Here is a 144,179-nt window from a genome sequence, read left to right on the forward strand (position 1 = left end):
CATGAATCTATAGTATGTGAAGCATCTAGTCTCAAAACAATAAAATGCCCTTAAAGGCTTACATCTTCCAAGACAATAGCCCGGTTATACAAAATGGTCTCTCGGACCCACACACGTTTAGCCTTGCTTACAAAATTTTCACAACAAAATAAGAGCAATCTACTCTTTACCAAAACATATCTACGCCCTCAGTTTGGCGGAATCATCACATCTTTACCTGCACCAAAGTCCCATAGAGGTGAGCATAAAGCCCAATAGAGAATTTCTTACAAAGTATATACAGTTGTGCAAACACTCAATAAAAATGCAAATGTCAATGTCATGCCATACTCTTTTAAAGAAATTTCATTTCATGCTCTTCTTAAAAATTATCATTTTTCAATAAAAGTTTGCAATCTCAACACATTTCAAAACTTCCAATTTTAATCAATAGGGGCGGTAAATACGATTCAGGTAATCCTTAGGTTGGCGTCTACAAGTAGGCTCAATAAGCACTACCAATAACCCCACTTTACCGGTTGCTAACCGGAAAGGAAGTGGTACCTCCTCCACGCGTGTTTTCGGTCTCTAACCCCGGACACTCAGGCTAACTTATCAATTCATCTACACCTCCTAACCGAACTTACCAAACATATTTACCCCATACATGTTTCCGTTGTTCTTATTACAAAACCTTTTTCATTCATGAAATAAATATCTTCAAATCCAAATCTACAATGCATAATATTAAATTAAACGAGCATGCAATACAATGATTTATCCATGCCTCATAGCATTTCCCATTTTAAATATCCCTATCACAACACCAATTTATTAAGTTCTCATTTCCTTCTCTTCAATGTTATTTCACAAAATAACCCCATGCCATCAATTTATAGCAACAACAATCTCTCACCATACACAATTCATGACAAGTTAGCTTCTTCAAGGCTACATGTGATGTTTTCAACATTAATCTCTAAGATTTTACAATTCACACATTTCATGATGCACAACCATTTGTCACCTCACAACGATACATGTTCAAGTATTTAGTAATAATGTTAAAATACCATCTTATTTCTCATGTAGCAAGTAGATGGCTATTTTACTACACATATGATGAAGTTACTCTCATTCATTCTCTTGACACAAGAAAACAAAGAATTTCATAGGCATTTTCCTTATTTTCCAAAATCCCCAATTTCCTAGGGTTTTCATCAAAACCAAACATTTCTTATCCCCTTAAAGAAACCCTATCAAACCATCTTTCTTGAGTTTAATAAATAGGCAAACCCACTAGGATTAGTAAAAATATTTAAGATTTAAACCCACTTTAAAAACTCTCTACATTTTAGATCACAAAATCAAAATCAACACAAATACTTCAAGGAAACTTTTAAATCAACAACAATAATGCAAAACATGTATATATAACTCAAGAAATCCCTACCTCAATGTTTGATGATGAAAGAGATGAAAACCCTAGCTTTGATAGAAGATCCTTCAACCTTCCATTACACCAAGAGGAGCTCTAGCTTAGATCCTCAAGATTAGAGAGAGGGGATGATAATCTAGACCCAAGGATAGCAAGAATCAAAGTGTTTTAGTGTTTTATGAAGGTTTTTAGAGAGAATGAGGAGAGAAATGAGGTTTAGAGTGAGAGAAAAATGCCCAAAATGTGATACAACTTCGGCCAAAAGAGTAAAAAAAAACTAGAGATTCGGCTGCCTAATCTGCCACATGTAGGGCGCACCTCCCCGTACGTGTGGAGCGCCTCCCCCGTACGTGCGGCCTTCATCCCGCATGTGCGGTGCTCCTCTCCCGCACCTCACTCCGTTCGTGCATATTAGACAGAATGCTACCCTATGAAGCTTAACCCTCACCACACGTGCGGCCCCACCCCGCACGTGCAGCCCTGGCCCAATAGCCCAGAAAATTTTTTGCTTCGCTCCAGGGCACTCCGGACCTGACCCCGCACCTTCCGGAACAAGTGATATTCAACATCAAACACGACAAGAATAAGGACTTTAATTTCGAGAATTATTTCCGGACATTTTAAACTCAACGAGAGCAAAAGATGATGAAGTGAAGAGGGAAGAAAAAAAAAAAAAAAAAATAAAGACCCAGTCGTCACAAGGTGGTCATCCGATGGACAACTAGCCCGACATTCGGCTAATCGTTTAGTAGTGAAAATGACCTGCAGTTTCAACAATTATGAACAGTGATTTTTTGAAAAACACATCCATCCTCAATTTGATGAAAGATTTGAAAAATCCTAGATTTGATATTTATTTGGTGATAGGGTTGGAGCATCAAAATGCATCTGTTTTATCAAATTTAAATTTGATGAAACAAAAGGTGTTAGGTTGGATATGATCTAATACGGCAGACTATATGGGAAGTCATGTATGTTACGTTATGTTATGTTATGTTTGGTTTGGTTTGTATACATTTTAAATGAAAAATATTTATGTATAATTCTTGGTAGACTGAATTCAGTTGGTCAAAGAAAAGCTTGAATCTAGGTGTAGCTCTGAGCTCATTGTAGGAGGGTCAATTTGGGCCCATTAAAATTAATTAGGGCCAATCGAAAAGTCTAAAATTGGCAAGCTTGAATTTATCGCTATCAAACAGGCTAGATTGATTTAAGCCTTGAAAAGGTTTGGATCCACGAATCTAGAGACTTACTCGGTCCCGGACTCAAAAGGGCATTAAGCAAGCCTAGAGATCCGAGGCATTTGGGTTTTGAACGGATTCAATCGCAATCTATAAGTCACTCCGTTGATAAGTCCCATAACATTTGCGAACTTAGAGCATTTCGGGATCAACCCACCAAAAACACAAATGAGGTTAGTGCCCGAACAAATGGCCTAAATCCCGAGGATGGTAGGTAGAAATGAATTCACTCATCGATTAATTTAGCATATACCCAGGTTGAGGTGGCACGACCTCGAGGGGTCTATGAGACTCGTCAATATTAGTGGCGTGGGGTCTCTAAGACTACCCCGACTCTTTGGGATGGTTGGAGAACATTGGTTCGGTATAGCTAAGAAGAGGGATTCGTCGAAAGGTTGATCTCATCTTTGGGACTTTTCTTATTCTCAAAAAGGTCGCTTCTTCGGTCAAAGTAGTTAGAGGGAATATTCCCTCATCTGCCTTGCATATGGGACTCTACCATTTGAGTTGTCTATATATAAAGTACTCTCCATAGCTTTAAGGAAAGAGGAATTTTAGAGAGAGAGAGAGAGAGAGCCTTTGGGAGTTCTCATCTTTCTTTCTTAAGAGTGAAAGTAGGATCTATGGGAGCTTGCTATGATTATCTCTCTCTAGCTTTTTTGTCTTCTTCTTCACCTAATCTCTTCTTATCATCTCTTCTCTATGTGGGCTTCCATTAGTTGTGACAATTGAAGAATCATAGCCTCACCACTTATTTTCTAAGAGATTCGAAGTTTTTGACAACATTCAAATTTTCAACAAGCCTTCGAAGATTCTGGCGACTTTTTCGGCAGTCTTTGACTTTTCTGGCAATGTTCTCAACCCCGCTCATATACTTATCAACCCAAGCCACATCATTAAGAGTCTAATCATCAAGAAAAAATTGAAATTATAAAGTAACTCAACCGTTTGAAAAAATTACAAATCTAAATAAATTTATAAGATAAAAGCAGAATTTTATAACTGATAATTATATGTGTTTAATTATAACTCTCAGAGCTAAAAATCAAAAAGAGTTTAGATTATGGCCTATTTTAGAAAGATGGTAAAAAGTGACTTTTTGACTTTTAACCAAGCTTTTGGCTTTTTTAGACAAATGATTTGGGAAGTTGGTAAAAAGTGGCTTTTGGCTTTTTTTATTAATATTTGTTTATGATGTCAAATCATAATAAAATCACCAAACAACCCCCATTTAGTTTAAAATATTTACAACTCCACCCATGTAACTAGGGCTGGGCATAGGGTTATCCGACCCGCACAACCCGCCATACGCGACTCTACCCGCACACGTATGGGCGGTTTCGCAAATACAATAGCGGTTTGAAATAATTCAATTCGCCCGCACTATATATATATATATATTTTTTGAAAAACCTGGCCGTTCATTTACTTGGAAGAATTTACAACTTCCATTATCTGTTCTGTGTTTGTTTTACTTAATTGACTTCTAATCTTACCTAAGTTGCACTTTGGTTAATGATTTAAATGATTCAAAGTACTTTTTTTTAACTTATTTATCAAAAAAAAAGAATACCGTTTTTTTTGAACTGATTTTTATGTTTGATCAACACAATGCTCTTATATTACAAAATATAAACTGTGCAAATCATGGATGTTAAACTGATGGGTGACATAGTGACAATTCCATTCAATCTGTAGGCAGTCTTAGTGTGTGTGAAGTTAAAATTAAACAATATCTATGCTAATTTTTTTTTAAAAAAATCAAACCGCAAACCGCCCACAACCGTCCGCACATCCGCAAAACCTATCCGCACAAACCGCAAACCGCACTGCGGGTGGTTGCGGTTTGACTTTTTCCCAAACCGCATAGATGCGGGCGGGTCAAAACCGAACCACAAACCGCACAAATCCGATCCGTGAACACCCCTACATGTAACACATTTTGACCAATGAGGGATAAAATTGTAATTTCACCATTGGCTAAAAGCCAACTTCCCAAATGAAAAAAAATTCAAAAAAACCAACTTTTGGCTTTTGCTACAAACCAAAAAAAGTGGCTAAAAGCCAACTTCCCAAAACAAGCGTATATTTCTGAATTAGAAATTTAACTAAATAGATTAAGTTATTCCAAAGTTAATTAAATAGATTAAGTTTTCTTTTGGTTATTGCCTAGACAATCTATAATAAATAACAGGTAGAGAATTGTTAACATTAAAGATAAAGGGTTCGTTTGGTTTGAATTTCCCAAAAATTTTTGGGAAAATTTCTCTACAAATGAGTTTTCAGAAAAACTCAAACCAAACAAATTTTTCCAAATTTTTTTTCCAAAACTTGTAAACCAAACAAGTTTTCCAAACAAATCTCTCTCTCATACACATCAAATCAATCACTTTTTTCAAAACTCTCTCTCAAAATAATATTTCAAAACATCTTTCCAAAAAAATCAAACCAAACAACTTTTCGTACTTTTTATCTCCCAAATTCATCTCCCAAAATCAAACCAAACAAGCCCTAATTTCCTTAGAAAAGGCTAGTGTAGATGCCAAGGAAAGTTTTTACAAGAACTAATATTAAATTAGATCCACAAACCTGCAATTGAAATTGGTATCAGAGTCCGATTTCTCAGGCTTGCCAATAACATTTGCATGAGTATTAAATATGGTGAAGAAGTACAATCTGGTAACTTGAATAATAATACTTACTTACAAATAATAATATAACAAAATAATACCTTAATTAGGCTATTAAAATAAATTAATGAATAACTTAGAACTAATAAGTTAATTAGACATTTTGTACAAGATCCAGAAAAATAAATAACTATTTTTGAAGAAAAACAAATAGAATTAGATCATGTTAGAAATTGGGCGCCCATATGGCATGACCCTTTGAACCTTTTGAACCTGAACCTTATCCATATAAGTTTGAATTTGAATTCAAAACTTATTTGGATAACCATTCAGGATATCTATATCTATCATATCAATAGTTATGGATAGATGGATAGATAGATATTGGTGGATATATATCTGATTATATATTTTAGATAATATATTGATATATCAGATATGTATATCAGATACGTTATGTGATTTTTACCCATAATCTTTTTTCCTAGACTCTCTCTTTGACTCTCTCCCATTAAACAACGATCAAGCCATTTTGTACTGTGACTTGTGTGGGTGATACTCATTTTGTAGTATCACTCCACTACTGGGTTCGTTGTTCAGATTCTGGAAGCACGTGATTTACCCGCAAGGTTCTATCACCTAAAGGTATGATCTAAATGTTTTTTCGCTGCGTCGTAATACTTTATGATTGACATTGGTATCAGAGCCAATATGGGTATTTTTGTATGTGTATATTTTTATAGAAATATATATATATATGATATATGCATGAATATTGATAAAGGAGGAAGATGTCCACTCTCATTAGATTGAGAGTGTAAAACACCTTATTTTATGGTCATTAAATGTTATTTTTGAGACCATAAATGTTTTTATTGTGAAAAATGGATTTCGGGAGTACCGAAATTGGACCAGAAAACACCCCGGAAGGCGGCGCGTGTGCCTCACACGCTAGATGATGTCATCAACGGCGGGCACGTGCTTCCACGCGCCCTCACACGCTGTCACGCGCGCGCCGGGCGCTGAAGCACGCGCTGAGCCGCGTACTAAGCTGCTCGCTAAGCCGCTTGCTGAGCCGCCTCTGAGCCGCTCGCTAAGCCGCGCCGTTTTTCCTCGGCTGGCTCGACTGCTGGTACTAAGGCGCTGTTTGTTTTGTTTTAAATTTTGAATCGCGTTAAATGGTCATAAGTAATTCATTATACCTTTGTTTTAAGCATGGTTAGGACCATTAGACTCAGAATTAAATTTTCTATATTCTGTAAAATTTTTAAAATTTTATGAAAATAAAAAATATTTTTTCTGAAATAATAATTCATTATTTCTGCTTTAAAATGTATCTAGTGTTGCATGATTAAGTTTCTGGGGCTGAATTTTTTATTGTAGACTACTGTTATAGTTTACTATTTACTGGTATGGTTATTGTATTTTACCAAATTCTGAAATATTTATTTCTAATTTTATTTGTGTTTATTAGTTATTTAAAATTTCAGAAAATTTCAAAAATTTTCAGAAGTGATATATTTTCTGTTATGGCATAATTTGAATATTAAATACAGCATATTGTTCTTTTTTGCTTAGAGTTTCTAATATGTTGCAATTAGAATAGCATGATTAATTGCTATTTGTTTAAATTCCATTATTAATTGTTACATAGCATGAGTTGGTTGTGAATCTACATTATGATGTTATTGTACGGAATTAGAATTTTTTATCATGATTTTAGACATGCCATAGTCAGTGGGAGGTTATTCGGTTGAGAGAAATCTTTGTAGATTAACTCCCGAAAACCAATATTTTGCGCATAAATTAAATTAAATTTTGAATAATTGTCACCTGTGGCGCAAGAGATGATTACGAGTATAGCAGATTTTCGATCTTGCGACTTGTGTAATATTGTCACTATTTAATTTAGATTTTTGTGACAAAATTATATTATGCTAATCAAATTAATCCCAATGCGAATTTCTCTCTAAATTGACTTAACTTATGGAAGTTAATTGGTTGACTTAGACTTAGTAGAGATGTTCAAATGTGAATAATGTAATCCTATTCTTTAGATGAGCAAAAGTCTTGGAGAAGATATTAATTGAGCCAAAGTAAGAAAACATGACTCAAAGTCGCCGTGGTTTTGTTGCCTTGTTTGGCACAATTAAAACTAATGTATGCGCTATGGTTAACGGCATGCTACGTAGTTTTGATTGGTGAGTTTTGGAGTTATGAAATTATTAAGCCCTCAATAGATCTGTATATGATCTTGACTATTAAGCTGCGCGGATTGACTTTGTAATTTGACTTGTAATGATGTTGCATCGTTGAATGAAGTAACATTCAAGAGTCACGTCATCCAATAAATGTGAGCTTAAATGAATTAGTCATTAAGTGTAAGACGAGTAGCCAGTATGAGCAGTGTTTTGCTCTCTACCCAATTATTGGGAGTGGATGGAGCAAAATTTCATGCACTATAATAGTGTGCATTGAAGTATCACTTGAAGTTAAAAGATTAGCGCTTAGTAGCAGCAAAATCTATTAACACTAAGTGAAGAGATTAACGCTAAATGGCTGCAAAATCTATTAGCATTGCCAACTTGTCTAAGTCTGGACACTTACTATTTCCACACTTGAGTGTGAAACATGATAAGGTGTTTCTTTGTATGATTCCTTAGCTAGGCTATGGCTTTTGAATAACGTTTACCACTAAGCGCAAACGTTGCAGCATAGTAATGAAAAGGTCAAGACCGACAAGGTTGTTATGACTCTAAGAATTTGACGCATGGCTCGTGAGAGCATTGTGTTAAATTAGACTTTTTAGCCTAATTCACGCTTAAGTTACTTCAAGAGCTGTCATAGTTGATAGTTTATTCTCTCCTTCTTGTGGATAGTAGAATTAATTGCAAGTTACTATGAAGCGATAAACAGAGATGGCAAGAGGAGTATCGTCATCTTTCAACTAGATACAGTAAAACGTATGGAGAATAAAATTGACTTGAAAGTGTAGGGGATTAGCACTTACTAGTTAAATTTGCGACTTAGGCACACTTGGTATCTCTATGACATTATTTTATGATCCAGTGAATATGAATTAGTTGTGAGTCATTACCTAGTTAAGCCTAAACCTTTAAAACTTGTCTTCGAGAACTCACACATTAAGATGATTGGAATTAGTTTATGACATTAGTCATGAACCGGTGGCTTATTATACTTAATCACATTAATGAGATGACATGATGGTTTGAGTAGGGCTTCTCGGGCCCACTCGCTTATAACATCCTGCTCTCATGTGAATGTATAACTTTGTTTGCAATGAGTGCACACAAGTAAGTAGGAAAGCTGTTAGAAGGTTATTTGTTTTGGCGTATTTAGTCCACTATGATATTTGTGACTAGATATGTGTAAGGGTATGATAGTTAAGCCTCAATCTCGACACATTTATACATTACGATACGCATCTGAGTCAAGACTATTTGATCTTCCATAAGTCAAAAGTTTTGAGACGTTTTTTGACATTACATATATGAGGTTGAGATCAATTAGACAACAACTTTCGTGCTTTTAGTTTTGACTAAGGTGGCGAGTATCTATTTGAGTTATTTTTTAGAAAACTTTGTGAAGAGAAATGGATGCTTAGAAAATTGATTATTCCTAATACTCAACAACACAATGGTGTAGTAGAGATAAGGAATTAAGTATTGTTAATGTTAGGTGGATGATAGCGCAAAATGTTTCCCAATTGGGAATTGCACTTTAGTTTGTTGCCTATATCCTTAACTAAATGCCCTCCATATCAGATTTTACATTTCATTTATGTAATTGGTTAGTGGAGAGCCATCTATGCGCGATCTGTAACCATTAAGCAGCTTATCTTTATTTTTACTTCTCATAAGGTTGCGAAGTTAAAGAGTTCTATGGTACATTATTGTATGCTGTCTTGTAAACGCATAGGGTCACGTGGCGCATTATTGTATGTTGTCATGTAAACCCTCCGGGTCATGTGCATATAGGTAAGGAGCTTTGTGGAAGTGTAACTAGGTCACATAAAGTTTTCTTAGTAAAGGTGACATGAATAGAGTTTTTGGAACTCTATAAGATAGAGAATTCTAAGCATAGCGCTCTATGTAGCCTAGTTGAGAATGGAAAGAAATTTCCAATATCCTAGGGATAGTGAGAGCGATGTGCCTACTAATGGATTACTCCATTAGAGAAAAATACTCTACATTCTTAGTTGCGTGGTAGCGAATGTGAAAAAATTTCATGTCATCACTGGGTGATTGAGAAGGAAACATTCATGATTGCTCCGCAAGATGATAAAGAGCCTAGGATAATGCCAAAGGCTCTAGTCCCCTGTTTTTAGAAAGTGGATCAATGTTGCGCAGTTTAAGACAAAGTCTTTGAGGATTAATAATTTCTATAATTTGGTTGACTTTCCATTATGACGCGAAAATGTTCTGAGGTTATACGCAATTTGGATAGTCATTGTTGAGGCATAAGGCTCGCTAGATACCGAAAAGTCGCACCATTGAGAAAAGTGTAGACCATGAGAAGACTTCCTCCTGGGGAGTGAGGTTATTTTGACTTAGGCTATGATTGATATAAGTTTGGAACATTGATTTGTGGACATTGTGACCCAACTTCTCGTTGGAGAATTGGATAAGTAGATCCGTAGGGATTTACCTTCTGCTTTTATGGTGAAAAGTTAGGAGCGCAAAAAGGTTGCTAGTTCCAATAAATTTTTTACAGCCTAAAACAGTTATCTAAATAATGGTTCTTAGATTTCGTCAAGCCATGATAGGCCGACGATGATTGATGAAGACCACTGAGGTATGATCAATGGTCCAAAAAGAACTTTTTCCCTACTTAGTCATTATGAGCTAGGAATTTATAAGGTTGTCGCCACCTAGGGTGGGCAATCCTCTATTTTAGATATGATGGATATGGGTGATGTAATTTATATGCCCGGATGTACGATCCTTAGGGATTGTTTTTGGGAAAATTCTCGGTTTGTCTTCGACGACTTACATAAGGAATATCCTAGAATGATTCTAGACGGAAAATTGCAAACCCATTGACTTACCTATCGGTAAAAGCCAGAGCCTTAGCTATTGAGTGTATCCTCAGATTGTCTTTGGGAGAAACATATGACTTATATTCGTTGTTTTTTTTTTGTTGTGGGAGCTTGAAGTACCCTATGTGGACGTATTCAGCATGATAAGTGTTATCTGTGGTAAATGGTCAACTGAGTTGTTTAGACATTGACCATGCTCATTAGATTGTGGATAAAATGCTTTACTAGTAGTATATTAATTTGCTCCTTGTAAGATTCAATGCGCTAGTTGGGCGCATCCAGAATGAACCCAAATTGGTCACCAAAATATCTTTAGAGAGGTTATTGCACAAGAAGTAGTGATCTTGAATCACTTCATGTGAGGCGCACATGGTGGATTCCATTGTATATACTTATCGCAAGAGGTGCTGATAAGACTTATGTTTGGAATCTAGAATTGCGCAAGCTGTGGTCATATTTTTTTTAAATCGATCACTTATTTATTGTGAGATGATGGGATGTTGACACTATTATGGTTTGTGTCATAATGATTAGCAAATGACGATGTCAGCAGGCAAGATTGGCTCACTCGCACAAGCAATTGCCCTTGGCGCTTGGGAGCAAGCAAGGATGAGACTAGTGGTTTATTTTTTTTTTGGAGGCAAGAGAGGCTTACATTATCAACTATGCATGTCGCTTGGTTACAACCAAGATGAGGTCATGTTAAGGACCAAACATGGATGTTAGTACCCACTTTCCATGTTGTGCTTGTTATGATTAGCCAGATGCGAGATCTCATTTGGCGCCTGGAAGGCGAGCAAATAGAGAATTCGGGTTAGGCGCTAGAAATTGACTAGACTAATATCTGTACAGTGTATCGAGTATGACGTCACTCTTTTTTTTGAAGAGTTACTCCACCATAGCATTTATTCATACTATATGTGCTTGGCGACCGAGTAATGAGGTAAGAGAATAGATCCCTGTTTCCTCACCGTGTGAGTCTTACGTGTCATTATTAATATGACTTTCATTTATGTACCCTTTTGTGACTTTTGACTATGTCATAAGGTAAGGGGTTGATGTTCTGTTACTTTGGTATGTTGCCTGCGGTCATGTATGATTCAGCCTTAAGGGACATCACTGGGAAAGCGGTCAATCCTAAACTAAATGGCATGAGGGAAAAGGAAAGATCATCTAGTATTACACCGCTGTTGTATATTCACCACCGGCAACTCACATCGTTCTGTATGAGAGGCGGATTGAGTGTGAATATATTGCAAGAATTGAGAGGGTTAAACATGCTCTTTTTAAGGGATTAGAGATGTTTTTTGGACCGGTGTAATTAGATGGGTCTGGGGTATATGAGACACTATTTCTGTTCTTTTTGGGTTGATGTCTCTATGCTGGCTCATTTTGAGTTTCTAGTATAGAGCTCCCATATGCAGGTGTTCTCAGCAGTCGCACGGTGCATTGGCTAGTATGAGATTGTTCATTTTTGGAGAGATTGAGATAGAGATGTGGCAGTGTCATGCCAACTCATGTGCGAGTGGGAGATGTTAGAAATTGGGCGCCCATGTGGTATGACCCTTTAAACCTGAACCTTTTGAACCTTATCCATATAAGTTTGAATTTGAATTCAAAACTTATTTGGATAACCATTCAGGATATCTATATCTATCATATCAATAGATATGGATAGATGGATAGATAGATATTGGTGGATATATATTTGATTATATATTTTAGATAATATATTGATATATCAGATACGTTATGTGGTTTTTACCCATAACCTTTTTTCCTAGACTCTCTATCTGACTCTCTCCCATTAAACAACGATCAAGCCATTTTGCACTGTGACTTGTGTGGGTGATACTCATTTTGTAGTATCACTCCACTGCTGGGTTCGTTGTTCAGATTCTGGAAGCACGTGATTTACCCGCGAGGTTCTATCACCTAAAGGTATGATCTAAATGTTTTTTCTGCTGCGTCATAATACTTTATGATTTACAGATCTATATCCATACTCATATAAAAAAATAATAATTCAAAAGGACCATTTGAATTAGTTTCACTTGCAAACCAAAAAGATAATGGAGTTAAGTAACTATAACCTAAAACAGTTAGAGGAAATGGCTGCAAAGGAAAATGATAATGAAATAAATATAAAATAATATTAAAAACAACTAAACAATTAGATATGGTAGATGAAGAAATGATATAAGAAATAAATAATGATGGAATAGAATTAGAAGAAGATATATATAAGCAATTAGAATATCAGTTTGGGAGAAAATAAACACATTCCCCTTGAAGATTTAGAACAAATAATGGGCAATAGTACGCAAAAAAAGAAAGGGAAATTAATATCTTAGAAGATTTCGAAGAAACAAATAACGTTAATGATATTGAAATGATAATGGCAAAACAAGAATGGAGTAGTTCATCCGCTTCACCTAATTCAAATCAACCAGGTATTAGAAGTTTTACTATACAACAACTACAAAATGATAATAGAGATTATAATTATAGAAGAATAGGACACTACAGTCATCCAATAAATAGAGAATTTTTTGCTAAGGGAACATCCAATTATGCAGACTTTACCCCTATAAATGAAGTATTTTTAAAGGAGGTACCATTAAAACCAATAAGTAATACAAGATATTTATTAGACATTGATTGTGCTACAAATACAAATGAGGTAATAAAACAATGGAAGGGAGGCATGCACCATGTCTTAAATATTCATATAGCAGAAGCTGGAGTACGCAAAATTTTCTAAGTTATATTGAACATAACTCTACGAGTGTAGTAGCAAGCTGGTATAATAACCTGAGAGAACAAGACACAAAAAAAAAAAAAAAAAAAATTAACAGCAAAAACTACCACAAAAGGTTTGTTAAACCTATTTGTAAAATATATTGAAGATGAATTTGTAAGAAAATAGTGAGATGGGGATAAAAACAAAAAAAAAAACAAAACAAAGCAAAACAAAAAACAAAAAGAGAATGAGTCATAAAATTAAATAACATAGAAAAATGTAATATAGAATATATAGAAAATTATACATGCGAATACTCCTATTACTACTATCAAATAGGGAGAAATAAAATTCTTTTAACTATGTTTTTTTCATAAATTGCCATATCCTGTAAATGTTACTAATATAGAAGAAAAATATGAAAAATGTTCAAAAGAATTAGTAGATGCCACAAGCGACACCTTAGATTATAAAATTAAATATTTAAGACAATGGGTAGAGCAAGAATGTATGAAAATGAAACAAAAAATGAAAAATAATATTTACATTACTGGCAAACATCTAATTCATGGGAATGTGAGTATTCAAGAAGAAAAACATACAATAAGAAAAATGAAACATTTTATAAAAGAACAAGTTTTAATAAATAAAGAGGAGAAAAATATAAAAAAAAATTATAAAAAAAAACCTTTAATTTCAACAAAAGAAGAAGATTTTTTAGAAAAAATAATTATTGTCCATAATGAAAAAAAAAACTTGTAAATGTTGGGCATGTGGAGGAATAGGTCATTTTGCTAATCAATGTAAAAATAAGAAAAATAATAAACAACAGAAGTCTTAGAAAACTTGGATTATGTAGAGTTAGAAAATGAAGTATTAGAATTGACTCTAGAAAATAATAAAAGAATAATATTTATTTCTCACTTGGATTAAATTTTAATTTATTGCTTTTGTCTTTATTGCTTCATATTTTTATTTTTTATTATTTGGGTTGGTTTTTTAATTTATCAATTTATTTAGAAACTCAATTCACTCCCTCTTAGGTTGCCTTTTGAGTAATAGTTGATATCAGAGTAAGGTCTCAAGTTCAATTTCCATGGAGGGCATGTTGCTCGTGGGTAGGTTTTGGAGGGCTTGTTGGGAGTGTTAGAGTTAGCATCCTGTCGTGGCGAAAGTTTGGGCAGAGGACAGTCGACTTATGGCGTTTGGCACTATACTCTTTAAGGGAATAGAGTTACACATGCACCATTACCTATAAATTTTGATAAGATGGTAAGCGCCTTATCCTAACACATAGTTTGGCTTTCAAAATATTGACTTGAAATGCAATCAAAAGATTGCCCAATCCATAAAAGGTTGCAAAAATCGGGGCATTAACGTGTTTGAGTTTTTTTTTAAAGTTGTTTTGAAAATTAATTCTTATAATGTGTCAAAACATATTTACAAAATACATTTTGGGTTGAAATTTAAAAAAGTAATAATAATTAAGAAAACATATTTTGTAAATATGATGAAAAAAATTACAAAGCGTATTCACTTGAATTCTAAAATATGCTTATTTAATTAAAAACTTATACGCTTATTTTGTCAAATACGCTTCCTTAATTAAATTGTTTATTTTTTAAAAAATTTTAACAATAAAGATGTTTTCACCCATTATGAAAATTAATTTTTAAAACAAGCTAGTTATTTAACCAATGGGGTTAGTTTGATTAGTCAAAATTCCTGCATCTCACTAGGAGATCGGTGGTTCGAATCTCCCTACTTATGTATGGGTCTTATTCCCCATATATTAATTGGGATTTTCTCTCTTACTTTAGGATTTTTTTTTGTAAAAAAAAAATTATATTGTGTTTGATCTTTATTATGATGATTGTAATTAATTGAATTTTGATTATAATATCTTAAATTCATCAAGTCTTAAAACAAGTTAGTTATTTAATTAAGAAAATTGTTAAAAAGTATAACCTAAGGAATGTATAAGGTATTACGTCTAATGAATATTTTTTTGTTAATGAGAGCTCCATTTTTTTGTGAAATAATTTAGTGACAAGTCTTTTTGTTTGTTTTGAAAGACATTTTGTTTTCAATTTTACCCTTTAGTTTATCTGATTAATTTTTTTACTATATGATCAAATTTATATCTATCTATTCAAATTATTTTTTATCAGTTTAAATTTATATCTATCTGTTCAAATTTGTTGACTATCTGTTCAATTTTTTACCTTTATACAAATTTTATTATCTGTTCAATTTTTATTTTTATTTTTTCTGTTTGTTGAAATACCAAGCCAAATCAAATTCTGTCTGTTGCAATAGAGAGCCAAACCACCCTTATTTGTTGTAATACCAAGTGTTCAAATTTTGAACAGATCTATTCTATACAGGGTGTTTCAAAATCTTCAAAGTCCTTCAAAGATCATCTGTTTCCAAATTCCATTATTACACTTACATATGTCATACATATATATATATAGTATATATTTATTTATATATAATCCAACAAATTTAATTCATATGCACATAGGATATCACTTGAATCTTGAATCTGTATATCTCACTAACATTAGATGGAACATAAAAGTAACTAAAAAGTGATTGTAGAAGAAATTCCAAAATTAACTAAAAATAAACAAATTTAGAAAGTCAAAGAAGAAATATGCAGATCATAAAAATAAGATAAACAAACTCAGAACAAATGAAGAATATAATTAGAGCTTCATACAGATTCAAAGCTACAAGCACACATGTATACATAAACACACAAATATAAACATGTGAGTGTTTAGAAAGTCAAAGAAGAAATCTGCAGTTCATAAAATAAGATAAACAACTAAAAGTAGTCAAAAAACATAATCAAAGCTTGAAAGATTCAAAGCTACAAGCACACATGTATACTTTACATAAACACACAAACTATACGAGCACAAAATAAACTTCACTCGTATAATCCTGTTGATCAAGCTTGCGCTCCTCCGAACGTCGTCCTATCACCTGAAAACACAAATGTGAGCTAGCTGGCGGGTGTGTGCTAGAAACCTCTCCGATGCCTAAGTTAACAACTAGACTTAGAAGACAAAAACTCTGTGTGTTCGGGAGTGAGAATTTCAATACCTAATAATAGGGTTTGGTTTGAGCTTTTGTAGATTTCGCATGGCACAATCCTGGTAGGACTCTAACTCTCCTTTGTAAAGTCCTCATAAGAATCACATTCTTAAAGGATGATGCTTATCCTTTGACACCCTCTTCATTGCAAGCAAAGTGAGATGGCATAAGTCTTTGCACGGCTTCCAACTGAGCAACTGAACTACTTGACTCTATCTGCCACTAACTTAGCCATGCGACACACAGCACCGTGCACAGCTTGTTCAACGCGCCATCTTACTGATGTTACGTTACTCTTTCCCTAGCTTAGTCAAAGCTTCACTTTCAACTTCATTTGATTACCTTGCTTGGTAGTTCGGCCATGGCGTTGACCGTCACTAGGAAGTATCTAGGTCAATAAATATGGACATTTACTAATTCGGTCAAACATCTTTGACTGCCACTAGGAAGTAGCTAGGTTTAGATGTTGGAAAATGGCTTTGAAAAAAACCAATTTTTTGCTAACTTTGAGCATTAATTAGGGTGGAACCCAAGTGTTATTTTTAACGTTTTTTATTGGGTTTATGTTTAATGCCGCGTAGTGAATAAAACCGTGTATTTGGTTGCTCAAAACCATTTCCAGATGAATAAGAATTCAACGCGCGTTTTTTGGTTCGTGGAAATGACTTTAGGTGGGTTTCCTACACATTTGTGAAATGTGCTTGTTCGATATTGGAAAGGCTTAAGGTTTTGAATGGGTTTATATACCTTAGCTTGGGATACTTTGGATGGGCCCCAAGGGATACCCAAGTTTGTGGAAGGGTGAGGTTATGGGTAAAGTGGGCCAGACTAATTGGACCCAAAACAAAAACACACGCGCGGGCCGCCGCTGTCCGTTTGGTCGACTGGGCTAGGCTTGGGCTTGAGCACGTGTTCGTGGTGTAAGGTTGGGTTGGGCTTGTTCGGCTCAATACTTATCATTTTAGGCAAAAAACATTCACTTTGCTTGGTTAGAGTTTTCCAAAAATATTTTTTTAGAAAAATCTACTTTTTTGTTTTTCATTTTTTTTTACTGATTTTTTTTTTAATATTTTAAGCATTTAAAAAAAAATTAGACATACCTAACATAAATATACCTACAAAGTAAAAAATTTGTGAAAAAAAAACTTTAAAAAATTTACTAAATATAAAAAATACAAGAATTCAGTACTTTTTTCGTATTTTTATGTATTTATTAATTTTAAAAAATATTTGTTTACAATTTTTTTACTTTTTAAATACATTTAAGTAAGGTGCATCTAAAAAGGTAAAAAAATGTTTAAAATTTTAAAAATATTTACTAAAAACAAAAAAAAAACACAAAAAACCAAAAACTCAGTTTTAAAAAAACTTAATCCAAAAAATCCAAACCAAATTTAATTTTGAATTTCGTTTTCAAAATTCATATTAAATTTGTCCAAAATTTTTTTTTCCCACCGAAACAGAGCCTTCCACCATAACAGGTTTTCTGTGTGTTGAAATTCAAACCAAATTCAAATATGTCTGAATAGGTTCTTATTTGTTGGCACCTGTTTAGAAAAGCCACAATTCTTTCTATATAAAGCCTGCATTCCAGCAATTCTTGGCATCAGATTTTTCCATCAAATTTTAGTATTTCTTCTTTTATTCGTCCTTTCGCTCCTATGTCTGTTTTTGCATTTATTTTTAGGAAAAGAAAGAGAAAGAGTTACAACATAATTTGGTTCACCAGACTTGATTTTGTAGTGCTACAAATTCAAGTGTTAGTCGTTGCATCCTGGGAAGTAGACATTGGTAAATCTCGAAGCACCAGAGCGAGGACGAAATCTTCTTTAAGAATATTGTGTCCAGCACAAGCATCGACTTTAATTTTTGTAAGCATTGAATTCAAAATTTAATTTATATAATTATTTTATGAATTATTTTATTTTATTGTTTATTTTATTTATACATTTAATTTAAACACACACACTACTGTGGGTGTAACACTAGAAATATGGACATTTATTGATTCAGTCAAACATTTTTGACCGCCACTAGGAAGTAGCTAGGTTAAAAAATATGAATATTTATTAGTTTGATCAAACATCTTTGACCACATTCCAACATAGCTTTGGTCAAACTTGTGACCGCCTTCCAATCTAACTTGGCCCAAATTTGGCTACACAAATTACCTTCTCACAAACATAAACACGTGAGTGTTTAGTTGTCTGTGTATATATACAGATTTACCTAAATATATATATACAGATATAATATGAGGAGAGATATGAGAGGATGTGGAGTGGTGACCTACAAAGTAGAGAGAAAGGCTTTGCCTAGTTGAGGCAAAAGCTTAACAGTAATAATACAGACAAGTCTTCCACTTGCACTCTCTTGCTCGAAACACTTTTTGAATGATTTGTCGCTCAGATTGAAGATCCACAGCTTCGCTCCGTCGTCAAAACTCTTACCAACAAAATTGTTAGAGAGAGAACCCTTAGAGCTTTGATCTGCTTAAATTAAGGCTTCAATTCGACCTTTAACGTCGTTGAGGTAGCGGCGACATCGATCATAGAAGAAAGGATATCGGCGGAGGATAAGATTGCTAACGAGAAGGCGACGAAATGAAGTCTGTGTCGAAGTCCTTTCTTTTGGCTAAATCTGATCGAAGAAGAGAAATATAATGCCGTGACAGAGGTGGTCGGAGTGGCATCGACGATAGATGAAGGAGATCGAAGAAGACGACAGCAACGGAGAGTAGAGATAGAGGAGAATAGTAGAGAGAGTGTGAAATGTTTTGATTTGGTTTGATTAGGGTTTGGCAAATAATATATATATGGGTAGTTTGATCATTTTGACAACTTTGTTTTTTTGGCTTTTTTTAGGCCAAGTTTGAGAAGACTAAAAAAGTGCACTTTTTGTCTTTTTGGACTAAAAAATTGAGGTTGAAAATATGGATGTTTGGGTTAACTTTTTGACTTTTTATTGAAAAATGTGTAATAAAAAATTGTAAAAATTGATTTGTAGGGAAAAATTTGAATTGGGAATTGTGCAGCCGTAATTGTTGACTTTTGGTGAATAGTATTAACTTTTTAACTTTTTGAGTAACTTTTTGGCTTTTTGGCTTTTTTGGAAGTACCCAAACTTGGCTTTAGTTTGTTTGTCTTTTTAAGTCACATCATATCTCTATTCTTTTACTTTTTTTTTATAAAAAAAAAATAAAATTTTAATCTACTTTCTAAAATAATCCTTTGTAGAGACTTGTCTTTATGGACAAATTATTTTAAAATATGAACCTTCCAGCAATGAAAGCCTTATTTTGGGACTAAACATTTGAAGTAAAAAGTTAAAAAATTATTTTAGGTGATCATATCACTATCTTTATTTATTTTTTATAAAAAATTTAAAAATTATTAAAATAATCCATTCTAGAGGTGGCAACAAAATCAAAATTGACTAGTTTGGCAACCTCAATATAATCTAAAAATTCAAAAAGTTCACAAAAAATAAAAAATGTATTACTATTTACAAATAAAAAATATTAAAAAAATATTTTATATATATTTATAATTCAAATGCACTGAGCAACATGACAGCCTGGTATACACTTTTTTTGGGGCAAAAAAAAAATTCATATGTAAAGTTTATTAGTTTGATGGTAAATTGGGCCTTGGGGGCCCACTAAGGATTCTGTTTTGATAATCCGAACCGTCAATATGTAGAACTTGTCGAGTAATATATGCCTGTAAAAAACCACCTTGATTGGATATCATTAACTATATGATCAAATCAGTTTTGTATAAACAAAACGGATGGTGTGATGGTTAACTGTTGGAAAAAAACTAATCCGATCATATAGCTATCGATATCCGATCAACGTGATTTTTTACAGGCATATAATAATCGACGAGTTGTATATATTGAACGATTCAGATTATTAAAATGGGACCTATGATGACTCCCACGAACCGACCATCATTGTCCAAAAATTATTTACCCCGAAGGAGTTGATTATTTTTCTGTATAGACATGTTAGGATAGCCGTACGCAGTCGTACAATCAATCAGCTTTCTTCTACTACACACTTTATTTATAAATTTTTTTATTATACATTTTTTTATAAAAAAATAAAAAATTAATCTAAATATTTAATTTTTTTCTTTTAACTTTTTAATTCACAAAGATAAAAAGTATACTTATTTACCACACGTAACCGGCCCCTTTAAAAATCGGGTGCTCCATTTTGGAATAGAAAGAACTCAAATTAATTAATGGCCCGATCTTTTTTGAAGGCAAAAGTGAATTCACCTCACCGCATCGCTCGTTCGCTCATTTCCGGTTTACACTCTGTCTCCTCCTCTACGACTGTACTTCTCTCCTCTCTCGACGACGGAGAAGAAGAAGAAGAAATCTAGGGTTTTCTAAGGGATCTCCGATCTGTGCTTTGGTGCATTGGAGGAGGAGGAGGAGGAGGAGGAGGAGATGAGCTTCGATCCGGTCCCTTCAAGCACTCATGGCAACCTCGACGAACATATTTCTCAGCTTATGCAGTGCAAGCCTCTCTCCGAGCAAGAGGTTATTATTTATATTATTTATTTATTTTTCACTTCTTTTGTCGATTCTCGCTAGTTTTTCTTGTTGAATCTTTGAAATTTTACACTGCTGTATGATTCTTTTTATCATTTGATACTTGTTGTTATGGATCAGAATTGATTTGTGAAGGTTTGAGTGGACAATTTTGTGCACTTTTGTTGATTTTGGCATTCTGATCTGAACGTTCAGATAATTTTCGGGTTATTGTAAGGTTTTTGCTAAGGTTGCTTTGGTGATTGAATTAGATCTGTTTAAGATTTTTGAATTGTAGCTCATCACGGGGAAAATGATTTCGTAATTTTGATTCTTTGTGACTTTTCAAATTCAAAAAATGAATCTCGGTGCTGTCGTTGTAGTGGGACCCCTTCAGGTATAATGGTGACGTAGGGCGTGGCTCAAAATCCCTCGTCAATCTATCAATTACTTGTTGATTCATAGTTGGGTCCATAGAAAGAGGGTTCGATTCAAACTCCATGCTTTATAAATGCCAACGCGAAGAACATAAAATAAAAGAGTTATGCTAGGACCCCAAATAAATTATAATTTTTTTACCAAACCTCTCACATGTGTCCCACACTGATGTGAGAGGTTTGGTAAAAAATTTAGGATCTATAGCTTTTTTCAATAAAAAAAGAACATCTGAAGTCTCTGTGGGTGGGTCCTGAGCCAGTGATTGACTAAGTAAAATTCGCGGTCAGTGCTAGTGCTGGAGATGAGGGTATTTTTGGGGCTTGACAGTTGTGCATGGTGGTGAAGAATGTGAATGGCGATGGATTTGTAAGGAGCTTAGGATGGGGAAGAATATTTGTAATTGGAGAGATTTGCATAAGCTAGGAGAGAGAAAGGGGAAGGAAAGAAGAGAGGGAGAGGGAGAGGGAGAGGGAGAGGTGGGTCTCTCATTTCTTCCCTCGTGAAATAGATGCCTATGAACACGTGGTATGCGGAGAGAAAGTTTGGATGGATCTAGAGGATTAGAGCTTGATGGTGACCCCAAATTTAGATGGGAGAAGGGAACAGATGTGTGGGGGCCTTGCCACATAAGCAGTTGGTAAACTAGTTTGTGTCCATAGATTTATTGGCTTATATATGTTGGTTCAAAAGCAGGGTCCTAATAACTTTTTTTTTTCATTGACAAATATAAAATATGCCAAAATGAGGTGAAAGGTGTAGAAGAGGAAGATATTATGTATGAGCAACATTTCTACAACAGATATCGAGGTGTAATTTTCTTTTAAAGAAAAAATAAAATATGGTGGAGAAGAGTTCATAGAGAATCTGGAATTTCAGTTCTCGAGGGCAATTTGCAAGTACACTAAATGGATTTAGTAATAGCAAAGCTTGTTCTAGTTCCAGAGTGAAATATTCTCCATGGGTTTTTTCACAATGATCATTGACTTCGTTAATGACAGTGGTACTATTTGTACTTTGGAGTTTCTTCTTCTTCTTCTTTACTCTCTAAAAGTTTTGGATGAAGTATTTGGCTTCTTTCAACCTTAAGAAAGCAGCATGTAATTCTGCGAAGAACATGATAAAAGCTTTCATGCTTTGGGACTGTGAGGATCTATCTTCCTTCATGTTTCTTTTGTTCTAGGCCTTCTTGGTGTGAACTATTGGAAAAAAAAGTCTATTCTGTGAACATTTTGTTTCATGAAATCTTTGACAGGATGAAACCTTAACCATCTTTTGTTCATTATGTCTTTCTTTCTCTATTTGTCTATTGTCTTCTCCTTTTTATTTTGTTTTGAAAAATGGGGAATGAAGAACCATTACAGCTCGAGTATTCTTCTGTTATGATGAATGAATAACCATTTAGTATAAAACGAACCTTTATATATGTAGCTCACATTTAAGTCGAGGTCCTAGATTTGACTCTTACCTAGGAGTTGACATCTATATATTGTACTTTGCCTTATCCATGTTATGAAACTGTTGTCATTATTATGCTATAGAATTCACCTTTTAATGGATACCTTTCTGTTTTAGTGTAATGGAAAAGGGTTCTCCATTGACATCTTCTTTCTCTGTTGTAGGTTAGGGTGTTATGCGAGAAGGCTAAGGAGATTCTAATGGAAGAAAGCAATGTGCAGGTATGCTTTTGTTCATCCATTGGTGCTATTAGGCCAGTCATTGTTACTGTTAAAAAATTGCCAGCATCTTGAGATCCTGCCACATAATTTTGAGGGCATTAATTTCTTTTTCCTGGTGGGATCAGCGGAATAAACAAACTGTTCAGAAGTATGTGAGGGCCATCACGTGTCTTGACTCTTCCTGTTAGGAATAAACAAACTTATCCAATATGCCATATAATGTGGAAGCAGTTGGGAGTTCAAATTGATAGGCTGTTTCTTTTCATGGAAAAACCTGTTATTGCTCTAAAAAAAGTTTGGTCCTTTTTTGTTTCTATGGCTGGATTGTTTCATTAATTTTTTTGTATTTCAATAGCTCGGCTTTATTTTATGTTTGAATTTCTGGCTTAGTTTTCTAAGCAAGATTGATAATTCTTTAAGGTCATCTTATAAATTGGAATTTTGAGTAATTAAATTATACAGTGGTGATGATTCTGTGGCAAGGCTTCCACTGATACTGAAACTTGTGGAAGAATACTTTTTAGTATATTTTTTTTGAATTCTGTATTTCAGTGTGGCTTTCATTTTATTAGCTTTAGGACAGTTTTTGGGAGGGTTCACCTTTTAATATTAATTACAAAAGATGTCATTGGGTTGCATTGGTTAATGTTGTACTGAAGTTCAGAGATTTGGTAAAATTGAAAATTGGGCTTGCAATTTTTAGTAATGAATTTAGTAGAACTGAAGCTTTGAAGATGGTAAAATTTTTTGAGCGTGGATTTGTTTATTTAGAAATCACTTTTGTTTTTTCCTGTTTAGTGATTCGCTACATATGCATCATGAAACACACTTAATAACCAATGGAAGCTTTAAATTTTGTGCACTTGAAGAACTAAAAATTGCCCCTAAGTTTACAGTAGTATTCAAGTTGAAGGTGAACTCAATTTTTTCATTCAAGTTTTTGTTGTTTTAAATGTTTTTACTTTTATTTTTTTTATTATTACTCTTTTTTCATTTTTCTCTTATTTAAGGGTGGGGAGCAGGTCTAGATGGGCTTGTTCTGATTTTGTATTTGCATTGTAATATTGTATATGTCATTTGAGTTTACATAGGATCTCACTGCTTGAATGTTAAAATCCTAATTAGTCTTCCCCCCTCTTCTTTTCTTTATGTTGTTGTCTATGCAGCCTGTGAAAAGCCCTGTAACAATCTGTGGTGATATTCATGGGCAATTCCATGATCTTGCAGAGCTTTTTCGAATTGGAGGGAAGGTATTAATCTCGTTTGAGCACTTTGTTGGTATACATTTTGGGCAACGATATAGCGATTGATTTTCATTGCTAATAGTATTACTATGCTTCTGAAGATTGACCATGTTGGGATTTGGTTGTGTGTCTCTGCTTCTTAAACTAGGCATCTGGTTTGCGACTCATCAGATTCCTATTCCTAAAGTGACAATAAAAAAGACGACACATGAATCTTTTTTCATCAACTAAACCACACACATGGACACTCACAACACATATTATTTTTCTTCTTGCGGAAGCCCTAATTTTCTAAGTTTGTCATTGTTATCATCTTTGCTATAAGCCATTCACCTTGAAGAGACTTTATGCAAATATATTCTGATCTATATAAAATTAATTGGTTGATCGACTATTGTATTTGTACCACTTTGATTAACTGATTTTTGAAAAGTTCCTAAATGACTGTTGTGTTTTATTTTCCAATCCATATGTGCATTGCTATTTGTGAAGCATGGGTACGACTACTGGTATTGGTACGATATGAGTATGTTAATATGGTAAAATCTAAAAAAAGTAGGATACGGGTACGGCTAGGGCTAGGTACGTTTGTAAAAAAAATGTTTGTTTTTAATTTGGAGTAATGAAATAATTAGTGAAATGGTTTAATTTGTTGAAATCTAACCTACAATTCACATTTAATGTCAAAAGCAAAGGTACAAACCAAAATTAAATGTCATTATATTAATTAACTTGAAAATCAAAGCTTAATTTTAAAATCATGCTAATCATAGAAAAAAGAAGTTCAATGAAATTAATTTTACCTTTGTATTAAAAGAAAATATTGTTTCGATTGAGGTACGGTACGGTACGGTACGGTACGACTTAGGTATATATTAGGTACGTCTGGGTATGCCAAAAATTAAGAAGGAAAAATTTGGATATGTGTTTCGTGTACTAGGTACGTATGTAGAAGTACTATACGAAGTAGCAGTACCCAGTAACTACTTGGTACGGGTATAACATGTTTGTCGAAGTACCCATGCTTCATAGGTTGTTATGAATCTTTTAGAAATCCTCATGCAGAAAAATAACCTAATGAAACATTAGATTTGATATGAATAAGTGTTAGCAGATACGAAAGACATTTTTAGATAGTGGTAAATCCATAACATCAATGTTTTAGTGGTTTGATTAGGCTCACCATGGTAAGGTTAGAGGTTTTCGATATTGAAAATGGGCTAATTCCCACTCCATTCGGTGACTCAAGAAGATTTGCGTTAAGTTTCTTGAGGATGTGGCATGCCCTCAATATTTTGTTCTCAAGATAATTTCAATTTTCTTCACTTCTCCAGTCCTTCCCATATATTATACTAGTGTAAAAGGCCCGTGCAAGACACAGGCTACTACGGCCTTTAATTCCAATGTTTATTGAGTTTACTAAATGAAATAGAATAATATGACAATTTCTGTAAAACATTTATTTTTTGTTTCATTCACTTAAAAAATAATTAAAAAATACATTATAAAAGAAATAATAATTATTCCATAGAAAGATTAAAGAATAATAATTTCATTCCATTGCACCTTATTCCATTCCACTACCCGAACTTTTTTTTCCCAAAAATAAGATTATTTTCTTACAAAAAAATTGAATAGAATAAATGATTAAATATATAATAGAAATTTTAATTTGTATTATAAGGTACAATTATGTAATGATCAATCCCATTATGTATATATGGTAGGTACATAATTATGTTGGAATGATCAATCCCAACATGTATATATGTAGTTACATAATTATGTTGGATTGGGCAGTTATATTTTAATTGTAGGGTTCATATTCTCATGTGTAGATTTATTAACAATTAATGATACCATGTGTTAGTGATAACGTGGTGTCACATAAAAAGAGAGAGAGTGTGGGTGTGTATCTCTGTCATTATTAGTAATTTAAGCACAAACAGGACAGTTGATTTTACAATCATATAAATCTAATGACTATTTGGTTCAATATCTTTGGCAACAAAATGGATTACCTTCTTCCCCAATGTCCTCATTAACTAATGCCAAACCAATATGAATCATGTATTTTATTATTTTAATCAAACAGTCATTCAACTTATATCAGACCAATAATCGATTAAGGCCCCTTTTGGGATGCCAAAGTTTGGCTAAAATAGCTAATAAAGACAAAAAAGGCTAAAATAGCCAATAAGACAAAATGTCACATCCAAACCATAATCATTTCACTTTTTCTCTCACAACCATCAAATCAACTACCAAAAAAGCCAATTATTATCCCAAACACAATTTTTTAGTTAGGCTAAAATAGTCAAATAGCTAACTAAAATAGCCAAGTTCCAAAATGCGACCTAAATCAATTTGTGAACCCTATTATTCTAATTGATTACCTCTTCAATTCATGCCATTTCAATAATTGATTAGCAAGTTATTTCTATTCGCTTTGAAAGTATTGCCGTCTTAAATAATGAGATTTTGGTTATGCAAAATATGATTGACGTTATGAGCAAAGTTGTGTTATTTATGTCTCAATATAATTGAAGTTACGAGGAAAGTGATAATACTTATGCTTCAAGAGGTGTTGTCATGAGGCAAACCGGCATAAATCATAAGCATTTTAAATTAATGGAAGAATTCAATTCAATTTTATTGAAGAGCATGAAGTGAAGAGTTGTTCAACAAACATCAACAGAATAAATTGTGTAGGATATATTTAGTCATCACAAACAAAAGAAGTGGAATTAATTAATTGACAAATATTTGTAGCTAATGAAGCCATGACAAGAGAAAGGACAAAAAAGGCATCGCCATTAATATCACTAATTGGGTATCACTAACTTTACCTTTTCTACAAGTGAATGAGTACATAAATTACTTCCATTGCTGCTGCTGTAACCATCGATTCTGTGAACTCCAACAAGTAGATCCCTATTTTGGTTTGCCACTCACAATAACATTATTACTCCTTGCTTTGTTCTCACTAATTAAAATTTAATTAACGCAGTATGTGGTTCATTGATAAACACATGCAATATTACGTTAAATGGAGAGAGGAATGGACCTTTTTGTTAAGTTCACAGCAAACCTATCTATTCATTCGTCACCTGAGTCTGCAACAGAGACTTAGGTGTCTTTGTCTTCAAATATATGTAAAGATTGAACCCATTTGGAAGCAACATTGAGAACAAGAGCTCTGACAGCTTGATCTGCAGCTTCGATCTTCGGTCGTTGTCTCTCTTCGTAAGAGCTCTGGCGGTTGAGCTCCTGTGATCTCTCACTCCATTTACTGGTTCAGGAGCTTTTCTCATTCGTCTCCTTCATCTTCTCTGTCTCCACCTTTCACAGTCGTCGACGATGGTGGGTTATCTTCCTTTGTCTCTTTTGTCTTCTATCTCTTTCGCTCATTTGGTCTGCCCCTTTCTCTTTCTATCTCTCCTTCGTTGGACAAAGCAAGTGTTTTTTTTTTTTCCCCTTTAAACCGAGACGACGCCGTTTTTCATAGAACAATGAGGTTCCCACTGCCAAAGCAAGGGCATAACCAGCAGAAGATGGCAAAATACACGCTTCTGCATTGTTCCCAAAACTGAAGCAACTCCTATATAGATAGGTATAATTTGCATTAGGCTAGTGAGGCTTTAAAGGAAAAAATATTGGGCAATCAAGAAAAAATTCATACATAAAGTGAGTGTAGCTGAAATAAGGATGCTTAGATGGATGTGTGATAGTACTGCAAAATACAAAATTAGAAATGATTATATTCGTGAAATGATGGGAGTAATAGCAATTGAAGATAAGTTGAGAGAAAATAAATTAAAATGGTTTGATCATGTACTATGAGGTTTTGATATGAAATATGGATACAATATGATACAAATACGACCATAGTACAAAACTCTAAAAAATAGGTTACACGACCGTACAACTAGTATATGTTTGTATATATGTTTTCTTAATAGTTCGTACTGTTATACATAAGCTTAAAGAAGGGTGAGAAATCATTCTTTAGGACCCTTTCTTTTAGTTGGTTTTATGAAATTTTATTTCAATATCAAGTCTATATTGTTTTTATTGCCTTGTGCTTTTCTCTTTGAAACTTAAATACGTAATATGCAAAAGTGTTGTAAGCAAGTTTACTTGCTTGTGTAACCGTTGAAATCTGATTTTAGTATATCATCATATTGTAAGAAGCATGAACACTTCTAAGAAGGTGACGTGTCCGTGTCTTCCGTGTCGGACACTGAGACTTGTTGGGCACTTCTCGACATGTGTCTGACACTCGTCAAAACGTGTCTTAATTTTAATTTTTTTTTAACACCTAAACACTCTTCGGACACTTAGAGGGCACTTATCTATCGCTTAAACACAATTGTCTATCAATTAGACATGTGTAAACTAATTATAAGTTTGAATAAAACAATTTAAAATACAATAATAAAAGAAAAATGATATAAATTTATAGAAATTAGTGTCATATTATATATTCATATAGATATGACATTTAAATATATAAAATTATATATTTCATGCATGTCCCCTATGTGTCGTGTTCTGTATTTTTTTTGAAAATTGGCATGCGGGTGTGCCCGTGTTGTATTCGTGTCGTGTGTCCGTGCCCATGTTTCTTAGATCATATATATATGTTATTTATCCTTTCTAGAAAGTGCGGATAAGGATATGTCAATTGGATATCATATTCACACTTTTTAGAAAGTGCACACAACTTTCTAAAGTGTTGATATGGATATTAATCATATGTCAATTCGATAAATTTTGAGAATGTAGGGTACTACTTTATCTCACTATTTTCTTCTCTAAGAAATAAGCAAGTATTGAGAAGTTATTCTTGTTTTTATTCTAACAATTATACTCTAATGATATCCAAGAATTATTATAACTTTAATTTCATAATGGTTTGGATATGTGACCTAGAGTATTCAATATTTTTCAAAATTAAGGAAAATTAATATCAAATGTCAAATATGTTTAGGAAGTACCGGATACATATCTGCAAGTATCGGTATTCAATACGGATAGGACCCCCGTCTAGAATTATTTGTGTTTCATAGATCATGTACGGCGAAAATCTATAGATGAACCGGTAAGGAAGAGCATTACCATAAATAGAAATGTTAGGGGGAGTAGAAAACCTAAACTGATGTGGAATGCGTTAGTAAAAACAATATCAATTTATTTAATTAAAAAAAAAACACGCGATTCATATACTCAGCTCTACCTGATTGGGAGACAAAGCTTAGTTTAATTTAGATAATTTTTCAATGATGATGAAATGGAAAATAAACTACAAACTGCTATGCATAAATTTATATGTTCTTGTGTGTGTTATATTTTATAGGGTCTATTTTAGTGTTGTCAGAATTGTATGATACATGATATGTATTGTATGATTTGCATCGTATTGTATGAAAAATGAAATGTACACGTACTCGTATCGTTGGTAACTTGATTGTGAGCTACATCTTCTTGTTTGTACAATTTTGTATTGTATTGTGATTTATGATTTAACGTGTATTGCATAATAAATTAATTTTTACTATCTCCTTCACCGTTGGTCCCATTCCATCAACAACTTTTTTCATTGTCAATCACCATGACCGACACTCACTGAACAATCATGATCTATTTATCAAAACCCTCCATACAAAAGAGACACAAATCTAGATGAACTTGTAATAAAAAAATATTCCCATAATCTACAAGAAAGTGAACCACTACTGAATTTACGCAATTAATTTGTTGAATTTGAGCTTAGACTAGATATTTGAGTCTAAATATTTTTTTGAATCATAATAATAAACTATATAACAAGTATGTTTGGGACTACACATATCCAAATAAGTACTAAGGATATCTTGCAAATCATGAACCAAATGGACCCAATATCAAAGTAGTCGTATCCGATTGAGAAACACGTAAAATTGTGTTATTATTATTAAATTTTTTTATATTAATATTTGCCATTGAAATGTTATTTTTGGGTAATGGAATTAGAGGTGGTCGGTTGTGGACTTTTCGGGAATCACGGTAGGCACTAACATGGCCAAGGATTGCTGGATACGGTGGGTAATGGTATTAGAGGTGGTTGGTTGTGGATCTTTTGGAATCATGGTAGGCACTAATATGGCCAAGGATTACCAGATGCGGCGGAGGAGAAGACTAAGGTAGCCTTAGAGATAGAGAGGGTGGTAGTGAAAGACCTTGAACATTTAGCCATGGGATTGCTGTGTGTTTAGCTGTACTCATTTTGTGTTGTTTGGCTGCATGCATGAAGCCCTTTTATAGCTATTACAACCCAAGCCACCTATGAGCAAGTGTTGAGCCTAAGCCACGTTTGGTCAACAAGGCTGCATCGTACGAGCTACGGAGGTAGGTATGACATATTGGGAAGTTTATCATAGCATGCAATAGACTTGAGTGTAAGGTCAACGTCCCCTCTCTCTAAGATTGGTCAAGGAGGAGTTGCCTTCCATGGAGAGACAGGCAGGCAACCTTGACGAACTTGTGATCCTAGCCTCCAATCCACAATCATTTGATGATCTTGAGCAGTGTATGCTTAGGTCCTGCTCCTAGCTTAGGTTGCCAAGTGATGGCTATGATAGTAGTACCTATGAGCAGAGTGATCCCAACTTAGGGAGTGGGTAGATAAGGGAGACATAGGAGAACCGGTCAAACTATGTTGCGGCTCAGCAGGAGTGATTGAGCGAAGGCGGTCACTCCTGAGTGTTCCCTATGAGAATGAGGTATGAAGGACTATGGTGAGTAGGGCTGCTCATGGAGCCAAGATGTGCTGGCAAAGCGGTGTACCTACTTGCGGAGCAAGGGTGTACTAATGAAGTGGAGTAACTATTCATGGAGTGGGTCTGTGCTTATGGAACGCAGTAGCTACTTGGGGAGCGGGGATTTGGGAAGGCCCACGAGCCAGTGAATGCCTTGAGGTGTGGGGTCTACTCCTTAGTGGTATCAGTCAAAGGTATTTAAACACCTACATTATTTATCGTTGTTTTACTAAAATTTCTAATGAGTTAGATACTTAGGTTTTTAATTGATGTATATTTACATTTTGAAAAATGCTACATGTAATCTCATTTCTTACCCGATTTTCTCACTTTTAGACACAAGTGAGTGTGACCTTCGTGCATTTCTGTTACTTTGTGTTTAGGAGTGAGAAAATGTGGTAAGAAACTGGAATGTATATAGCATTACTCTTACATTTTTGGCTAATAATCTGTAAATTTTTTAGAGAGAGTTTCTTGTAATTGGTTATATGATTTAATGCTTCATTCTTGCATTATATTTGCATATTATATGAAAGTACTTATTTATTTTATCTATGTTCTTATATGTTAATGTATCTGATATGATACAAAAAGATTTAAATGTACAATAATACATGATATAGAAAACGGATACAATGATACATGATAGTTATCACAATTCAACAACACTGGTCCATTTGTAGCTGACTTTTCCTGTCTTGATTTAAGGTTACCATGTTGGATGCTTTGCATGTGTCTTGACAGTCAACCACCATATGTAGTCAAAGATTTTTCTTTATTTTTTAATTATGCTTTATTATTGCATAATCAACTATTTCATATTATGAAGGTGCTAATATCAATATAATTCTTTTTAATAATGGTTCATGCATTTTTTATTTATTTATTTTGGGAGCAAATTACAAAAAAAACACAGGGTTCGACCCTTCTAACATATTAAACCTTGAGATTTTAATTTCTTCCATTTAAGCCCTAATATTTTCACATGGTATTAATCCCATCCACTTGTCCATCTCTGTTAAGTACAACTAACAGAAAATGGGCATTTATTCATTACACCCCCTCACCCCTCTTGCCACTCACTGCCAACATTGCCACCGCCTACCAACAGTCTTGCCCCGCTACACCGTTCCTTCAGCTCCACCATCTCCACCCTACTCTACCTCCCAGCAGCCCTCTCTGCCTCCCCCACTTGTCACCCCTTCCTCCAGCTCCACCATCTCTACCCTACACCACCTCCCAGCAGCCTTCCCCTGCTGCCCCGTCCACCATCTTTGGCTGCCTTCCCCTGCTGCCCCATCCACCATCTTTGGCTTACTCTGTTTCTGAACAACCCATCCCACCACCCACAACCCTTTCCTTACCCACCATCTTGCCACTGCAGCCCCTTTCCCCCATTGACATACCACTGCAGTGCAAATCTAGATTAGGTGATGAATCAAATAATCTCGATCTCTGTGAATTTCTTTTACGTGTGACAGATCTCAAACAGGCGGTGAATCTCAATCTTGTTGAATTCGACGATGGATGGGAATAGTGAATCTCCCATCACCATCTCGAATCTCTTTGATCTTCCCAACCACCCAGATCGTGTTGGACATTGGCAAATCTGACAGCAAGTTGGTTGATCTCGAATGGGGCTCTATTGAATATGGAAAAATCTGTAACGCCCTCAAAAAAAGAAACCCATCATAACATACATTCACGATAAAGAGAAGATATTTCATATTGCAATCATCAGAGTATTCTTACAAAAAGTATTACATGTTGAGAACAAAAGTAAATGCCCTATAGGCTTACAACTTTCCAAGTCTAACATTTGGTTACAAAAAGGAGAGTACTAACTCTACACAAAATAAGCCCTTGGCTTGATATACATGTAATACAACAAAAACAACAAAAAAGAGTCTAACAGCCTCAAGCCTCCCAAGTTACGTCATTAGAGGTGGCATAACACCTGTACCCGAAAATGATGTCCCATTTAGGGTGAGCCAACGCTCAGTAGAGATATGGTAAACATAATGTGCGATAACTAAAACATTAGCATTTGATAAATGCTTAACTCACACAAATCAATTCATAATTCGTTTCAATTACATGACAAATATGTCCATGTTTCATTTCTCTTTCCTTTACTTAACTGATTCTCAATTCATAACCGTGGTTCAGAACCTGGCCAAACTATTTAAGTGAGATTACATCTCATATCAACAATACTTCCATACATCACAATAGATACACATATTCGCTGTATCAATATTACACAAAAACTTTCATACTTCACAATAGATACACATATTCGCTGTATCAATACTTCAATAGATACACATATTTGCTGTATCAATGGAGTACATCCCCTATCTCCTCCCAAACAATATCCGGTTTAAGAGTCCATCCCCTATCTTCCCCTAAACCGTGGAGTACATCTCCTATCTCCTCCCACACAACACAATGTATATAAGCATCTATCATACACATGTTCAATCAATACACAAATTTGATGTATTATTCCATTCATCATAATCAATGACATACAACCGATTAGTTTTAATTCGCCTAATCATCATGCAATGTCTACAACAATCAAGACTATCCTCCACCGATAGCTCAAAGCAATTATTTCTAAACAGACAATAATTATATAAACAGATAATTTATCAACAATTTCAAAGGCGAGTGATTAATGAATCCAACACCACCATTCTATCTCATAATGAGCCAATTTCATTATTTCTACTCAATTTCATATTTCCATAATAAATGTCATTAATTACACTAATGACCCAAATATACCCAAATATGGCATTTTCTCCCTTTCCTCAACATTGACCCAAAGGTCTAAATATTATCAACAACATCAATAACCTCCTTCTTAGGCCCAAAACACATATGTTTGAATCAAAAGAACAAAACCCCTCTTTCTAATATAACACATCTCAAACTCTAACTTCTCAAATCAAACCATTTATACAAAAAGCTCAACATTTAGGTTAAAGCTCATAAAAATTAGTTATCTCTACCTCAAAGTCGGAGCTCAAAGGAAGAAGGTGAAGAAATTCGAAATGCTCCAAATCCCAATATTTTCGGATCAAAATGTAGCCCTTAACAAGCTCCACACTTTTTACAAAGGCCCAAGGGTAGAAGATCACTCCTACTAGATCAAACCCTAGAGAGAAGTTGGAGTTTTAGAGTGAGGTGCTTTCCAATGGAGGTTTTGAAAAGTAAGAGAGAGAAAGAAAGTGTGAAAAGTGATTTAAAATCATCCAGCTGCCATCTGATATACGACTAGTCCGCTCGAGCGGAGAATAGGACGCTCGAGCGTCAAGTACAAAAACTGGACCTGCTCGAGATCAAGAATACCCTCTCGAGCGTTAAGACACAACTGCAAAACACACCCGCTCGAGCGCAAAGAGAAACCCGCTCGAGCGTAGATTACTCTCTCCCAATATTTTTACAGACATTGAACACCCGCCTGAGCGCAAAAGGTCCGCTCGAGCGCGACCTGCTCGAGCGTAAGGAAATCCGCTCGAGCGTGAGGAAATCCGCTCGAGCGTGAAAAACACATCTGCAGTACTTTTGCAGACGGACAAACTACTGAAGGTGTGCAAACTCCGCTCGAGCGCGAAGGGATCCGCTCCAGCGGACCACCAAAAATCTGGGCAACAAGGAATGGGACTAAAGCTCAACCAACCTGTTCGAAACACGCCCAAGACATTTCTAAACTCCAATCGAAAGCATTAGAGGATGGAAATGAAATATAGACAACCACAACTATCAACGGAGCCGAGTCCGGAATACAGTAAATAAGGAAGGGAAAACTGGGATGGCTATAAAATCTGTGGGGCGTGTGAACCAATGTAGTCAACCTCGTGGTATTATTGATGATGAATGGTTCTGATTGGGTAAATAGTTGATAAATGGTGATTGTGATTTGATGTGATCACTTTTAAAGTTAGCATTACCATTAAATTTAGAAAACAACTAATAAAGTTACGTGTGCTGCAAAACAATTTTCTGTTAGTTGTACTTAACAAAGATGAGCGGGTAGTTGACATTGAGACCAAGTTAAAAGATCGGGGTTTAAATTGAATAAATTAAAATCTCAGGGTTTGATATGTTACAAGCGTCAAACCTTGTGTTTGTGGTTTATTTATTTATTTTTTTAAATCATGCTTTTTTATTATTATTTGTTTATAAGATAGTTATAATTTAAATTTACAATCTTGTTTTTGGAAATTATATACTTGTTAATCACCTAGTGTTATGAGTGCAAATGAGGTTTCTTGAGTTTGAGCAGCAAGCAAAGGCAGCCACAGGAGAGTATTAGGAAGAGTTAAGAACTTGTCATTCCCATTCTAAATCTTTGTAGGGAAGAGTTGAGTGCTTATCATTGACATCCTAAATCTTAGTAGGTAAGATTTGAGAGCCTGTGATTCCCATCCTAACTCTTTATTCTTGAATGCAACATATTCAAGACGGGAAAATGAAAATTAAAGATAGGGAAAAGTCTATGAGAAAGTTATAACTGGTGAAACAAAATTATTAATCACATAAACAATCGATCAAGCTGCTTTGTGCACCGTCATTTTTTATATGCTAATATATATATGCATCAAATTGTTTATGTCAGTGTTATTAAAGGCATAGGCGCACTAAAGCGCCAAGGTTTCCTAGGGCCTAGGTGCAAGGCGATGTGCAACCTTCATCAAAACATGGCTCATGTTGATGATAAAAAATAGATAATTTAATACATTAAAAAATTGAGGGTTCAACGTAAGTAAAATGATTCATCCAAAAAAAAAAAGTACATTGAAAAATTAAATATTTTAAAGTAATAAATACCAACAAACACCACTATTTTGTCATAGACAAGGTACACATAAACATGAACATCTAATTTAGAAATCATAAATATTTGAAAACAACAACGAAGTGGAAGTGTTGAACAAGAGAAGCACATAGAAGGAGAAGGAGGAGATGAAGAAGAAGAATGACAGCTTTCAGTTTGGTGAAAGAGAAAGCTTTATCGAGTTTTTGTGTAATTGGGGTTTAAAAAGTGTTGGGTTGCACTGTATGTTTCGGGGTTTTATCCCCTTTAGCTGCATGTAAACAAAAATACAATGAGATTAAGTGAAATAAAGGGTTGTAATTGTAATAAAAAAACATTTTAAAAGATGCGCACAAGTTTAAGCCTAAAGCGCACACTTTCATGTGCTTTTATGGGGCCTGTTTGACATTGCTTGGTTTGAGATATTCCAAAATGCACTGACCATGCCTTAGGCCTAGGCAGGCCTTTTAATAAAACTGGTTTATATTACTAAATTTATGTCCTTTTATCATTTTTGGAATCTCAATTAAATTAATTTTTGGTTACCTTCTTTTGATTGGTAGTGTCCAGATACAAATTATTTGTTTATGGGAGATTATGTTGATCGTGGCTATTATTCAGTTGAAACTGTAACGGTAAGTAAATATTTTTTCTTTTATTACTATCGTAAAACAATTGGCTACCCGACTATACATAATAACACAACGATGCCTCTGTTTCTCAGCTTGAGTCATAGTTATCAAATTGAGAATCATATCGTGAATTGAAATCTTAATCTTGTGAATCGTAAATCAAATCGAGAATCGGTTAGTTTTAGTATTAATTATACAAAATAACGTTAAAAAACCATATGCATGAAAATGAATGAAATAAATTAATTTTGATATATTTATAAAGTAGTTTTTATATATTGATATGATTACACCGTCTAATTGGGAAAGTATTGCCTTCATAGTAAGAGAGGTGGTTCCTAAGTACATTTAAATGTACTTCGGAACCCTATATAAAGTAAAATAAAAAAGAGTTAAGTGGAATATTTTATTTAAAACCTAGAACACTTAAAAATCATATATAATATCTCTTGACATTTAAAAATGTACTTAGGAATCCTATATAAAGTATAATAAGGAAGAAATTAAGTGGAATATTTTATTTGAAACCTAGAACATTTTAAAAGGTGTGTATGTTTATTGTTCAAAAAAAAGTTAAAAAAGAAAAAGAAAAAGAAAAAAACAGTTGTGGAACCATTTTGTCTGATTGACCTAATCCCTGTAATAGTCAACCATATTTATTTTACTAAAATAGCAATAGATAATTCATGGGTGCAACGTTACTTTAACCTTAAACATTCTTACAAGATATATACATTTTTTTAATTAAAAAAAAAGAGGAAAAACAAAAGTAAAGAACATGTGAATCAATTGTGAATTGTGTGATTTGCTATTAATTTATCTAAAAATACATTTGCCTATAGATTCGTATCAATCTATGCATGAATCGATAATTGAATTGCGAATCATAAGATTTTGATAACAAAAATGTGAGTTACCAAGTGAAACAGGTCTTACCTTGAATTTAGTTTATGTTGTCGAGGTGTTGCAACTGTTGTTCTGATACTGATAAATTCATGTGTTTAGCTTCTGGTGGCCCTGAAAGTGCGCTATCCCCAGCGAATTACTATTTTAAGAGGAAATCATGAGAGCCGGCAGGTATACTCTGGTTCTGTTTGTTGATTGTTACGGTTCTCTTTCTTGTGCCACCTTGATGACACTTGAGTAGAATTACAACCAGTAGAAGGACCTGCATGAAAGCTTCAGTTAATTGTACCCTTAGACAGTGTAATTGATTTAATAATCGTTTTGTCTTCTTTCATATTGGTCTAACCTTTTTTCATTTGCATTTAAAATTTCTTTTGCCCATTATTTCATGATTTATGAATTGTTTGCTACGCACTGGATGATTGTGCTGAGTAGTTTTTATTTTGGATTGCAGATCACTCAGGTTTATGGGTTTTACGACGAATGCCTACGAAAGTGAGTTCCTCACACCCTTTCTAGTAGGAGGTTATGTTTTCAATGGAGTGATGATTTCATGTAGATGTACTTGGCAGCTTAAACTTTTAAGATGCAACCTTGAATCTCACGGCATAATCTTAGCTTGGTATTCCATAGTATCTAATTTTTATTCAGTCTTTATTTCTCCTTACTTAAAAGGTTTCTTGTGAATAGTCAGACTTTGATTCGGACACCCCGGTGCCGATCCAAAAAAAAAAAAAAGAGATTTCTTTTGAAGTTTGGCAGTGGTAAAATCGAAAATCTTATTTAAGTCCCTATTATTAATGGAAAATTGCCTATGTTATTTTTACACAAAAAAAGGGTAATAGTTATGGAGGAAGAGATCTGTATAACTACGCATGGTGTGGAGCCGTAGAGGAACTCCAGTTGTGTTTCTTCTGAGTCTATTCTTTTCTTTCCCTTTATTTTGTAAATGATCAACCCTAGTCAATTTTCTGTACTCCCTCTAGTTATTGTTCTCTGTAGATGCAAGAAAAAATAGAAACAAGAGGTCTAAAAGAAATCCATATGAGAAGCAGATACTTATCTAAAAGAAATGCTATCCAGTGAATTTTTTTTTTGGTTATTCAGAGCATAGTATTGCACTTGAATGTATCGAATTTAAGGAATGTGGTTTGATGCCCAGAATGACTCAGTCCCCTCTCTATGAATAGTTTAGAGTTGTAATTGGGTCAACAAGGAATTGAATTATGCAATTAACAAAGACTTCCTTTGTTTTTTGTTTTTTATTTTTTTATAAATCCTTTGAAGGAAGCCCTGCCCTCAGAAATACTTTCAAGTTTCTAAAAGCTGCACCAATTAGTAGTCATATCTGCACACACTATTATGATTACAGAAAATGCCTGCATGGTTTCACCGTCTAGGTGGTTTCTTTGAAAGCCTCAATTCTAGATTATTGGAATTTATTTCATTGTTTAAACTAGTACAGATCGTGATATTTAAAACTTGTTTGAAGTATTTGTTCCAATCTGATGTACTTGTTAGTAGATTTTGTTTTTGCTAGATTGGAAGTGGACGATGAGTTATGGGAGTTATTAAATTCCTAATTAATGCTTGAATTATGTGTTGTTGCAGACTAGTGATAATTTTGTTCGGGTTGCGGTCAATTGCTACTTTTTCTGAAGTGATTAGTTAATGAGGCTCATATTTTTCAGTAGGTACTAGGTTATGATCTGTGTTGTGTGTGACTCTGCTCTCTTTACTTGGCTGTAGGGCTGCAACTTAGCAGGTTTGGTCAGGCTAGAAGTGTGAGTAGGCCTAGCCTAAGTTGCGCCAGGACTCACCTTAGCCTGAACACAGTCCAAACTTGATGATCTGAAGTTCGAGATACTCCAAACCAAGCCTAGTTCGAGCACTCGCCTTAGCCTGACCATAGTCCAAACTTGATTTCAAGCTCGAGATACTCCAACCCAAGCCTAGCTTGAGCTCAGCTTAATGAGCTTGAGTTAGGCTTCTGGTTTTACCTGAATTCGGACTAGTTTTACATTTCCATAATTTCAACGGACATTCAAGCTTCAAAAAAGGAAAAAAAGAAAAGATCAACGATGTCATTGGTAGATCAGCTACAACATGAAAATTCTTGATCTCTTAATGTGATCACAAATTTTGGACTGTATATACGTAAATATGCATACATACATACATACATACATATATATATATATATATATATATGAGCACTTATGTAATATGTATGTGTACCCAATGCAAAATCCTGAGCCAAGAAATTTTGATGGGTATGCCTGCCATGTTGGTGGGCCAAGTCCTAACAGTGTGTAGTTCTGTATTGCTACAGGAGGCAACACTTGCCCTTTCCGTGGTTGTTGATAGCTAGAGGAGGTGTTAAGAACTAGTTAAGGTTCCCAACTTCCCATGTTTGTAAGCTGTTGTGATTCAATTTGAGCCTATGTGGGTTGGTAAGATATAGACACTTTCCTCCGTAAAATGGTTGATATTAAATAAAAAAAGAATGTAGTTTTATAGGATATAAAAAAACACATTGTAAATTTACACCCATCACATGGTTGTTAGAATCTTACGATTCACAATTTGATTCAGTACGATTCAATACAAGTTTCAACCAAAATGATTCGATTCGTGCTATTTAATTTTAAAATTGAGTGAATTGTACGATTCAATTGTGATTCAATATGATTCACTACAATTCATTATGATTGAGTTCTCTTTGTATTATTTATGAAACGTCATTTTTGTAAAACAAAAAAAGAGTTCAATTAATTCTATTGATATGCATGATTTTATATGTAAATACATATATTTAATTTAGTTATATTGAATAGTTTTTTTTTTATTTTATTTTAAAGAGTGTATTTCTATATGTATATACCTATATAAAATTATTTATTATGTTAAATAAATTGGATCTTACAATTCATGATCCACTATTTTAGCAAAATGATTCATAATTCGACAACGATGCACCTATATATAATTACATGTTAAATACTGAGTATGTATATATCTTATATTTTTTAGGCTTTGGTTGGGTTGGGTTGGCTTGGTTTGGTGTCATGGGCCGACTCTTTCGAGTACGCAGCAGAATGAATTTTTACTCGTGTGGTGCTCAAACTCCACTTAGTTCAAGCCTGCCAATCTATTTTGACAATCAAGTGTTAAATGTTCACCTATCTTGACATATGTAGGCCCACTGCTTTGTTGAGCAAGAACTACTTGATGAAAGAAGTCCCACATTTTAAATGCCGCCCTGTTGGCATGCTTGTCTCAGGCTGCGTATCCATATGGCCAACCAGTTGCTTCATTGCACTGAGCTTGCCGAGCAAGGTGCTTGCTCCACCAATGGGTCCAAAGTCGTCAAGGCGTCCTTTGCCAAATAGAGAGAATGAAATATGTATTGATGATTGATATTATTGATTGATGTGTTCTGTCTATTACAAATGGTTCCTTATATAGATGTAGGTGTAGTGGATGGTGATAGTGGTGTAGTGGGTTAGGTTTAGTGGGTTAGGTTTAGTGGAGTAGGTGAGGTGGTAGTGGTGGTAGGTGATGGTAAATTCTAACAGCCCCCCGCAAACTCAAGGAGGATAGAAACGAACCAACTTGAGTTTGAAGAGAGGAACAAAACAAGAAAATACATAAAAAAAAAAAAATGATAGGAGACTGTATGGTCGTGTCAGACCGTTGGTGAAGACACTGTATGGTGGTGTCATAACGTTGTAGAGGACACTGTATGGTGGTGTCATAACGTTGTAGATGACACTGTATGGGGGTGTCATAACGTGGTAGAGGACACTGTATGGTGGTGTCAGACCGATGTAGAAGACAGTTTATGGGGTCATGTCGGACCGTTGTAGCAGACAATGTTGTGACAGTTGTTGTGACAGTGTACGGAGTCTTGCTGGACCCTTGTAAAAACTAACCGGAATCAAGGTCGGGACAGTTTACAGAGTCTTGTCGGACCCTTGTAGAAACTAACCGGAATCTATGTCGGGACAGTTTACAGAGTCTTGTCGGACCCAAAAAAAGTCGCACCCTCAAAAGGTGTGCCCGATCTGTCAAAAGGCGTGCCATCAAAAGGCGTGCCCATTTCATCAAAAGGCGTGCCCATTTCATCAAAAGGCGTGCCAGATATGATGGCGAGGCACGTGAGTGCCTTGGCTGGCGCGCCCGTTTGTCGGCTGGCGTGGCGCGCGATACGCGTGGATCGACCCTGGCTATTTAAACCAAGGTTGAGGTGGAGGCTGTGCATACCAGTCTGAAACCTCTGAAACCAACCCTTCTCGAAAAAACTCTGCCTCTTCGGAGAGAGAAACTGTGGAACACTTTGGAGCCCAGAAAATGGCTTCGTCTTCCCGCGGTCTGCTCACCCTCTTTCCCGACCTCAACGAGTCAACAAGAGAGAGAACTGGTGCGGTGGCACTGGAACCTCAACCAAGTGCCCCGGAGTTTGCTCCGTTGAACTTTCCGATGCGGTCTGTGGAGCAAAGAATGGCAGTGCAGTCGGATGTGGAAGCCAATCAGTATACATTAAAGTCATGTGTGGAAACCATGACTGCGGTTACAAACTTGTCGAACCGGCTGCAGAGTAGGGCAAATGAGGTGCAACAGTTAAACTCCCAGCTGGCTCTGCTCCAACGCATGTATAAGGATGCGCGAGCAGAGATAAGTGTGCTTAAGACGGAAAATAAGGAGCTGAAGCGGAAGGCCACCGTGATGTTCCGATTTGGAGGGCCGCCATATGCTGCAGTGGAGGAGCAGGGAGTAGTGATCATGCCCAGTGGAGTGGGAAATACGGAAGCACCACCGGCAAGGGCCGCCCAGGACGGAGGCAAGAAGAAAAGACCGGCGGAATAGTCGAAGAAGTGAGGTCGGTTGGTGGCCGGCTGCAGAAAAGAAAACAAATTGTTTTTTTTTTTTTTTTGTGGTTGTTGTTTGTTTGTTTGTTTTTGTTTTTGTTTTTTTTTTTTTTTTGATGTAAAATGGTGATCGGGGTGAGCCCCTGATATGAATAAAATATGAGTGTTGGGCAAATTTGTAAATTGTTTTTTTTTTTTTTTTTTGTTGTATGTTTTATTTGACGTGTGCCCCTCTTTACAAAACAAAAACAATAAAATAAAAGAAAATAATAAAAAAGGAGATATATATATATATATATATATATGGGGTAGGGGAAAAGATGGGTTTTAAAAAATAGTGGGTATGGGAAAGATGTGGTGGAAGTGATGATTATGTTTGTTTGTTTGTTTTTTTTTTTTTTTAATTTTGTTCTGTCAGTGAGCACATGGATTTGGAAGAATGGGTGGATAATAAAAAAGAAAAAGAAGGGAGCATGGTGGGTATAGGAGAGTGGAAGAGAGAGAAGAGGGTCAAGTCCCTCCTGTGGCTTTATTTATTTTTGTATATCCATCTTTGCAGATCACCACTTGACCACTTGTTCATCCCTCCTGTCTTCATCTTATCCAGCAATCTTGATAACCCCGGAGAACCAAGAGGCCCACAGCCGGAGCATCAATCGGGCTTCTCCTTCTCATTATCAACTTTTCTCTCTCTAGGAAAGCAACTCGAACTCCACCAGAAACTGCAGCATCGGCCTTGGCAGAGCCGGTGGTGCTGCGACAGAGATTGGAGGCGGTGGAGGAGAGCTTCGCGGTGGTGCTCTTGTTGATTGCAACGAGTGCTGAGAGGGAGATGAGGTCGTGTGTGGTGTCTTTTTTTTTTTTTTTTTTTTTGGATTTCGCTGGGTAGATAGCTTGCCGGAGGTGAGCTCGGCCTGCAATGGCTTATGGAGGTTGAAGGTTCTAATAATGGCTCTATAACTTTGGGAGATACACACACAAGAAACTCCTCTCTTTGACTCTCTATGCATTAACTCTCTCTCTCTGAACTTGATCTCTTCTAGCTGGGTCTCTACACACATGGCATATGCATATACATGCACACTCAGGCACACACACACTGCCACCAATTTCACCACTCATACACACATCCACACCATTGACACACACACACTCAACACGCCACTGATACACAGAACCACAACGCATACATGCACTTGAGGTCCGGCGGGCGGCTAAGGTGAGGTTGCCGCCCGCCGGGAAAGCGAAAATATTAGGTTCTAAACCCGCTCTGATACCATGTTATATTTGATGTATGGAAAAATAGAGAGAATGAAATATGTATTGATGATTGATATTATTGATTGATGTGTTCTGTCTATTACAAATGGTTCCTTATATAGATGTAGGTGTAGTGGATGGTGTGTAGTGGATGGTGATAGTGGTGTAGTGGGTTAGGTTTAGTGGGTTAGGTTTAGTGGAGTAGGTGAGGTGGTAGTGGTGTAGTGGGTTAGGTTTAGTGGAGTAGGTGAGGTGGTAGTGGTGGTAGGTGATGGTAAATTCTAACAGATTGCAAACAACAAAAAGTGTTGCCACAATTAAGCCACCATGAGGTTGACCACCTATATGCTAGCTTAGGCCCCCAATCTAGCTAACAAGCTTCCACGCATGTATTGGGTCTCTTGTTGCACGCATCTCGAATATCCACGTGGTTCTCCTTTGCCCCCACACATGATTGAGGGTCATTTGTGTGCCCATAACTTTCTCCTCGTGCCCGCTTTAACATTCTAAACCGTCCACCAAGGGCCATTGTGTGCCCAAGGCGTTGCACTTGCGTGTTACACGAGTAAGGCAACATTGGTTCGTGGCCCACTTATAGCATTACCCTTCCCCACAAGCTTTGCACAAGGTGGCTCGCATGATGGTTGAACTTCATGCATTGCAAATGTTCACACGATTAGCGGCGTTGCCACCGAACTGCATACTTTAGGCCATGAGACCCTGTGTGCATGAGAGAAGCCAAATGCATGTCCTTGAGTAGGCACACGAGGCTTTGGTGGCACCTTGATAGCCCATTCGGTCTAGGATGACACTGTATGAGATAGGATGCGTTGCGTAGTGAGTGCATGTCCCAAACCTCAGGGCTAGGACATACCTGCAGTGTTGACACTCATGCCTCTCGTGACACCGTTAGGTGCCGAAGGTCCGCCCCTAGGTTATCCTAGGGTTACTCATTTGAAGTCCACTCTTGGATTGGGAGACAGGCTGACACACACCATACCCCCTTATAATACCATTCTTAGCCTTTTGTTGACTGATAGGAAGGAACATCAACTATGTTTTAGGAGTCGTAATGAAGTTTTATTAATTACACAAATCATGAAAAATTCCAATCTTCAATTATGGAAAACTACTTAACTCCATGAGTTCCCAGTAAAAATTTCATGTCAAAACCCTATTGTTTGACCCTCATATCCTTGTGCGAAAAGCTTAGTCAGGATGCCACATTGGGCTTCCTTACATGCACTGCGTGCAGTCTTGGGTGTGTGTGTGCGCACAACACTGGGCATGCTATTTGACATGCACGTGTTGGACTACTTGGGGCCGTCCTCCAGGCCACGTTGGGGTGTCAACCCATTGACTTGGGATCTTGATGTTGCACGCATAGGCACTCCCAAATGCCTTTACAGAGCACTCCAAAGGCCTTTACAGAGCACTCTAAAGGCTTCCACACCTACAAAATGTCACGGAGTTGGACTTGAAAGGTCAAGTTGTGACACTTGGCCACTGCCTTTAGTTAGGCCTGGCTGAAAATAAGAATCGGGCTTTTTTGTTTTTAGCCCAAACCCAGCTGAAGTTTTGAAGGAGTCTATCCAAGCCTGAGAAAAAGATAGGTTACTTCGGTTCAACTTGGCCAATGGATCGGGTTTTTTCACGTTTTGTGCGTGATTTCTTAATTTAAAACACGACTAGTTTAGTGATACAACTTCATACTTTACCCTAACCTTTATAGTTTTGACCTACCTATGTGTATACTCTCCCAAACATTTTTCTCTTAGAATTGCGCTGGGTCAAATGCAATTGGGTCGGGGAATTTTGCCATACCTACAGCCAACTTGCAACCCTACTTGGCTGTGCCTGTTTATATGCTTCTCTATATAGGTGCTGAATTTGTCTAATCCCCCAAATTTGGTCCAGTGCATGGCTGAAACTAAATTGTCTAGTTTTTTCTCTTATCCGCTAGGCTTTGATGGAGTTTTGTTGTGATGCAAGATGTTCGACACGGTGTTTGCACAAAAAATACAAAAATATACTTTTGGCTAAAACACAGACGGATTTAGGTGCGGGCGTGCCAAGGCTAAGTATTGCCTATGTGAATGAAAATGTTTTGGAAAAATCTGACTTCTAAAATAGGAGATTGTGTGAGGTCCAAGCGGATAAACACCTCTTGGTTCTTGTTTTGCTTCGATGAAGAGGACTTAAAATCTACTAAGAGTTTGAAAAATTAGGAAGAAGGATGGGCAGAAGGAAATGAACACAAAAACACTAACTTTTATAGATTCAAATGGATGGAACATACAAAAGTATAAGAAAAAGTTTGAAAAACATAAAATTGAGTTACAAATGGAATGCAAACACAACTTAAGCTTCAAAACAATGCCACAGATGGCCAAAAAACACTAACTTAACACTGATGTCAAAAACTAGGGCTAAATTATGGCGAAGATTGCTTTCAAGAGCTAATCTAAGCTAAACTAGGGCTAAAAAGCACTGGTGCTTTGTAATATGTTGAGTTGATTGATTGATTGAGTGGGGTTTGTTCCATCTTCAAATGAGCTATTTATAGAGGCTAAGAAGTCCTGAAAATCACGCCGTGCCTCCTGGAAATCAGTAACTTCCTCTTGCATGATCTCTACTTTAGATAGTTGGATGCTAGAGTGCCTCTTGTTATGCCATGTGTCCCACCAGCTTCCTTCTTCTCAGCAAACTGTTGGATTGTTCCCCAAGGATAGGGGCTGTTATAACCTCCTTTCAATCTCAGCCGTTGGGTGGTGGGTAGGGCTTTTGGATGAGTGACAAGTGTCCAACCTTAGTCAAAGTTGTGCCTTTATTGTAGGAGCCGTTGAGCACATTTGAATTTTAGCTGTTGGATTTAATATGTAGTGGCTGCTTCCTCCTTTGGATTAATGCCATGTGGCCACCACCTGAAATAATTAACTCAAGAAAAAAAAAAAATATATATATAATTAATATATATACATTGATGCCCCATGTGATGGTGTCCCTGCTATCTAGGGATTTGATCAAATCAAATCAAATCAAATCATCCCCATGATTGCAACCATATTCTCCAAATTTGTCTTGATTTTGACTTTGCTGAAGTCACCAACTTTGTGTCACCCATCTGCCACATGGTTGTTGTGAAATATAGTAACTATATATTCCGTCTATCATACATACCATATTATATTCATTACCATATTTAGGATTTTCATATTTAGGTTTCTCTCCTCCTATATAAAGGAGTCTTGTATACATTGTTACATAATTATTCAGCATGATATTGAATATACACATAATATAATGCTCTCTCTCTCTCTCTCTCTCTCTCTCTTTTTGATATCGTAACATGGTATCAGACCTATAAGATTTAGGCCTGTATTTCTTTCTCATCGGCCGACAATCTTGCCTACGTTGCCCACTGGAGTTTTTTACACATACTTTCACTCTGCTGCATCTTCCAACTCTGACGACTTCTCCAGACCATCTCTTTCTCGACACTATTTCCCAGTGACCTTGTCCGACCCTCTGCATCTATGTTGAGGAGCACTCACGCTCCAACCATGTCCATCGACTTCTCTCTCTCTCTCACCTCCACCACCGACCAGCGCATCGTAGCCAGCCTCGTCTTTGCCTCCACGACTCTGAGCCAGTAGCACCATTGCTCTTTTTTCTTTTGCTTCTGCGCTAACGGTCCATCACTTTTCGTCTCGCCAGCTAGATCTGCCGTTCTTCACCATTGCCCACAAACCCATTGGCTTCCACCATCACTGACATCTCTTGGACAACCTTAGCTTGAAGCACCGTTGAGCACGTGCTTTAGCTCCGGTCATCATTAAGGCTTCCTTCCAACCTTCGCCCCCTTCTTGCCGGCTTCTTCTCTGCCGATGCTTACTCGGCCACTCTGGCCATCACGCCGGCGATTCTGGTTCTTCTCCGCCGTCTCCCTTGTCGGCCCTCTTCGCTCCATCGTCGGCTTCACTTCTCTTCTTTGCCTGAACCGCAGCACCGTTGCTCTTTTCATCACCATGATGCCTGCTGAAACTCCATTCTCTCCTCTTTGAAATCTAATTCGTTTTATTATTATTATTATTATGAACAAAATTAGAAACCATGAACAAAACCATGTGGTCTTTGACCCACTTTATGACAATTTGCATCTATGCTGCCAGCAACACCTATCATCCACATATATATATATATATATATAATATTTTTAATCCAACTTTTGACCCATCATTTCCTTTTTCTTTCCACCATCCACATCACCTTTCTTATCTTACTTTTCCATTCTGACATCCAACCAAACATTACTTTTATTTTATTTTATTTTTTGTCTTGTATAACCTGGGCTTGTTCCCACTCCAAAAAAAAAAAAAATTTATTTTTATAACTTAATCACCTTATCCCACCATTTTCTTTTTTGACATATTGTCCACCCACTTTTGTCCCACCATATTTATATCGTACCTTATTTTCAAACCTAATTCTCTCTGTGTTGAGCCATTTTGCTCCACTCTGTGTTGAGCCATTCCGCTCCACTTTCAATCTCCCTGTTTCAACCTCAAATGGGTTTCAATTTTTAAACCTATTTGAGTTTGAGAGGTGTATTATACCTATATCATGGTAAACATGGTTATATACCATGCAAACCACCTGATCCGCCCCCTCTGGCGCACAACCCAAGTCGCCCCCTGGACGCACGATCTAAGTTGCCCCTTCTAGTACATAACCCAAGTCGCCTCTTTGGTGCACCATCCAAGCCGCCCCTTGGCGCACCATCCAAGCTGCCCACCTCCCAAGTCGCCCCTTGGCGCACTTTCTCATAAGTCGCCCTTGGCGCACAACTTCATCTGTTGCCATCACCGTTTAGCACCACGTCATCAGTTACGTGTGTTCAACGCTTGTTGGTTCAACATCCAGTTTTCCTACAACGGTCCGGCATGACTCCTTAAATTGTCCCGACATTGATTTTGGTCAGTTCTTACAATGGTCTGACACGACCATAAACTTTATTTCGGCATTAGCTCCAGCCTCTGATCTATTTCAAGCGCCCTTACGCTCCCGTTCGGACTTTGCAATCTATTTGTCTTTTATTTTATTTTTTTAGTTTTATTTCATGTTTTAGTTTCTCTCTTGCAAACTCAAGTTGACATCGCTACTTGAGTTTGAGGAGGGGTGTTAAATATAGTAACTATATATTCCGTCTATCATACATACCATATTATATTCAGTACCATATTTAAGATTACCATACTTAGTTTCTCTCCTCCTATATAAATGAGTCTTGTATACATTGTTACATAATTATTCAACATAATATTGAATATACACATAATATAATATTCTCTCTCTCGCTCTCTCTTAGATATTCTAACAGTTGCTTCCCATTGGTGGGTCATTTTTGGTACAAATACATGGGTACACCGCTCTCTGCAATGGACAAACTTAATGAGAAAGTATTAATTTAAAAAATAAAATAAAATGCAATTTTTTGAATGACAAAATAAATGCAAAATGCTTCATACGAATGAAGTATTTGAGACTTAGAAGTGACATGAACTAATTGACTGCATTCAATGGAAATCTGAAAAAGAAATCCTTTGATTTGGTGCAAGAGTGAATTTTTTTTAGTTGTAGGAATGCATTCCCTTATTTTAAAATCAGGTTTGAGGAGAAATATTGTTGGTATTGTTTTGTATGCTTAATGTGTTGTTGTGACTTTGCCCAAAAAAAGTCTTGTTGGGACTTGTGACCAGCTAACTTCTTTCGTAGTATTTATTAGTGTTTTTTAAGGCGAAAAGCGAACCGAGGCGACAAGGTCTCCTAACGCTTAAGCGCGAGGCGAGGCGAGGCGAGGTGAGGGCTTCATCGAATCGAGGCGACCAAAAATGATATTTTTTGAAAATAAATGGTATAGACAAAAATATAAATATTTTCAAGAACCATCATGCAGTTATCATTCCAAATACTAAATATCCATAAACAAAAGAACATATCCAACAAAGACAAATACAATCCACCAATCCAAAAGTTCTAAAAATCATCTTCAACATCAAGCAAATGAACTTCTTCTTCATTATCATTGGCTTCAGCATATCCCTCTGCATCTTCTTCCTCTCCCCCATTTGAAATTGACTCTTCGTCATCAATAAGTTGCAATCTAGGTCTAGCTGCTGATTTTGAAGTTGAACAACCCCTTTCTATTGCCCTTGTTGATCTAGTTCTTTGACTACTTTCCTCAACTCCAGCAGCTCTAGCAACATCATCCTATGTTAAAGTATCATCCTCAAAGACAAGTTCCTCCTCCATCCTCCCAACCAACCACTCGTTATTTTCATCAATATCCGTCAAAGCAATGGGATCAATAGTGTCACGGGAATTGTATCGATGTCTCAATGCTCTATTATGCTTAACAAACACCAAATCATTCAGACTTTTTGAGCTAACCTATTTCTCTTTTTGGTCTGAATCTGCAAAAATTCAAACCAAATAAAAATATTCAAATTTTTATCTAGGTATTAATAAATTTATAGGTATTCATATTCACTATAGTTAAAAATAGGTACTGACATGTTCAAACACACTCCAATTCCGCTCACATCCAGATGAGCTACAAGTTAGACTAAGAATTTTGATGGCGAATATTTGCAAATTTGGCGTTTCAGAACCATATGCACTCCACCAATCAGCTGTTGATTATAACTAATTAATTAGAAAGAATATTTAAAATATAAAAAACTAACTAAAATTACTTAAGTATAAAATATAGATCACCTGGTGCCCGTGTAGTTCTTTGTCTAATGGCCAAAGCCATCCCAAAGAGACCATCGGCTTTCTTATAGGTAGTCAACTCTGCGCAAACTTTATCTTGTGTCTCATTGCTTGGGACCAACCTTTGTATGCATTTATACAGGCCTGACATGACTTCCTTATCTTTCTCAATATTCGGATTTGCGTAAAAATACTCTGGGTTTAAATAATACCCAGCTGCATGCAAAGGCCTATGCAATTGAACATTCCATCTATTGTCAATTATTTCAAAAAACTCCTCGTACTTATCTTCATTTCCATTAAATGATTTTGCAATGGCTTCTTTAGCCCTATCCATTGCCTCATAAATATATCCCATGGGAGGCTTTCTCTCACCGTCAACCAATCGCAGTACACGAACAAGAGGACTTGATATTTTGAGAGCATAAAGAACAGTGTTTCAAAAAGTAAGGCATTAATATGACTTGTGCTGTCTTTTTACCTTGTGGTTCCTTCACCCATTTGCTTGTGGTCCATTCCTCTGAAGTGAACATCTTCTTCAAGTTGGTTTGTTGTTGATGAATCCTTGATAAAGTTAGAAAAGCAGTTGCAAATTGAGTTTTTGCTGGCTTGATCAAATCCTTGCACTGGGTAAATTGCCTCATCATATTCAACAAACCAGAGCGGTTCACAATATAACCATGCACCGCAATTGCCTTTTCAAATGTCTTGTTGAAGTTGGGAATTTTGAAAATGTCCTCCAACATCAAGTCCAAGCAATGAGCTGCACATGGTGTCCAATACAAATGTGGCCGCTTTGCCTCCAAAAACTTCCCTATTACAAGTTTTTTTTTTATAAAAAAGAATAATATGAGAATTGCATATTCATATTGTAAGTAAGTACTAAGTAAATGTATACTACTAAGTTACTAACCGCCCAATATATTTGCTGAGGCACTATCTGTAACAACTTGAACCACGTTGGCTTCACCAATATGTTCCACAAAGTTGTCAAGCAATTCAAACATCTTATTTGCATCCTTGGATAAGCTAGAAGCATCAACGGATTCAATAAACATTGATCCTCTTGGGCAATTAACCAAAAAATTAATTAATGCCCTATTTCTTTTGTCCTTCCACCCATCGGCCATTAAAGAGCATCCATATGTTATCCAATCTTTTTTATGATCCTCCATGGTCTTATTAGTGTGGTCTACCTCTTTCTGCAATTAAGGAACCCGCACCTCATGGTAGCTTGGTGGTTTCATGCCAGGACCATATTGCCCAAAAGCTTCAACCATTGGCCCAAAACTATTGTAGTTCACGACATTGAAAGGTATACCCGTATCATACATCCACCTCGAAAACCAAACAAGAGCCCGATCTCTCGACACCACCTTGCTAGGATCATTATCATCAATTTTTGTTTGCTTTCCCTTGGCTTTACGATTTTGCACCGCAACTTCCGGATCAGGGGTGACGTACACATCCATGGGTCCCTTTTGCTTTGGTTGTTTGGAACCAACAGATTTGGAGGAGTTACTTCCTTGTTCTCGACGGGTAGAACCTTGAGTAGAAACAGGCCTTTTACCATGTTGATTTATCTCAAGAATTTCATCATCATCATCATCATTATCCATCTCAGCAAAATCAGGAACCATCCTCAATTGCACCTTTGATTGACTTTTTTGAGACATATAGTCTTTAATCTCATCTTTGACATGAGATGGATATTTTTTACAAACAACAACATTTTTATAACCACCAGCAAGATGTTGCTTGACTCGGTAAACACCGCCATTCATTTCTTTGTCGCAAAAGTTACAAATGAACTTTGAAAGGTTTTGGAGATTTACCATCCGTGCATATTGCCATGCCGGATCTTTTTTACTTTCACTTGAGTTCGACATTAATTTTATCCAACAAGCAATTCAATGTTTCAGCATAAAGAAATTAAAGAACATATTTTAACAACATTAAAGAACATAAAGAAATTAAAATAGTTGAAATTAATTGAATTAAAATAATTAATTGAATAATTAGGAAATTAATTGAATTAAAATAAACAAATTAATTGTATTAAACAAATTAATTGAATTAAAATAATTAATTGAATAACCAGGAAATTAAAATAACTAGGAAATTAATTGAATTAATTGAAATTTTAACACAGAAAAAAAATAATTGAATTAATAGAAAAAAATTAATTTAAAAAAAATTGAATTAATTGTAAAAATTAATTTTTGTGAATTAAAAATTAATTTAAAAAAATAATTGAATTAATTTAAAAAAATAATTGAATTAATTTTAAAAAATAATTGAATTAATTTAAAAAAATAATTGAATTAATTTTAAAAAATAATTGAATTAATTTTAACACAGGGTTCGACAGTGAACCCAGGTGAAGTCGAAGGGAAGAAGAAAAAAATGAACAAAGGAAGAACAGGGGGAAGAAAGGGGGGGTCTGACAGTGAACCCAGGTGAAGTCGAAGGGAAGAAGAAGAAGAAGGAAGAAGAAGGAACTCGCCTGTAACGACGGCCGAAGAAGGAAGAAGAAGACCCAGGAGGTGAAGTCGACTTGGGTATGCCTTTCAATGTCAACCCAGGAGGTGAACTCACCTGTAACGACTTTGATCTAGGGTTTGGACTTCTTATTTAGTAGAAATCAACTATAAAACTAATCAACTTTGTCGATGAAGGGCCCAAATGATTCAAACTGAAATCAGGAAAAAAACTGGTGAAGCGTCGCTTCGTTTCACCTCACGCTTCATCGCTTAAGCCTCGCTTCAGGCGCTTCTCCATCGCCTCACCATTTTGCCTCGCCTCAGTGTGCGTGAAGCGCTAAAGCCTCGCCTCGCTTAGCGCTTAGGCGAGCACTTAGGCTCGCCTCTGATAACACTGGTATTTATATACACAATAATTGAGCTTTATGTTTTACAAGGGTCTCTTCTTGCTGGATAATCTTATTCTTGGTGCAACAGTTGCTAATTAATTTTTGTACAACTTGTTGCAAATTCTTTGTTACTTGTTAGATCACCATTAGTCCTAAAGGTTAAGTTGTTAGGAAATGAGTCCAACATTTTATATCAAGCTATCCAATACTTACGTTTTCCATATATAAGGCGAAAAAAGTCCTTGAGAATCGGTACAGAAACATATCTACTTGAACCTTTCTATAAAGGTCTTTGTTTGCAGTCCTTGTTACAGTATCACCCCATTTCCTCCCCTTCCATGTTCTTTGTAGAAGCACAATGATTTAATAATGTAGAAAGTTATCTTGTCATGTGAACATATGTTAGGTTTGGTGGCTTGGATGAATGTACTCACTAATGCAATATGCCTCTTTTATCAGTATCTTAGGATTCATGATTCATGCATAGATTGATGTGAATATATATTGGTAAATCTGTTTTGCGATAGAATCGATGATGGTGAATCACATGTTTCATGACCTGATTCTCATTTACCATTCATGCGATTCGTGAAATTATCGGGTCTGACAGATTTCGATCATTTATACCTTGTTTTTAGTGAAAAATATAATAATATAACTTCTAGGAGAGAGTAGTACGAAAATAACCAGTACCTATGTATAATTTATTGTTATTGTGGTTATCAAAGTGTTTAATATGATCCAATGTGATCTAGTCAGACACGATATTCTCAGTGGCAGACCTATTGAGAGACTGGGGGGTGCCATGCATACGTCTATATTTCATACTCCAAACCAAACCAAATCAAGTCTTAAGTTTCATCAAATGGGGTCGGCTACATGAATACTTCTTCTACACTCGACTCTATCAAATACGTCTATATTTCATGATATTTGTAAAATGTGTAATAGGATTGCCTCTTAATTTTTTGAAAATCACTTTTACCAACTCTATTTCATTAATTTTTTACAATGTATAATGGGATGATCTCTAATTACTTCGCATAGTACTTAATAACATCAATATAATCTAATTCATTTAATTTATAGAAGATTTGCATGCTGCTTCCCTTTGTTTTGTTTTGTTTGTTTTGTTTTTTATTTTTTATTTTAAATTAGAGAGGTATGTGTACTCTTTATTTGCTAGATATTGTCAACCAACAAAATAGTTTCATTAGTAGTTCAGAACTTTAGAAAATAATTAAATTTTTTTTGTTAGATTTTTTTTATTTTTCCCCTCATAAATTACTTTTTTCGGAACCCTTACGTAAAAAATTATATTTTATTACTATTTATAATGTACCCAAACTTTTTATTTATTTATTTATTTTTATTATTATTTTTAACACAAACACATTGCCCCCCCCCCCCCCCCCCCGGGTATGATTTCTAGTTCCGCCTTTGAATATGCTCTTAACCTTTTTTTCTTTTTTTTTTTCCATAGAAAAATATCAAAATACATCTTCGATGGATATTCAAGGCTAAAGTAACTTGCATCTAGAAAATATTTGTTGTTATTTTGGTTTAATAAACATGGTTTAATGTGACATGAGTCAGGTCTGAGAAGCAGTTCTATGAAGGTGTGTGTCCATATCTAACATGAGTCCGACATTGACACTCATTGCCTCCTGACATGTGTTGGACATGTCCAAATTTGTCATTTACTTTTTAATTTTTTAAAGAACCAAAACACGCTTTGGATACTTAGATGATACACGTGTTTGTCGTTTTAGGCACATATAAAACACATTAATGTTTGAATAAAATAACTCAGAGGTTGCAATGATAAAAGAAAAACAATATAGATTTCCATCTGTTAATCGCTGAATTAGTGTTATGTTGTTTGTTTGTTTAATTATTTTTGAGGGTTAATTACATTTTTGGTTCCCAAAGTAAAAGATTTGTGTCATTTTGGTCCCCAATGTATAAAAAGTATTTCAATTTGTCTCCCATCGAAATTCTGGCAATAGACGCCATTGAAGTTGGGGATATGTGTGAAAACTCACTTAAAAATTACACTTTTTAGTCCCTAAAATATATGATCTATGTTATTTGATCTATAGAATCACACATTTACCTTTGACTTTAATGGCGGTGATTGACAAAATGGTGGGGGACACACTTTATACGCTGGGGACCAAAATGACATATACCTCTACTTCAAGGACTGAAAATGTATAAAACTTATTTTTGAATGAAATATTCATATATATTGCATATAATAAGTAAATAAAATGTAAGGACTGAAAATGTATTAATCCGTTGGGGGACACACTTTATACATTGGGGACCAAATTGACATGATATACCTCATACTTCAAGGACTGAAAATGTATTAACCCTATTTTGAATGAAATATTCATATATATGACATATAATGAGTATATAAAATCTAAGGACTGAAAATGTATTAATCCTATTTTCGAATGAAATATTCTTATGTATGACGTATAATAAGTATATAAAATCATATATTTTGTTCGTGTCCCCTATGTTTTGTGTCGTGTATTTTTGACATGTCAGTGTGTCCATGTTGTGTCGCATGTTTCTTACGTTAGGTCAATTTCACTACTTTTTTAGTTATTTATTTTTGTAAAAATAATAATCACACCTTTTGAAATGTTTTACGTTTTAACATTTATAATTCTCACCTGTTTTTCTTATTATATTTGATCTAGGATTTCTAAGTCCATCTTTTTTTGCATTTTTTGATTGTCAATAGAGAATTTTTTAAATAATAAATAAATTTGTGGTTGGTGGGATTTGGATTACCATCTCTTGCTATGAAAGACAATAATGTCTTTCCAATTAGACTGTGTAATCATGCCTTTGTATAAGAACTATTGTATAATATGTGCCAAAATGATTTTATTTATTTATTTATTTTCACATATCACCATTTTGTTTAGTTTGTGCCAAATCTTACGATTCTTGGTTCAATTCAATGTGATTCACAATTCTCAAAAGTAGAATTTAGATTCATGATACGATTCTCGATTTGAAAACTATGCAGTATGCTACTTCAGTTACTGTATATAAGTAACTCAACGTGGTATTAATTGTCTATCATTAGCTTACTACTATTTTTGATAAGCAACTGGGACTTGTTAGTTGGAAACAATTAATACCACTACCAGCTACATGAAATTCATTAAATTGTTGTTTGCTGTTTATGCTACCATGTCTTTTTGGTACTCGCCACACTTGGATTGCTAATTGTTAACTTCTTGTTTGCCCCCTCTTTATTGATTGGTTTATGTATACAAATGTGTTGTTAAACCCCTTCTTGCTTTTGCGTACAGATATGGTAATGCCAACGTGTGGAAGATCTTTACAGATTTGTTCGACTATTTTCCTCTTACAGCATTGGTCAGTATGTTTTTTAATATTTATCAATTGTTCGTGTTTTTTTTTTTTGTTTTAAATGCTCCATATCTGAAGATACTTGGTGGTGGAATAATGACTTAGAAACTGTAGTAAGTAAATTAAAAAAAGAATGTTTTAAAAAGTGGCAAAAGGATAAAAATGACAAATTTTAAAATATACAATTTGGCTAATAATGAAGTTGAAAGGATAATTAGATTAGATTGTAAAGATGGAGAAAGGAATATTAGCAAACTTGCTAAAAATTAAGAGAAAGGAAAACAAGAGACATTAAATTAGGTTAAGGGTATAAAAAGTAAAGATTTGATGGTGTTATCGAAAGACTATGAGATTAAGGAAAGGTGGAAAAGTTGTTTGTAGTAAATGTTTTGGATTAATTTAGATGACAACTACAGTGGGGGAAACTTTCGTCTAAAATATTTTAGGAAAATGTTTTGGATTAATTTTGCCTCGCCATTAGCTGTCATCTATGAAGCATGGACACTCCAAAATCCACGCCGTGGCGGTGTTCGACATGCGAACATGCCCAGGACACGTACGGCGTGTCCCTTTAATTTAATGATTTTTTTGTAGGGGACACAGTGGGGACACGGCCAGGACACGTGTGTCCATATCGGGACACGAATCGAACCCAAAACAGAAGAGAGCGAGAGAGAGAGAGATGCTCGTCGGGCATACCTAGAAGCTCTTCGCTGGTGAGTCGTCGGTCGTCAGTGGTTGGTCTCCGATCGTCTTCTTCGTCTTTGCCGCTCTCAGTTTCTCTATCTCTCAGTCTTTTTCTCTCTCTCTATCTCGTCTCTCTGCTCTCTTCTCTCATTTCACCTCTTGCCTCTCTCTTCTCTCTGTCTTTTCTCTCTTCTATCTCATTTCTCTCTCCTCTGTTGATCATATATTTTTATTTTAATTTATATATATATATTATATTTTAATTTATATATATATATATATATTATATCTCTTCTCTTTGTTCTCATTCTTCTCTATTTTTTATTTATTTTATGATTAGATATTTATATATATATATATATTGTATATTTTAATTTAATTTTTTCTTTATATAATGTTTACAATATATAGAACATATATTTATAATGTTTAAATGTAATGGTCTTTATATACACATTAAATTAATATTAGTTTTAGTTTTTATTAATTTTGATTGTTTGGTAATATAAAATTAATCTACATGGCAAATACGTAACATATATTTAAAAAAATAATAATAGCCGTGTCCTCCGCCATGTCCGTATCCCCATTTTTTTAAAATTGCCGTGTCCCGTGTCCGTGCTTCATAGGGTGTCATCCTTGATCTAACGGAAGTTGCTGATGTTGGCATTGAAACTTTATTTGAAATTTCATTTTATCCCCAAACTATCCCAAAATATCAATTAGGCCATTGAAATGTTATCAGAATCTTACAATTCAAGATTCAATTCGCAATTTTTGCAAAATCGATATGAATCTATGGATGAATCTATTTGAAAGTGAATCTCTAGTGAATCGCACGATTTACAATCGATTTACGATTTGATTCACTTTTTACAATTCATGCAATTCTTGAAACTATCGTGTCCGATATATTTTCAACTCTTTTTTTCTCCGTCTTTTTAATAAAAATGACATAATACAACTTTTAATATCGGTTGATGCCAAAATAACCAAAATATATATATGATTCATTATTATTTTAGTGATCATGGAGTTTTTAATAGGATCCTATCAGATTTAATCAGAGTCAACATGTTTTTAACCTTTCTTCTCATTTTTTTTTTAATAAAAAAGGTCGTATCTTCTAAAGATGTTTAAAATTAAAGTAACTTACACTATGAATTATTTATTGATATTTTATTAAATTAAATATAGATGAATATTACTTAGTGAGGCCAGTTGTATCTTTTAATATGCTTTATGCTTTAAAATAAAAGATTCTAAATAATTCTTTCCTATTTTTTGGTCATTGTTACTTAGACAAGTATGTATGCTTATTGTCTAAATATCAATATGGTTGTCAAATTATTGTTATTTTGAAAATTTAAAGTTTGTCTTTAGTTACTGTCTTTTATTAAGAATGGCTGATAAGAAATATCTAAAAAGGGAAAAGGTAAGATTGTGACGTCACATAGGAACATTTGTCAACTTGTTACCTATTAAACTATGTGATCATCATTCAAAACAACATTTTCATCGATTTAAGTCTAAATATTTTATATTCATAAAATATATTTAACATCCAAGTGTGTAAATATATTTTTTCTAAGTAATTTAGAAAAAGTGACCAAATCTTTACGATTCACGATTCAGTACGAGGTCATTTCGATTCACAATTTGAATCTCGATTTGACAATTGTATAATTTTTTTAAAAATATTTCATAATAATTTTCATTTTAAAAAGCGGCAAAAATAAAATTTAAACAATAAACTCTACAAAAATAAAATTATTTAAAAAATATATCTCATTTAAAATTGTTGCTTAAGGTCTCAAATACCTTGAGTAGGCCCTAGGAAAATTAATGAAGCCTAAAATTCTAAGCTACTCTCTCTCTCTCTCTCCAATTGTAGCTAGCTTACCTCCCAAACTAATTTCAATAAGATTCATCAGCTAGTAGTAGGTTGAAAACCGTGTGGGTAAAAATATAGTAGACCACGTGTTTTGAGAAAATTGTCTTGTGAGATGTAGGAAACACTATTGAACAATGAAAAATATTATTAGATATTTAAATTTAATATTTTTATATATTCAGGGGTCTAATTAATATTTTTAGAGGTAAAATGAGAAGAATTGTGTAAAATGGCTTGCCTATAATGAGGTGAGACCAGACCATGTGTATATATACTAAAACAGTGTTTACAGAATAGGGAATAGAATCAATCAATCACAAAGTAAGAGGCAAGAAATCTGTGACTATGAAATCACGGATTCTATTCCAACCTACACTATAAATAAAATATTTCAATACTCTCCCTCAAGCTGATTCAAAGATATCAACCAAACCCAGCTTGACAATAAATGATTGAAGCAAAGAGGGTCCCATTGATTTAGTAAACATGTATGCAGTCTGTTCAAAGGAAGAAATAAATGGAGTAACATGACCTACTCGAACTTTTCCTCGAATGAAATGAACAACCTCAATATGTTTGGTCCACTCATGAAGAACTAGATCCAAAGAAAGCATGATACCAGACTTCTTGTCACAATATAACTGAGAAGAAATGGTTTCCACAAATCCTAATTCAGAAAGAATTGACCACAACCATAGAAGTTCACATTTACGCTGAGCCATAGCTTGATACTCAGCCTCCAGCCTCACCTGAAGAGTGTGAGACCATAACCTGTTTCTTACTCTTCCACTATAACAAATGGTTATCGTAGAAAGTACATAAACCTGAAGTCGAGCATCTATCAGTCTTTGATCTAGCATAATCTACATTTGTGAAACAAGAGTCTAGTTTGGGTACTAGTTGAGAAGAATAACCCTAAACCTGGACAAGACATGAGATATCTTAGAATAGGGTAGACCGCATCAAGATGAGCTGTGTGTGATGTATGCATAAATTGGCTAACTACACTCATAGCAAATGCTAAATTTGGTCGTATTTGGATTAGGAATAAGCTCCCCAAACTTAGCAGAGAGCTTAAGATTTAGATCCATAGGTGTAGAGGCAGGTTTACACCCAAGCATGCCAGTATCTTGAAGAAGATCCAAAGTGTACTTTTGCTGAGACAGAGAGATCCCTCTACGTGACTGACCAACGTCAATACCCAGAAAGTATTTTAGATGACCTAGATCCTTGATGTCAAATGTTCTCCCAAGTTCTTGCTTCACTTGAGCAATGCCATCAGCATTATCCCAAGTAAGAATGATATCATCCACATACACCAACAAAATGGTGCAACAACCATTGGGACGACGACAAATGAAACACGTATGATCAGAGTGACACTGAACAAAGTCTATGGAAAGGATAACATGGCTGAAGTGGCTGAAGTAAGCATGAGGAGATTGCTTGAGGCCATAAAGAGACTTGCGCAAATGACACTTTCTCCACAAATTCCCTTTCAACCCGAAAATCAGTGGAGGATCCATGTAAATTGTCTTTAGCAAGTCACTATGAAGAAAAAGCATTCTTGATATCCAACTGATGAAGATACCAATAATGGTCTACAGCCAAATAAACAAGAAGGCGAACATATGTCAATTTGGCAACAGGAACAAAAATGGCGCCAAAGTCCTGACTAGGAATCTGTGTAAATCCTTGGGCAACAAGGCTAGCCTTGTAGTGATCAACCGACCCATTTGGAAGATATTTCATACTAAACACCCACTTGCAGCTCACAGTTGTGGCAGAAGAAGGTAAGGACTCAAGAGTCCAAGCCTCATTTTGTTCCAAGGCCACCATTTTTGTATGCATCCTGAATCCAATGGGGATTCTGATTCTGAAGAGCCTCAAAGACTGAGTGAGGAATAGGGAGAGTCAAGTTTCCTATGGATAGCACAATAAGAATCTGAAAGACCAACATAAAAAAGACTTGGAAATGGGATGATTAGTACTGCTAGGAAAGCCATAGCAAGCAGGAGGAAAAAGAATATGAGAGGGATAATGGTGTGGTGAAGGATGAGAAAGAGATGAAGTGAAAAGTGAGAAGCAGTACCTGAACTTGAAGCCGAAGGGGAAGTTGGAGGGTATGAAGCACGTGGACGGCGAGAGTAAGTCTGAAGAGAGTGAGCAACAGGAGGGGAAGACCTGGGAGATGACAAACCAGACGGAGTACATGGAGTAGCGAAGTCAATAATGGCAACATGATGAGTTGAAGAAGACATGTTGCCAACCAGATTAGAAGTAACAGCTTGCATAAGAGGATTAGAATGAAAGAAAGGAAGAGTCTCACAAAAAGTAACATCTAAAGAATGATAAAAACGGTGACCAATAGGGTCATAACATCGATAACCTTTGGAAAGAGCAGAATACCCAACAAAAATACTCCGAATTGCTTTATCATCTAACTTAGTCCAAGAAGGGCTGCAATTATGGACAAAACAAGTACACCCAAACACACGAGGCGTGGTTGAAAATAAAGTGCAATCGGGTTTGAGAACTTGTAAAGGAGTCAAACCCTGCAGAACTCGACTAGGAGTCTAGTTTATGAGATAAACAGTAGAACTGCAATGTGCTAGTAAGACTTGGGAACATGCATACCACAAAGTAAACATGTAAATATATACGTGATATGACGATTCTTGCGCTCAGCGACCCTGTATTGGTCCGGAGTGTAGGCACATGCGAGTTGTTGCAGAATACCAAGCCAATTAAGATGAGAGCAAAAAGCATCAGAGATGTACTCTCCACCATTATCAGAGTGAATATTCTGAACGACTTAATGAAATTGGGTTTTGATTATTTGAAGAAATTGAGTAAATAAAAGAAGAACTTATATATATATATATATATATATATTTAAAGGAGATAAACCCATGTGCAATGAGAATAATCATCAATAAATGTAACATAGTAGCAATGACTAGAAAAAGCAGTGACAGGGGATGGCACCCAGACATCTGGATGAATAAAATCAAACATGATAGGAGCACGAGACATGAGAAATATAACTAGAATGAGTATGCTTGGAAAGTTCACAAACAACACATTGAAATTTTTTATGTTTGCAAGCTTTATTTAGAGAAGGAAAAGGTAAACATAAATACTGAAGATTGACATGTCCTAGGTGAGCATGCCATAGTTCTAAAGTTTGTAAAGTAAAAACAGGAGATAATGACCCAGACAAAATAGCTTGCAAACTAGAAGCATATGGTGAAGAAGAGGGTGGCTAGCCAAAGTAGTAGAGTTCATTATGCTCATTACCCCTGCCGCAAATCCTCTTCGAACTCAGGTCTTGTAACACACAATGAGTAAGAAGATGATAACACAATTAAGGGATTTAACAGGGCGACTAACTGACAATAAATTATAAGCAAAATTAGAAATATGGAGAACAGAATGAAGAGTAATAGTAGAAGACAAGGATACATCTGTGAGAATATATTGTGAAATATATTGTGAGTCTTACACATTAAACTTAGAGTCCTATTAGAGGCATGATTGTATTAGAGTCATGATAGTATTGTATTTGTATTTCCTTTTTGGTTTAGGAGGTAGGGCTATATATATTCTAAGGTCTGATTGTAATTGACACACATTGAATATATGAGATACAGAAAGCTATTCAGAAATCTTACATGGTATCAGAGCCTTGTTCGAAACCCTAAGTCCACGCCTGTTGTTCGAAGTTGTCGCCGATTGTTCGAAGTCGTCTCTGCTCTTTGGTCTTCTTCACAGTTGCGACTTAGGGTTCGTGGGTCTCTCGGGTTCGTGGGTCGCGTCTTCAGTCATCATCAGCAACTCGAGATCAGCTTCAGCCCGTGCTTCGTCGCGGCTCAGTTTTGGTCCTTCTAGTTCGCGAACTCAGTCCCTCTGGTTCGCGAGAGTCATCACCGTGCTTCTGATTCAGGTCGCGATTGTCTTCCGCCGTTGTCCACAACCATCGCGACTCACCTCGCGATCGTCTTCAGCTATCGCGACTCCGTCCTGTCTTTTGAATCTTCTCTGGTTCGTGATCTGTCGTTGGACTCGTGAAGTTGAGTCGCTGCCATTGCTAGACCCGCGAGGTTGGGTCATAGCGACATCAAGCTGCCTTCTCTCTCTGTTTCGACTGGTCCAGTTCTCTCTCTCTCTCACTATTATTTGATCATCTGGTGGTATAAATATATACCTCTTATATAAACTCTGTTTTATTAAAAAAAAAAAAAAAAAAAAAAGGACTCTTCTTTGGCCACTCAGTTATCTGTTATTGCATTTTAACCCTACAAAATTTTGGGTACACTTGAACCCCTTCGTTTTCTAGTTATTATGATGCCTCTGGCTTCGGATGAATGTGCCTACTGCCATCAAAGAGGTCATTGGAAGTATCATTGTCCCAAGAAGGGATGTTTGTTTGCTTTGTCTGTGTTTGCCTCGTCTTCTCAGCAATTGCCGATTAAGTTCTGCGCTCCTCCTCTGAGTACCGTTCGGCCTCCCACCGATTCTACTGTATCTGCTCCGGCTCCTAATCTTGACTTAGTTTCCTTGACTGCTCAGATTAGTCAGTTTCAACATACATTGTGTACCTCCCAGCCATCTATGTTTGCCTTCATTGTTTTCCCTCTTCGTTCAGGTTTGCTTGGGTCTTCTTCAGGTATTTCTTCGTCTGTTTGGCTTTTTGACTCTGGTGCCTCTCATCATATGACTCCCCATCTCTCCTTACTTCAAAATTGCACTCCTTCTCCTTTTCCTATTACTGTCAATGTTGCTAATGGGTCTGGTATGTCTGTTATATCTGTTGGGTTTGTCCTACCGTCTGCTATGTCTGCGGTCTCTATTCCATCTGTTCTTTATGTTCCTCAATTATCTGTCAGTTTATTATCTATCAGTCAACTTGACGCCTCTGGTTTTGATGTTTTCTTTTCCTCTTCTATCTGTTCTGTGCAGGATCGGATGTCTAAACAGCAGATTGGGACTGGTCGTATTACATCTACCTTTGACAACCTCTCCGACTGCCTTTTCCTCTTTTCAGTTAGATTCTCTGTCCAGTCCTTTCTACTTGTGACATTCTAGATTAGGGCATTTGTTTGCTGACCGCTTACGGTCTTTGGCTCAATCAGGTATCTCGGGAAAAGTTTCTCCTAGTGAACTTACTGAATGTCAGGGGTGCAAACTTGCCAAGATGACAACCTTACCTTTTCGTAAAAGCACTTCTATATTTGATATACCATTTTCTTTAGTTCATACTGATGTTTGGGGCCCTTCTCCTGTTCTCATCAAAGGGGGTTCTGCATACTATGTGTCATTTGTTGATGACTGCACCCGTTACACTTGGGTTTATCTTATGACTCATAAGTCCGATTTCTATCAGATATACCGTACCTTTCAGTCTATGATTACTACATAGTTTGGGTCTACTATTAAAGTGTTACTGTCTGACTTGGGTGGAGAATATTTTAAAACTGAGTTTTGTGAGTATTTGGCCAATTTGGGTACCATTCACCAAACTTTTTGTACAGATACACCTGCCCAAAATGGTCGTGCTGAGCGTAAACACCGTCATCTCCTTGAGACAGCTAGGTCTCTTCTTCTCTCTGGCTCAGTTCCGACTCAATTCTGGGAGGAGGCAATTCTTACTACTGCTTTTCTTCTCAATCGCATACCTACTCTCATTCTTTCTGGTCGGTCTCCTTATGAGGCTTTGTTCTCCCAACTTCCTAACTACTCCCTCCTTCGTGTGTTTGGGTCTGCCTGTTTTGTCCTTCTTCCCCGCAAAGATAGGACCAAACTTAGTGCCCGATCTGTCCTCTGTGTCTTTTTGGGTTATAGTCCTACTTAGAAAGGCCATCAATGTTACGACCCTGTTTCCCGTCGTCTTTATGTCTCCCGTCATGTTTCTTTTCTCGAACGTCTGCCTTACTTTCAGCTTCCTGCTGTCACTGCTCCAATTTCCAAAGAGGATTGGTTCACGTTGACCTATTTCCTTCTAAGGTACCGTCTGATGAGTACATCTCCACAGTTCCTTATGAACTTGTTTCATCTTCTTCTCCTGCTTCACCTTTGGCTACTTCTCCTCTTTCAGTTTGTTCTCCTCCTCCGTTGTTAGTTTATTCTCGTCGCAAGGCTCCTCCTCCACCAGTTGTCTTTACCCCTACTGCTGATCTTCCTGCTGCTGCCGACTCTGATCCTGCTACACATCGATATCCTACTCGAGCGCGTCATCCTCCAAACAGGTTAGGTTGGTCTAATACATGTTTTTCTGCTTTCTATCGTACTTTTTTGTCTGCTATTCACTTTTTTTCAGAACCTCAGTCTTACAAAGAGGCATGTCAGGACCCTCATTGGGTTCACGCTATGGAAGATGAGTTGTCTGCTCTACAGAAAACTAGTACTTGGGAGCTGGTTACTTTGCCTGTTGGTAAAAACTTGGTTGGTTGCAAATGGGTCTACAAAGTCAAGACTCATTCTGATGGGTCTCTTGAGAGCTACAAAGCTCGTCTGGTTGCCAAAGGTTTTTCTCAGGAGTATGGTATTGATTATGAGGAAAGATTTGCTCCTGTTGTCAAGATGACTACTGTCCGTACTTTGATCTCTGTCGCTGTTATTCGTTCTTGGCCTCTTTATCAGATGGATGTTAAGAATGCTTTTCTTAATGGCTATCTCACTGAGGAGGTTTACATGCGTCCTCCTCCTGGTCTTCCCATTCCTCTGGCCAAGTTTGTCGTCTTCGGCGTGCTCTGTATGGTCTGAAGCAGTCTCCTCGTGCTTGGTATGATCGCTTTCAGACTGCTGTTACCGAGCTTGGGTTTCATTGTTCTGCTTCCGACTCTGCTTTATTTCTGAGACATACATCGGCTGGTTTTGTTGCTCTCTTACTCTATGTGGATGATATGATCATCACTGGCTCTGACTCTTCTGCTATCTCTGAGGTCAAGCAGCATCTCTTCCGCACCTTCGAAATGAAAGATCTGGGTCCATTACGGTATTTTCTTGGTATTGAGGTTGCTTCTTCTCTAAAGGGCTATTTTCTGTCTCTGGCTAAGTATGCTAATGAAGTCATTCACCGTGCTGGTCTTACCGCTACTAAGATTTCTGATACACCTATTGAGCTTAATGTGAAGCTTAATTCTACTGATGGTGTCCCTCTGGATGATCCTACTTTACATCGCGAGCTTGTGGGTTGTTTAGTTTATCTGACAGTCACTCGCTCTGATCTTGCTTATGCTGTTCATGTGGTTAGTCAGTTCGTTTCTGCTCCTCGCTCTACCCATTGGGTTGCTTTGGTTCGCATTCTTCGCTATCTCAGGGGTACCATATTTCAAAGTTTACTGTTGTCTTCTACTTCCTCTTTGGACCTGGTGGCCTATGCTGACTCTGATTGGGCTGGTGAGCTCTACCCATTGGGTTGCTTTGGTTCGCATTCTTCGCTATCTCAAGGGTACCATATTTCAAGGCTTATTATTGTCCTCTACTTTCTCTTTGGACCTGGTGGCCTATGCTAACTCTGATTGGGCTGGTGATGTTATTGATCGCAAGTCTACGTCTGGTTTTTGTATGTTTCTTGGTGATTCCTTGATCTCTTGGAAAAGTAAGAAACAATCAGTCGATGCCCGCTCTACTGCCGAAGCTGAGTATCGTGCTATGGCTCATGCCATTGCTGAGATTGTTTGGCTTCGTTGTCTTTTGTCTGATTTGGGTGTCTCTCAGTCTTCTCCGACCTCTCTCTATTGTGACAACCGCAGTGCTGTTCAGATTGCCCACAATACTGTCTTCCATGAGCGGACAAAACACATTGAGATTGATTGTCACTTTGTTCGCCAACATCTGCAGTTTGCCTCTATCTCGCTTCCTTTCATCCCTTCAGCTTTGCAACTTACGGACTTCGTCACCAAGACTCACATTACTGCTCGGTTTTAGCTTGTTCTTAGCAAACTCTCTGTGTTTTCTGCTAAAACATCTTGCGTTTGAGTGGGGGTGTGAGAATATATTGTGAAATATATTGTGAGTCTTACACATTAAACTTAGAGTCCTATTAGAGGCATGATTGTATTAGAGTCATGATAGTATTGTATTTGTATTTCCTTTTTGGTTTAGGAGTTAGGGCTATATATATTCTAAGGTTTGACTGTAATTGACACACATTGAATATATGAGATATAGAAAGTTATTCAGAAATCTTACAACATCACCCTTAAGATGAACATGAGAAGTAGACCCATCCGCTAAACACACAGTTTGAGACACATATGAACTGGAGTAAAAAAACAGACAACTTACCAATCATATGATCATTGGCTCCAGAATCCAGAACCCAAGTAGGAGTAGACCGAACATGGAAAGCATGAGGAGTACCTATGGCCAGAGTAGTAGTGGAAGCCGATAGACCAAGTGCATGTGTAGAGAGTGAGCCCTGAAGATGACTATTCTGGGACTGAAGCTGATCCAAGTTTGTAGTTCGAGACGAGACAGGAGAGGTAGTGGTATCAGCAATAGTGGTAGTCAAGGGATGAGCCTTCCGAGCAACACGAGGTTTCAACTCAAGATGAAGCTTGAAACAACAGGCCTTAACATGCCTAGGCTCACCACAGTGATGACAAATAACCCTGCTTGCTGGAGCTCGTGTCACGACCCCAAACCGCCCCTAGTAGTTTGGTGCCGTGATGGCCAGTAATTCGAGATTACCGAAGGCCAACTTTCAAAAGTGCAACACAATCAGAGTATAATAAGGGGCTCACAAATGCGGAAGCAATAAATCAAAATATAAGTGGTCCATAAGAGCAGTGCATAAGTCTAATGAAATGGCATACATCTTTACAACTTGAGTACAACAAAGTAAAATACGTATTACATCTTGATCAATAGGCTTCTCGAGCCGACATATACAAAATACAGTGAATACAAGCCAAGAAGCATGATTTTCAAGATTCGCCGACATAAAAGAAATGACATCGCCGACGTGAATACAAAACAAAGCCGACATAATCATGGATCCAAAACAAGCTTTCAAAAAAACATTCTAGGCGTCGCCGACGTCCTGCTCATCACCTACATATATATAGAGAGGGTGAGCTTGGATACTCAGTGAATGGTACTAGAAATAAAGGTTTTGCATGAATATAGCCGAAGTCTTTCAAAACGAAACATGCCAAAACCACACGAATATTAGCCGAGATCTTTCCAGAGCAAAACACATCAAAACTTTATCAAAACAAGAAATGAACCGTATTCATATATCAAGTCTTACAAGTCTCAAGCGATGCTCACTAGCATCGGCAAAACCCAAATCAAGCTTTCCGAACAAACAAGTCCACGTGGTAAGCCGTCAGTGGCAAAACAAGGACTGCACGATCCGTAATCGATTAGCCAAAGGTACTGCGAAAGTTTATAGTCCTCCAGCACAAGGGACTTGTGTTACTTAAGCCCGTAGCTCTTTTTAACACGATGGTCTTGTGTTACTTAGGCCCGTAGCCCGCTTTAACACGATAGTCTTCCCAAGAAAGGACCGTATCCTTTTATACTTAGTGCTGCGAAAGTTTAGAGTCCTTCAGCACAAGGGACTTTTATACTTGGTACTGCGAAAGTTTAGAGTTCTCCAGTACAAGGGACTTTTATACTTGGTACTGCGAAAGTTTAGAGTCCCCAGTACAAGGGACTTTTCAAGAATGACATCAAAACAAAGCTTATACTTGATACATCAAAACAGAGCTATTCATTCATGCTTAACAAATACTTTCGTCAAAACAAAGCAAAGCAAGATTTATCAAAACAGTATAACATAACTTTATAAAAAATACCACTCACTTAGTTCTTCAGGTGTAGGCTCAAAGTGAAGATCAAGGACCTACAATCACATGGCAAATCACATTCTCAAAACAAGCTTTATATGCATGCAAATGATCTCGGTATTCTCACCAAATCCAAGTCAATAACAAAGCAAAACATGTTGGGAGTTTAAACACTGCTCCCGTCTCATGAAAACAAACTGGGTACCAATCAGGTCTTTGCCGAGGTCCTACACCTCCTTGCCGAGGTGTGGTCCCGATTGCCTCATTCAAAAACAAAGTCGGGAAAACTTGGGTTTCCCTTTGAAGAACATGAAGAATATGATCATGAGGAAGATGAATGCAAGATCATAACTTGTTACAAAAATCTGAGATTTCATGCCATGAGTTCAAAACATGGACCTGGGTACCCATACAAGAAGGTCATGCAAGAACAAACACAAAAACATGGTTTTTGCTCTAAACTTTCGGATCAAAACGAGACTTTCTTCAAGAACACATGAATACTATCTTTCTCTTCCGAAACCAACTTCAAATCGATGCATGACATGCAAAACAAATCCGATCATGCAATGCAGCTAGATGATCGATAAAAACAACAAGAGTAGGTTAAGATTCTAACCTCAAAACTCGAATCCAACGGTTCAAATCACAAAGATCAAGCTTGGAAGATCTATTCTCACTCAAGAACTTCTCCTCCTTCTCTCTAGAGCTTCTCTCTCTAAAGGCAAAGATTTGAGACAAAATGATTTGTTTCTAGGTCTGCCGGCTGTCTTAACAATCAGCTCGGACACATGGCGTCACCGGGTTGGTTCAACTCAAAAGGTGATTGATTGATAAGACAAGTCTATGACAAAGCGTACACAGCAAGCTAGGGCAAGACACATCGGCAAGTAATGACATCGGCTAAAGTCAAAGCTTCGGCAACAAGATAACAAAGACATCGGCTAGGGAGGACGACACTTGACTAAGCTGTGCCACACCTTGGCCGGGGTGTGCCACACCTCGGTCTAGGCCATACCCGCCCAAGGACAAGGATCATTAAGTGCATAACATCTCGGCAAAAAGCCCGAGGTGAAGATGGACGTCAACCAAGGGGTTCCAAGGCAGCTCTAGGTACAAAGGTTCAAAGGTGAACTAAGCTCAAGATGACCTCGGCTACACACCAAGCAAGGAACAACATCATGCAAGTAATACTTAAACAAAACAAGGCAAGGCAAACCCTTCAAAACAACACAACACAAGATCATGCATGAATATATGCAAGTATGACAAGAGTAAGGTGTGGGTCGCTACAGCTCGGGAGGTAGAATGAGCAGCAAGAGCCATCTAATTAGTAGATGAAATAGGAAGAGAAGATGGCTGAACCAACTGGCGGCGAAGTTCCTCGCTATCAAGAATAGCAAATGCATGCCTCATACAAGGATGTCATAGGAGATGTATTTAAAATCCAAATCCGAAGAGACTCGAATTCAGGTTTTAAACTCATCAAGAATTGGTATGCATGGAGAAGTCCCATCCTTTTGACCACAATAGATGCTGCTGTCTCAGGAAAATCACTCACTCAATGGCTCATGTTGGGCCAATTTTTCCTGCCGGGGCTGAAGATAGCCAAAGAACTTAGCAACAGAAAGATCTAGAGCTCCTTGTGATGCATGAGAAATATCCCGATAAAGCTAAAAAATTCAGGAGTCATGACGAGCATGAGCATACATTTGCGAGAGAGCACTCCAGAGACGAGGAACAATATCACAATACATGAACATATTATAAATACGTTCCTCCATAGAGTTAAAAATCTAGCCCAAGAGAGTGTAATTATCAATGTCCCATTGAGCTCGTTTAGGATCATCATCAGGTTGTTTCTCAGTCTCCTGAAGCCAACCAGATTTGCCTTTACGCCCAAGATAAAGACGAAGAGAGGGACTCCAAGCTGCAAAACTCTTTCCATTGAGTACCACAAAATTCTTTCCATTGAGTACCACACTGGTAATACGATGAACAAAAGAAGGGGTGATAGAAACATCAAACCCAGGTGGGATAGGAGGAGCAATAAACCCCGCAGTGGTCACAGGCATCTCAGAAGCCTCAGTCATGATCCAAAACAAAAGACCCACACAAGAATAGTGGAAGACCTGCAAGAAAAACTCAAGCAAAGAAGCCGAAGACATGACGTACCACAACAAATGCTACCAAACAAATTGGTAGCCCAACAATTAGATAAAAAATAGTGAGCACATGGTTACCACGAACCAGGTCAAAACACGAACCAGCAAGCCCCAAAAATGGACTGCAACAGGGCTGAAACCACCCTAGGTGGTTTGACTCACACAGAATAGACCTTAGATGGTCTGTTCAGAGGCTGGGTTACAGCCTAGAGGTGCCGACTGGGCTTGTAGAGGCTACAACCCTAACACGTTGGCCACAGCCTAAAATACTCAAAATGTCATTTATCAAAGATAATTATTTCAATGAAAAACCCTAATATATGTGGGCTAGAAAACCTAATTAAAATAGGAAACTGAAGACAAATCTTTATGCATGCATGTTCCGCATCAGTTGTCCTTGTCATGTTGAAGGTTTTGGAGGACACGAGGAGATTAAAGATGAACAAGTGTATAAAATTATAGCCTAGCTGAGTATTTCATTTATTGAGTGGCCTTTAAAACCCTTTCCTTTTTGTTCATCTCATTCAAATACTATTTTAATTTTTTATATGGATCTAGTGTTGGCATTAGACTTGTATGGAGCTGAATTGAGTTGTATGGAGCTGAGTTGAGTTGATGCTCCTGGCAACTGTGTTTCTGGAAGGAAATTAGCTAATTGTCCCCTATTATGGAATAGAACTTTTCCATTTTATGACTTACTCTCCCAAAAATAACCTTTACCATTTCCTAATGCTGTTATGACCACCATCACGAGCCTTCTCTGGTACCATCGATGTCGTCACGAATCACCATCATTACCAGCAGCATTGTAACAAGCAAAAGCCCTGCTTCCTCTACACTTCTGCTTCCATCTAGACCACCCCAATTTCAGTACCTCTAGGATTATATGCTAACATCACTATACGATCCATTACCTTGGAGTCACTAACATTACCACCAGACTACCATATTCTAACTACTACCATATTCTAACTACATCACAACCATTCCCAAATCTGTTTTCATCACTAGTGCCACCATCCCCAGACCTTAATTGCAGCTACCATTGCTTACACTACTATTGCTGTATTGCTTGTGTTGTCCTGATTATTTGTAAATATATCTTTTCTGCCCACAAACATAGATTTACTGATATAGTGTGCAACAAAAAAAAAAGTGGAGCCTTTTTTATTCTAGTAGTTTGCGCTTGTACTTTTATTTCAAGGTTTGCATTTTCTGATCAAATTGTTGTGTGGTTTTAAAATTTCATTATGAAAGTGGTTGTCATCTGAGTCTTCCAAAAGTTTGAAGTTTCAATTATCTGCATGTAATTAGTTTATAATTTCATTCTGATTTGCTCTCTGATGGGGTTTTATTGCTCTCCCAATCTGTTGCAGTAGACTGTGTACAGCACATCTAATTTTTCAGGTGTGTTAGTAGATATCCGTAGTGCTATGCATCATATGCTGATTCCCTATTTATTAAAATGGCCTGAAAGTGTAGCATTGTGATTATGTTTCAAATTTCATTCAATAATTGCTCTTTTTTTTTTTCTTTTTTCTTTTTAATATTGAGTAGGTATAATCTGTGAAACATGAACATCCAAATCCTTAGTTGATATTTTGTTAATTCAATAATTGCTCTTTTTTTTTTCTTTTTTCTTTTTAATATTGAGTAGGTATAATCTGTGAAACATGAACATCCAAATCCGTAGTTGATATATTGTTAATTCTTGCTATTTATGATGTCATTTTCTTGTTAATATATTTTTAATGCTTTGATGTTGATTCATGATTTTATTTTTATTTTTAGGTTGAATCTGAAATATTTTGTCTCCATGGTGGATTGTCTCCCTCCATTGAAACCCTTGATAACATACGCAACTTTGACCGTGTTCAAGAAGTCCCTCATGAGGGTCCAATGTGTGATCTTTTGTGGTCCGACCCTGATGATCGTTGTGGTTGGGGTATCTCACCCAGGGGTGCTGGATATACTTTTGGCCAAGTATGTTATTCTTGCTTCCTTTTTTCTTTTGTGGTGTATATTGCTTCCTGGGGAGGAAAGAGGGGCTTTATTTTCTAATTGTATTGTTGTGCTTACAGGACATATCTGAGCAGTTTAACCACACCAATAACTTGAAACTAATTGCCAGAGCACACCAACTGGTTATGGAAGGATTTAACTGGGGACATGTAATTACTTCCCCAACCTTCGGAATTTATTTGGTGTTTATTCTGTTGAGAGTGAGATTTGTTGACTGACTGCTTTTCTTATTACAGGAGCAAAAGGTAGTCACTATATTTAGTGCTCCTAATTATTGTTATCGCTGCGGCAACATGGCATCCATCCTGGAAGTTGATGATTGCAAAGACCACACTTTTATTCAGGTCTCTCTCTCTCTCTCTTTCACAGATGCTCGTGGACACACATGTAACACATGCTATTATTAGTATTAGGATAATGTGAGGAGATCTATCTCTTACCGTAGTTTGGTGTATGTTTCTCTTGCAAATACTGTGCCAGTAGAGCAGAGCTTGAAATGATATGTCCATTGTTGGTTGCAGTTTGAGCCAGCTCCCAGGAGGGGAGAGCCTGATGTAACACGGAGAACACCAGATTACTTCCTATAATACTTGAATTATTATTGCTCAATTCAACTGGCGAGCGTTTGATGGCTGGTTTGTTTCTGTGTTGGGATGGGAGCTAGTTTTCGATAATTTTAGAGTTATATAATTTTGCGCGATGGTAGTGGTAGTAGGGTAGCAGAAAGAATGTATAATCTGCAGATACGGCTTCCTTTGATTCAGTTATTGAAATTCTTGCAGTAAAGAGGCTACAAAGCTGGTAACATCAGCAGCATATGTACCGCTTCAAGCAGACAATGTCCCCCTGTCCGTCGCCCGCCCCCCCCCCCCCCCCCCCCCCTACACTTCGTTTTTGTACCTTCTTGACGAAGAATGGTACTCAGGGGCCGGGAGCTGTAGATGAAAGGAGTGTTATTTATTTCTTTTTCTTTTTTTTAGTCGCTATCCTATTCTTCGAATCAACTATTTTCTAATTGGTGCTTTGATTTAGCCGCATACTCTCTCCACATACCTGGATGTAAAATAGTTTTGCTTATGCTGTGTTTGGATTTCAGATTCATCAAGGGAAAATGTGAACAGAGTTACTTAATACTCATTAGTTTTGCGTCACTAAACAAAAATATGATTTTTTTTTTTAAATTTTTTTATTTTAACAGTTATATATATTCACTTTCTTCTTATTTTTCTAACCCAACCAAAAAAGAAAAAAGAAAATAAGAAAAAGAAGCTTCTAGTCTTTTGTGTACCTCTCTTTTTTTTGATCTTTTCGTTTGTTTTTTCTTTTCCACGAAGTGAAGATTCAAAGAAACCTTAGTAGTTGACATACACAGCTAAATTCATTGACTGGGCTTGTAACACTTGCATTGCATTTGGTGGGGTTGGTTTGCATTAAACTCTCCAACACTGAGAAAAACTGATGGAAGGGAACTATAATTGTAAAAGTTTGATAGATGACTTTTTGCATTGATATTTAACTTCGTTGCTTCATTAGAGCGTATTAACATGTGGCAAATTATATTCATACATAAAATTTATATAAAAATTACTACAAGAATGACGTGTTAGTCATATTATTGCAAATATAAATTATCGTTCATAGGTATTTTGTTTTAAAATGAAAGGTTACTATTCAGTCACATTCACGTTTGGGTAATTTTATTTACTTTCCACTCGTTGCTATGCATGAAACATCCTAATAATCATGCTTTTAAATGGATGGACTTTTCTCATGTATGCCTTGCATATGGTATGCAAGGCACGTACACCCTTCCATTTTGCATTTACACATTTATATGTATTGGGTTATATCAAAATATTTGGAAACTTACACATTGGTGACCTGCTAAGCAGGTCACTTTCCAGGTAAATTAATAAAATAATATATTATATGACTAAAGGTGTAAATGGTCACAAGAAAAGTATAAGTTTTCAAGAAAGGCGTAAGGAATTTCAGAAAAGGCGTAACTGATTACTGAAAAGTATAAAGAAAGTATAAATCATTTACACCTTTTATGAACACTTACTCCTTTTGTGTAAGAATTTTTGGCATAAGATTTATACTCTTTGCTTCGAACATACACCTTTTGTGGAAGCCCAAGTTAAAGCTTTTCGGAAGTCACTTATACCTTTTGTGAAAAAATAAATTTATCAAATTTACAACTTTTGCTTCAGCTTATACCTTTTCGTGGAACTGCTTATCTTTTTTTTGAAAAGTTACTCCTTTTGTGAAATAATTTTTCTCATAAGATTTATACTTTCTTTTTCTTCAAACTTACTCCTGTTGTGAAAGAGTATATAACCACAAAAGTATAAGTGTTATGCCAAAAATTCTTACACAAAAGGAGTAACTTTTCAAAATATATATAAGCACTTCCACGAAAAGGTATAAGGTTAAGAAAAAGGTGTAAATTTGATGAATTTTTTTTTCCACAAAAGGTATAAGTGACATCCGAAATAGGTTTAAATTGGCCTTTCACAAAAGGTGTAAGTTCGAAGAAAAAGTATAAATCTCATGCCAACAATTCTTACACAAAAGCAGTAACTTTTCAAAAATGGTGTAAATATTTTCACGAAAAGTATGACGGAGTAACATTTCAAAGCGTTGATAACCAGAAAAGGAGTAACAAGGGGTTCATTTCAAAATGTTCGTAAACACATAAGGAGTAGCATATGTTCATCTGAAAGTAGTAAACACAGAAGGAGTAACATTTCGAAGTGTTCATAAACCCAATTGAGACAACCACTGAACAAATCAAAGGGTCGTGACCCCCGCTGACCACCCAAGCGTCGGTGGGCTCCGGTGCTCACAGCCTTCTGAGATCGGCACCTCCACCGCAAATCAAAGGTTTTTTGAAAGATTGGCTATCGATCTTGGTCTCTCTGTGTCGATGTCGGTCTCTCTCTGTCGATCCCTGTTTATCTCGGTCTGTCTCCAGCGATCTTGGTATGTCGGTGTCCATGTGGGTCTCTTCTCTGTCGATCTCTGTCGATTTCGGTCCCTCTGTCGATCAGTGTCCATCTAGGTCTCTATGTCTGTGGATCTCAGTCTATCTCTCTCTCTCTCTATCTCTCTGTCCGTTGCTCTATACTAAAAACGGTATCTATATCTGTCGATAACAGTCTGTCGATCAGTTATACCTTTTGTGGAAAAATAAATTCATCCAATTTACACCTTTTCCCTAAGCTTATACCTTTTTGTGGAAGTGCTTATATTGTTTTGAAAAGTTACTCCTTTTGTGTAAGAATTTTGGCATAAGATTATACCTTTTCTTCGAACTTACACCGTTTGTGGAAGGATAACTTAAAACTTTTTCGCAAGTCAGTTATAGCTTTTGTGAAAAGATAAATTCATTAACTTACACCTTTTGCTTAAGCTTATACCTTTTCGTGGAAGTGGTTATATTTTTTTTGAAAAGTTACTCCTTTTGTGTAAGAATTTTTGGCATAAGATTTATACCTTTTCTTCGAACTTACACCGTTTGTGGAAGGCCAACTTAAACCTTTTTCGGAAGTCACTTATACCTTTTGTGAAAAGATAAATTCATCAAATTTACACCTTATGCTTAAGCTTATACCTTTTGTGGAAGTGCTTATATTGTTTTCGAAAAGTTACTCCTTTTGTGTAAGAATTTTTGGCATAAGATTTATACCTTTTCTCCGAACTTACACCTTTTGTGGATGCCCAACTTAAAGCTTTTTCGCAAGTCAGTTATACCTTTTGTGAAAAAATAAATTCATCAAATTTACACATTTTGCTTCGGCTTATACCTTTTCGTGAAACTGCTTATATTTTTCTTGAAAGTTACTCATTTTGTGAAATAATTTTTCTCATAAGATTTATACTTTTTCTTCAAACTTACACCTTCTGTGAAAGAGTATATAAGCACAAAAGTATAAATGTTATGCCAAAAATTCTTACACAAAAGGAGTAACTTTTAAAAAATGGTGTAAGTATTTTCAGTAAAAAGTGTAAGCTTAATCAAAAGGTGCAAAATTAATGATTTTTTTTTTCCCCAAAAGGTATAAGTGACTTCCGAAATAGGTTTAAGTTGGGCTTTCACAAAAGGTGTCAGTTCGAAGAAAAAGTCCAAAGTATAAATCTTATGCCAACAATTCTTACACAAAAGGAGTAACTTTTCCAAAATGTTGTAAATATTTTAATGAAGGAGTAACATTTGAAAGCGTTGATAACCAGAAAAGGAGTAAGAAAGGGTTCATTTGAAAATGTTCGTAAACACAGGAGTAACATATGTTCATCTCAAAGTAGTAAACACAAAAGGAGTAACATTTCGAAGTGTTCATAAACCAATTGAGACAACCACTGAACAAATCAAAGGGTTCGTGACCCCCGCTGACCACCCAAGCGCGGTTGGCTCCGGTGCTCACAGCCTTCTGAGATCGGCAACTCCACTTGCACCGACGCCGCAAATCAAAGAATTTTTGAAAGATTGGCTATCGATCTTGGACTCTCTGTGTCAATGTCGGTCTGTCTCTGTCGATCCCTGTTTATCTCGGTCTGTCTCCAGCGATCTTGGTCTGTCGGTGTCCATGTGGGTCTCTTCTCTGTCGATCTCGTTCCCTCTGTCGATCAGTGGCCATCTAGGTCTCTATGTCTGTCGATCTTAGTCTATCTCTCTCTCTCTCTCTCTCTGTCCGTTGCTCTATATTAAAAACGGTTCTCTTTTACATTGACATACTTGGTTGGATTTGGGGTCGGAGTCGCTATTCCAAGCCCTCACAGACTCGTCTTCTCTGAAACGGAGTTCTACTGGGACAAAGGCCAAGCCCTCCGAAACGCCCTTGTCTCTCACATTGCCATTATCCGAACAAGAAAAATACAGTGTGATTGGATTTTAGGAACTTACAAAAAAAACGGAACTTGGACGTTTTGCGAAGTTACTTACATCTCTTTGTGGCATAGATCCATATGTTTTCTCCGAACTTACACCTTTTCTGAAAGTCCAACTTAAAGCTTTTTTGGAAGTCAGTTATACCATTTGTGAAAAAATAAATTCATCAAATTTACACCTTTTGCTTAAGCTTATACCTTTTCGTGGAAGAGCTTATATTTTTTTGGAAAAGTTACTCCTTTTGTGTAAGATTTTTTGGCATAAGATTTATACCTTTTCTTCGAACTTACACCGTTTGTGGAAGGCCAACTTAAACCCTTTTCGGAAGTCACTTATACCTTTTGTGAAAAGATAAATTCATCAAATTTACACCTTTTGCTTAAGCTTACACCTTTTGTGGAAGTGGTTATATATTTTTCGAAAAGTTACTCCTTTTGTGTAAGAATTTTTGGCATAAGATTTATACCTTTTCTTCGAACTTACACCTTTTGTGGAAGCCCAACTTAAAGGTTTTTCGGAATTCAGTTATACCCTTTGTGGAAAAATAAATTCATCAAATTTACACCTTTTGCCTAAGCATATACCTTTTCGTGGAAGTGCTTATATTTTTTTTGAAAAGTTACTCCTTTTGTGTAAGAATTTTTGGCATAAGATTTATACATTTTCTTCGAACTTACACCGTTTGTGGAAGGCCAACTTAAACCTTTTTCGGAAGTCAATTATACATTTTCTGAAAAGATAAATTCATCAAATTTACACCTTTTGCTTAAGCTTATACCTTTTCGTGGAAGTGCTTATATTTTTTTTGAAAAGTTACTCCTTTTGTGTAACAATTTTTGGCATAACTTTTATACCTTTTCTTCGAACTTACACCGTTTGTGGAAGGCCAACTTAAAGCTTTGTCGGAAGTCACTTATACCTTTTGTGAAAAGATAAATTCATCAAATTTACACATTTTGACCCTCTCGTGGAAGTGCTTATATTTTTTTTGAAAAGTTACTCCTTTTGTGAAATAATTTTTGTCATAAGATTTAAACTTTTTCTTCAAACTTACACCTCTTGTGAAAGAGTATATAACCACAAAAGTATAAACTTGATGGCACAAATTCTTACACAAAAGGAGTAACTTTTAAAAAAAAATATAAGCACTACCACGAAAAGGAATAAGGTTAAGAAAAAGGTGTAAATTTGATGATTTTTTTTTCCACAAAAGGTATAAGTGACTTCCGAAATAGGTTTAAGTTGGCCTTTCACAAAAGGTGTAAGTTCGAAGAAAAAGTATAAATCTCATGCCAACAATTCTTACACAAAAGCAGTAACTTTTCAAAAATGGTGTAAACATTTTCACGAAAAGTATGAAGGAGTAACATTTCAAAGCGTTGATAACCAGAAAAGGAGTAACAAAGGGTTCATTTCAAAATGTTCGTAAACACAGAAGGAGTAACATATGTTCATCTCAGAGTAGTAAACACAGAAGGAGTAACATTTCGAAGTGTTCATAAACCCAATTGAGACAACCACTGAACAAATCAAAGGGTCGTGACCACCGCTGACCACCCAAGCGTCGGTGGGCTCCGGTGCTCACAGCCTTCTGAGATCGGCACCTCCACTGGCACCGCCGCCGCAAATCAAAGGTTTTTTGAAAGATTGGCTATCGATCTTGGTCTCTCTGTGTCGATGTCGGTCTCTCTCTGTCGATCCCTGTTTATCTCGGTCTGTCTCCAGCGATCTTGGTCTGTCGGTGTCCATGTGGGTCTCTTCTCTGTCGATCTCTGTCGATCTCGGTCCCTCTGTCGATCAGTGGCCATCTAGGTCTCTATGTCTGTCGATCTCAGTCTATCTCTCTCTCTCTCTCTCTCTGTCCGTTGCTCTATATTAAAAACGGTTCTCTTTTACATTGACATACTTGGTTGGATTTGGGGTCGGAGTCGCTATTCCAAGCCCTCACAGACTCGTCTTCTCTGAAACGGAGTTCTACTGGGACAAAGGCCAAGCCCTCCGAAACGCCCTTGTCTCTCACATTGCCATTATCCGAACAAGAAAAATACAGTGTGATTGGATTTTAGGAACTTACAAAAAAAACGGAACTTGGACGTTTTGCGAAGTTACTTACATCTCTTTGTGGCATAGATCTATACGTTTTCTCCGAACTTACACCTTTTCTGAAAGTCCAACTTAAAGCTTTTTTGGAAGTCAGTTATACCATTTGTGAAAAAATAAATTCATCAAATTTACACCTTTTGCTTAAGCTTATACCTTTTCGTGGAAGTGCTTATATTTTTTTGGAAAAGTTACTCCTTTTGTGTAAGATTTTTTGGCATAAGATTTATACCTTTTCTTCGAACTTACACCGTTTGTGGAAGGCCAACTTAAACCCTTTTCGGAAGTCACTTATACCTTTTGTGAAAAGATAAATTCATCAAATTTACACATTTTGCTTAAGCTTACACCTTTCGTGGAAATGCTTATATTTTTTTCGAAAAGTTACTCCTTTCGTGTAAGAATTTTTGGCATAAGATTTATACCTTTTCTTCGAACTTACACCTTTTGTGGAAGCCCAACTTAAAGGTTTTTCGGAATTCAGTTATACCTTTTGTGGAAAAATAAATTCATCAAATTTACACCTTTTGCCTAAGCTTATACCTTTTCGTGGAAGTGCTTATAATTTTTTTTGAAAATTTACTCCTTTTGTGTAAGAATTTTTGGCATAAGATTTATACCTTTTTTCGAACTTACACCGTTTGTGGAAGGCCAACTTAAACCTTTTTCGCAAGTCACTTATACCTTTTCGTGGAAGTGCATACATTTATTTTAAAAAGTTACTCATTTTCTGTAAAAATATTTGGCATAACTTTTATAGCTTTTCTTCGAACTTACACCGTTTGTGGATGCCCAACTTAAAGCTTTTTCGCAAGTCAGTTATACTTTTTGTGAAAAAATAAATTCTTCAAATTTACACCTTTTGCATCGGCTTATACCTTTTCGTGAAACTGCTTATATTTTTCTGAAAAGTTACTCCTTTTATGAAATAATTTTTCTCATAAGATTTATACTTTTTCTTCAAACGTACACCTTCTGTGAAAGAGTATATAAGCCCAAAAGTATAAATGTTATGCCAAAAATTTTTACACAAAAGGAGTAACTTTTCAAAAATTGTGTAAGTATTTTCAGGAAAAAGTGTAAGCATAAGCAAAAGGTGCAAAATTAATGAATTTTTTTTTTCACAAAAGGTATAAGTGACTTCCGAAATAGGTTTAAGTTCGGTTTCACAAAACCTGTCAGTTCGAAGAAAAAGTATAAATCTTATGCCAACAATTCTTACACAAAAGGAGTAACTTTTCCAAAATGGTGTAAATATATTAACGAAGGAGTAACATTTCAAAGTGTTGATAACCAGAAAAGGAGTAACAAAGGGTTCATTTCAAAATGTTCGTAAACACAGAAGGAGTAACATATGTTCATCTCAAAGTAGTAAACACAAAAGGAGTAACATTTCGAAGTGTTCATAAACCAATTGACACAACCACTGAACAAATCAAAGGGTTCGTGACCCCCGCTGACCACCCAAGCGTCGGTGGGCTCCGGTCCTCACAGCCTTCTGAGATCGGCAACTCCACTTGCACCGCCGCCGCAAAGCAAAGATTTTTTGAAAGATTGCCTATCGATCTTGGACTCTCTGTGTCGATGTCGGTCTGTCTCTGTCGATCCCTGTTTATCTCGGTCTGTCTCCAGCGTGGATCTCTTCTCTGTCGATCTCTGTCGATTTCGGTCCCTCTGTCGATAAGTGTCCATCTAGGTCTCTATGTCTGTTGACCTCAGTCTATCAACGGTTCTCTTTTACATTGACATACTTGGTTGGATTTGGACTCGGAGTCGCTATTGGAAGTCTTCCCAGACTCGTCTTGTATGAAACGGAGTTCTACTGGGAGAAAGGCCAAGCCCTCCGAAACGCCCTTCTCTCTCACATTGCCATTATCTGAACAAGACAAATACAGTGTGATTGGATTTTAGGAACTTACAGGTTTTCGGGGGAAAAAACCGAACTTAGACGTTTTGCGATGTTACTGACATTTCTTTGTGGCATAAGATTTATACTTTTTCTTCGAACTTACACCGTTTGTGAAAGCCCAACTTAAACCTTTTGTGTAACAATTTTTTTCATAAGATTTATACTTTTGCTCCGAAGTTACACCTTTTGTGGAAAAAAAAAATCATCAAATTTACACATTTTCCTTAAGTTTACACCTTTTCGTGGAAGTGCTTACACCATTTTTCAAAAGTTACTCCTTTGGTGTAAGAACTTTTGGCATAACATTTATACTTTGTCTTCGAACTTACACCATATGGGAAAGCCCAACTTAAAGCTTCGTCGGAAGTCACTTATACCATTTGTGAAAAAAAAAATTCATAAAATTTAGACATTTTGCTTAAGCTTACACCTTTTTGGGAACATATTTACACCATTTTTGAAAAGGTACTCCTTTTGTGTAAGAATTTTTGGCACAACACTTATACTTTTTCTTCCAACTTACACCTTTTGTGAAAGACCAAGTTAAAGCATCTTCGGAAGTCACTTATACCTTTTGTGAAAAACAAAATTAATGAAATTTACACCTTTTGCTTAAGCTTACACCTTTTTGGGAACATATTTACACCATTTTTGAAAATGTACTCCTTTTGTGTAAGAATTTTTGTCATAACATTTACTCCTTCTGTGCTTATACACTCTTTCACAGAAGGTGTAAGTTGGAAGAAAAAGTATAAATGTTATGCCAAAAATTCTTACACAAAAGGAGTACGTTTTCAAAAATGGTGTAAGTATTTTCTCGAAAAGGTGTAAGCTTAAGAAAAAGGTGTAAATTTGATGATTTTTTTTTTCCCAAAAGGTGTAAGTGACTTCCGAATAAAGCTTTAAGTTGGGGTTTCACAAAGGTGTAAGTTGGAAGTTAAAGTATAAATGTTATGAAAAAAATTCTTACACAAAAGGAGTAACTTTTCAAAAATGGTGTAAGCCCTGCCACGAAAAGGTGTAAGCTTAAGCTAAATGTGTAAATATTTTGTTTTTTTTATCACAAATGCTATAAGTGACTTCCGACGAAGCTTTAAGTTGCCGCTCACAAACGGTACAATTTCTTGAACAAAAGGAGTAACTTTTCAAAAATGGTGTAAGTATTTTCACGAAAAGTATGAAGGAGTAACATTTCAAAGTGTTCAAAACCACAAATGGAGTAACAAAGCGTTCATTTCAAAATGTTCGTAAACACAGAAGGAGTAACATCAAGTGTTCATTTCAAAGTATTCGTAGTAAACACAAAAGGAGTAACATCAAGTGTTCATTTCGAAGTGTTCATAAACAAATTGGGACAACCACTGAACAAATCAAAGGATTTGTGACCCCCGCTGACCACCCAAGCGTCGGTGGCCTCCGGTGCTGACAGCCTTCTCAGATCGGCACCTCCATTGGGACCGCCGCCGCAAATCAAAGGTTTTTTTCTCTCTGGCTATCGATCTTGGTCTCTCTGTGTCGATGTCGGCCTATTCTCCGTCGATGTCGGTCTCTCTCTGTCGATCCTTGTTTATCTCGGTCTGTCTCCAGCGATCTTGGTCTGTCTGTGTCCATGTGGGTCTCTTCTCCGTCGATCTCAGTCTATCTCTCTCTCTCTCGCTCTCTCTGTCTGTCCGTTGCTCTATATTAAAAACGGTTCTCTTTTACATTGACATACTTGGTTGGATTTGGACTTGGAGTCGCTATTCGAAGCCCTCCCAGACTCGTCGTCTCTGAAACGGAGTTGTACTCAGAGAAAGGCCAAGCCCTCCGAAACGCCCTTCTCTCTCACATTGCCATTATTTGAACAAGACAAATACAGTGTGATTGGATTTTAGGAACTTCCAGGTTTTGGGGGGAAAAAACGGAACTTACACGTTTTGTGAAGTTACTCACATCCCTTGTGAAAAAACTTACACTATTTGTGAAAAGGTTACACATTTGTGAAATAATTTATTTTATAAAATTTAGACCTTTTCGTTGAAATACTTAAACCTTTTGTGAGATGTATTAGTAAAAATCATGTCTATTAAAAAATTTACACGTTTTATTGGAACTTACACTTTTTACGAGAACAGAACTAAACCTTTTTTGAAATAAGTTACATCTTTTGTGAACATGCTTACACCTTTTATGGAAATCTGAATTATATTTCCTTAAATTTTAAACCTTCAATGGGAAGTTACACCATTGTGACATATCTTTCATGTTTTGTGAAAATTACATACATGTTTTTGAAAATATACACCTTGCATGGAAGGAGTATTTGAATAAAATTTATACCTTTTGTTAAAAACATAAACCTTTTCTGAATGATTACACCTTTTTGTGGGAATGCTTACACCGTTTCTGAATGGTTACTGTGAATAACTTTTTCATAAAATTTAGACTTTTTATGGGATATTACAACTTTTCTGCCAGCAAAACTTACACCTTTTTAAAAAATTTACACCTTCTATGGAAAATATGTTTTCAGCAAGTTTACACCTTATTTTAAAAGCTTACACCTCTTCTAAAAAGGTACTCCTTCTGTGAAGCAAACATGTTTAAAAAATTGTACACCTTTTAAATAGGAGTTACATCTTTGGTGAAGACAGTTAGATCTTTTTTGAAAATTTACACGTTGTATGGAAAATAAGCTTTTGATAAAGTTTGTTACGGCCGTTTGGTAACACTTACGTTTTCAGTTTTCTGTTTATATTTACTAAAATTTAAAAAACTCAAATAAAATCTTGTTTGGCAAAATTTTTGATTTATAAATCAGTGATCTCAGTTTATAAATTTGGCCAAAAAATAAAAACACAAAAAATGTGTTTCCATTTTGAGCTTTCAGTTTTTTTTTTTTTACCACCCAACACTAGCCACCACTCGCCACCATTTTCCACCACTGTCTTCCGCCTCCGCCACCACCACCCACCCCCACCCCCACCACCACCACTACTGCCCACCACCCACCACCCACTTGCCATCCAACCGCCACCACCCACCACTTGCCATTACCATCCACCGCTCGCCAGCACCACCTACTTGCCACCACCCACCTGCCACCACCACCTGCCACCACTAGCCACCCACCACCACCTGCCACTCACCTGCCACCACCACCACCCACCACCCACCACTACCATCACCTATCACCCACTTGCCACCACCACCCGCCACCCGCCACCACCACCACCCACTCGTTACCACCTATCACCCGCCACCGTCACCCACCCACCCACCCACCCACCACCACCACCACGATCCGTCACCTACCCGCCACCACCCACCACCATCTGCCATCCGCCATCCGCCACCCACATGCCACCACCACCCGCCGCCACCACCACCACCACCACCCGCCACCGTCACCCACCCACCCACCAACACCACCCGCCACCACTCGCTATCCGCCACCCACCTGCCACCACCACCCACCACCCGCCACCATCACCACCACCACCTATTCGTTACCACCCACCACCCGCCGCTGTCACCCATCCACCCACCCACTCACCATCACCACTCGCTATCCGCCACCCACCTGCCACGACCACCCGCCACCATCACCGCCACCATCACCACCACCACCTATTCGTTACCACCCACCACCCGCCGCTGTCACCCACCCACCCACCCACCCACCATCACCACTGGCTATCCGCCACCCACCTGCCACGACCACCCACCACCCGCCACCATCACCACCACCACCTATTCGTTACCACCCACCACCCGCCGCTGTCACCCATCCACCCACCCACCCACCATCACCACTCGCCACCACCTAGCACCTACAACCACCCGCCATCCGCCACCCACCTGCCACCACCACCCACTTGCTACCACCCACCACCCGTCACCTACCCGCTACCACCACCCACCACCCGCCACCACCACCCACTCGTTACCACCTGCCACCATCACCCACCCACAACCACCACCACCACTCACCACTCACCGTCACCACTTTCCACCACCGTCTTCCGCTGCCACTTGCCACCACTCGCCATTTCTCACTCTTTTTTATATTTTAAATTTTTTTTAAACATTTTGTCAATTACGAAACGCGTTTGTAGTTTATGTTTTTCAAAAAATAAACAACAACTAGTTTATAAATTTTTTGTAAATATAAACTGAAAACGTAAACGTTACCAAACACACCAAGAAATTATTTGACAAAAGGTATAACCTTTTCAAATATGGTGTATGTTTGTCCGTAGAAGGTGTAAATGACCATAGAAAAGATGTAAGTTTTGTTTTTCACTAAAGGTGTAACTTGAAATAATAAGTGTAAATTTTACGAAAAAGGTTTTTCCACAAAATGTGTCATTTTTCAAGAAGTTGTAAATATTTCCGAGAGGAGGTGTAAATTTTTGAGAAATGTTAGGGATCATGAAAAGTCTCTCATGAAAATGATCATGAAAGATTTGTGACCCTTAGATTACCCTGATTAGTGTGTGGTGCTTTATTCTAAGTGTAATCTAAAGGTCACAAATCTTTCATGATCATTTTCATGAAAGATTTTTCATGATACCTAGCATTGCTGTAAATTTTTAGGAAAGGTGTAAACTTTAGGAATAGTTGTAAACTTTGTGATTTTTTACAAAAGGTACAAGTTCCCAAATAAGGACCAATCATCGAAGCTGAATGTTTCGTTTTTACAAAAGATATAAGTTCCCAAAGAAGACCAATCCGAATTAAAGCTGAATGTTTCGTTTTTAGAAAAGATCCAAGGTGTAACTTTTACTAAGAAAATTAATGTAATGTAAAGATATAAAGTTCCAAGGTGTAACTTTTATGAAGAAAATTAATTTATAAATGATGTCAGTTTTCATTAAAAGGTGTAGGTTGTCAGAACAAGTATAAAACTTTAAAAATTGCCGAAGTGTTCAGAAGAGGTGTAAGTTCCGTCGACCCGTCCGTCTCTCTTCCATCTCGGACCTCTCTCTTTGTTTGTCTTTCTGTCTGCCCGTCTCTCCGTTGTTCCATTTCCCCGTAGCTGTAGGGTTTTACAGAGAACAATATTTGAGTGCTGAGCTTAAGTTCTTGGGAAGGCTAGCCATGGAAGTGGATGCGTAAATACTTTTTTTGAGTTGATTTTTGTCGGTGGAGCACAACCGCAAGGGTTAATCGAGCACCACCGTCGGTTCGTCTGATCCGGTTGGTATTTCCTTTATTTCGTGCTGGTACATTATCTGTCTCCTTGTTTGTCTTCTATCATTCGCATATACCTTCACACCCAACCCGAAATCGACCCAATAGGAACTGTTCTGTACTCCATTTTGGTATTTTGTGCTATTCGAATAGGAACTCTTCCCTCTGCTAACCGAAATGGACCCAATAGGAACTGTTCTGTACTCGATTTTTGTATTTTCTCCCTTCCGAATAGGAAGTCTTCCCTCTGCTATCAGTGCTGCAAGTTGAACATAGGTATGATAGTAGTTAGCAACAAGCATAAAAGGTGTTCTGCATTTACATGGCGAACTTGTTATGTTGGGTTATATATAACGAAAGAAGACTTTAAAAGAAATTTGTGTAATGTTGGCACGGGAAAAACAAATTTTTTTTTTCAAGTAGCCAAAAAAGCAAAAATAAGAAACTTGATAAACAAACAATGACTAATCTTGTTTCCGCAACAGGTAGCACACTCGGTTGAATTGTGCTTTAAATTTTGTTGTACTCGGTGATTTTATATTGCCGGAACTTATGTTTAGAAACAATCTGTGGTACACGGACTCTTCAAAATAGATCAAATACCCGTGTCGGACACCTGAGAGTCGGACAAGGGTATGGGATATGTGTCGGATACTTTTCAACGGACACTTCTTATATAATTGTATAAAACACAATTATTATATGTGCAAATTATTGTGAAATTACTATAAATGTGATTTTGACACCGTGAGTTACATATAGTACCATTTTATGGCACATATTAGATTAAAAATATGATATTTTTTCCCCACACCGTGTACCATTGAATGTAGGGTTAAGATATAATGAGTCGGACCTGTACATGCATACCGCACCTGGGACCCGTACCCGAGTCCGTGTAACACAGTAAACAACTCTTTCTTTCAGTGCTGAAGTTCATGCATAGTTGACGGTATTCAACTTAAAACATAGGAAAGCCAATTGAAAGAGTTGAAATGAGGATGACGATTTCCAAATTTTGTAGAGAGCTATTCGTTCCCACACCCAATTCTGAATCAAGAGTTGAAGCATTCACTTTCATGGCTAGCCTTTCCAACAACTTAAGTGGCCGGAGACGATGGCTGAAAACCAATACCTTCTCCCCACCTGAGTCGGAGAACCCTAACAGATTAAGGAAGAAGTTTGCCTTCAGTCCTTGTCTAATATCCAACTTTTCTAAGATGTGGTCCATCCGGGCATCGCCAATGCCCTCTGTTTCTGTGGTTGACGTGTCTGTAGGTGAAATCTTTAGGAGAGATCTCAACTGTGCGTGCACATACAGTGTGCTCCCATCCCAGGTGATGTTCAACTGCTTAACGAAGTTGTTCAGTTCTTCAACTTCACGAACTGTCGTAAGGGTGAGGTGAAGAAATTCAGAGAAGTCAACAAGCCCAGGCAATTCACGAAGAAAATCTAATTTGTAGAAATGGACAACCTTGCCTGTCATTGCACGCAACTTTTGAATGACGGTTACCTTTCTCTTGAAGTTATCATCTTGCATATATATACAGCAGTTACATTTGAAGAGGAAGGTAGCTGTCATTCATGAGTTGCGGGCTGTTTGAACTTCATTGAGCGTAGAAATGAAATGCGTACTCTCATTTGTCTTTTTTATGACCTTCGTGCAGAATGAGAATGGATGGGTACGTTAGTAATATTTTTTGGCAGGCAGTGGCAGTCTTGCTTGTTTCATTGTCACATACAATTGATGAAACTTGTTTGTACGCCCGGAAAAGTATTCTTCTCTGATCTGCCCACTGTCTGAGCACCCGAAGGTAATGGAGCATGGGCCAGGATTGACCCACCTCGATTCTCTGCAACCAAGTTGCTCAGTAGGAAATTGAAGCCCTCAACTTGATGGCTGGCCTTGCCAACAACTTAAGTGGCCGGAGACGATGGCTGAAAACCAATACCTTCTCCCCACCTGAGTCGGAGAACCCTAACAGATTAAGGAAGAAGTTTGCCTTCAGTCCTTGTCTAATATCCAACTTTTCTAAGATGTGGTCCATCCGGGCATCGTCAATGCCCTCTGTTTCTGTGGTTGACGTGTCTGTAGGTTAAATGTTTAGGAGGGATCTCAACTGTGCGTGCACATACAGTGTGCTCCCATCCCAGGTGATGTTCAACTGCTTAACGAAGTTGTTCAGTTCTTCAACTTCACGAACTGTCGTAAGGGTGATGTGAAGAAATTCAGAGAAGTCAACAAGCCTAGGCAATTCACGAAGAAAATCTAATTTGTAGAAATGGACAACCTTGCCTGTCATTGCACGCAACTTTTGAATGACGGTTACCTTTCTCTTGCAGTTATCATCTTGCATATATATACAGCAGTTACATTTGAAGAGGAAGGTAGCTGTCATTCATGAGTTGCGGGCTGTTTGAACTTCATTGAGCGTAGAAATGAAATGCGTACTCTCATTTGTCTTTTTTATGACTTTCGTGCAGAATGAGAATGGATGGGTACGTTAGTAATATTTTTTGGCAGGCAGTGGCAGTCTTGCTTGTTTCATTGTCACACACAATTGATGAAACTTGTTTGTACGCCCGGAAAAGTATTCTTCTCTGATCTGCCCACTGTCTGAGCACCCGAAGGTAATGGAGCATGGGCCAGGATTGACCCACCTCGATTCTCTGTAACCAAGTTGCTCAGTAGGAAATTGAAGCCCTCAACTTGATGGCTGGCCTTGCCAACAACTTAAGTGGCCGGAGACAATGGCTGAAAACCAATACCTTCTCCCCACCTGAGTCGGAGAACCCTAACAGATTAAGGAAGAAGTTTGCCTTCAGTCCTTGTCTAATATCCAACTTTTCTAAGATGTGGTCCATCCGGGCATCGTCAATGCCCTCTGTTTCTGTGGTTGACGTGTCTGTAGGTGAACTCTTTAGGAGGGATCTAAACTGTGCGTGCACATACAGTGTGCTCCCATCCGAGGTGATGTTCAACTTCTTAACTACGTTGTTCAGTTCTTCAACTTCACGAACTGTCGTAAGGGTGAGGTGAAGAAATTCATAAAAGTCAAGAAGCCCAAGCAATTCACGAAGAAAATCTCATTCGTAGAAATGGACAACCTTGCCTGCCATTGCACGCAACTTTTGAATGACGGTTACCTTTCTCTTGGAGTTATCATCTTGCATATATATACAGCAGTTACATTTGAAGAGGAAGGTAGCTGTCATTCATGAGTTGCGGGCTGTTTGAAGTTGATTGAGCGTAGAAATGAAATGCGTACTCTCATTTGTCTTTTTTATGACCTTCATGCAGAATGAGAATGGATGGGTACGTTAGTAATATTTGTTCGCAGGCAGTGGCAAACTTCTTCCTTAATCTATTAGGCTTGTCCGACTCAGGTGGGAACAAGGTATTGGTTTTCAGCCATCGTCTCCAGCCGCTTAAGTTGTTGGAAAGGCCAGCCATGAAGTTGAGGGCTTCAATTTCCTACTGAGCAACTTGGTTGCAGAGAATCGAGGTGGCTGCATCCTGGCCCATGCTCCATTACCTTCGGGTGCTCAGACAGTGGGCAGATCAGAGAAGAATACTTTTCCGGGAGTACAAACAAGTTTCATCAATTGTATGTGACAATGAAACAAGCAAGACTGCCACTGCCTGCCAAAAAATATTACTAACGTACCCATCCATTCTCATTCTGCACGAAGGTCATAAAAAAGACAAATGAGAGTACGCATTTCATTTCTACGCTCAATGAAGTTCAAACAGCCCGCAACTCATGAATGACAGCTACCTTCCTCTTCAAATGTAACTGCTGTATATATATGCAAGATGATAACTCCAAGAGAAAGGTAACCGTCATTCAAAAGTTGCGTGCAATGGCAGACAAGGTTGTCCATTTCTACGAATGAGATTTTCTTCGTGAATTGCCTGGGCTTCTTGACTTTTATGAATTTCTTCACCTCACCCTTACGACAGTTCGTGAAGTTGAAGAACTGAACAACGTAGTTAAGAAGTTGAACATCACCTCGGATGGGAGCACACTGTATGTGCACGCACAGTTCAGATCCCTCCTAAAGAGTTCACCTACAGACACGTCAACCACAGAAAAGTATTCTTCTCTGATCTGCCCACTGTCTGACCACCCAAAGGTAATGGAGCATGGGCCACGATGCAGCCACCTCGATTCTCTGCAACCAAGTTGCTCAGTAGGAAATTGAAGCCCTCAACTTCATGGATGGGGTTTCATCTGGTTTTTGTGCCTAGGATGAGCACCAATTTGTGTCACAGAAGAATCGTGTCCTGATTGTTTAACCCCGTCATGAAATAGTTCAGTTGCTTCTTTGTCATTTGTAGGCGGGCCTTCATAAAAGTATGTGCGTGTAGTCCTTCAGCCCTAAATGAAAAACACAATGTAGTCCTTCCTCTTGAATATTTGTGAAATTATGCATTTATCGCTTGTACACATAATTGTTTTAATTGTAAGCTGTGTGAACGAAATGCAAAATTTCCATGTGTGCCCTTTCTTTTGTCTGTTTCAAAATCTGTATATGTGTTGGGAATTTCTGCGTGTTGTTGTCTGTGTTTACGCAAAATTTTAAGGTTAACAGCCACATGTTGCAGCCGTTTGTTTGTGTTCCTGTAAATATTGATTGCAATACTTTGCAGGAGTTGTCGTCATTGCATCTGATGGATATTGGTCACCTCGCACCAACAATGTTAGTTTTCTCCTTAAAGACTTGCTACCAGTTGGTTTCGTACATATGTTTGTAAACAAACGAAATCCATCACCAAGGAATACGCTGATTTTTTTCCGGATCAATTCTTACAGCAGCCCTTGTACTTTTGTGTTTGTGTTATTTGTTTTGCACAAATTTTGAATGGCCTCGCTTTGCACCATCAATTTTGAACTTTTGTTTCAATTACGTCCATTTGATTTCAACTCTTCACTGTTTTGTATCAGAAAATATGCATATACGTGGCAACTGTACTTTTTGTTGTAGTCAACTTATAACTTTACTGAACTTACATAATCTGAATCAATTGACATTACAATCTTTGTTTTAAAAATGACAAACGACATTAGCAATTTGACCGAAAATGTCCACGAAATTTGAAATGGACTGTCACAATTTAGGTAGTTTAAAGTGCATCGATCGAAATTAGACGACGGACAAAATGTGTACACCACCCCTGTAATTTTCCCTTCAATCTAATTTGTATGATTTGCTCTTTCATAAGGGGAAGGAAAAGATTGAAGACAATTGCCGAACAACATATCCAAATGTCTGACACTATCGCTGGCTCTTGTCGAAAGCGGCCAGTTGCACCATTCATTTGTTACAGGTACTAGTTGTTTATTTTGACAATCTGGAATTACATATTTCGTACTAAAATTACGCGCCTCGTCGAAGTTCAGTTTGTGATGTTTCAAATTGGTTTTGTTCCGTATGTCTGAAAATGTTTAACTTGGTGTCGATTCAGTCCCGGATGTACGAAAGCTGTCTTATGCCGATTTCGGGGCCAGCGTGACATAAAAACTTGCATATATATATATATATGTATTCATATTTCACATTTAGTGATGATAAGCTTGACGATGCTTGCATGCAGCCAGCAACAATTCAAGGAAATGCAAGGGCCAGACAACACTCGACGAAAAATGGTGAGTGTTGAAATCTGTATTCTCTATAATACAGTATGATGGAAACACATCGCTGGGTTGCTATCCACACGTTGTATTGAATGGTCGTAGTGGGCTTGTGATTGTTTCGCGTTTGTAGGATTGTAGCATGTAATAATGTCACCTTCCTATTGTTTTTGTAAATTTCAATTCGTTGTAAAAGTCCAGCTACGTTTTGTCGCTGACTTTTTGCTGCAACTGTTATTTGTATTTGCAATCTTATTTAATTAGCAACAATGCACGCGGATTGCGTTTCGCATAAAGTTGTAGTTACAGTAATTTCGGACTCATAGTTGTTACTTGTCTTGTACGTCTGTCATTTTCTTGGTTAAAGACTAGAAAGGAGATTGGGGAAAGGTGGAAGGCACTCCCCTCTGATGAGAAAAAGAGGTTTGTTGAAATGGCTAAGGCGAGCGCTGAGGAACACGCCAAAGTAGTACCATGTGCACCGAAGTCTGAAAAGGTCATTACGTACTTCATGTTTTCGTAAATGCATTTGGCTAGGTCCTGCTTTGCTGACATTGTTGGTTGTATTTTTGTATTAATTTAAGGGTAAAAAATGTGCAGGGTAAAAGGCAACTCCGCATATCATTGAAGTTAATTGTTGAGCTAGTTAACCGGTTCAACGAAGCACAAAAGCAGGCAGTCATTGACATTGGGTTTGCTGGCCTCCTGGGGATGAAGTGTACATGTATAGATCACGACTTGTGCGCATGGTTGGTACAGAACTTCGATCCTGACAGTAGTTCATTGAATGTTCACGGTTGTCAAGTCAGGCTCACGTGTAAGGCAGTTAATGTTTTATTGGGAATACGGTGTGAAGGCGATGACGTGCAGTTGGCTGGGTCATTGGAAGCATATCCCAATATCTACGATGAGGTTGGAGTTGTTAACGGAGTCATTCCTTTGAACAAGTTGAGACTTTATCTGACCGAGACTGCTGGTGCGGAGGACGAGTTTCGGCAGAAATTTGTGCTGTACGTGTTGGGGGCCATGTTGTGTCCTACCACAATGACCGGGTTGAAGCCATCGTTCATTCATGCCGTGAAGGACGTGAATCGTATGCGAGCTTGTAATTGGGCAAAGTTGACACTGCAATTCCTTCACAATGGTGTTCGCAAGTATAAAGGTCATCGCGGTGCAACTGGATGTGTTTTCCTGCTAATGGTATGCCAATACCTTGAATTTTTTTTCCATTCCACCCTTCATGTGTTTCATGCATTGTTCTGTCATGGTTCAACAAATTGGCCTTGATTGGGGCATACAATGGTACCTGCTTTGTGAGTACGACAAACAGCACTCTTCCTGCAAGTATGGTACTTGCAGAAATAAATTTTGTGTGAGTACCGTCATGAATTTAAGAACAAAGAGTACAGGGCAAAAAGTATGCTGAACCTCAATGGAGGAACCAATTAAAACTACGTTGCGAAGAGGGGAACATGTACATAAATTTTTTTTCTTGGTTTCATCAATAAAGTCCTTGGTGTGCTGTACAATTTTTTCCCCAAAAAACATTGCATGATATGTGCCTATAAAGTTGACAGCATCCTCAACAAAATCGGTATGCTATGTACGTTCCACTGCAAAATTGAGAATAATGAATGTCATTGTTACTGAATATAGTTCATTTCTGTGGGAAGAACAACTTAATTATGGTATGCCCCTTAATGTCCACAGCTGTTGTACCTTGATTGTGTTTGTCTGAGCTCGACTACGACGCGGTCCACACCTCGACTTCATGATTGGGGTGATACCCAAATACGGGAGACGCTGAGACGTATCAGAAGGAAGCAAAATTTCCCAACAATTGCGGTAAGCACTCCTACCACTGTGCACATTTCACACCATCGACCCACTTGTCTTCAACATACAATGTCAGACTTCATTTATGCGTTTCTATGATTAGGTGGAGTTTGATTACAGTAACGCCGATGATGCTGACATGGATGCATGCCATGTCGAGAACCAACAAACAGGACAGTACAATGAAGTCCGTATGAGCAATTTGGAGTCCGACATTCGTGAACTGAAGGAAATGATGAAGCAAGTTCTCCACAACCAAACAGATTTAATGGAGATGTTGCGACATTTCGAAGGCAAGCAAGTTGTTCGCAATGACAAGGTAATCCATCCAAGCATTACGCAATTTTCACACAGTTGAGCCACATCATTTGAATATGGTTTGTAAGACTAAGTTCACGAATGTGTATGTATAATTAGGTGGAAGGCAATGATGTGTGTATCATTAACCTCTCCTCCAATGTTGCTCAACTGAAGGACATACTGAAGCAACTGCTTCAACGTTTCAGTTTGGGCTGCAACGAACCGTTCACTGAACAAACCAATTTACGTGAACTGAAGCAAATGCTACACCACCTCATCGAAGGTATATTCTCTACACCGCAACCGGCAGGCGTGGCCAAACAGGGTGTGGACCCTGCTGTTGGAGTCGAGGCGCATGAGGATGGCGTGGTCAAACCATCGGACGAAGTTAACCTAATGGAGTGTAATATTTCAGATGTACAAGGGGTGGATCACCAACAACATATTTTGAAGGGAACCTTGGCAAGGGACAAAAGTCATTTGCATGATGGGCACAAGCTGAACATCGAAGAAGGTGGCGACAACAACAAGAAGGGAGGCCTTCAGTCAGGGGAAACATATGAAACTGAAGATAAATACAGTCCTGACCTTCAGTCAGTGGGCGTGAAGAACGTGGCGTGCGATGTGCATACTTCTCCTACTAAGCTTGGCAAACCATTGGGAGCAACTGGAATCGTTAGAAGAAGTGCAAAGGGAAGACGAAAAGGAAAAGGAAAAGGAAAAATGTGCGGAAGTGGAGTTCAAGCCACTGAGGTCGGGGATATGCAATTGTGCATCGATAGCAAAACAAATAGTGGAGTTGACGACAGCAGTTCACCTGTGGATGTTGATGGTGTGGACAACGTGAACAAGGTACAAATACTGCCTTTAATGCCCCACAAGTTGTGAATACCCAATTCATGCCCACATCAATAATGTGAATCAGTAATTTTACAATCATCTGTGTTGTATTGTACTAGTTGTCAAAGAATTGCATGTTTGCAGTTATGACTGCTGCCATATGTTAGTACACATTTCTAACAAACTCCGCACCAAACATCACAAGTTGGGAAAACTCTGGGGCTCACAGTTTTTACATCATTTCACGTTTTTTTTATGACTACAGACCTTGTAATATAAGCTTCAATATTTTTATGAAATGTGTACTGTTAGTTGGCTGTTTATTTTTGTAGGACTCGTTGACGATGTTGGACAGCGAAGGGTTGTTATCGGCGGAGGAACAAAAACTTCTTCACTATGTATTTGACGATAGCAAAAATGAAATGTATTGTTTCATTTACTACTTGCAAATTTTCAATGACAGTCCACTGTGAAATAACTATCGTTCTAAGGATCATTTATTGCTTGTAGGGACATTGTTGTTTCCATGAATCTTCATGGACGGGCATGTGAAGTTGGCACCCGGCGTGACATGCGCACGCTCAAACCAGGGTCGTGGCTATCCGACACTGTAAGTGTTGGCTGCACAAATATGAATCTGCGTTTTTCAGTACCCCTAACTCAGAAACCTTTCTAATCAACTTGCCTTATGTCTTGCATACAATGTTCCAGCCAATCAACTTGGTGGTGGTGCAATTGACTAATCGACAGAGGGATTTACACAATGACGGGAGGCACACTGATTGGTTCTTTCTCGTATATCTGTCGGTAAGTAAGTGTTTAAAGCTACGTTGTGTATTGTGTATGACATATTTTGACAAATGTTTCCGTCAATGACCTTTACGCATTACACATGCAGACTATGATTCTAAATAAAGATATGCAACCTCTGGACCATGAACATATCGTCACATCATTTTTCGGACATGACAGATACACTGGTGCGATTGATGCATGCCAGAGGGTAATATCAATGTTCATCCCGTTATATTAAAACGAAAATATGAAAGCCATTACATGTTTGCATGGCCTCTAAACAAGGTCTGCCGTTGTGTTTTCGTGTAGATTTACGTGCCTTTCAATTACAGAGGAGTGCATTGGTTGTGCGTTAAAATTGATATGGTGGACCGTGTAGCCTACCTATTCGACTCAGTCCCATCCAACCGACCGAACAAAAGGAAGCTAAATGCAGCTAAAATTTTGGTATGTCCTTCTGGTGCATTTCTGAACACTACAAAAAACTTGAACATCCTTTACGTAAACCAACTTCAACCTTGTGGAACAGGTTGAAACTATGCACGACTTGCTGCAACTACACTTTGGAAATGATTATGTTACAGACGTGCGTACCTTCCACCGCTGCATGTTAGACGAGAGGCCAGTACAACAACTGGACGAGTAATCCACAATCCCTCCCTCACATTAATGTCTAAGCTGCATGACTGACTTAATGAACCTATTACGTATTGACGACAACTTTAATGTGAAATTATTTTTGTAGCACGTTTGACTGTGGGATGTTTGTCATCAAATTCATGCAGCAACCTGATTTAAGCCCCGGTCCACACAAGGTACATTCTACCGCTTAATCTCCATTTGTCAATCAAATCCTTCCTCGTACGTCCTCCAATTTTAACTGATTTGTCTTACGATTTTTGTGGACAAAGTTCGCTCCCTCTGTGCGTCATAAGTTGTTGGTTGACATCGTTATGGATGTCAATAATGCAAAGATCGCAGAGTACCGGGACTGCCTTCATATGAGCAATGCCACAAGCTAGGCCAGTGATGGGAATGGGCTGCCAGTACGCCACTAATTTGGGTGGCAATAGGACTTTAACTAATTTTTTATTCTTTGATTTCAATATGGATGTTAATTATGGGTCCCCAGTATTGTTTTTGCTGGACGATGTAAATATGGACCAACTGTAAACATGGATCAAACATGTCGATGTAAACATGGATCAAACATGTCGACGTGGCTGCTGACTTAGTACTGTTTTGTTTACGCATGTTTCTTGTTCGGATGAATGCGACTGTAACTGTATATAATTTACGGCTGCTTTTGTTACCGAAGTTAATTTATAATTTAATTACAAAAAAGGGAAAATTAATTTTCAAAAATGAAAGAAACCACATTATGAATGAAAACTCAATACTCTTCGTAGGTAAGTTATATATCAGCCCATTAGCACATATGACTCCAGCCAAACAAAAAATTTCATGGCTTACAGGGAAGGATAAAAAAAAAATAAATCAAATCTACATATCTGCTGCATCATCAGCAGCGTCTTCTGAAGAGTTGTCCGTACTGTCTGACTGACTGTCCTCATCCATTGTCTTATCAGACTTCGCTTCGTCCGCCGCCAATTTGTCATCGGTCAGCCAATCAACGTTCTGCTTGGAGATAGCTTGTCATCGGTTAGCCAATCAACGTTCTTATCAGACTTCGCTTCGTCCGCCGCCAATTCGTCCGCCGACTTGCCGCTCCAAACTTGACAACCGTGTGTCCACTTCATTCAGCCTTTCGTAGATAGCTTGCAATTGCTGGAATACAGGAGCAACATGAGCTTCAACAATAGCTTCAATCTTGTTCGAATCGGACATTTTGTAGGAATATGTGTATGGTTTATTTTACTGACTACTTTTTTAAAGGAATGTACAGATTCATAATATTACACAACACTATGCTGTAAGTATTTGTAATATATGGTACATGACTTGTATGTTTGCAGAAGACCTCATGCATTGTGACATACATCGTATTAATTTCTCAAACTGGCCGAATTCATCTTGCAAAAATTCGTTCCTTCTTGCATGCACCAAGTCATCCGTTCAGTACCCCTGATCGTCCATTATTTGGCATTTCCAACACACATGCATTGTACCTTCCATCAGTACTATCTCACTGTCATTGATTTCCACACCCACAGTTCATCATACAGTCACATTCGTCATTTGTATTTGTGCCCCAACCCAATTACATGTCTACTCATCCATAAAGGTTAGCAAAATTGCTCTTATCAGATACATATGCCGTTCCAATTGCACCGAACCTTTAAATGCAATACCCGCAGTCATTAAGTTTCTTTTACGCAGTTTGGGTAGTTGTTGCCACCAAACAACAATAAGTGTGTTCACGTCTTTAAACCTACCACCAACGTATTAATGACTATGGGTTGAAGGTAATTTAACATTTACAACCAACCACAAAAAAGGTTGCAACCAGTGTTGTTTCCTTTGCATTTGGGTTTGTTTTTGCGTCCATATATTCTTCGTGAACCTGCGAAAACAAAGTTGGACTCAATCAAGAAGCTTCACACCTATGGATGCACACCACGGTAAACGTGGTCGTGGACAATCACTTGCAACGGCTGGCAGCTCCCGACCGAAGTCACCAGAATTGGATTATGCAGGTGGGTATATTGATTCCTTCGGTGATCGACGTTTCTTTGAAACAGGGTTCCCACTGTGGAGTTTTGAACCTCTACGGGATTACAACTGCACCCCAATACAAGATGCTTGCCTGGGGAAGTATTTTGGAATTCCAGTTTCACTGTTTGCCAAACGAGTTCAGTGTGAACACCACTGTCGATGTGCTTTTCTGAAGGTCACAAAAGCCCGATCGGTTGAAATGCAGCGGCAATTCCCTCATGTCAGCGACTCCCAACTTAGGCATCGTTTGCAAAGTGAGGTTGATCAAATGACTCGTCGACTCATTAGGAACTCACAGATAGAGGACGCAAAGGCAGAGTCGAAGATACATGGATCGAACCCGGCATCTGCGATAAAGGCTATAATGGAGGATCTTGCACTGGTGTCGGACCCTGACCTTTCAGATTACTCAGACTCCGAAGTTGTTGATTTGAGCGAGGATTAGCAGACCTGGACATGTGTATGACATAGTAAGCGTAGTCTTGTGAGATGGCATCGTCGCGCGAAAATAAATGACTTAGAAACTAACAGACCGTCATACTCTGCTAACCATTGCAACGGTGCATGCATTAACGTCTTCATCAAAATGATTTGTTGAAGGTATTTTTTTGGGTCACCGTCCTCGACTAAAATCTGTCTTATGATTTTTGTTGGTACGATGACAAGGTAATTTTTTTGTAATGTCAATGACCGATATCAGAAACTATCATTAACCTACGTTTTGTTGATTACTTCATGTTTGTGAATCGTTCAATATGGACAACAAGGTTTAAGTGTCGGAATCATTGACTGGAATCACAAGCTGTAATTGCAAACAAAAATTGTGCACAACCAGCCAACGGTCTCATACACTCTTACCATCAATATGGGCACAAAATGTTTTGTTTTTTCAAAGACGACGGTTGTGTGGAAGCATACCCCATGGGGTCAACCTGTGCATTACCAATTTTTCTCCCATTGTGCATTGTTATGAACTAATCAGCTCCCCTTCAAACAAAAAAATATACAATAGACCATGCAGAAACAGAGTATTGATATTCATTAATGAAGAAGTCAGCACGATGGTGAAGAAATGTACCACGCATCCTACATCTGCTTTCAACTTGCTAACAGATAATAGTTGAGGCCACAGATAAGTGACAAACAGATACTAGTTGACAGATAACAGATTTTCCAAATCTGTTAATTACAAACAAACCTGCAACACATAACAGAAGTTGTTCATTACAACCAAAATTGATGCACCCAGATAAGAGAACCTGCAACAGAAAACAGGCCACAGATAAGTGACAATGCACCGAAAAAATTCAGTCATCCACAAACCATCCACAAAATTCATCCACAGAGCATCCACAAAAATGAATCCACATACCATCCACAAAATTCGTCCACAGATCTGCCAAATAGCATCCACAAAGCTCTTACAATGACACCAATGTTTCCCAAAATTCATTACAGACTAACATTATAAGTCACATCATAATAACTTATAAAATTCATTCCGTACATTCATTCCATAATAAAATTCATTCCACAAAGCTATTAAGTAAGTTACATAAGTTACATCATAATAAAATTCATTCCATAAACATTACTTACATAATGAAGTACAATACAACAAAAACTGGTACAAACTTCCATTCAATTTCCCAAAATACAAACAAGTACGAAAGTTACATGATCAAGTACAAAATGATAGAAGGGCTGTGCTACATCCCCCGAATTTGGGGGCCCCTAATCCCCCGAAAAATCAGAACAAGGCAAAAAAAAAAACATGCCCAAAACGATGTTGCTTTGGGCATTAGGGGGATTAGGGGGGGCATTTTTAGGGGGACAAATCATTTCTCAATGATAGAAAATAGGAAAATGATTTGTCCCCCTAAAAATGCCCCCCCTAATCCCCCTAATGCCCCAAACGACATCGTTTTGGGCAAATTTTTTTTTTTTTTTTTTTTACCCTTTTTTTTTTCCCTTGGTTTGAAATTTAGGGGGATTAGGGGGCCAAAAATTAGGGGCATGTAGCAAGGCCCTAGAAAAAATAATGAAATACACCATCGCTTTGATTATATTTTCTATCATTTCAAGCCTTCGACCATGGTCATTTCCCAAGTCATGAAGCCTCGTCCTTACATCGTTGAAGTGTTCTACTGTTAAAGCATCACCAGCTCTAGTGTTGGAAGGGATTGTGGACATAACGCCTTCATCATCTTCAGCCACGAAGTTGAAGTAATTGCAATGGGGAGTGGGAGTGGTACTCTACAATGCATGACAATCAGTTAGTTGAATACGACAAATATTACTGTGACTACTAAAGGATTAAAATTTCCAATACATACTTACATATTTTGATGGGCAAACAAAGCACAAACGCCCTTCATTTCCATTCTTATTGTTCTGACAATACGTATGGCAGCGGTTCTTCCACAATTGCACAGCCTCGTTTGTAATCTTATGTTGCTAATGTTAGAAGAAGAAGCCATTTTTTAAATCCGCATACATGAGAAATTTGTAGTGGTCTGCCATGCTTCTGTTTGATGGGGTTAATAGCAGGTCTAGCTTAATTTGAGGGACAGAGTGTGTCTTTACTGAAAACATCTATTTGTTCAAACTGCCATGTTTAATAGCATTTGCACAGAGGTTACACAGACTAAACTGTTAATAGCATTTGAACAAACATCGCAGCTCAATGTACACACGAAGCATTTTGAAACTGAACAAATACAGCAGTTTCAAACATAGCATTTGTGATTAATTACACACATGTTACACACATAGCATTTTCAATCTGAACAAACATGGCAGTTTTACAAACATATCAGGTCAATGTCAAGTAAATTATCAATCACACATGTTAAACAACTATTATGAACAAATCATGCTGAAGTGAAATGATTAGGGGCAGATTGTTGGAGACTGTGATTCAGTAGTTATCAAACTGAAATAGTTATCAACAAATGACACATGTGATTTTCAACAAAGCACACTGAAATACTTATCAACAAATCAGTAATAGTTATGAACATTTAAGTTCAGTTTGATAATAGTTACCAATGTTGATAATAGTTAATTGAAGTCACGCAGCTAACACATTAGTTGATAGCAGTTCATTACAACAATTCATGCGTGATTGACAACAAATTCAGCAAAATCACATTATCAATCACACATTGAAAATTACATAACTATATGCATTCGTTCAACTAATTATCAATCTGCATAATCATACTATGTTCTGCAAAGATGTGATCCTTTCATTTTATGTTGGATCAGTTTCTGCGTATTCATACTACGTTCTGCAAAATTTATACTTTAACTCTAAAAGGTAAATGCATAAATGTTCGTCACAATATGTGCCGCATTTTTCAAGCATACCATTTATCTATCTGCATAACAGTAATTTTCAAATATATTTTGTGAATCACAACCCTAACTTTTTTATTTCAGCGTTTGGAGGACGAACCTGGTTCATCTATGGCCTGAAAGCCCACGTTATCGTCAACAAATTCCTTCTCTACAGCCGATGGTGGTCGCGGTCGAGCTATGGTTCGCGAAGCAGAGAAAATGAGGGCTACAGCGGTGGGTTGGGTTTACGAGTGGGTGGCCGTCGGGAGTGGTCGCCGGTGAGGCTGGGTTCGGTGGAGGAGGAGTGATTCGGTGGAGGAGGAGTGAGTGTGACAGTGAGGGGGAGTGAGAATGAGATTGAGGTGTATACTCTGTATAACCTGTATAGCAGAGCGGGAAAACGAAAATTTATGTTTGGTTTGCATTTGGGAGACGAGTTTTAAAGAAAAAAATTTCTAAAAAATTGTTTGGTTTTAGTTTTTGTAAAAAAAATTTCAAAATCACTTTCTCTCACTTACATATCAATCAATCACTTTTTCTCTCTCCTCTCTCCTTTCCAATCGCTTTTTCTCTCACACACATCTACTCAAATTCTCCCAAAATATCAAATCATTCCAAACTCCCAAAAAAACAACTCTCCCAAAATACACAACCATTGTTAACATAAATTTCAGAACATAAACCTTACACTTTTGATCATTTACCATGTGTATTATCAAGAAATCAAGACAAAATGACATACCTGAATCCATTGATGAACGGTTAAACGGAAGCGTGATTATCAATGAACTCTTTGTTATTGATTATGTTATTGCCTTCTAATCCTTTCCCCTTTGGTGCCTTATGTTTTTCCTTGAGAGGATTTATAAAATAAAATGGCAGTGTTCTTCTTTTTTCACCTTTTTCACTTGGGAAGGAATAGGGACCATAACCTTTTAAAGGTTGTAATTGGTTTTCAAAACTGAAAGGTTGTGGAAGTTAAAAATGAATGAAAACCAACTTTAACCATTATTGGTTTTAATTTCTATTTATTGGTTTTCAAAACTGACCCACCAATGGTCACGTATACTAATACAGCTAAATGACATAGATCAATCATGGATGCGTAGCATGGAAATTACATGTCATGTAATCCATACATGCCTATTTCCAACTGGTCCTACTTAACTTTATTGAGATCAATACTTCACAATACGTAACAGAGCGTAATAAACAGAATATTTCATTTCTGTAGAAATTAATCAAATTACATAGATAAAACTCAAGGCTGACATAAAGCAGTAATATAAATACAAACTCCCACTAAACCAGAATGTTCTCAAATAGAACAACACCCATCTGAGCAGTGTGCTCATGAAAAACCTTGGGTGGTAGTCCCTTCGTAAGTGGATCCGCTATCTTGGAGTTTGTCCCAATGTGCTCTATGGAAATCTGTTCACTCTGCACTCTTTCTTTTACAACTAGGAACTTGATATCAATATGCTTTGATTTTGTCGAGCTCCTGTTGTTATTTAAAAGAACAAACCCCAAAAATTTTTAAACTCTCTCCCCAAATTTTTTTTCAAAAACAACTCTCCCAAAAACAAACCAAACAGTCTTCATTTTAATTTTTAGTCCACAAGCCCCTCCTTGTGCCCGTCCTTGCAGAGCCTTCGGGCCTACTTTTAGGCCCAATTTTGATAATCCAAACCATTCATATTTTCTGATTTATTAAGTATATCATACCTGTAAAAAATCAAGTTGATTTATTCACTGTAACGCCCTAAAAATTTACCCATTATATATATATCAATGACATGCATTATTTAAAGAAAACACTTCAATAATTCATTATAATATTCATCAGAGTCTTACTAAACAAAAACATTACATGTAACATCAAATTTAATGCCCTAACGGCTTACATCTTTCCAAGCCAACACTTGGACACAAAAGTATGAGTTCTAACTCAAATATAAATAAAGCCCTAGGCTTGAGTGTTTACATGTACTAACAATAAAATAAAACAAATAACTAGAAATAGTCTTCAAAGTCCAAGTCCTTCAATGCTAAGTCCTTGGAGGTAGCTTATCACCTGAACTTGAAAATGATGTTCCCATAAAGGGTGAGCCACAGCCCAGTAGAAATATACTAAACCACATATAAGCAATGAATAAAGCAATAGCGTTCAACAGATGGTTAACCAAGATAATCAATTACTGCATTTTATAGTCTCCTTACACTATTGTCTAAGATACGTTTTACTTTCCAATTTTATCAACATGGCTCAGAACCTGGCCAAACTTACAACAGTGAATTATATATATCATATTCACATTCTTCCAATATCAACAAACAAATGAGACTCAAGCTCAAATCAAAACACTTCATACTTCCAGATTGATACACATTTTAGTGTTGTATCAATAAAACACTTCTATATAAATAAGCACACATAAAAGTGATGCTAATGGAGTCCATCCCCTATCTCCTCCCAAACAAAATCCGGTTTAGAGGTCCATCCCCTATCTTCCCCTAAACCGTGGAGTACATCCCCTATCTCCTCCCACACAAAACAATGTATGCAAATGCAATGCTCAATCAATACACGTATTTTATGTATCAATGCAATAGTCAAAAATTAATGACTTAACCAATGTGATTAGTTTCAGTTATTCCTAATCCACATGCAATGTCTACAACAATCACGACTATCCTCCACCGATAGCCCAAAACAGTTATTTCTAGACTGGAAATAAATATATCAATATCAACAATTCAATAGGTGAGTGATTTAAATTATACAACTACTCCATTTAATCAATGAATTCCTCAATTTCATGAATTTAACAAAATTCCCCAATCTCCTAAAATTAATTATACAAATTAATTCATTATTACAACTAGGGTTTTTCCCAAAATTACCAAAGCATTTCCAACATATCAAAATACCAAAACTTAGAACAAAACTTATAAGATGGAGTAGGAAATCCCTACCCTTGAAGAAAAGAACTCGAATGGAGAAGATGACGAAAACCAAGGTGCTCCAAACCCACGATTGTTCAGATTAAACGGAAGCCCTTGACCCTCTCTATCTTTTTAACAAAGGACTTAGGGTAGAAATACACTCTAAGTAGATCAAACCTAAGAGAGAAGGTGTGTAGGGAGAGGGAGAAGACGGTTCTAGGGTTTTAAAATCAAAAAGGAGATGAAAAACGATCCAGAAAGTCGGATCACGGATTTTTATACCAGTCGCCCCGCTCGAGCGTGGAAACCCCCGCTCGAGCGCCACTCACAGACTCCCGCTCGAGCGGCCAAACTCCCGCTCGAGCGGCGAATGCACACTCGCAGAATTTTTTGCAGACAGGTCCCCGCTCGAGCTCCCAACTCCCCGCTCGAGCGTCATTCACGACTTCCCGCTCGAGCGTCTAATCCCCCACTCGAGCGGCCAACACTACACAGGACGTACTGGATGGGTGTATTCCCCGCTCGATCGTCCAAACCCCCGCTCAAGCGGACAAGCCAAAATCTGGGCAACTAGACTGGGTTCCTAAGCTCAACCAACCTACTCCAAATCTTCCCAACACAACCCAAGACTGAAAATAAGGATTAAAGGGTGCAAACAACATACTCTCAACAATCAGCTCCACAGAACCTAAGTCTATATATAACAAGTAAAGAAAAGGGAAACCGGGATCGCTATATTCACTCTCTCTGCTTCCAAGTCCCTATGGAGCCTCTCTTTCTCCTCCCTGCCTTGGCGCGCTCGCCCTCCAATTCCCTCTAGAGATCGCCTACTCTGCTATCCACCTCGTCCTTCTGCCTGACCAGCTCCTCATTATTGCTCATAGCCTCTTCATGTCGCTCGACCGCGGCGGCACAGGCTCTTTGGGCCTCGTCGAACTTCTTCTGCTCGCCAGCAAGTTGGAACTCGAGCGACACAACCTGGCGGCGTGTGTCCTCCAGCTCCGCCTGAACCGTTTGCAGCTCAGTGTGGGCGCTCTCCCAACTTGCACTCTTCTCCTTCAACTTTGCAAGCTGGGCATTGGCCTCATCTGCCTTGAGTAGGGCCCCTGCTAAGGTGGTTACCTCTATTTGAGCGAAGTATAACCCCCTTAGCAGCTCAGCCTCGTTGAATCTGGATGCCGAGCGCAAGGCTGCCTCTTCTACAATCCCTACAAGGCGATCTGCCCCTGCTCTGGCTGGGCCTTCTTCTCCATCCAGCCGCCCTGCGGTCCTACCGACTCCTCCTTCTTGAGGTAGAAGACCCCCCTGAGGCTGTCCCTCCCTCCTTGGCCCAGGGCCAACAGCCTCATCCTCCACTTGCCTTTCGGGGACGACCTTTGCGCCCCCTACAGCGATCGCCGCCACCACTGGCACCACCTCCATGACCTTTGAGGCAAGCATTTATTACGACAACACCTCTCTGTCGGAACAGGACCCCCTTACCCTGAGCAAGGTAAGGTACAGCATAGGCTTTTGGCAAGGAGAGCAGGTCGGAAGGGACAACGAAATGATGAGAAAAGGATATAAGCAAATGTTGTAGACAAGAAAAAGGTTAAGTTCTCTATTTGGAATCCTCTCCCATATACTCTGCTTCTTTCCAACAACTTACTCGTCGGAGAGTTCGCTGGGGGACTACTCCGTTCCCCGTTGAACTTGCCTGCAGGTTATCTGGTGGGCTTGATCATTTGGACATGGCCTGGAGGAGCTTAGACCTGTCTGATCCATACACTGGGACAAACAACATTAACACATAATTAGTGCAAATTTCCTGTCACAAACATCATATCCAAGTACAACAAAATCTATTACTTTGAAAACACAAAAAATTAAATTTAAAAAATATGAAAATACTAAAATAACATAAAAATAGCAACTTCCTAACCACCTTTTAGGGCTGGTTTGGCATGTTTACAAAAAGCCAAAAGTCAAAAAGTCAATATTTTTACTTTGATCACATTATTTTAAGTCACATCACCTCTCACACACATCATTTCAACCCCTAACCCAAACGGAACTCATATTTCACAAAAAGTGAAAAAATACATTTATTGATATTTAAAAAGTGAGGAAAAAAATTGGACTAAAAAGGTGCAATTTTTGTCTCTGTGGATGAAAAAAATGTGGATGTTTGGGTTAACTTTTTGACTTTTATAAAAAAATGTGTATTACAAAATTGTATAAATTAATGTGTAAGGCAAAATTAGAATTCGGAATTGTGTAGGCGTAATTTTTGACTTCCTGTGAATAGTAATAACTTTTTGACTTTTTGGTTTTTTTTCCCAACTTGCCAAACTTGGCCTTAATATGTAGTGTCACGTACGTTTCCGTTTCCCTCCCAAATTTGGAACAAAAACCAAAGTCGGCAGACAGCGCTTTTGAAATCCCACAGACGCAGTACTTTTCATGATGACATACATGCCGTAGCCTTTCTAATCTCACCAACTCATTTCCATTTCCCATACAAATTTCGGCTACTTTGCTGTCCCTCCTTCTCTCTCCATTTCGGTTTTGCTGTCCACCTCCAGTAACACACTCTCTCTCTGTGTCTCCATTTCGACTGCGCCAGGTCGCCGACGGTAACAGTCACCATTTTCTCGGGCATGTGTGAGTCTGTCTATTTTTTATTTCGGAGCACATTATTATTATGACCTACTGTGTTCCACTCGCACGACATTACCATTTATGAACTATGAAACTGTTCCTCCTTAGGTAATTGAAACCATACGTACGATTAGGTATACAAACTACACGGGTGACAAACTGATATTGCCATTGAGGAGTTCCAAACTGACAGACGGTCTTCGTTGAGCAGTGTAGTCGGGTTTTTATTTCTCTGCATGAAGGTAAGTTGCGTATGGGTGCTGTTGGGTTGAATGTCCGATGTGGCCCTGTTTCAAGTGTGCGCATTGGTTGTTGATTCGGGCTTCAAGTCGTAAATACTAGAAAACGAGTACAACATATGGCCAATTAATTTTCGTAAAACAGTGGCATGCCATATCTGCATAAATTAACGACAACATATCGTAGTTGAAAATAAACGAAAAGTACCACTCGTACAATGCACGTACGACTCAATGGTCCGTTGATTGTAAGTTGTTAACAGTCAATTTCGTTTTGTTACAATGTGGGAGTAACGTTCTTTCTGCATCCTTATGAATATTGCATGCAATTCTTTGCAGGAATTATCGTAATTGGATATGGGCGACATCTCAGACAATGCGAAGCAACTGTGAGTTTATGTCGTTCAGTATTTGATACATTTAGGTTTGCAAGGTTATGTTTCCTGTACCTACTAAATACCACGGTCTGTTCGTCTATGGCATATTGTGCCGTTATGTACTGCCTTCAGGAGGTTGTGCGATTTGAGTTTGACACATTTGCGATAGCCTCAAATTGCACCATGAATTTCGTGTAATGGATTAAAACTGTGTCGATTTCTTACCAGAATATGTGCACATACGGCACATGTCGCGTATTCTGCGGAGAGCATTTGTGAAATCCATAATTCACTGAGTTATACTAAACCACTTCGGTTCATCATTTTCGGTGACAACGGAAAACGACATTACCAATTTCACAAAAATGGCACAACTTTTGAAATGGGAAGGCAAGATTGACTAACTTGAAAGTTAACCGACGAAGATGATAGGATGCACAAAACGTACATACCACCGATGTAATTTGGCCTTGAACAAAATTTCATTTACGCTGATATTTGTTACAGGCAAAGGAAAACATTGAAGGCAAGTGGCAAAGGTTCAGGAATGGAAAGGGTTGACATTACCGAGCCCCCTCGTCGAAAGCGGCCACTTGGGCCATTTATTTTTTACAGGTTCGATCCGTGTCCTTCAAAGCGGCTCACAGTACGAATCCCTCTCGTCAGGAACATGTGACAGTATTTTTGCACAATTCTGCATTACATATTTTGAACTCATAGCTTGCGCCTGTGCAGATTTCAGTTTGTACTCACAAGAAATTAAGATTTTAGAGACCAAAAGTAAGGGCCAAAATAATTTGGACCATTTATAATTGTTGTTGCAGAAATGATGTGGTTATTATATTTTTAGCAACCAAAATTGGACATTACGGATGCATTATTATGTAGTTGGGACCAAATTTGTTTGTGTCACAAATTGTGTATGTATATGTATATATATCCATCCATATCTAACATATACTTGCGCCGAAATTGACAATGGTTGCAGCCAGGAACAATTCAAGGAAAGACGAGAAGCAGACAACCCCGGACCGAATATGGTTAGTGTGCAGACATGTAGTAAGTAGAGTACCGTGACGGAAACACGTGACTGCTGTGATAGCAAAGTATGGACTTCTATTCCATGCGCGCACCAGTCATGTGCTTCCATTGTGTCGCATTCAGCGATTTCCAGCAGTCATAGAAGCCATATTGCATGTTCTTATAAACTCCGATTATTTGTAAAATTCCATGTCCGTTTTTATTTCAACTGTGTGCGAAATAGTAATTTGTATGTGCAAACATATGTAAATACCAGAAAATGTGCACACATTGCGAGTGATACAACTTTTGCTGACAATTATTTTGGACTTACAGCTCCTATTTGTCCTGTATGTGCGTCACGTTGGTGTAACACTTACAGAGCCGAAAGGATATTGGCGAAAGGTGCAAGGAACTCCCCTGTGATGAGAAGAAGAGGTTTCAGGACATGGCTAAGACAAGTGCCAAGGAACTGGGCGAAGAAGTTGCAAAGAAATCTGCAAAGGTACTTACGTGCTTAGTGTTTTCGTAACTACATTTGGGGAGGACCTGCTATCGACACAATGTTGGTTACTTTTTTGTATTAATGTTCACGTTAATCACATTGCAGAGTAAAATGCAAGTCCGCATATCATTGAAGGCAATTTTTGATATCGTGAACCGGTGTAACGAAGCACAAAAGCAGGCAGTCATTGATATTGGGTTCGGTGGCCTCCTGGGGTTAAAGTGTACCCGTATAGATCACAACATGTGCCAATGGTTGGTACAGAACTTCGATCCCGACACGTGTTCGTTGACTGTTCATGGCCGTCACCTGAGGCTCACCTGTGAGGAAGTGCATGTCTTATTGGGTATACGGTCAGAAGGCAATGACGTGCAGTTCACTGGTTCAATAGACGCATATCCCAATATCTACGAAGAGGTTGGAGCTGTTAAAGGAATCATTCCTTTGAACCAGTTGAGAGTTTATCTGACTGAGAGTGATGGTGCGGATGACGAGTTTCGGCGGAAGTTTGCGCTGTACGTGTTGGGGGCCATGTTGTGTCCTACCACAATGACCGCGTTGAGCCTGTCGTTCGTTCATGCCGTGAAGGACGTGACCGGTATGGGGGCATGTAATTGGGCAAAGGTGACACTGCAATTCCTTGTGAAAGGTGTTCGGAAGTATAAGATGAAACTTCAGCGCCAGGCAACTGGATGTGTTTTCCTTCTAATGGTAACATAATCGACCGTTGTTTGTTTGTACCATGCCGATTACATATTTCATCCATTGCTGTGCATATGGTTCAATAAAATGGCAGTCGTTGCGAAATACAAACTTACCTGTTATTGAACAGCATGACAAATATACCTGTACGGGCCACATTTTTTGTAACCACGAAAAGCTTATCTTTTGAACCGGAAAGCTGCATGGGGATTCTGCCATCGAGACACATAAACACATACATATGATTGTGTTGTAAGTTGTATGCATTGTTAGCGAATACGGATTACTTTGCTCGGAAGTGTATAGTAAATATCTTTTCCCCCTTACAATGCAGCTATTTTACTTGGATCGTTTTGCCCCTCCCTGCAAGAGTACGTCGGCTACTACACGCTCCATCCCTCAGCTAAATGATTGGGGTGATGCCGAAATACGGGAGACGAGGCGACTTATGGAAAGGAAGCAAATGTTGCAGCAACATCAGGTAATCAACCCATTCGTTCTGCACATTTGACACCATTGCCCCACCTGTGTTATGGATAACGGTGACAGACAGAATATGTGTTCCTATGACTAGGTGACAAGCACCGACAAACAGTGACCCATTCCTTAGCGTACATCATATTTTCAGTTTGTCCCTCCCTATTTTTTGGGGGGAAAACATGAAGTTTCCATGTGGATGATGTTGTAGCCTTACAAATTCAATTTTATGTACTACTTCTGTTACGAAATGAATTTTCGTTAAGCCCTGAAGTCAGATTTTTGGAAAAGCTTGAAGATTTTGGTTTTTTAACCTTGTAAAAAGGTCAAAACATTGTCGTTCAGTTATTGTTAGTTAGTTTGTAATTGAAAGTTTCTCTTTGTTTATGTAATTGGGAAAAGGTAAAGTGGTAAACATGGGATCGACTGTGAAGTTTTTATCCACACCAGATGAGCATCATTTACAACAACATTTTTTTTCCATTTCAGACGAATGGAGTAATTAATTTTTATTAGATATATTTAATATGTAAAGTGTGTACACATATGTTGTGTGCAACTTCAGAAAGCAGACGGAAACTTTACGATTCACAGTTGAGCTCGATTAACGATTCAGTGCATTACCATTCTCATTTATGATTTGAATCCCGATTTGACAACTATGTTAGGTGGAGTCTCATCCAACAAAAGCGGAAAGCAACGACATTGATGACGCAATTGACACACACCATGTCAATAACAAACAGAAACCACGGATTGATGATGTTCGTTTGAGCAAGGTTGAGACCGACATTGGTGAACTGAAGGAAACCATGAAGCAAGTGCTTCACAGCAATGCGGAAATAAGGGAGACGTTGCTCAATTTCCGAGGGAAGGAAGCTGTTCACAATGCAAAGGTAAGCAAAAGCAATCAGTACACATGCTTCACACAGTTCACAGAGGTTACTTGAAGATGAAATATCGTACCAGGTTAATGTATGTGTTTGTGTGATTAGGTGGAGTCCACTGAAAGAAATTGTAACATTAACATATCCTCCAGCATTGGTGAACTGAAAGGAATGCTGAACGAACTGGTTGCAGCTATATTGTCTGGGAAACAACCATTTACTGAACAGACACACATTGCTGAAATGAAGCAAATGATGCAGCAAGTGCTGGCAGGTTTATCGGAAACAGCACAATTGGCTCGCTCAGAGGAAAAGGGTGTTGACCCTACCATGGGAGTCGAGTTGCATGATGGCGGCGTGGTCTTCCCAAATTATTATGGTAGCCCAAATGAGGGTAATGTTCAAGATTTACAGGGGGTGGATTGGGAGGACAATTATGTGAATGGAATGTTGTCCAATGAGATAATTGATATGCACGTTGGACAGTTGCGTACCGTCCAAGAAGTTGGGGACATGCACAACAACCGTCGCCTTGCGTTGGAGGAAACATACGCAAGCGAAGAAAGCAAATCTCTTTCAGTTCAGTTTCTGTCCATGAAGAACGTTGCAAAACAGAGTTTATCTTCGTTTGATGATTTGCAAACCTTGCCACCAATGCGAGGAGAAGCAGACAATGTGCATCCTTCTGCTGGTAAGGTTGACCAAACATTGGGAGCGGGACAAATAGTAACAGGCACACGAAAGGGAAGAGAAAGAGGAAGAGGAAGAGGAAGAGGAAGAGCAAGAGGAAGAGGTGTTGAAGCGACAGACGTAGGGGATATGCATTCGTGCAACGATAGCAAAATAAGTACTCGACTTACTGCCGAAAAATTCCCAAGTCGCCACATCACTTCACCTTTCGTATGTTTCATTACCAATTGATGCCGACAGCATTACTGATCATAATAGAACCATTATTTGTGTTGTATTTTAATATTTGTCATTCTACTGCAAGTTTGCAGTAACAAATGTTGTACAATTGTCTTATAGATTTCGGACAAACTCCTATCCAAACTGCACAGGTTGGACAAGCGGTTCCGTTCAGAGGTTAGACATCGCTTCACCAATTTTAGATGCATAAGGATGTGTTATGTACTTTGCAAATTACATTTCTGAACAGTGGTGAGTTAGTTAATTGTTTATATTAATAGGAGGAGTTGATGTTACTTGATTGTTTATATTGATAGAAGGACTTGATAACACTGGAGAGCAGAGAGGTTTTATCAGCGGCCCAAGACGAAGTTATCGACTCTGTACTTGACGACAGAAACAATGAAAGGTACGGATGAGTTTAGTACTCGCAATTAACCTGTTCCGTAGTATTTGTGAAATAAGTTTGAATTCCACAATTTTCATGTGTCGTGCTATGTTTATTTGATTCTTGTAGGTATCAGTTCTTTAATTTTTCATTCTCTATGATTTTGATGGGTTTATGATGGGTTTATGATGGGTTTATCCATGTCGTATGTAGGATTCTCTTTGAATTTAATGCAGTGGGCTACGGAAAGATCAGTGGCTAAATTTCCTGTCTGAAGTTTTCTTCTTTTGGTCTTATCCTGCACACATGTACCTATTGGGAAAATTGCAAACCACTGATATTTTCACAAAAATTTTAACACATTCATGGAAACCTTTATAATTTTAATTATGAAACTTAATAAAGTTTACCAATGATTTGCAAATTTTTTTGAGAACTTATAATGAAGTGCAATTTTCCCTACCTATTTTCTTCTACTCTGCTTACATTTTCCATTTTGATCATTTTGGGATATTGTTGGCTCCAGTTTGTAAAAAACGTGTTTCTTTTTTTTTAACTTGCTGACCTGTAAATGAGCATTTCAATTTTCACATATTATTTTAGCAAATACTATTGGACATGTCATGAGTTGTAATATCTAAAACTTTGTCTTTTCATTTTGTTTTTTAAAAACTAATCTTCATTGGATTGGAGCCTAGTAGAATCAGGAATATCTGCCATAGTTGTACAACAGGAAAAACTAATCTTATGTTGTAGAGTTAAGCCAGATACGTTTAAGTTTTACTAGGCTGTAGGTTGCTTCTTACTGATTGATGTATACGTTTTATGTAGGGACATTGTCGTGTCTATGAATCTGCATGAAATGCCTTGCGAATGTGCTACGCGACGTGACATGCGCACGCTGAAACCAGGGGCATGGCTATCCGACACTGTAAGTCGTGGCATCTGACAATGTTATTTCCACTATATTTGCATGATGGACATATCCATGTAGGGACATTGTTATTTCGTATTACATTTAAACAAATGGCAAACCTTATTTCGCAAGTTGCCTGGTCTGTTACAATGTTCCAGCCAATCAACTTGGTCGCGGTTCAATTGACTAACGGACAGCGGCAAGTACACAAAGACGGTAGGCATACTGCGTGGTTCTTTCCAGTATATTTGTCGGTAAGTAAGTGTTTTAGGTCGGTTGTGTATTGCAGAAGACATATTTTCAGAAAACTTTGGCTGACTGAACTTTACACACTAAACATGCAGACTTTGATACTAAATCAAAAAACTCAACCTCTGAACCATGAAAATATGGTCAAATCATATTTTGGACATGACAGATATACTGGGGTGCTTGATGCATGTGAGAAGGTAATATGAATGTCCATCCCATTGAAGCGAGTAGATTTAATATGGACGTCGGTAATATGAATGTCGATCCCATTTACTTGAATGCCAATGTAAATATGAAAGTGCGTACATGTTCGCATGCCCTCTAAACAATGTCTTCGCTTGTGTTTATGTTTATGTGTAGATTTACATGCCTTTCAATTATCGAGGAGTACATTGGGTGTGCCTAAAAATAGATATGGTAGACCGTGTGGCGTACCTATTTGACTCATTGGCATCCGCCACACTGGACACCAACAAGCTGAACACAGCAAAAATGTTGGTATGTCGTGCTGAATTTCACAAATCTACTTCCACACTGTCACATCCTTCACATAAACTAACCGTCTCATTCTGCAACAGGTTCAAACAATGCATGCCTTACTGCAACTACAGTTTGGAAATGAATATGCTGTAGACATGCGTACCTTTGAGGTGCGCATGTTAGAACAAAGGCCATTACAACAGCTGGACGAGTAATCCACAAACCCTGCGTCACATTGACTTCACTCTTGAATCACTCATTTAACGAACCTGCTTATATTTTACGAGAAACTGAATGTTACATTTCATTTGTAGCACTTTCGACTGTGGGATGTTTGTGATCAAGTACATGCAGCGGCCTGATATACCCAGCGGTCCACACAAGGTACATTGTACCGCTTAATTTCCAATTGCGAAATAAATCCGTTTATTCCCTACCGCTGTAACCGTACCTGATTTGTGTTATTCGCTTTCTGTACATAGTTTCATCCTTCTGTGCGCCGGAAGTTGGTGCTTGACTTCGTTATGGATGTGAACAATACAAAGATGGGCGAGTATCGTTCGTGCATGTGATTGATTGCAATTACAACAAATAGTGCAGCGATTTTATCATGGCCTGCCAGTACGAGTGTAATTTCGATGCCCAACCACAACTGGATTACTGTATCAGCTTGTCGTGACAACTTTTTAGGTCGCAGCTGTGATAATACTAATTTCCCACGCGTATTGATTGTACACATAATTCTAATGTTTGGGACTCGAACAAACGAGGGAAAGTAGTCATGTTTGTTTGCTTTTATCGTGGCCTGTACGTAATGTGATACACATAATTCCAATGTTATGGGTACAGTACAGAACAAACAATGCAATGTCATATTTGCCCAAATGACTATACTAATGTTTGTCCAGTGCAATGTGATATTTGTCCAACAAACAATGCAAGTTGAAAGTAGTAATGTTTGTTCGCTTTTACCACATGAATTATGTTTGTTCGATTTTTTTTAATGCCATGATTTTGTCCAAAACAAAGCAAAAAAAAGCCCACAGAACAAACAAATAGCGGTGACTATAATGCACTTTGAAGGGGAATTGATTACTTCATAAAAATGCACAAACGGTGAAAAATTGCACAAAAAATAAAAACAACCATACAACAGACCATTAAAAACACAGAGTATTGATATTCAATTTTTTTTTTTGTTCAGCAAAACAAAAAATTGTATTGATGGAAAAGCACATACAAGGTGTCAATGATACATCAACAAAGAGGAGGTTGGAGACCAACGAAGAGAAACAAAAACAGAAGGAAAACAATAACAATGTAACTCCAAGCCCATCCTCACAAAACCACATAACAGGGCAACCAGATGAAACTCCAAGGCAGCATGAACAAACTTCAGACCATACAGCCACCATTGAGACTTGAGCCTCAACCTTCAACCTCCATTGAGACTTGAGCCTGATCCTTCAACCTCCAAAAAAAAAAAATTAGTACAGCAGCAGACCAACAATTACAACAAGGCCCGCAGCAGACCTCCAATAACTTTCCCCAATCCAACAGCAGACTTCCAATACAGCACACCAAAACATCATTCAAACAATTGCAAAAAGGCCAATATGCAGCAGCAGACTTAAGCCTATTCGTTGATCCCATATAGCAGCAGCAGAGTACATATATAGCAGAGCAGATTTGAAGCACAGCAGAGCAGCAACCAGAAATGAGCATGCTTGACCCCATAAACTAAGCCAGAGCAACAAGCCAAAAATAAGGCAAAGCATAGCAACATTGAAGCACAGCAGAGCAAAAGTAGCCACCAAGAAGATATGGTAATACCACAGACTGACCAAAATCCTGCATACCACAGCTTGACCAAACTCCTGCACCCCAGTTTCAAAAAACACCAAACACCACCCCCTAAATGAGACTTTGATACTATCCAGAATACAATATATGTCGTCCACTGAATACTGTAGGCCTCTATAACGTTGCTTACAGCAAAGTGCAACCCTCACTTTCACCATCTCAGCCAATTCAGGCCCATCAACAATCTTATCATTAAAAAGGCAATCATTCCTACCTTTCCAAATCATTCCTAGGTGTGCAATACAAAAGAATACATATATAAACTAGCCTAGGATTTGGGGAACAGAACGCCTAGAACACCCCACTCTGATTGAGCATCTGCCAGCATGGCTTGGGCTTGGTCCAACTCAGCTTTAGTTGTCTGAATGGATGCAGAACGATGTCTAATTTGGGAGAGCATCATCCTTGCTTCTTGATTAAGCTGGTCGTGTTGCTGCTGCAGATGAGCCTTTCTTTGCCGGACAGAGGCAAGTTCTGCCATGAGTTTGGCTTCCTCAAGTTCAAGTGCTGAGTGTTGCTGAAGAATGGCTGCAGAGGTCTGCTGGCTGAGTTTGAGTGAAGTAGATATGGTGTGGGCTTCGTTTAGGAAATCCTTATTGGTTTGAATATCCTTCGAGCAAGTCTGAACCATCTCTGAAAGGGTTGGCCATTCTGTGATGATCTTGGCCAATTGCTTTAGTTGAATGGGGTTGAAAGGATTAGGGGAGAGGTTTACAACAGCAGAAAGACAGGCCAAGGTTTCATCAGGTTTGTGGAGAATGATTTCTTCAACTGGGGTGTTAATGAGGTTGATGAAGGTGGTTAAGGTTTGTTGAGTTTCAGCATCAAACAGATGTAGCCTTTGAGGCAATGGGGATATTTCGTCTAGATCTTGTTGAAGAATAGAAACTTCGGCCCAAATATCCTGGCATGGACCGACGGCCTGTGAACATTAATAGTTTGGTGAGAATATATGCTTGCAAGTAATAAAGAGTAAATAGGATGAGGTTGGAAATGGTAGTACCTGTCCTGATAACGTGCACGCAGACGGTTGGCCTTGTTCAGCTGTGGTTGTCGCATGAGGACGAGTTGTTTCTGGTACTGATGAGATGGCAGCATCAGCGCCTTGAGGGTGTTTCTCTGGTTCTGCTAGCAGGGGAAAGTCATGAGGACCTTCAAGTTCTGTCTCGCCCATTGGTCGTGGAGATGAGTCCTGTATTATGTCCATCCCTGTAAATTGGAGAACAATACCAGTTACTTAAAGAGAAGTTTTTTTTTCCCAAACGAACAGTAACATTTGTATTTCTATTTACCTTGGTTGTGGTGAACTTCTGGTTGAGGGGATTTTGTGTTGTCATCTGTTGGAGAGGATTGGCTGTTGATTGAAATGTCAAATTCAATCCTCTGTGATTCTTTGTTTGACGTTTGGGAATTGGAGGGGTTGGATGGTGATGGTTGAGGGCTAGAGACAGAAGGGACAATGTGTTGAGGAGAAGTGGAAGGATGTTATGATGCAGACTGTGTGGATTGCTGTGGCGAAGACTGTGAAGCAGGTTGTAAGGAAGTTTGTTGCGATGCTTCAGGTGGTGGTGGAGTTGGTTGTACAGTGGGTTCTGTGGGTACATTACTGATTGGACTGGGAATTTGATGAATGTGTTGAGGAGAAGTGGAAGCATCGTCATCATCAGCAGCAGCAAGGAGTAATCTCCTTCTTTTTCTCTGCACAAAAGTAAGTGATCAGTCGGGCGTGAATGCAAATTCAGATGCTGTAAATATGTAAAGTGAAGGCTTACTTGGTAGAGCTGCCCTGAAGGATTTGATGTTGTTTCGCCAACCATTTGGCTGAGAGGGATATCCCACTCACTTAGGTCTGTGCTTAGAGCAGGAGCAGTGGAAGGCTCTTCTCTCTTCTTCGCCGTGACCTCTGTCTCAGCAGGGGTACGGGTGGTAGCTCCTCTCTGTGCTTGTGTCTGCGTGGCTGCGAAAGAGTCTGCCATTAATTTCGGAACTGAGGGGGTGTTTGTCTGAGTAGTTGCATCCATTGGATCCTTGCCTTTACGTTGGTCCCTAACCAATGGTTCAGCAGCAGGCACAATTTTGGCTGTCAAGGGTTAAACAAGTTAGTGTTGTAGAGAAAAAAACAAAACAAATTGCATGACACAGTCAGGGATATGAAGTATATGAAGGAAGGATACCTGTAGCCTTAAGCTTGGAAGGCGAGGATATGCGGCCCTGAATATGAATACAAGTATCGTTAAGGCAGCTTTCAAGTGGCTTGCAGAAAATAATGGCAGTCATAAGTCCCCACCAATGGTCAAAAGCAGCCGAGCAGTCCGAAGCAGGTTTGAAGAAGAAGGGGCCAAAATCTTGGAAAAGTTTGGTGTTCTCTGTCAGAATGGATTCAGCTTGTGTAGGATCTTTCAAGTGGATTCTGGACCCAATCTCCTCATGGATGGTTGGGTGGAAATAAGGATAAGGGATAGCCTGGGAAAGACCAAATTGCCTGGACCATTGATTGGGACAGTATGTCTCAAAACTGCAGCTGGATAGCTTGGCGGAGGATATGGAACAGCCAACCAAGACATGTCTACAGGTGAGAATGTGTCTCCAACTCTCATTTTGTTCTTGGACTTGCTCATTGTGTAAATCAGAAGGGTCTGTGAAGAGGAAGCGAAGTCTACTGGAGGAGAATTCAAAGTTTTGAAATGGCATGTACAGGTTGGAAGGTCTCTGCGAAGGAAGGTTGTAAAACATGGTAAGATGATTTGTGAAAGTGAGTTTTGAATGGCTGTTATAAGTGAGCAGTTGCTCAGCATAGGAGTGGCAAACAGGTTTCAAGGTGTTAGGTGGTGGGGGTCGTGCCTCAGGGAAATAGGCATACAACCAGGCCTGGAAGAGCCAGAAGGGGCCACCACAGTTGCCAGACATCTTCTTGTCGACAAAGTAAAATAGGGCCTTGTAAAGGGTGGCAAGAAGATAAGGGGCTAAAGCCATAAGTTGGCCGTCTTGCATACACAAGGCAAGGGGGAGGTATTCTTTCGTGATCTTGTACCCAGGGACACAAAAAAGAAACTCACAAAGCCAAAGTAAGTAAAAAGCAGTTCTTTCTTTGTCATCGACAGGGGAACCACGCTTGCCTTGGTATTTTTTGGCAAAATCTGTATAGCACATGTCAGTGTTTAAAGTAAATGTCACTTTTGGAGGCTCAAGGAGAGCATGAATTGGATTGCCCAAGATTGGCAGACCAGTCAAGTAAGCTACATCTAAGATGGTAGGGGAAATCATACCAAAATTGAGGAGTAGGGAGTTACTAGACTGCGACCAAAAGCATGCAGCAGCAGCAATCAGCCCTTTCTCCACGTCATAAATTTTAGTCGACAGTCTAATTGCTTCAGCAATGCCCTGGTGCTTCCATACTTCGGTGTCGTGACCTTCAATTCTCCTGGCCCAGCTTCGCCAATCAGAGTCTGGTGACCTCCACCCTCTGAGTGGGTTTTTGCTGACATTCCAGTTAGTCCACTTGAGTCCAGCTTGGTTGAGAAGAAGGTTCTCACCATTACCAAGGGGATAGTATGGAGCTAGCTCGTCTGGGAAGTAAGACGCGAAGGTAGGGCCTAGAGTAGCCTTAGCGATAGAGCTTGGGCTGGGCAATAGGGTTGCAGCAAATTTTAGAGGAGCGATAAGTGCTCTGATAGGGTCCGGGAAGCGGAGTAGGTCTTCATTGTTCTCCTCAGCTGGAGATGGTTGAGATTTTTTCGGTGCCATGGCTTAGGGTTTTGTGGTGCTCTGGTTTTGAACGGCAATGGTTGAGAAGAAGGAGTACAGTCTGGGGAGTTCGAATCAGAGGGAAATGAAGTGGTTTGAAGTTGAAAGGGTGGGTCTTTTATAGCTTATGATGGGGCCAATATATTTAAAAGCTCTTACATTGGGCTGTACTTTATGTTTGTTTTGGGCCCAAACAATGGCCCCCTCGTTGAAGTTAAATATCATATGACTTGGACCCCCATGACCCCCTCTCTCTCTGATTGGCCACTTTTTTTTTTTTTTTTCAATTTCTTATTTTTTTTCCTTCTCCAAACAGCAGCCCCCACGTGTGTGTGTGGGAGGGGGGGGGGGGTGGTGATTGGGGGGGTCTCAATCACTTCCGCAATATTTAACTTGAACATGGGGGCCATTGTTTGCACCAAGTTTTGCCAGTCTCTGTCGACAGATGGTCCACTTAATCAAGGGCATGTGGCCAAGTCTGAAGGAATGTCCACGACCTGAAAGTGGGCTCTCTGCATGTGGGTCACCTAGAAGTGATAGGGGAAGTTTTTACCACCAGTCACGGAGTTAGCGGGCACACTTTCAGGAGGAAGCATGAGACAAAGCAGGAGCCTTGCTCTGTCGACAGAAGTTTAAAACAGTTGGTGGCCATGAAATAAACACAAGAAAAGGGAGCTCGACAGAGAGAAGTGGAGGTTTAGTATTGATATCCGTATACTGTTTTTGTGGCCCATCATTGCATGATCCCACACGTCTACACCATAACTGCCACTGTAACTGCCCCGACTTCGAATCTTCAAGTCCACTCTGCCAAATATTGACTCTTCCCTGTCGACCTTCCTTTTCACCATTGTGGGGCATGTCCCTCATCATTATGAGACAAAAATCGACAGAATATTGTCCACTAAACACAACCACAGTCCTTGCAAACTGGGTCAATGAACCGCAACACTTGGCCACTCACAGTTACTGCCCCTGACTATGAATCATCAAACTCTGCCAAATATTGAATTTTCCCTGTAATTTAATCAAAATATATTCAATGTCGGTAAACTTGAAAATACATTTGAAATAACCTTTTTCTGTATTGTAATGACTTAAACACAATTGTTGTCCTACATTTTACGTAACGAAAATACACAACTTATTTATATCAAAAACAAAATATACATCTCGGGTTTATAATCAAAAAAATGGGAACTACTTTTTTTTAAAAAAAAGTTCACTCATATTTTCACCTACATTCTGATTGGATATTAGATTAAAAATTCCTCTTTGCACCTATTTTTCCCACATCCTCCCAACAGCTGCTCCATTCAACTAACATTGAATCTTGCATGCCACCTGACTTACACGCTGGAGCAGTTACTGGCAGTGCTCATGGATTTAGTGGCCACCCTCCAAGAGGAAACATGAACGAATTGGGAGTCTGTATCTGTCGAGGAAAGGCTAAAAGGACCTGGGCACAGGTGGTAACTTCAATTATATGCACTTCGACAGGTGGCAACTTACTTTCTACATTGTAACTTCTGTGTAGTTTTTTCCCTTCTACTTTCTACTTTGTTACAAACAACACAACAACACAACAACTTACTTTCTACTTTCTACTTTCTACTTCGTTACTTTCTACTTTGTTACCATCACTTCATCGAAAGAAGTCTTCATCCATTTCAGGCATTTGAACCAATACCACAATTGCTTGATTTTCTTCTTGAACTTGTCAACTTTAAATTACTGCTTCGTTGCTGTCCATATAGGCCCACCATAATTTTACTAACAATAAACCCATAGTAAACATTAAATAATTTCACAACTCCTGTTCGTAACTCGTAATTCATATACCGATCGGCATGGAGATAAAGTAACGAGTTCGTTGGGTTACTTTCTCCATGTAACACCCAAAATTAACTGCCACTTGGATTATATACAAAATGCATGTGCTGGTATGTAATTTTGCAAACCCACTTGGACAAAATTCGTATTTTACTCGAAATATAATACTAATTTACGGACACAAGTCATAACAAATCAATACGAAGCGAAACACATCGTTAGTTGATAAACCACACCGCAAAAAACCCTTCAGTTAGATCCAACCAAATATGGAACAGAAACAAGCAACCCGCAATAGGAATCTTGGAATACAGACATAAGCCAATTCCCCACCCAAAACAACACACAGACAACCCATATATATCTCACCTCACCTTCAGTTAGTTTTGAAAATGACAAGTCACTGCAAACACAAATGACAACATCACTCTAAACAATATGGGAAATTTACAACTCGTGGCCTTGTACATAAGTAACGTTGTGCCATTTCCTGGCATTGTACATAACCAATTATTTACACGTTACGTACAGCAATCCGTGCAAAATGAAAACTACATACATTATTTCCATGTGTTTTCAATAGTTAAGGGAATAAGTAAATCATACAAATTATACAATTACCTGATTCACCTCATCAATTGTGTTCGAATCATTTTTCCACACTGCTGCTTCAACACTACCGTATTGGCCCACAGGCTGCTTGGAATCAGGAGAAACATCAAAAAATAGTCGCCGTTGCTTAATGTGCGGTGTACTTGGATCCACCAACCCAGTTTTGCAGCGAACGGGCAATGACTCCGCATTGTACTCACGGTCAGTTATGTGGGGTGTATCTGCATCTGAGTTATTACCCACTGTTCGGCTAAACCGAACCTTAGGACACGTTCGCTTGGTGTGCCCAATGCATTTGCAATTCCCACATTTTCTTGGTCTTCGACAGTTGGACGAGGCCTGTCCTGGGTTCCCTTTTGTCTTCACAACATCAGGATCTTCTACTCCAAATTGTCGACGGAATGAATGTTTCCCTTTGTCTCCATTCCCACCGTTCAAATTCCTCTCATATAACTCCTTCATCCGGCTCGTCATCGGAAGACATGCATCCCTAGCATCCTTGAAACCTTCCGTTGATTGCGAGGCATAGAAACACATTTCGTTGTAGGAAGAACACAATATCCCATACCGGGCCGTCTGTGTTGTAGTGTTATCAATTGAGGGTTGAGGCCATTGCTGGCCATCCTTGCTTGCAGCCCTTGTCCATCTATGCAGCACACAAGTTGGGGGAATTTACGTTAAATTTTCAGCTTTCATAACACATATCATGTGGCAGTAAGGTAGCCCCAACGACTCAAACTTCATGCAAGAACATCTCATTGCAGCATCCATTGGACTGTGTGTTACTATCCATGATCTGTCCTTCACTCTGTACTTATGAATATAGTAGCATTTCTGACCATCCGGCAAAGGGAACACATCCTTCACATTCAACTTCCCCTCTTCTAAGATTTCATCACGGAACATTCTAAATATATTTCGGGTGAATAGCTTAGCTCCATGTCTCTCTATATCTCGCAATGGAGTAATCAATACCGAAAAAGTGTTATTTGTTTCAGCATCATCTCCAGCCTCGTTATACCTTATCCTTGCAAGAGCCCGATCATAGTGCCTAACAAATTCATATAGCTTCAATTTGTGTTGGAGGAAGGGATTGAAATAAGCATTCATACACTCCGAGCGCTGAGTGCTCTTCATCCCAGCAAAGAAATGTCCACGCATATATGCCTCAGCCCACATATGACGCTTCTCATATGTCTCCAACACCCAACTGTTGGTTTGAAGTCCAAATTCTTCGACCATTGTCGTCCAGCCATGCTCAAACTTTGTCTCATCCGTTTCCATGTCCATGCACTGCTTGAAAGCATGTGCAAAGCCACTTATGTGAACATTTGAAACAGCATTTTTCCCAAGATGCCAATTACATAATCGATGTCTTGCATCTGGAAATACTCTTCTGATTGCCTCTCGCATCGACTTATCCCCATCTGTCAGTACGGACACAGGTGCTTTATTGCCCATCGCCTCCATAAATGTTTCCAAAACCCATGTGTATGTCTCAATTGTCTCATTAGCTAGCAAAACACATGCAAATATCGTGGTCCTAAAGTGGCTAGTCACACCAGCCAACATGACAAACGGTTTCTTGTATGCATTGGTTCTGTAAGTTGAGTCAAATATCAACACATCACCAAACTTTGCGTAGTCGGCCCGCGATTTCGAATCTGCCCAGAACAGATTTTGTAACTTGTTATCGTTACACACATCATACTTGTAAAAAAAACGTGCATCAACATCAAGTTTTGCGCATAGGTAAACCAACGCACCCTGCGCATCACCATCCTCAACTTCTGCTCTACGTTCGGCTTGAATATGGTTGTGCAGATCCGTGCGGATGAAACCAACATTCTCATAAGACCCGGACTGATTTACCATATAGTCCATGATTTGGCTAGTCTTCACACCGACATTGCGCATAGCCATTGCTTGAGCTTTGTCACCGCTGTTTAAACTGCGATGTGACCTCAGATACATCACACAGTGTTGTTCCGCCAATTCATGGTTGTGGTCTGCGACGAAGTGAGTCACAACATACTTTCCCCCTTCACCAGCATCCGCATCGTACCGTATGCGAAATTGGGCTTTGCAACCTACTCTTGTTAGTGCCTTGGGAGCTCTACTCTTCTCAGCAACACGGTCCAAGTATTTTGGTAATCTCTGACCTTCCCTTGAACACAACCACAGCCTACTAACGACCTTTCCCTCTTTATTTGTGTTAAATCTGGATTTTCGTATACTAAATCCCTTGGCTTTAGCATACGCATTGTAGAAATCTTCTCCATCTTCGACCGAATCAAATTTCTGTTCCAGAATAGCACGTTCAACATCACCAACCATGTCATTGCGATGAGCATCGTCAACCATTTCTTTTTTCACATCGGCTCCGCCATCTTCAACGTTCATGTTGGTTGCTTCTTCATTGCTCGGACCAGCTTCGCAACCATGATCAGGTTCTGCCCGACTTTCATTCATCAAACGGATGTCATCTGCTTCATTTGGAATGTCATAATCATCACCTTCCCTTTTAACTTCCGCTGGGGCCATACTGCACATGACATTACTACCAACAATTACTTGATGACCGAAAATTGTTAACACAAACACAAACATGACATTTTCACACGGGTTACCTGTTTGTGCAAACACAAACACTCGCTTGAGAAACAGAAAGAGAAAGGTTAGCTGCCAATGGAGGGGTTTCCGTTGGAGCGAAGCGTAGAGCGGTTGAAGTTAGGATGGGGGTTTAGTTGAGGGAAAATAGCTGAAGTGAACGGGCCAGAGAGACAGAGAGGGAGACAGAGAGAGGGACACAGCTCCATACCTCATATCTAGTTCGAGAGAAGGGCTTCACTTCAGCAATGGAACCAACACAGCCTTCTAGTTACGTTGTTGTTGGAAATCGCCCGTTATACTGTTCCCTACAGAGCTTCGTCAATGGAACGAACCCAACAGGGGCTTCTCCCTGTTAATGGAAATCAACGGTTACACTGACTCAACCTTACACAGAAAGGAGAACAGAGAGAGATAGAGACGAAATACAGAGAGTGAGTGGGATGCAATCATGCAAATACAAGCATTAACCGGTTGCCCCGGTTTCAACTTTTTCACGATTAAACAATTCAATGGTCTTGATCAATTATTGTAATCTAACGGCTAACAATTGGGTTGCATATGGTGTGCAACCTTAAGGGGGTTGCACACTTAAGCATGACCCTAAATGGATATCTATCTATATCTATATCTATATATATATATAAGAAGCTCTTTCTTCTTCATGTTTTTCTTCTCTCCTTTTTGGCCTTTTCATTTTGAATAATTTACTATTTGTGGCTTATATGTTGAGTGAAGATTTTTCGTAATTACGCATTCTTGGTCAATTATGTAACAAATTTTTTTGTAATTACGCAAACATTATTGGTCAATTATAAAATAAGTTATTTTGTAATTACGCCAACATTTTGGTCAATTATGAAATAGGTTTTTTTTTGTAATCACGCAAATATTATCGGTCAATTATGAAACATAAATATTTTATTTTTGAACAAATTACAAATAAACTCATAAAATTTGTTTAAAATATGAATTGGTCCTATAATATTTTAAATTATCACTATCGTTTGTTATAAATTTGGATTTAACACAATATCCAAGGAAAAAAAAAATGTTCTCCTATACAGTAATAAATTATTAAAATTATTCATTGAAAAATATTTCTCATATCATGAAAAATTATTAATTAACTTAATGATTTGTTTATCAAGAAAATGGCTAACTGAAAAATATTTTTCATATCATTAAAAATTATTAATTTACTTAATGATTTACTTATGAATAAAATTAATCATTTTTTATGTGAGTATAATTTATGTATTAATAAAATTAGTCATTTGTATATATATATATATATATATATGTATTTTCTTCTATTTCTTGATTAGTTCAGTGACTTACCTTAGTAATTTTTTTAGATGAGAGAATTGTCTTAGTATTTGTTTTATATTTATATATTGAGGAAAGTTACACACTATAATTTTGTTTTTTTTATTTATAAATTCAGAAGAAATGTGAAAGACTCATAAATTCACACAAAATAATATGGTAATAGAAATAGTATGATAATAGAATTAAAATCGATATCATTGGAGGTATATAACAAATCAAAAACTAATACATATCATATTACATAATTTTATTATATATCTAATAATTTATTATATTTAATTTTATAAAACAATAGTTAAATTTTATCAAAATACAAAACTTACACATAGACGGGGGGGAAGAGCGAAAGAAAAAGAAAAAAAATTTTGTTGGACCAATCAGCACCCAAGCATCCACTGGGGTGCTGGGGTCTACCCCATTTTCCTAATATATATCTGTCTCCCAGAGAATGGTTTAAAAGACTTGAATTTGCTTACATAAGTTGCATGCGTATCATTAATATATCTTAAAATATTTATCCTCATTTATTGATAACTAAACCAAATTTGCTACTTGAATAAGTTAATAACATTTACTACATATATAACTTACATCCCGGAATAATTATTTGATTGTCTTACCAATATAATTAGAAATATGTTTAAGACTACAAAAAAATCATTCATGATTAGGAAAATGTTTAAAAAATCTCATCTTCTATTAGATTCTCACATCTTTTGGCTATGTTTGATTTGTTTCTTGAGGAAAGAAAAAAAATGAGAAAAATTTCAAAAATTTGTTTGGTTGAAAATTTGTGAAAAAATTTTGAAATCATTTTTCTTTCTACTATACTTCAATCAATCTCTTTTTTTTCCTCCTCTCTCCTCTCACATCTTATACGTCAATCGATTCGTTTTTTCTTACATCCATCTATTCAATTACAAAATAAAAAAAAAAAATTTAAATAATCTCAAACTCCAAAACTATTTTCAAAACTTATAACTAAACAAATTTTTAAATTTTGTAAACTCTTTTAGAAAATTATTTTTCAAAATTATTTCACAAATACACCACACATAGTCTTTGTATTTTTACCCATTAAAACATAATAACAATAATAAAAAAACACACACAACCATTTACCAAGACCATAATTTTTAAAACGATTTCCAATTCAAAAAATCCAAAAAACAAAAACAATTAAACTAGGGAAAAAAATTTTGTTTTCAAAATCCTAAAAAAATATTTATAACATGAAAATTTTCACTGTATAAAATCCAATTACCATAAACTAAACCCTAAATCTTGAAAGCCCATTCATGCTCATTGCGAACCACCGCCTCTTCCTCCGGAGTGAAATCATTCTCAATATTGAATATCTTCCTCACCTCCTCTGGCATCAAATCCCTGATCTGATCTGCAATTCGTTGACAAATCAACTCCAGCAAGCCCTTCACATCGAGGTAATTCGCAGCAGAGACGAGTTTGAAGAGCACAGCCAAGTCCTTCTTCGCTACAAACTCTGAATCGAACTTTTTCAGATCGGCTTCTTCAGAGATCTTCTTTGAATCCGCATGCTTTGAACAGTAATCGATCGCCATTGTTAGGGTTTCGCTGTCCACGTTTGGGAGTGGAATCGTTGTGATTGTGGATTCTTCGTCCTCGATTATGCGCTTGATTGTTTCGAATTGCATCGCGATTGACTCTGTTAGGATGAATTCTTTGTTGTCGGAGCTTTTCAATGTGTAAGTCTTCTCCGAGGATGAAGACGGAGAAGATGATGAAGATGCAAACATAGTGTATCTTTGATTGTACGTTGTTGAGATTTTACACAGGGTTTGAAAATATTAGGATTTGTCATGAATTCTATATAAAGAGAGCTTTCCTTGGTGAAGAAGCAACTTAAATAAAATAAAAAATTAAGACACCATTTGGCATGTGCTATTTTAACATAATAATTTATTTGAGTCACAATTATATCATTTAGGTCACATCACCTTATTACATTCCTTTAAATTTAATTCATATTTTATATTTTTTCATAAAACATTAAAAAAATTACTAAGGCCTTGTTTGTCATCTCTTAAAAAAGTCAAAAAGTCAAAAAGTCACTATCCTATTTAAATCACATCATCTTATTTAAGTCACATAACCTCTCTACCACATCACTTCAAACCTAACCTATACTCAACCCATATATCATAAAAAGTGAAAAAATACATTTATTTAGATCATCCCAAACCACTCCTAATTTAGCACATGCCAAATACCCTCTAAATTACATATGCCAAAAATATAATAGGGAGTTTTGGAAATTGACCTTTTTTATAGTGATTTTTTAATTTTTTAATTATAGAAAGACTTTTTAATTATAAAAAGACTTGATAAAAAATAAAGAGAATGATTTAATGATTTTTATGATTTTTTGACTTTTTAACTAAAAAATAACGATGGTGCTACATGTACCAATTAGTATACTAAGTAGTGTACCAATACTAGTTATAACATTATTATTGACCACAGTTATTAATCACATTACAAATTTTAAAAACTTCTTAAATTGTGTCACATCATCAATTAGTAAACTAGTTAATACACTAATCACATTACAAATTTTAAAAACTTCTTAATTTGTGTCACATCATCAATTAGTAAACTAGTTAATACACTAATTAGTACCTATAACATTATTTAAAAAATAATTCCCAAATAAAATCTAAGTACAGTTTTGGCACACAATTACATTGGATTCTCATTATAATTAAACGTAATACTTACCTCTTTCTTTGTTAATAACTTTTTAGTCATATGAATGGAAAAAAGTCATATATATATATATATATATATATTTTTTTTTTTGTACTGGGCTAAGTTTGGCAAGTTGAAAAAAAATTAAAAAGTCAAAAAGTAATTTAAAAAGTTAAAAAACTATCACTATTCACTAAAAGTAAAAAATTATGGCTGCACAACTCTCAATTCTAATTTTCTCTCACACACTAATTTATACAATTTTTTACTACACATTTTTTCATAAAAAGTCAAAAAGTTAACCTAAACAACCATATTTTTTTTCCTCAACTTTTTAGTCTAAAAAGTCAAAAAGTGCACTTATTTAGAACATCCCAAACAACCCCATATTATTATTATTTTATTTATCTTTATTACTTTATATCATTTACATTAATTTTGATCCTTTTAACTTTATTAAAAATGGAGTCAATATAATTATACTAAAACTATGATATTAATTGTATTTTCTTTAAATCTCAAAGAATTTCTCTATAATTTACGTGGATAATAATAATATTCTCTTAATATCCGTGTATTTGAATCTAACTAAAATACTACCAATAGTAATAATTTACTAAATACATTTGTCAGACAAATTTTTTTTTGAGATTTTAAATTTAAAGTTTCTGATATTAGGATTTTATAAAATAAAGAATATGTAACATTTTTGTAATAGTTGGGATCCCTTAGAATTTTCACAACGAAATTTGTCTTCATAGAAAAATTTTCAATTTTTCACAGAGAAATTTCAACTTCACAAAGAGAAATAAATTTCTCTAAAAATATTATTGATGGACCTTAACTAATAAGAAAATAGAAAATGATTTGGAGCCCTAAAAATACCCCCTAATCCCCCTAATTTCCATATCAAGTAAAAAAAAAAAAAAAAAAGGAAAAAGTTGCCCAATTTGGAAATTAGGTGGATTAGGGGGGGTATTTTTAGGGGGATGTAGCAAGGCCCTAAGAAAATACATATTGGACCTCTCTTACTATCCATAGTTGGAGAGTGATGTTTTACTAATTTTCTCAATTTTTTTTTCAATTAAGCTACTTTTTACATGAAATATAAGTTTATCTTTTTCTTTTTTAAATTTTTATTCAAATTTATGATCAAATCATTATGTATATGTATATATATATATATATATTTTTTTTTTTTTTCCCCCAAGAGAATGGTTTAAAAGACTTTAATTTTTTTACATAAAAAAAAGTTGCATGCGTGTGCTGCCATGATCATGAGTATATCTTAAAAGAATAATACTATATGTATCAATTGGTATACTAAGCCTCCGTTTGGGAAGTGGGTTGGCTTTTTGGCTTTTTGACTTTTTTAGCTATTTTAACCTGGGCTTAAAAGCTTGGTTTGGGAAGGACTTTTTGGTTTTTTGGCTTTTTTGAATTTTTTTGTGAGAGAAGAATGTAATGATTATGGGTTGGATGTGATGTTTTGTTTGTTATGACTAAAATAGCCTATTTTGTTTTTTGTGGCTAAAATAGTCAAAAAAGCCTGCAAACCCACTTGCCAAACACAGGCTAACTAGTGTATCAATTGATGATGTAACATAATTTAAGAAGTTTTTAGAATTTGTAATGTGATTAATGAGTGAGGTCAATAATAATGTCATAAGTAGTGTTGGTATACTAGTTAGTACATTAATTGGTGCATGTAGCCCCACCGATCTTAAAAATATTTATACTCATTTATTGATAATTAAACCAAATTTGCTATTTGAATAAGTTAATAATATTTACTACATTTGTAAATTATATCCAGCAATAAATATTTGATGGTCTTGGCAATATAATTAGGAAAATATTTAAGGCCACAAAAAACCTTCCATAATTTGATCCATAATGATATGGTAGGATACATGCCAATTTTTAATTTGGCGTATACTCAATTGTATAGGATTTATCTCTTTTGTCACATCATTATCAGTAAATTTAGGAATTCAAATTGTGAGCCTCTAACATTACTCACGTAACTATAACAAATGAAATTGTAAAATGTGAGCTCTCTATTGTGGGTACTCATCTCATTAGAAATATGTGACATTGAGTCTATTTTTTTTTAGGATTGCGCTTGTTATTTGGAGGGGGAGTTTATTATGGATTCTATTTCATGATTTGATTGGTTTGTTTTTTAAGCTTATATAGGTATATTATTTATGGGAAAAAAAAATTCAAATTGACTCAATAATTGCAATTTTATCATATTTATCTTTTACAAAACTTAAAAAAATCACAACTAAACGATCTATTTTAATGTGCATATAATTATTTGATCAATCTCATTTCTTTACGAGTCACATACTTACAATGACCTACAAACTGAACAAATTATATCGTCAAAATTAGGCCCATAATGGGCCCCACTGGGAACCTCCAATTTAGATGATCAGAGAGAATCCATTCGCTTTTTCTTCATGGATGACTACAAGTGAGTGGTTGTGACCAAAATTAATATGATAGTACTAGGAAGAATTACTTAACAATTAGACAGAGAAAAATAAATACATGAACAACTTTACGCTTGCACGGTTACACTCTACCACGGACTCACTTGCACCTCCGATGTTTTCGTAATTTTTTTCTCTATCCTATTGTCAAGCAATTCTTCGATAGTTAAACTACAAAATAATTTTATCCTGTGAAAATTAAATAAATTTGTGGATAAATCTTTTTTTTTTTTGACATGATCTTATTACCACAAAATATAAATTTATAATTTTATTATTTTTTTTAATAAATTTTTCATACGTGTATTTCTTAGTCCTAGTTTATATATATTGTTGTGCAAACCTAACTAACAAAAATGTATTTAAGTGTGGGGACATAATTTTTGAATGACAACACGTGGCCGAGGTGTCACTGAAGTGCTAGCCGAGGTGCCACGTGTCCTGGTCATGACGCCGAGATGATCTCGGCTAGGCGAGGTTATCTGCGAAGATACCGGAATCCGGGATAAGCGGATAAGGGACAAGAGTTCTAGAATAAGAGAGGACTTCAGTTTGGGTAATGATAAGACTCTTAAAGAGTTTATCCCAGTCTAGCTGGGAGTCCAAGATTAGCAGTAATCCTAAGTCCATTGAAGCTAGGCTTCTATTGGGACTAGGTTTGTGTTGGCTATAAAAGAGAGACACCCTCATGGGTCTAAGGTATGCTTTTTGTATCCTGAATAGTGAGTTAAGCACTTTTGCTATCTTTGAGAGATAACTGACTTGATCGTCAGAATGCCCCCGAGTGAACGAACCACCGCCAGAATCTCTTCTTTTTATGACAGGTCGTTCGGGCTTAATCTATTCTACTAGTATTCTCCAGCTGAGTGCTTGATTGGCAGAGTGGTCAGAAATTGACACACACAATTTGGCGCCGTCTGTGGGAACGAAAGGAGAATAGATGGCCAACGACGGACATAAAGAGAAGGTTGAGGATGACACCCCTACTGAGAGTGGGAAACATATTGACCTTGATGTTAAAGAACACAACTGCAATGAAGAGACTCGTGATAAGAATCACGGAGGAAAGAACGTCGGCTAGGAGGGCGGCGTACCGAAGAAATCGGACCGGAGTTGGTATTATAATGAGGACGACCTCCAAGTATGGAAAGATAGATGCCTGCGGAGGGACGACGAGATGAAGGGAATGTCGAACAAATTGGTGGACCTGCAAACGGTCATCAATTTCCTGATGTAGAATAACGTCATGCAGCAACCGTTCCCGCTACAAGATACGCCGATTCCAGCGGCCAAGAAAGGTGCCCAGAAAGGGGGGCAGAAAACGGTTCCTGCAGTCCCTCATCATGGCGGGACCAAGGGACATTCTCACCGGCCTTCGCGAGAGGTCAAGCATGGAGAATCCCAGAAGACACGATCTCGGCCTAGATGATTAGGTCCGAGAAGAGAAGAGCTCAGCCTAAAGTGAGCAGATCCCAGATTCCAAAAGATAAGATCTCGGCCTAGATGATTAAGTTCGAGAAGAGAAAAGCTCAGCCTAAGTTAAAGACCTTTTATATAAGGTCCAAAAAGGAGTAGGTGGAAGCTATGCATAAGGCTGGAGAATGATGCTTGGGAGTTGGAATTTTCAAGCCAAGATCGGTTTAACACTTGCTGAAATTTAAGAAAAATTTACAAGTTGAAGTTAAACTGAGGTTATGTTTAACACTTGTTGAAATTTTTAAGAAAAATTTACAAGTTAAAGTTAAACCGATGTCATATTTAACACTTGTTGAAATTTTTAAGAAAAATTTACAAGTTGAAGTTAAATTGAAGTCATGTTTAAAACTTGTTGAAATTTAAGAAAAACTTACAAGTTGAAGTTAAACTGAGGTCATGTTTAACACTTGTTGAAATTTTAAGAAAATTTTTTAAGCTGAAGTTAAACCGGGGTCGTGATTAAAGGAATGAATGATATAGGTTTCATCACCTCAGGATGCCGAGGTAATAGAACTTAGGGGGCAGTTGTGGGGACATCATTTTTGGATGACAACACATGGCCGAGGTGTCACCGAATTGCCAGCCAAGGTGCTACGTGTCCTAGTCATGACGCTGAGATGATCTCGGCTAGGCCGAGGTTATCTGCGAAGATACCGAAATTCGGGATAAGCGGATAAGGGACAAGAGTCCTAGAGTGAGAGAGGACTTCACTTTGGGTAAAGATAAGACTCTTAGAGAGTTTATCCCAGTCTAGTTGGGAGTCCAAGATTAGCATTAATCCTAAGTTCATTGAAGTTAGGATTCTATTGGGACTAGGTTTGTGTTGACTATAAAAGAGAGGCACTCTCATGGGTCTAAGGTATGCTTTTTGTATCCTGAATAGTGAGTTAAACACTTTTGATATCTTTGAGAGATAACTAACTTGATCGTCGGAGTGCTCCCGGGTGGACGAACCACCGCCGGAATCTCTTCTTTTTGTGACAGGTCGTTCGGGCTTAATCTTTCTGCCAGTGTTCTCCAGCTGAGTGCGTGATTGACAGTGTGGTCGGAAATTGACACACACATTAAGCATGCATGCTCTACACTAACATGGCATTATGGCATGGAATCCTCATGAAAAGAAAAGAAAATGGTAAGAATGCATAAAATGTAATAACTCACAACACATGGCAATCAAATGCTGATTCAAGTCTTTTTTCATGATATACCCTCTGTTGTATCAAGCATCTCTATGGGAATGCCTCCTGTAGAAGAATGGGGTTTGCTCTTCAAGTCTCCATGCAAAGGTGGTGTAGTTTTTAGAGTTGTGGCCTCCCACCAAATTGGTTATCCAAGTGTCAAGAATTTTGCTGTAGCGTGTTGTGTATATGTAGGGTGAATAGTGCACTTATTTGTAGAGAAAATGGCCTGAAGGATCGGCCTGAAGGTCAACTAGATTCTGACTTATAAGCCTTTGGGATGTACTTTATTCTATTATTTTGTTATTGAAATCCTTTGGTTGGTGTATCTGGGTGTTGGTTGAGTGATAAATTCGATGTATACTTTGATTAGGATGGTAATTCATGCCCAGTTCTGTCAGAAATGTACCTTAGAACCTTGAAATACTGTTCTGGGTGTCGACATTGAGTTCCTGGGTGCTGACACTTGCTTTCCTTCCCTTCCTCTTCGATTTGCTATTTTCGAGTGTTGACACTCCCTCTTGAGTGTCGACTCCATCTGATCTGGAGTGACCCAGGTGCACACTACTTGAAAGTGTCAACATCTGGGCATTTTGGGGTGGATACTACCTGGTCATTGAAAAATGTTTGGGAGCTCTAAATTGGGAGCACTAAAGGAGCTCTAGAGAGTGGGTCCCACTGACTGATGTGATGTTTTGGCCTTAAGTTTTTTTTTTCTTTTTTTTTTTTGAATTTTCACCTCATTAGTGGTCTATTAGTGCTCCCAAATTAGTGGGATGTATCATTGTTGCTGGTCATTTTGTGTGCTAGTTCACACTACTACTTGGTGTCGACACCTGGGCTTCCTATTGTCGACACCTTGCCTGTGTTGAAGTTGTTTCTTTGTACCTTTGCACATGGGTGTCGACACTCCTGCGAATTACTCATTTATCATTTAAAAATAATCACATAACTCTTATATAATTTGTGAACTAAAACATATGTTAACTTCTGTTAATAAATCTTGTAAATTGACCTTTATATCCCCTTCTTCTTTCTCTCTTTTTCTTAATTAAATTACACGTGTCGTGTACAAATATGTATAACATATTCTCTCATTCCTTCCTTCCGTGTATCTCTCTCTCACACACATATACATATTCTCTCCTTTTTCCCATGCATCCCAGTCAACACAGTCCCTCAAGCATTGATCACACCATATCCCTCTCTCTCTCTCTCTCTTCCACACTCCCACCACTGATCACTATTCCCTATTTTCTAGTTTTGCATGATTTGCTATTGATGGAATCCTGTTATCACCACGGCTGGAAATTAAGCTTTTAGCGGCGTTTAAAAAACGCCGCTATAAGTACCAAAAACGTCGCTAATTCTTTTTATGACGTTTAGTATCAAACGCCGACGACGCGGCCGTCGCTATAAGTTTATGGCGTTTGGAAAACGTCGCTGTATTAGTATAGGCGGCGTTTTTAAAAACGCCGCCAAATGTCATGCCCCTAACAATATTGTCACGTCACCATAATTTTAGCGACGTTTTTAAAACGCCTTCATAGGCTTTTTTAATTTTAAAAATTCCAACCGTTATAGTGGCATTTTAAAAACGCCGTCTTAACTTTCTTTCTTTTTCTTTTTTTTTTTTTGGTTTTGAAATTGTGCTAATTTTATGTGATTGAACTAAAAGAACATTAATAATAAAACTAAATAACACTAATATGAAATAATAACACTCCCATTCAAATAACAAATATAGCATTAATTCACTTTCCCATTCAATTTAATATAGCATTAATTTCCCCCAAAATAACAAATATAGCATTAATTTTCCCACAAAATAACATATCCAAAAATTGAATTCACAATTCTCAATCAAAAAATTACTACCTTATATACAAAGCCACAAAATAACATTACCCTCCTCTCTCTCTCACCACTCCCCCATTTAATACAAAAAATAAGAAGTGAACCAAAACACCCACTGTCAGATCCAAGGAAAAAAAGAAAAAATAAGAGAAATAAAAAAATAAAAAAACCAAAGGATTTTAACACAAAAAATCCTGAAAAAATTGCTGGCCCTTTGGCAACTAATTCAGAAGTTGTGGTTGGATCCGATGACAATTTGGTAAACAACTTCTTCACTTGCTCAACAAGGTCCTCATGCTTCACAGCTCCAGAAGCAACAATTACCTAGAATATGACTTTTGGAGAGACAGAAGAAAAAATATCATTTTCTCAAATGTCGCTCCTACTAATCAATTTACAAATCACTGGTCAGAATAGAGCACTATAGACCTAAATTTTAAATGAACCTCAAACAAACAAGAAGAAAGGAACATATAGTCTGCGGGTACATAATTGATAGTTTTTACCAAGAATGAATATCAACCTATGAAGTAAAATCATAGAATGGTTTATTTCATTCAAACAAGTGTCGAGAAGGAAAGATAGAATAAAATCAGTCAATCACTGTCACTAGCATTCAATATGAGCTATTGATGGCATTCAGTTAAAAGATTTTCTTTAGCAGTCACAATATTAATTCTTCAAATCTGTAGAGAGGGCAAGGTGGTAGGTGAGACGTCTCTTTGTAAATTGCTCCACTGGTGTAGTATAAAATATGTGCTATTTTTAGCAGACCATATTCTACATTGTCGGAGTGTTTTACGTTGTGTTGTGCTTCTTTAGTACTGCTACACCTAAATACTACATCAATGAAGTTGCTCTAATGTTCTTGTCATGCATCAACATGTCTTCTATGACCCTCAATCAAAGAAAAAAGGAAAAGTAACAGAAGGAACTCATGTAGTACCTTTAAGGCGTAACCACCCACGCATTAACTCATGAGCAAGAATCGCACCTGTCAGTAATCTGTATAAAACGAAGATGTGTCCATAAGAGTTCATAACATTAACCAAGGTTTGCCACTTACAAGAGTAAAAAATGGAGAGAATTCATTTGTTACATTTTTCTCGCCTACAATAGCTTCATTAAGGGCTTGTCTTTTGACCAGAAGCATCGGAATTTGCTGGTCTAGTTGCATGTTCATTCCTTCATAGTAGTCTCTAATGGCATGGTAGAGTTGGCAATCACCAGTATCCATGATAGAAGATTCCATGCACTCTAAACATGGACTCCGTCCATCTCCTAGAGATACGTATCTTACATTCCAAGACTTCGGAAGGGGAAGAAGTGGGGAACCAACATCAACAATAAAAATAAAAATAAAAATCATCATTTTGAAAAATAAAATAAAATAAAAAACAAATGCTAGCTTAGATCAGTACCTCCAAACGCTCACAACTGCAGCATCGGGCCGTGTTATTATACTCATGTGAAGGGCAATATTTCTGGGACCAAAATGGGTGGCACCTGTACTCTATCAAACCAGCTCCATTTGTTGGGATCTGAGAATATGTGAAAGTAAGATTATAAACATCAATATCAAGATTGCTAGCAGTTATGATCGACAGCAATACACAGTTGATAGTTTCAAGATAGATGGTCTAAACTAGATCTGTGTGATATGCATATTAACAATTTGTATATTCATTTTTTTCTCAAGTATTCCATAAAAGAAAACTTATGTGGTTTTGCAGGAGATACTAATTTGTAAGCTATCTTACCTCAAGTATTCCATGTCCAAAGCTACTCTCCCTAAATGCACTCCACTCTGGTTGTCTGTCCCAACAAAATTTGCCTTTTGCAGGGCCAGGCGAGAAATTCAAATGGCATACCCCTCTAATTTCTGGTAAGTATTCTGTGGTGGACATTTGTCATCTGCATGATCAACATCAGTTGTTTCTATGTTTCCGCCATCTCCAACTGTTATGTAAATAGGACCACATGGGTCAAGTGTATAATTGTAGACTCTATTCAAACCAACCCAAGGCATGAGAATATGAAAAGAAATATGTGCACTGACCTGCCATATATGTATTGGGCAAAGAAAGCTGAGTCTAACAGGACACAACTTATGAATTTCAAGATCCAACAAGACCCTTGTAACGAGCATAAAAGTAGGGGGGCCATGGCCCCCCATAGTCTTTTCTTACTTCCATCTCTGCTTTCATGCTAGTTTGGAACAGTGGAAGTATTTTCAACTGTCCTTTTATACCCTTTTTTTGTGTGTTATTTCTCTCATTGAGAATTAATTCTTTCTAGATTCTTTTTCATTAGAAATTCATGTATTTTAAATCCAGGAGTGGACATGACTCATTTCACTTTTCACTTTTACAAAATAAAGGTGCTCAGGGCTGGGTTTGACAAGTTAGAATGGGAAGGAAGCACCACCCGGCAAGTTCTCTTGCTGGGGTATCGGTCTGGTTTCCAGGTTTGGGATGTTGAAGAAGCAGATAATGTCCGTGACCTAGTTTCCAGGCATGATGGCCCTGTATCATTTATGCAAGTGTTAACAAAACCAACAGCATCGAAGAGATCTGGGGATAAATTTGGAGACAGTAACAAAAGTGCTGCAATGTCCAAGTCTAATGATTTTTTTAATTGAGAGACAGATTTAAGAGATATTAAATGATAGCCGAAGAGATATCTATGAAATTAACCCAAAATATTATGTTCTAATACAGTGATTTGATGATAGAGACAGAGAGTAAGGTGCATTTCCAAACAAGCTAGTCAAAATGAAGAAGAAGACAAATAAAAAGAGTCCTTTATGTGTATTTAAAAAGCAATCAAATTCAGATTTCAGATTAACATAATACAAATGAAGTAGTACAAACCAACTAGGGGATACTGGAGCCAAAATTCTAGTAGTTGTGACAGATTTGAGCAGATAAGGTTTTCCTATGCAAGACTTAGGCTCATATAGTATAGTAGTAAGAAAGGCTAGGCATTATAAAGGTGAACATAAACTTTTGACATGCACATATACTTTTTAAATTAGCATTGAAGATAACATCTAACAATCTTTTAAAAATTAAACACCTGTTTTAACAAGATTTTAGCTTCCAAAAAGTAAATTTTATTTCTTCTCTCCCACACACCTGTAGAGGGATTTTGGGAAAGGAAGAAAGAGAAGAAAAGAAAAGGACAGTACCCATGAAACCAAAACATAGGTATACACACAGAACTCATTGTGGTAGCATATACAAATAAACTTACTATGAAGCACACATTTTGGCAGCTGGGTGAACCCATTTCAATCACTTATTACAATGATTTGGAGGATTAGTAGAAACCAAGATTTTGTACATGAAGTTTGCCAAGGTGCCATGCTCCAGAAATGCACACCACCTCAAGCGTTTTGTCATGCATGGACTGAAGATTGAAATCATCGTCATGCTCATAATCATTTTGCCAAAGATCAACTCCACCCACATAGCTGCCTATGTTGAGCACAATTAAACCCTCAGCATCCTGGAGGAAAAGTTAAAAGGAAAAAATTTAAAAATAGTCCAATTGAAAAGGAAACCAGAACAGCAAAGAAAGAATACCTCTGTTGCAAGGGTGCTAATGGTTGTATCCTTCACATCCCTCAGCAAGTGCTCAACCCTGTTGAAGTAATTTGATTACAGAATTAGCCATATGGACATGGAGAATACGTGGCAGACAACATTCAGCTATGGTCAAGCGTTAAATATCTTCCTTTGAGGTGGTTGGGGTAAATAAATGTCCTTTAGGCCATCCAGAAGGGACAAATTCTTCGGGTTGTAAAATTTAAACTTTTAAATAGGAACTAAAACAAGATCAAAAAGAAATACAATTACCTCGATATAGAGGCCATAATCCTGGTTTGTTCCTGAAACATACCAAAGGTTTTTCAATCACAAAATTCAAGGAACATGCATAACAAAAAAATGACAAGGAATAACATAGACCATAATATACGTCGACCAAAGTACCAGATAAATCACTACATTACAAGCTTAAGTTTAAATAGGACCTCATCTCTTTCTGATAGCGTCGAAATGCTGAATCGCTGTGGACATGGATGACCATTTTGAAGAACAGGTTGTCACTAGATACAGAACCAATAAGCAGCAGGAAAACGCCTCTCTCTCATCAAACGAATCATTTCCTGGCTTGAACAAAAACTTAAGGTTAATATTACAGGAAATGAAGAATTCTAAGTCAGAAACAAATTCTACAATATTAGATGCATCATACCCAAAGACAACCACAAAATATACAAACACCAAATGCAAATATTAGACATCAATCAAATCTTAAAAGCAATATTAAACAATAATGTCTGATAAGCTCAATAAAATTGTTATAACTCAATAGACAGTCACTTCAAGAACCAATGGACCAAATAACGGATAACATTACAAAGCCATAAAGATCAAGCAGTTTATGAAACAGATATAACATTATCTAAGCAGATTATGAAACTATTGTAGGAAAAGTAAATTCATACTTCAGAAAAATCTGCAAACAGTATGGCCTGACCTGCAATTTAGTGGTAGAAAAATCAGCAGGATGTGCTTGTAAAAATTTTGAAAGAACAAATTGATCAGCATTTCTGGAATGTGAATCAGTTGCACCATTTCCAAACCAGTCTAAATAATCAGGGCAGAAAGAAGTCCCAACACTCTGAAGAAGAGCTTTTATTTGCTGCAATTGTATCGTCAGAATCAAATTACTTCTCCGTAATGTAATCAACAGTAATTCTAACTTGTCCCTTCTTGATAATGTACAATCCCAAGAAAGCCTCATCCTTCATACACGGCAAAATGTAAGGGAAGGAAGATTAAAAAAAAAATAAGACATTTAATTCGAAATAGAATATTTACCCTATCAGCTATTATCTGCTCCTCAGAAAAGGAAACTTCAGAAAGAGATTCTGCAATGTGACTCAGCTGTAGGATTGTCAACCTCGAGAGCAGATCTACTGATCGAAGCAACTTCAATGATGATAAATTTGAAAATTCTGACCTAAGAATTCCTCGAAAATCTTCCCTTTTTAAAGCCCAAAGAGTTCCACTTGTCACAGCACGGATAGAGGCCTGGAGTGGTTTGTTATTCCTAAGTGAAATGTACCGGAGGAAACCACATACAGTAAGAATGAAACTACCATGGTTAACATTAACAAATTCAAGGAAATCATGATCCTAAATGTTCACAATAAGTCATGAAATGAACCATGTTTCTTAGAAAATAATTATGGATCTAAGATCACCAGAGTTGTGTTTGTCTGAGAACACTAGAAATAATCCTGATCAAAACATGTCTGCAATCATTTCTGATTTAAATTATGCTGGAGCTTTTGATCTTAGGTACCAATAAAGAGTATGTAAAGTCAACCCATCAATGATTAGGTGGGATCCACAAATGTAGTGGCTGATGATTCGCTTTTGCTTATTCAAAGGGCTAATTATTTATACATCATTTTACTCATTATGTAAACATGAACGGCATTTTTGGAAAATATGATACTGACACTTAAATCCAGACATAGGAAAATTATTAATGGAGAGAGTTTTATTCGTTTAAGTAAACATGAACGGCATTTATGGAAAATATGCTACTAACAATTAAATCCAGATACAGGAAAATTTAATGGAGAGAAAGAGAACTCACATTAGTGCCAGCTCTCCAAATGATGATAATCTTTCAGCTGTATACAGATGCAGAACCCATGGAACCTCTTCATCTTTTTCTTCCTGCTATTTATGATATCTTATTAACATTGTAACTGAAGAAATTTACAGGGAATAAGCTGCAACATAAAATCAGAAATATTCTCCTCCAGAAAACATGTATTTCATAAGAAGACAACTATTGGTCTAAGACAACTAGGAATGTCATTTACTGAACATTTCAGAAGACAATTTTAAGAATCAAATAAAAAGATATCATATGAGTTCACATCCACAATGTTGCTTTGACTTGGGTCACTAACCTTACAAGTGCAGTGGACCCCTTGCCCATTTCCCCTGACTAATTGCATCTTTCAACTCATTATATGAGTTCACATCCACAATGTTACTGCAGACAAAATCAAGCATTTCTTAAAAAAAAAAATGAAATAGAAAAACTAACAAACAAACAAACAAAATAAGGAATTGAATCGATCAAAATAATCACAGAGAAACAAAACAGATCAAAAACGAATAATTAAAGTGATTTATTCTAGAAAAATTATTCCAGCAAACTGTTTTTCAGTAACTAAACAGACAGAATCACAGATTTGAAGCTCAAATAACAAACAATCAACAATCAAATTAAACTTCATAAACACAATCATATACATACATACACATATATACATACATATATATATATATATGCAATTTGTATAGATCAAAAAGAAAAACAAACCTCTGATCGAAGAAGACGAAGAGTTCCAAATCCACGGAGATGAATCATGGAGCTGTGCTCAAAATCGAACTTCGAAATCACAATCCTGAGATGAATCACCGACCTGTAGAAGAATTGAAGAAGAATCACTAAGAAAGTGAAGAAGAATTGAGAGCCCTAAGGGCTTAAGACCTATATAGAGCCCTAAACAAAAGTATTCACTAAGCAAAACATTGATCCAAAACAGGGATAAATCACAAACAAAACAACTAACCTCTGATCGAAGACATAAATCACGGAGCTGTGCTCAAAATCAAACTTCGAAATCGCAATCCCGGTATGAATCACCGAACTGATGAAGATTCGAAGAAGAATCACTGAGTAAGAGACTGGGAAGAATCGATCCTCTGAGAGAGAGATTTGGAGAAACAGATTCGATTCTCTGAGAGAGAGAGAGAGAGCAAGAGAGTGAGTGAGACAGGATTCGATCGTCTTGACGGCAGTGCTCAAAATAGGTTTTCAAAATAAAGGTTTGGAGAGACAAAAGAGGGTGGGAAGAGAAACCGGATTTGGAGGCGCTTTTTAAACGTCTTCCATTCACAAAACGGTACCGTTTTAATTTATAACAAATGCGACGTTTAAAAAACGTCGTTAATTATTAGAAAAGGTGACGTTTACTAAAACGCCGTTAATGAAACGCCGTTAAATCCCTAATTTCCTGTAGTGCACACAGTGGATGTTCTTAATCAATGTACAAAAAAAAACCTACATGTAAAGCGTGTTATATACATACAAACAGGA

At 37.4% G+C, this 144,179-nt stretch overlaps 5 protein-coding genes across 8 annotated transcripts; 1 reads left to right on the forward strand and 4 right to left on the reverse strand.

Annotated features, from left to right (window-relative positions):
- Positions 1-20,410: 20,410 nt before the first annotated feature.
- LOC114258843 (serine/threonine-protein phosphatase PP2A catalytic subunit) lies at positions 20,411-74,142 on the forward strand. Of its 4 annotated transcripts, none has more exons than XM_082910869.1 (11): positions 20,411-20,749; positions 22,798-22,854; positions 24,021-24,104; positions 36,290-36,361; positions 37,364-37,435; positions 37,719-37,759; positions 56,383-56,449; positions 72,781-72,972; positions 73,071-73,160; positions 73,248-73,355; positions 73,533-74,142. In XM_082910869.1, the coding sequence occupies exons 1-11, from the start codon at positions 20,657-20,659 to the stop codon at positions 73,596-73,598; spliced, it is 942 nt and encodes a 313-aa protein (XP_082766995.1). In that variant the 5' UTR covers positions 20,411-20,656; the 3' UTR covers positions 73,599-74,142. The 4 variants fall into 4 exon arrangements, 3 of the variants coding, with proteins under 3 accessions (XP_082766995.1, XP_082766997.1, XP_082766996.1); XM_082910870.1 differs by having other exon boundaries at positions 20,426-20,749; positions 73,495-74,142; XM_082910871.1 differs by lacking the exon at positions 36,290-36,361 and having other exon boundaries at positions 20,425-20,749.
- A 44,045-nt stretch (positions 74,143-118,187) lies between these two features.
- Positions 118,188-120,856, reverse strand: LOC145814137 (uncharacterized). The gene is made up of 4 exons (XM_082910664.1): positions 120,169-120,856; positions 119,287-120,075; positions 118,405-119,192; positions 118,188-118,321 (listed from the first exon to the last, which is right to left on the reverse strand). Exons 1-4 carry the CDS (start codon positions 120,854-120,856, stop codon positions 118,310-118,312), a joined length of 2,277 nt encoding a protein of 758 aa, XP_082766790.1. The 3' UTR covers positions 118,188-118,309.
- Positions 120,857-123,973: 3,117 nt separating this feature from the next.
- Positions 123,974-126,288, reverse strand: LOC145814138 (protein FAR1-RELATED SEQUENCE 5-like). The gene is made up of 2 exons (XM_082910665.1): positions 126,123-126,288; positions 123,974-125,846 (listed from the first exon to the last, which is right to left on the reverse strand). The coding sequence occupies exons 1-2, from the start codon at positions 126,125-126,127 to the stop codon at positions 123,974-123,976; spliced, it is 1,878 nt and encodes a 625-aa protein (XP_082766791.1). The 5' UTR covers positions 126,128-126,288.
- Positions 126,289-128,375: 2,087 nt separating this feature from the next.
- On the reverse strand, positions 128,376-129,103 carry LOC114258852 (SKP1-like protein 14). The gene has a single exon (XM_028198859.2). The coding sequence runs from the start codon at positions 129,016-129,018 to the stop codon at positions 128,521-128,523; it is 498 nt and encodes a 165-aa protein (XP_028054660.2). The 5' UTR covers positions 129,019-129,103; the 3' UTR covers positions 128,376-128,520.
- Positions 129,104-136,872: 7,769 nt separating this feature from the next.
- Positions 136,873-144,122, reverse strand: LOC114298022 (diacylglycerol kinase 2-like). The gene is made up of 10 exons (XM_082910872.1): positions 143,653-144,122; positions 143,400-143,502; positions 142,981-143,066; positions 141,872-142,741; positions 141,528-141,795; positions 141,019-141,153; positions 140,843-140,874; positions 140,570-140,627; positions 138,854-140,492; positions 136,873-138,523 (listed from the first exon to the last, which is right to left on the reverse strand). The coding sequence occupies exons 7-9, from the start codon at positions 140,857-140,859 to the stop codon at positions 140,304-140,306; spliced, it is 264 nt and encodes an 87-aa protein (XP_082766998.1). The 5' UTR covers positions 140,860-140,874; positions 141,019-141,153; positions 141,528-141,795; positions 141,872-142,741; positions 142,981-143,066; positions 143,400-143,502; positions 143,653-144,122; the 3' UTR covers positions 136,873-138,523; positions 138,854-140,303.
- Positions 144,123-144,179: the final 57 nt, after the last annotated feature.

This window comes from Camellia sinensis, unplaced genomic scaffold (genome assembly GCF_055761805.1).
Source record: "Camellia sinensis isolate YWXY unplaced genomic scaffold, ASM5576180v1 Unanchor1, whole genome shotgun sequence".
Classification (NCBI taxonomy): Eukaryota; Viridiplantae; Streptophyta; class Magnoliopsida; order Ericales; family Theaceae; genus Camellia; species Camellia sinensis.

Bases quoted from the DNA above. Each gene is read 5' to 3' on its own strand.
- LOC114258852 (XM_028198859.2), bottom strand. From the start codon at position 129,018: ATGTTTGCATCTTCATCATCTTCTCCGTCTTCATCCTCGGAGAAGACT.
- LOC145814137 (XM_082910664.1), bottom strand. From the start codon at position 120,856: ATGGCACCGAAAAAATCTCAACCATCTCCAGCTGAGGAGAACAATGAA. The intron at 120,076-120,168 runs GTGAGTTTCTTT...TTATGGCTTTAG, and splicing joins TTTTTACTTACTTTGGCTTT to CCCCTTATCTTCTTGCCACC. The intron at 119,193-119,286 runs GTATCCTTCCTT...AACCCTTGACAG, and splicing joins TTCCAAGCTTAAGGCTACAG to CCAAAATTGTGCCTGCTGCT.
- LOC114258843 (XM_082910869.1), top strand. From the start codon at position 20,657: ATGAGCTTCGATCCGGTCCCTTCAAGCACTCATGGCAACCTCGACGAA. The intron at 37,760-56,382 runs GTGAGTTCCTCA...TTTTGCGTACAG, and splicing joins TACGACGAATGCCTACGAAA to ATATGGTAATGCCAACGTGT. The intron at 56,450-72,780 runs GTCAGTATGTTT...TTTTATTTTTAG, and splicing joins ATTTTCCTCTTACAGCATTG to GTTGAATCTGAAATATTTTG.
- LOC114298022 (XM_082910872.1), bottom strand. The intron at 140,493-140,569 runs GTATTCTTTCTT...CTTTTCCTCCAG, and splicing joins TTAGCACCCTTGCAACAGAG to GATGCTGAGGGTTTAATTGT.